This window comes from Aulonocara sp. 'chitande type north' Nkhata Bay, linkage group LG22, assembly GCF_057382095.1.
Source record: "Aulonocara sp. 'chitande type north' Nkhata Bay isolate Kocher_YH1m ecotype deep benthic linkage group LG22, A_spYH_male_GT1.1, whole genome shotgun sequence".
NCBI lineage: Eukaryota > Metazoa > Chordata > Actinopteri > Cichliformes > Cichlidae > Aulonocara > Aulonocara sp. 'chitande type north' Nkhata Bay.
In genome coordinates, this window is record NC_141364.1 from 27,467,809 (window position 1) to 27,609,894 (window position 142,086).

Consider the following 142,086-nt stretch of genomic DNA (forward strand, 5'->3'; position numbering starts at 1 on the left):
CTTACATTTCACACAGTTTTTTGTTAGAAAACAATCACATTGTTACAGCTTAAATTACACAAAATGTCAGAAATCTGCACTGTTATGAACAAAAATTTAAACCTAATTTTTCACGATTTGTTGGATTAACCCTCTGAGGTCTGAAATACAACCGGCCATTTTTGACTCCTTTTGAGTTTACGTTTGTATTTCACCCTCAAATTGTTTCATTTTATTTTTTCCCCTTGCCTTGTTTGGTATCTTTCTTTTCAGCTCAACTGAATTTAGTTGTTTTTTTTCACTGACATACTGCATTAGTATTACTGATCTGAAATCACACAAAGAACTTAAAATCCTAGTAGTATTTCTTTACTGTAAAAAAAACAAAAAAACCCCCCCAAAAAAACCACAGCCACCTTGAGTAAATTTTTATAACTTGAAATGCAAATATAAAATGCACATTTTGGAAACATAAACAACAATTTATCTAAAAATGCAGCCAATAGACCTGCTGTTTTTTCTTTTTTTTAATTTTGTACAACCATTTAAAAATGTTACTAAAACTCAAATGAGAGAACAATCAGGTGTTGCAATAAGATGCCCCACAAATGTTGTGTGCCAGTGTAAAAAAAAAAAAGAAAAAAAAAAAAAGAGGAGAACAGCACAGGGATAAACCTGCAGGCCTGACAACAGGAGGTGTATCATTCCGCTGGTTTTCTACTTAGTGACAGTGTTTACGTTGCAAATGTGCCTCTGTGACATTCATTAGTGCCCTCACTGACACACAAAACAAAACAACGACTACACAACAGAACAACTACACAAGACAACACAACACACTAAGTATACACTCCACACTAAACGTCACAAATCTCCCACATCTAAAAACTCGCTCGCTCGCTCTCTCAGTCTCGCTGCCGTTACCGTCACTCCCAAAACTCTCCCCTCTTCCTAAACAACCAAATCCCACGTGTTGACTTTTTTTTTTTAAATTGGTCGACATGGTACATTTTTTTGTTTCCGTATTCCACTCTCCATGTTCCAGATCCTCCATTTGGAGAGTTGTCCATTTCTGTGAGTTCATCATAGGTCTGACAGATTAAAGACCTCACAGGAAAAGGTTGTTAACTCCACTTCATGGAAATGCATAGGTGTGTCGATTTTATCTTATATAACCGTGCTTATTAGAATTTTAGTTTAAAAATAAAGAAATAAAAAATAAACAGGAAACATGCTAGCTGACTAGTCTAAAATTAAGAAACACTCAGATAAATTAAATCTGAGAACTGTTTAATCTCAAAAACGCTAAACCAAAGCATTTATTTATCACATTCTTCAATAATGAATCATGATGCTGTGCAGTACCTCACATGATCCATTGTCAACATTACAGGTTATATTCCAAATAGTCAACAACAAAGAAATATACTGAAAATAAACCAATATAATACGAAAACATGTTACTACACAAGATGTGGGCATATTATTAAAATAAGCCAAATTAATAACCGAAAAACGAATAAACTGTGGCTGAAAGGTGTGGTGCTAGGGCGACCGTGGTTCAGGGAGTTGGGATGCTCATTACAGATGAGCAAGACACTTCACCTACCGCCTCCTGGTGTTGGCCAGAGGGGCCGATGGTGCGATATGGCAGCCTCGCTTCTGTCAGTCTGCCCCAGGGCAGCTGTGGCTACAACTGTAGCTGCCTCCACCAGTGTGTGAATGTGAGAGTGAATGAGTGGTGGAATTGTAAAGCGCTTTGGGTGCCTAGAAAAGCGCTGTATAAATGCAATCCATTATTGTGCCATGCATTGTGAATGATGCATGCTGTTTGTAAAATTCATGACAACAAGGTCAATAAAAGTTCAAATTTAAAATAACAAAACAATAAAACATCGGGCTATTTTCTTCTGCTTATCTGAATTCGGGTCACAGGGGCAGCAGCAGGAAGGACGTGACCTCTTTGTCACTGCCTCCTCCAACTTATCTACGGAAATGTTGAGTTGTTCCTACGCCAGCCAATAGGTTTCATTTCTCCAGCGTGTCCCAGGTCTACTCGGGGGGCTCCTCCCGGTACTCTGGGATTTTGTCCAGAATAAGAAAGTGAAACTGACTATACAAAAGGAGTGAGTGTTCAGGTAAACTTGATCCACCTCACTGCTGTAAACTGTCTGCTGTACAGCCATTCTGGCTTCAGCTGTTTTGTATCAGAACATAGTTAATAATTACAGGTAAAATTTCAAACTCCCTATCTTAGCTAAGGTTCTTGACAGGCTGGTAAATAATTAACTTAAAAGTTATCTGGATGAAAATAGTATTTTATCTCCTCCACAGTACTGTAACTGCTTCCCTAAAACTTTTCAATGACGTCTATGAAGCCAGCTCTTTTTATTGATCTATAAAAAGCTTTTGACTTTTGATTCCAATCTTTTCTTTAAGTCACACATTGACCATATATTAAAGAAACTGAGGCCGAAGTTCGTGCTCTTTTTCAGAAACAGATCATGTTTCTCTTTTACCGTTGCTGCCACTGTTTTGTTTTTTTGCCTCTCCTGGATTACGGTGACATAATTAAATGAATGCCTCTGCTCAGTCTCTTCATCTGTTGGAGTCTGTCTATCAAGGGGCATTAAGATTTATAACTGGCTCTAATCACCACTGTACTTTATATTCTCTGGCTGGTCCTCACTGGCCTTACGAATGATGGTTCATTGGTATCACTTTATCTATAAATCCATTTCTGGCTTACTGCCCTATTATTTATCAGAGCACATGTCACCTCGTTCCCAAGTTATCACAGTCACAAGACTGTCAGAAAACTTGACCTTGAGGTCGTGGTCATTGAGATTTGAACTTGTCCAAGAGGACACCAGACCATGCCATTTGATACCATACACCTACGGTATCAATTTGAAGCTCCTACGCCACTTGGTTCTGTGTCAGATTGGCGATCTACCCAGGGTTAACCCTTCCTTGCCCTGTGATAGCTGGTCCAGGAAAAGCAGAAGACAACTGATGGATGGATGGGTGGAGGGATGGAAACCACTTCAGTCTCAGGTTATCATATTTACAAACATGGTGACCTTGCCGGCCAGCCGGCTGCCCTGCAGGATGATGAAAATACCCCATCAGCCTTTTACAGCCCAGGGGTAACAAAAAGTGGACGTCAAAATATCATAAACATCATTCAACACGTTCTGCAGCTTTTAAACTCTCATTTACAGGTTACAGAAATTCTTGTGAAGATTTGATCTGGTTAAAGTATTCAGCTTAATCTGATCCTTGATATTCATTCATTGTTGATAACCCTTTAGTGTTCTCAGCAGCTAAGATCCTTTATGAAACTGCAGCTTGTGTTTAAATTAATGTGGCTTTTACAAAGAAACTGCCCATCCAGCAGCTGGTTTATATAGGAACCCAAAGTAAATTCTGGAATAAGAAACGAAGTGCTTATGTCCTCTCAATACAAGCGAGGATTCTTTCTTCCTGGATACATGAACATTCTGATCTGCCATGGCTAAATATTGAGGAAGTATTATGTAAACCATCCTCACTTGTTAACTTTTTAGGGAAACGTCTAAATGACTTACCTCACGTAATAAAGCATAACCCACTGATATATAATGCTATGTGGACGTGGGAATGTGCTATTATCCAGTTATTTTGGAAAGAGGTCTGCGCCAATATTAGTACAGCCATTGGTCATCAGGTGACAGAAAACCCATTAATGTGTATATTGGGATATATTCCTGTCTCACTGGTACAACATGAGCATGTAATTCAGTCACTGTCAATGTTGGCCAGGAAAAGCATTATGTTGAGATGGGTGGGGGCTGAGCCTCCCTCCATTTCTCTATGGAGGTCGCTCATCATTGAAGTTATGACTCTGATCAGGCTGGGACACTATATTGATGGGAGCTCCCGAATTTTTGTGGACAAATGGAAGAAACCACTGGAAGCACTGGGAGTAACCTGTAAACTGGATCCTAGTGGACAACAATTATGGACATAATGTTGTAATATTCTAGTGCTGTGTAGTGTTATTATTTTGGATGTGAACCAGTCTTGTATTTGTTGGGGGGGGGGGAGAGTTAAATAAAAGTTGAAAAAAAAAAAAGAAACGAAGTGCAGTCAGATATAAAAAGACTGAATGTGATAATGATCTGCAGGAAGTTGCGTATAGGATCAGAACTTGTAAACATAACAAGTTGATTCTCCACCTGCCAAAGCTGAGACATATCCAAGTCTCAGGGTGTCCACAGCACTGGGTATGAGATGGTTTTCATGACTACATGTGGACTGTTCTCACTCTGATAAGCTTCAACAGCACCACTAAGTTAATTATTTAAAATCTGAGACTTCATTTCATGGAAATTTAGACAACCCATTAACACAGAAGACAGACAAAATATTATCAATACTGGTATAAAACAGTCCAACACACACAAAGTGCTCATTAAACAGATCACCATTTACTGAACTAAATGTAAAACGGTGACAGAATCTGCTTGAAAACAGCTGCTAACTTTAAAAAAGAAACGTGTTTTCCTTCATTCTTTGTCTTTTTGACCTTCTTCCACCTTCCATGGCATTTATTACACGGTTTAGCGGTGGAAATATTCGAATTCTGGTTCTCTTTCGACTTTTGACCGGGAGCTGCAAGCTTATGCTGCCATCTTCCTTACGTCCCCCTAGTGGTCTCCCGTTTTCCTTCATTCTGATGTTCCTTTTTGTTCTTCATCTTTCACATCTTTCTCTTCACATATATCTTTTTCCTGGAAAATAAATGACCAAAAAGCAGTCAGAACAGAGTTAAAGGAACCAAATGAAAAACTCTTCTTCTTCCTCCTAACCTTCATCACCTCGTCCTTCTTCTCCCTCCTCTTCACCTCTGCCTCCACCAGGCTGTAGAAATCACTTTCAGCTCTGACAATCAGTTGCTTGGGGTCCTCCTCTCCCTCCTCACGGCCCGCCTCCTCTTCTCTGCTCTGCTCCGAGCGACTCCTCTCCTTTAGACGCACCTCCCTCTGCCGTGCCTCCAGGATCTTCTCGCGTTTAGACTCCCGCTCAAACATCTGCAGAAGTGTTGAGAAACACAGCTGCTCATCATGCAGTCAGAAGACCTCAGCTCAGTTTGTCATTGTGTCTCCTTACAGCAGCCAGCAGACTCTTTTCATTCTTCTGCAGGTTCGACAGCCCAGAGCAGATCTCCAGCAGCGTAGCCTCACCCAGCTGAGAGCCACAGGCCACCAAGCGCCCGTTGTCCTGAACACTGAGGCTGTACAGAGAGTTGTCACACACCTGGAGCCCAAAACACACATTAACATCAGAAACAGCAAGAAACGGCAACATCAGCCAGCTGTAGGACACGTCGGAGCACCTTCAGACTCAGCGTGGGGTCGCTCTGTTTGAACAGGATGTCCCACACATCCAGCACGCCATCCATCTTCACTGTGAAGAAGACAGAGGGTCTGACTGGACTCCAGCAGGCATCTGTCAGGTACGACATCTGATACCTGTGTATCAAAGAGACAAAGAGAAAGATATAGCTGAGTCTGAGCAGGATGACCATCTGGAAGGAAGACCTGGAGGTCATAAGAAAAGATCAAAGAGCAACAATGCATCAATGTTGCATTAATGCTTTGTTGCATATTATTTTGTGAAACTTTATGGCATCATTGTGACAGCCAAGTGACGAAACATTTCTCCCACTGAAAACTCTACGTCCAGATGAACAGAATCAACTTTTGGGGAAGTTTGTTTTGAATTATTATCAGAGGTTTGCAATCACTGATTCCTACTTGGTACACATGATGGATGACTCTTTGATGTCCTCAGACCAAATGCGAGCAGTCCAGTCCCCGACAGTGAGGAAGTTTTTGGGGAAGAAAGGGTTTCTCTGCAGGGCGTAGATGGGTCCGTGGTGGCTGTCGTATGTACAGACAATCTTCTCAGCTGGGGTCTTCGCCTTCCTGTTACAGGAGATGACCAGGCCCTGCTCCGTCCCCACCATGAACTTAGTTGGCTGCAGAGACATCAATGACAGAGACTGAAACACCTAAAGCTGGTGAAGTCATGATCCTGGGAGGCTCACTTTAGGACAAAACATTGTGAGACAACAATGAGCCTCATGCTATACACTGTCTTAAAGAAGCAGCTCTCGCAACTCCACAGACAACTCTTTATTGCTCTGGGCAACTATTTGGGCATTATTGAAATGAACTTTTATTTAAATGGTCACCAGGACATAAATCCTGCATGTTTGAAGTCACCAGGCAAATATGGTTTTAAAAATTCTGAAAAGTTTGCCTACTATTCTTCTTCCAGCTGCACCCTTTAGGGGTCTCCACGGCAGGTCACCTGCCTCCATCTCCTCCTATCCCAGTGTCCTTGTCTGTCACACCAACCCTGTGCATGTTCTCAATCACTACATCCATGAACCTCCTCTGAGGTCTTTCTATTTTCCTCCTGCCTGGCAGCTCCATCTTCTTCATCCTTTGTCCAGATTTTTCACTCTCCCTCCTCTGCACATGTTCAAACCAGCCTATCTGACGCTGAGCTGTCCATCACAGTTCCTCTTTCAGGAGCTTATCATCTACTTTCTCAAAGTAATTATTTAAAGAGGTTTTAGTATCGGGAGTTATACTTCCACCACCATGTTTCCTGCAGCAGAAATGCCACGTAGATTTCCTGGAGTGTCTCTGTGCCATAATGTATCCAACACTATACAGCAGGTTGGTTAAAATCAAATGTTGTGAATTAGCTCCATAGAAATAAAGCTGAATTGAACTGAGCTAATAAAAGTATGACAGCACAGTGCTACAAAACATTTTCCTACAGTAGCAGATTCTACTAAAGATTTCTTAACTGAGCAATTAAAAAGAATGATTTGGAATATCTCTGAGTCTGAGTTGAAGAAAAATTAAACCACGTTGGCCCACAATCTTCAAGGAAAGCGCCTTAAGGCAACAGTTGTTGTGATTCGGCTCTATATAATTGAAACTGAATTGCAAGTTTATCTATATTGGCAGTTCATGACTGAACAAAGAAAATCCTGAAAGAAACCCATCTACTGCAGACCTGTAGATTTGGTCTGTAGTAGATTAGGTACCAATCCTCACATGTATAGTTTCCAAACAAACACAGACAGCAGATGAACATAACACACCACACTGAAGCTCCACACAGCATCATGTAGGCTATCAAAGTTGTGGTTTGTTCTACAGAGTGATGCTGCTGAACCCAAGCTGTTTCTACTGCCTGTTCTTCTGTACTCTGGGATTTTGTCCAGAATAAGAAAGTGAAACTGACTATACAAAAGGAGTGAGTGTTCAGGTAAACTTGATCCACCTCACTGCTGTAAACTGTCTGCTGTACAGCCATTCTGGCTTCAGCTGTTTTTACTCATGACTTTAGTCTGCTTCGAAGTTCAACTTTGAATTGGTAACTATCTACAGAGTGAACACATCTCACTGTCCAACCCTGAATGGATGCAACTATCTATGTATCAGAACATTTTCTATAATCAGCGAACAGATCTTCCACTTTGTTTAAATGATAATAGGATTCCTCACATCATTTTAAATGTTATCATGGTGCAGGAAGTGGAGTGATCTGGACTGGATGTAACTAGGATCACCCTACACATAGCTCCATCACTGAAACCAAACTACCAGAATGAAGATATCCAGTGTGAAAGGCAGCAGGCAGCAGTGGGGATACTCACAAGTCCACTGTTGGAGCTTACCAAACAGAACCAAATGCATTCAGTAAGAATGATGAAGTTTAGCCACATTAGTAGAGAACTGTTAAATACTTAAAACGGAAACAGCTCTCACCATGGTGGGCTCAAACTCCAGAGATGTAGCCCCTAAAGCTTGGTCCAGGTTCCCCTCCCGGCTTGGGTCCAGGACTAGACACTCTGTGGGCTCAGCTAGCTTGCGGACATCCCACCACAAAACCTGACAGACAGACAGATAAAGGGTTATTTTAAAGGGTTTCAAAGGGTTTGCCAAACCATCTATCAGTCTACCTGTCCATCGGTGGAGGCAGAGAAGGCATCGGTTCCAGTCTTGGACTGCAGCCATATGATCTTGTACACTGGGTCTCTGTGGCTGTGCTCCAAAGAAGAAAACTCCACTGGCTGATTCCCTTTCCGGGTATCCCAGAATGCTAAACAAAACACACGTGTAGGTAAATAAACCTGGTAACAGAGAGAAGCTCACCTCTCTGACTATGTGTAGACCTGAACCCACCAATCTGTCCGTTATAGCTTCCCCCCACCAGAGTGTGGGAGTCTTTGGGGTTGTAGTCCAGACAGACAAGTGGAGACGTTGGCTTCAGCATCATCTCTGGTCTGTTCGGGTTTTCTGAAACAGAAAACATTGTGCAGTGAACATATTGATCCTGATGTGGTGTTAAGTCAATCTGTGGCCTCTCTGACCCACCAATGTCCCAGATGTAGGAGTCTAGGCTTATGTCTTTGGATGATTTCTGGAACTCAAGGCATGAGTAGGCGACCGCCAGCTTCCTGCCCCCATCAGGTTGCCAGGACAGGCTGGTGACAGTACGTTTGATCTCATTAGGATCTCTGAGGACACAGAAAGTACAACAATTACCAACCGGACTGCTGATTGGCCAAGGATCAGACAAGATGTGTGTGGGTTATAGGCCTAGCATGACATGCTGTGATTTTGACCCAGTGCATGTTTTTGATCTCTCTCCTGCTTTGTGTGCAGTTGTCTGTCCTCTGCATTTAGGCTGAGACAGCAGAGCTCATCATCATCATCGTTTATTTATATAGCACTTTAAAAACACCCAAGGCTGAACAATAGAAACATAATAGATACCATAAGAATAATAAATACGATAAAATAATAAACATAGCGAAAACAATAAAATATAAGTAAATACAAGTCAGTCAACCACTGAGTCAAAAGCCAGTGAATAAAAATGCATTTTCAATCTGGATTTAAAAACCAGCACTGATGTCGATTGTCTAATGTGAAGAGGAAGATTATTCCAAAGCTTAGCAGCCACGACAGAGAACGCTCGGTCTCCTCACAGTTTCAGCCGTGATTTGGGGACTGAGAGCAACAGCTGCTCAGCTGACCGGAGCGAACAAGTGGGGACATAGGGCTTCAGCAAATCAGACATATATGCAGGTGCCAGACCATTTAAAGATTTAAAAACCAATAAAAGAACTTTAAAATGAATCCTAAATTCAATTGGAAGCCAGTGCAGGGAGGCCAGAACCAGAGTAATGTGCTCAAATTTCCTTTTACCAGATAAAAACCGTGCCGCAGCATTCTGTACTAGTTGCAGATGTGTCAGAGTGCCCAGTCCAGCCCCTATTAAAAGGGAGTTGCAATAATCCAAGTGTGAGGTTATAAAAGCATGGATAACAGTCTCCAAGTCACGCCTTGAAAGAAAAGGTTTAACCTTCGACAGACGCCTGAGTTGATAGAATGATGATTTTACCACCCCATTCACGTGACCATCAAAGGTAAGTGAAGAGTCGATTTTTAACCCAAGATTGGTAATTGAGCTTTTCAGGTGAGGGGTCAGAGCAGCAAGGTCAACATCAGGGATATCAGAGGAACGATTCGGGCCAAACAGAATTGCTTTCGTTTTACGTTCATTAAAATTTAAAAAGTTTTGAGCCATCCATAACTTAACATCACGAAGGCAATCAAGCAGGAGTCTAATTGAGGAGCTATCAGAATGACTGAAAGGAAAATAAAGCTGGCAATCATCAGCATATAGATGAAATGAAACTTTGTGTTTACGAAAGCTCCAGTGTTAGCGTCCCTTTGCAGTGTGGTGGCTGTATATGTTTTGATGATTTACTCATGCTCTGTGGAGAGGAGTGTATTTCCTTTCACATTTTTGACATTTGTTTAGCAATTATCTTCTAGGTTTTGTCTTTTTTCTCTTTTAGTTAAGATTCATTTAGTTTTCAGCTACTTCCCCAGATACCCCGGACACTGCAAGATGGCACATCAGGAGGGATATTATGTACCTTATGTCAACCCAGTGATTTATAACTGAGGACATAATAAGAGAAGTAGCAAAGTTAATGACAGTCATAATTTTTATGAAAATCATAATTATGACATCTGATCACTCAGGAATAATCAATTATGATATGCCCAAAAATCTGATCATGAAAATATGGCGATGGAAAAGGCTGATGAATAGGATGTTTGAGATAGAAATTAAAGTTACGGAATAATATTTCATAATGGTGGGCTGTTGTCATTTTAAACAAAAAGGTTTAGCTTTTGACAAAACAGGGCCACCTATTTAGACAACAGTTTATTGGGGGGCTGTGTGTGTGTGTGTGTGTGTGTGTGTTATATCACAATAAAAAGGGCATTTTTGGAACAATAGAGAGCTCTGAGGAAGGGGGGAGCTGGAGGCTGCATGCACCGCTGAAAGCATTGTTTTATTTGTGTTTGGAAAATCAGAATCAAAGTCAGACTTACACACGCTCCACCACAACACGAGGTGATTGTATCGGATCAAGGACCCCCCAAGAGAGTCAGGTGTGTCTTCACACATCAGCCAGTGTGGGCAAAGATTAAATTCTCTCTGACTCACGGTGCCAACCCCGAGCTGGGGCTCTTCCCTGCTCCACCAATAAAGCCATTTAAAATAGAGGTGGCCCAACCCTTTACCAATGACTTTGATTATGATTTTCCTTTTTTGAATTAAACAAACACAAATAAATCAGAATCAGTGAGACTTTATTTATCCCCAAGGGGCAATTAACATACAACAGAGCAGCATGACGTTGAAAATAAGGACACACACACACACACACACACACACACACACACACACACACACACACACACACACACACACACACACACACACACACACACACACACACACACACACACACACACACACACACACCTACCTGAACAGGTGGCCCACCATTATGAATTATTATTCCATCATTTTAATTTCTATTTCAAACATCCTATACACCAGCCTATTCCATCACCATATTTTCACGAGTTTTGGGCATGTGATTATTGATTGTTACTGAGTTATGAAATATTATAATTTTATGATTTTCATAAAAAAATATGACTGTCATTCATTTTTATTACTTCTCTTATTGGAATCAGTCACTAGAGTGAAAATGTAACCCTTGTGTCAGCCATACCTGAAGATATTGACGGTCTTGGCTGATGGTGGCTCCTGAATTTCCTCCACCACCTCCTCATCCTCGAAACACTCCTGATAGATGTCCACAGCATTGTTCTGTCTGATGCAGTGCTCCATGACCTGGACAACATCATACCATTAGAATGAGATCATAGAATGAGCCAGAAACACTCACTGATCGGTTTATTGGTTTGTCACTATCATCATACACAGACATTCAACTAATCAAATCCCAAATGTCACAGTCTGTTATGTACTCTTCTGCTGTGCAAGGCAAAATCCAGGGGTGAGGCTGTGGGTTCAAGGGACAGTTCTGGGGAAGACTGGCCAGCATGGCTGGTAGTCATTTTCTAATCATGCCCCACCTACTTCAGTAGCAAGCTGGGGCCAGGAGACGAGAGCTGCGAACCTCCTTGTACTGCAACAATTTGTGAAGGGGCTCCCGGCAGGAACAGCGGAGTGGGTCCACTGATATCGGTACGTGGGCCTCAAACTTTCTATAACACTGGCCAAAGACCAGTGGAAATTAAACAAAGGGGCAAAATATATACACTAAAGGCTGCGAAAGGCTTCTGCGTAAGGCACACCTTGATTTTGGGAACAGATTGGTGCATGATGTCTGTGCTGCGCTCAGTGGTGACATGAGGTCATCCAACACTGACCATTGGAAGGAGGAAACAACTGGGCCTTTACTGATTTTGCCGGTTCCTGTAATTTGCTCCATAGAAGAATTTTCACCAGAGAAGTCCCATGACGATACTCTACGCTCAGATTTTGACCAAGTGATAAAAATTAATGGTGCATCCTGACAAAGCACTAACATTTTGTGATTATCAGGGATAGATTATACCAACTGAATTGTAAGGCTTGCACAGAGCAAGCACACTCCCAGTTGATGGTGCCAAAAAGCTGGTGGGAAATTATTTTCCCACTACTGTATAGTTCTGTGTAAATAATCATTCTGTATATACAATAATTTTTAATCCTACAACTGTTTATAACCTGCATAGTTCACATTTCTGTATAACTGTATATCTCAGATTTCTGTAGAGTTTTTTTTATTTCATATTCTGTATAGTTTTTTTCATATTTATATCCTGTTCATATCCTGTACATAGCTTGTACTCACTACAGCCTGTACATACTTATAGTTATAGAATATTCATAACATACTTCATACCATGTACATTATAACATACCATAATAGACCCATTTCTGTAATATACTTACATATCTATATTACTGCTAATATATATTGTAATATATCTATATTATGGCTAAAGCACTTCTGGATGGATGCAAACTGCATTTCGTTGCCCTGTACCTGTGACATGTGCAATGACAATAAAGTTGAATTCTATTCTATTTTCCAGGTGGCTCATTACTAGACTTGTAGTCAAGACCGCCTAAACCAAGACCAAGACCATAGGGTATCGAGACCAAGACAAGACCAAGACCAAGACAGACCGAGTCAAGACCAAGACAAAGTCGAGACGAGACAGAGACAAAAAAAGTCTTTAAACTGCAGCCAGATGCTGCTTCGTTTACGGGTGTCAGGCATATTTATGTGTTTTTGCGATGCACTCGCACAGTCCTCCTCACCGCTGTCTACTGTCTCACTCACTTACTGAGAGGACAGACGCACGCTCCACTTGACTGTCGCGTCTCTCACCCTCTCTGCAAAGCACTCTCTAAGCACAGCTCTTAGAGCTGATGCTTTTGCGCATGACACATTATCGAACGTTACGTTGTGTGTCATGGATACTGTTGACTCCAAGTCTCCCGACCACTATGTCGATCTAAGACAGCAAGACCGAGACAGCGAGACCAAGACAAGACAAGACCGAGGGATCCGAGACCAAGACAAGACCAAGACCACGTAAAAGTGGTCTCTAGACATCCAACTCTACTCATTACAAACCAATGACTGGTTACATGGGATATGAAAAAAAACTTCCTGCCCGGAATATCTGCTGGTAAACCAGCCAGCCATTCTGAGAGCATCTTTGCACCTTACTATTAATGAAGGTTTCATTTGAGCACATTGGCATGGACCCCGTCAAACCATTTCAGTAGAGTTCATGTGGGTATTGCTTTGTACTAGTTCTGGTGGATTATGCAATGCAATATCCCAAAGCACTGACCATTTCTGCCAGAGTGTGGCGCAAGCGCTGTTTCAGACTCATCTCCTGAGACAGCATCCCGAAAGACATACAAGGGCACTTTGTCCATGTCTCGCACAATAAAAAAAAAAAAAATTCCTGTACGAATTAGTTTACGAAAAAGACTTATTTGAAAGCTTAATCACAAGGATGAAAGCAATTGGGATCCCAGGTTAGACCATCTGTTGTTCAGATTGTACAGACTGCCCCAGGGCTCCACAGGATTTTCTCCCTTTGAGTTGCTGTTTGACAGGAAGTCTCAGGAAGTGTTGGACCCAATTAAGGAAAACTGGGAAGAAGGTCCATGCCCAGGAAAAAATTAAATTCAATATGTTCTAGACCCAGGGACGGTTCTAGGGGTAGGGCCACAGAGGCACTGGCCCAAGCTGAAATGTGATTGGCCCCCTGAAGTGCCCCTTTCCTGTCACTAATCTGTCCTTTGGACAAAAACGACAATCACATTACAGGTGGATATAAATCCAAGTCCAAACACCAGTGGCGCTCATAAGCCAAATAGGAATTTCCAGCAATGTTTAGAAGGAGAAGAAAATTTGAACAATCCGGTGGGAAATGTTTTTCAACCAACAACTGATTTGAGTGTATGTTGAGGAGTTTGTTGGTAAGCGCAGATCAGTCCGTGCATGATTTCTTTGCTCTGCCTAACAAAAAGTCTGTGCCTATGCGAATATATCGCCTATCATCAGTTACTGGACTGATGATAGTTGGAAAATTTTTACATATCGCCCAACCTGTGTAACTGAACAGGAAAAAGTTAAAGGCAGGACAACAAGTCTCATTGATTAAAAATTAAATTACATTATTAGGCACTATTACATTATTAGAATATAAAAATTGTTAAACAAAAATGAATAAACAACAATAAAGTGTTTTAAACACAACAATAACTTAATTTTATACAATTATTTAATTTGAGTTTTGCTTTAGAGTTTAAAGGTTTTTCATCGAAATGCATTTACCACTTGAGTAATAATTCCAACAAAAGGTTTCTACTTTTATCTGTTTGTTACAGTGGGCTACACAACATCCATAAACAACATGCATCCATTCAATATCGATCCAGCCAACCAACATGCATTAACCTAAACATCCATAAAGCCAGCAACTGGCCCGCTAACATTCATTTACCCAACCAACATGCATCAACCCAAACATCCATCCAACCAACGTGCATAATAGTAAGACTGCGGTAGACTGCTGTGATTCATTTGAAACTTACGCTGCCCAGCTGCAGAACACTGTTGATGAAGCTCTCGTCCTTTTCCACCTTCTTTCTTACACGGATCGTTTGTTCCATCTCAGCAGGATTGATGTCTTTGGGCCATCCCCCCTCCATGTGGTTTATTCCACAGCTTGTGGTCTCAAAGCGCTCTGTGTTCACCTGAAAACAACAAGTAACACCTGAGCTTCACACAGACAGGTAATTCACATGGTGTACTGTTGCCCAGTAGGTAAAGCAGGTCACTAATCAGAAGATTGGTTGTTCAATCCCAGGCTACTCCAGGCTGCATCTCTTGGGCAAGATACTTAACCCTGAATTGCTTTCTGATGTGTTCATTGCATGTGAACATCTTTAGATGTTAGATTAAAAAAAATAAAATAAAAGGTGCTTTTATGAATCTGTGAATGAGACATATTGCATATATAAGAACCAGTCCATTTACTGTGTATATAATTTCAACCCATCTGGCAATCCAGTTCAAGATGTGTGTATGTGATCAGTTACTGCAGACTCACACTCGTAACACTCATTTTAGTTATTCTCAAGAGTGGTTGGAGCACTCCAACTGTTCCATAATAGCCCAATACTAACAAGATAACTCTAGACTATTCACATTTCTCTGTGTAAAGAAGGATAATCTGACAGTGTCCACAATTAATAAATAATTTCTAAAACTCATCAATAGCCTGAGATGTTTTCAGAAAAATAGAACATCTCCATTTTTACAACCTACAAAGAAACACTGCAGTAGAAAATGAGAGAAAACCATCAGCATTGTGCTCACAGTCTATGATGGGGCAGGAAATTAATTCTCCCAAGGGGCCACATAACAAACTGGGACTGGGAAGTTCTGGCAGATCACGGTAACATATTGTGGTCTTGTACCTCTATTCAAACTTTTTGGAATGAAGTAATAAGTGACTTCTTTAAAGTTTTGTTTCCTGCTGCTGCTCGTGCGCTGGTAAAAAAAAAAAACCCCAAAACAACCCAAAGGCCCACCTCAGTGCATGCTTGTTGCTTATAGAAAACAACCCTACAGTTCGTCCTGGCTGTCTTACAAAGACAAACAACAAAAACAAAACAAAAAATTAAGCAACATTTTAACAAATAGCTCCAACCCCCCCTCAAATGCACTTGATAAAAGTGAAGAAAAACATATCTTCACTAATATTATAGTGATTTTTCTATGTCACTCCTCCAGTCCTACTCCTGTCAAAGTACCCTTGGGCAAGATTCTGAACCCTGAGTCGATGCATCGCTCGAGAGTGAGTGTGTAAGTGAATTGATCATGCCCTTTATTTAATGTGCATGAATAGCTATAAAGTAGTGCTTAGGCTTAGATGAACATGCTGCATGAATGCGTGACTGCGAGGCAGACACTTGTAGCAGGAAGCGCTCTGAATGTTCAAACTGAGTAGAAGGAATGCCAGTCCACTTAACATGGATAATAAAGTACTGGAGGAGTTCAAAGCTCTCACCTGCTGTACAGCACCAGTAGTCAAAAGCACAGCTCCCTCTGAAATCAACTTTTTATTATTAAACTATATGTATTAAACTTTAAGTGTTACGGCTTCGCTTGGAAATCAAACGCACACTTGAGACAGTAGGTAAAAATGAGCTAAAGCTGGTTTGCACGCGTGTGGCTGCAGGTCATGTGTCGCTGGGATGAGGCTCACCTGGTGCTCTGACGTCTCCCAACATGCCTGCACCGCCTGGTCCCGGGGGCTCTTCTGGATGAAGCTGAGGGTCAGGCTCGGGTCCGGGGGGAGATCCAGCAGCAGCTCAGCAGGCCGATCAGAAAACAGACACTGACGGCCGAACTCGCTGCGGAGCTTCGAGTAAACATGAACGATCTCCATACTGCCGCTAAAACACCGAGAACTCACCGAAGAGCCAGCTCCAATCGTCCGTTACAGTAACCTCAACTTGGGTCTGTAAACCGGAAACAAACTCGGTTCAGTTTGTTGTTTCCTAGCAACGCTGTGAAAAAGACAGCATCCTAGCAACAAGGACAGGGGTGGGAAATATACAGTATACAGAAGTGCAAATAATTCGTTACTGTACTTAAGTAGAATTTTAAAAATATCTGTAATTTAATTGAGTATTGAGGGTTTTTTTCTGAATACTTTTACTCCATATATTTTTAAGCAAATATCTGTACTTTCTGCTCCTTACGTTTTCAATAAAGCCTCTTTTGTTCTAACGCAGGGGTGTCCAACTCCAGGCCAGTGTCCTGTAGGTCAACACACCTGAATAAAATGATTAGTTCATTACAGGCCTCTGGAGAACTTCAAGACATGTTGAGGAGGCAATGTAGCCAGTAATTCAGCTGTGTTGGATCCAGGACACGTCTAAAACCTGCACGAAACCGGCCCTTGAGGCCTGGAGTTGGACGCACGATCTGATATCGTCGTGTTGGTGTTGTTCCCAGATCAAAATAGTAAATGTTGTTCCAAATGTTGATCAACATTGCAAGTGACCAATCAGAATGTTGCAACGTCATACTTTTGCGACTTCGGGAAAAACTACCGTAAAACAAAAAACGCTAAGCAGAATTGATATTGTCCTTGCAACATTGGAATTTCATAATGGCTTGGCGTGCCAAAGAATAACATCACAACAATGTGGTTGATCCTGGAACAACAGGATCAACCACATTGTTGTGACATATCAGATCATCCGAGTTGCACACCCCTGGTCTAATGCATTTCGGAGGCGTTATTAATTCATGTCACTGTGAGCCTCCAAGCATCAAACGGATTTGAGCCTAAAAAGCAACGCATGAAAGCCAATCCTCTTTGTTTATTCATCACCGGGGGTGCTGCATAAAGAGAGGCGACTTCTGCCAAAGTCAGGGTTAGTCGTGGTTAGATGGCTTTGTAAAGTACAGGCAGACAGAGTAAAGCTAGTCAGTGATGGTATGTATGTATTTGCATATATTATAGAGGCCACTAGTGCTGACCAAGCTGCCATCTTTCTCTCTTCCCGTCTTTCAATGGCTGCTTCAATTTCAGCTTGAACCTCCAAACCGCAAGTAAGTAATCATTTTTTGTCATCTTTTCTTGCTGTCCCACTGGGCTGGACATTAGTTTAGTTTTTTTTAGCTACATCTGGTGAAGTTGTGGTAAAATGCTGGTATTAGCCTATTCGTCGTAGCAAGCTAGCCTGACGCTAATATTTGCTAAATTTAGGGACACCCGTGTCTCTTCAGGAGTTGGAGGCCGGTGTTCTAGGAGCGGATCTCAGGATCTCAACAGGCAGTGTTGGGCAGTAACATAATACATGCACCGGCGTTACGTATTTAAAATACAAAATATGAGTAAATGTATCCGTTACAATTACTGTTCAATAGGTGATATTGAGAATACAGTTAGTTTGTTGAAATAAATGGATTACATGGCGGTATTTACCTGTTTCATATGTTAGGCTATGGTCTCTCTACTTTTTGGTAATTCCACGCTGGTGGAAACCCAAACAAAACACGCAATAAGAGCCTCTAAAAATTATTATACAAAAATTATTTAATATGAAGGTAATAGCAGAGTGTTACAGGCATCGCCCTAAACAATGTAGCCTCATGGGCAGTGTAGTCCGTGCTGCAGGGAGAATGGACTGCCATACCCGTTATGTGTCTGTGAGCGAGGGAGGGAGAGAAAGGAGAAGTACAGCTGTCACGGAGCAGAAACGGGAGCTGGAAGCATGTAAATATATTAATAACCACTAAAGCCAAAAAGAGTGCCTGACGAGCCCAGCTGCAAGTAAGCTGTTAAGACTCGACTGTACACCGTGTTCTTGTTTTCCTCCGAAACAATAAGCAGCCTTTCAACGCCTCTCTGTCTCTCGCTAGCAAACTTGACCCAGACAACAAAGTAAAGCTAGTTTTCAGCTATGAGCCCGACACGAACCGGACGTATTAGCCAGAGGTCCCTTTACTACGGTTCGGAGCCGCTGACCTGTTTTATATACGCGCTGAATAGTTTTCTACACGAGATCGCTGCAGCCTTACCTAATGTCCACCTACTGTTACTCATTTATATTAAGATTTTAACATCTAGTTGGTGTTGGTATGGCGAGTAGCCTTCAGTAATAGTAATAAATCACACAGCAATAGTACATTCATGTAGTTGTAAAGTATTCAGAATACATTACTTCTATAATCTTTGGTGGAATACATTTTAAAATTAACCTTCCCAACACTGTCAACAGGTTAGCACCTCATACCACAGTGCATCAAAGCAGTCTCATGAGCGCTGGGAAGGAGGAGCCCAGAGCCCAAAACAGACAGTGCAGGAGATGACAAGGTTAGTAATTGTATGGTGAAAATTATACTTTATCTTGATTGGCAAAAGAAAAGTAAATACAAAATCTGCTTCTCACATATAGGGCATTTCCAAAACTTCAATTTCTTTCATTACAGCTGTCCTGTGCCAGAAGTTCTGTTGACCCACAGTGAGAGGCATCATTTCAGAAACACCAGGAAGACTGAAACTCATCGCCGGGATCAAGCAGGGCTCGTGATCTTCACCAGCAGCTCCCTCACAAGAAGGATAAACCCAGCATTTCATGAACACTGATGGAGACCTTTGCTTTGTGTAATGTTAGAAGTACTCAGATAATCCTCAGAGGGTCTGGACTTTTAATAGAATAGAATTCAACTTTGTTGTCATTGCACATGCACAGGTACAGGGCAACGAAATGCAGTTTGCAGCCATTCAGAAGTGCTTTAGCCATGATATAGATATATTACAATATATATTAGCAATAATATAGATATGTAAGTATATTACAGAAATGGGTCTATTATGGTATGTTATAATGTACACGGTATGAAGTATGTTGTGAATATTCTATAACTATAAGTATGTACAGGCTGTAGTGAGTACAAACTATGTACAGGCTATGAACAGGATATAAATATGAAAAACTACAGAAATCTGAGATATACAGTTATACAGAAATGTGAACTATGCAAATTATAAACAGTTGTAGGATTAAAAATCATATGTACAGAATGATTATTTACACAGAACTATACAGTAGTGCAGTTAAGTAATAGCTATAAGCTATAGTAATAGCTTTAAGTCCTGTAGAAAGTTAAATATATGTTGTGCTCACTGGTTACTCTGGTATGAATGACTCTGAATTACTTTATGATAAATAACACACTATTGTCAAAAAACAGTGAAAGAATTCCAGATCACAAGTTTTTAGTTCAAATACAAGTAACAACCTTTGACTTTTAATCAGGTTTTATTTAATTGTGTCAGAGAAAACATCACATGCTCTTCATGTAGCTGAGTACATTCAGTGTTTAAAACAGAAGTTGTGCAGGTCTGAGATCAGCAGTTTTCTGAAACACCAAACTTAGGTACTGTTAATGCTGATGTATAGTGACACAGTTACAGGGGTGATTAATCCTTTTGACTTTTTGTCTTTAAATTTATCAATAAAACAGCTGCAGCTTTCACTGACAGCACATGTGGTACTTTAACCTTTGTACTGTTTTCTTCAGTTAATTTTGGAGTTACTACAAAGATTGAAGATATAGGATGATCTGTCTGCTGTCACTGGGTGGTGCTGAGGTCTGAATCTGAGGACAGCTCCTGTAATCACAAACAGAACAGAATCATCACAAACTGAAATATAAAGTTTATCTCTCAAATCTGAAATAGAGCTGATCCTTCTCCGGCCTCACACACTCGGGATCTGAAGTTGTTCAGTCCTACAGTTCTGCCAACAGCTGTTTATTTTTTTATTTGTTTTAAAGGCCTTACTAACACTTTTTCTAATATCATGTTTACCTTTGAGTTGTTGATGCTTTATAAATGGACATCTGCAAAGATGAGATGATGGAGCAGGTTTCAGTCGAGGTTCAGTCTGCTGCTGCATCCTGGTCACAACATACAGAGGTGTTATCAGCTCAGTATTGAACAAGAAATATTAATGTTTCAAATTATTTGTCCTAAAGGATGCAAGCTGTACAGAGTACTGAACATGTGACTTTGTGAACATAATTCATTAAAAATAATTTGGACAGTTTTTTAACCTGAATATTTGTAACAAACTCAGTTAAAAAAAAAAAAAAAGCTAAAAAAAATAATCAGGGGAAAAATGTAACATTTTAAGTTAAGCTGACAAGCGGAAGTAGTTGGTTTCAGTACATAAGTATCGGGCTTTGCTATTTAATCCGTAGCTATTGACTAATGAGGGGAATTTAAAAGTTGGCTTTAATGTCCTTCCACATGTGGAAAGCGACAGAAAACATGCTGCTGTTTGCACATATTTAATAATCAGCTCTGCACAGGAGCAGAAGCAGAGTCCAGCCCGTTGCTCTTACAGTATAATACTCATAATAAAAGTACAGTAACCGTGGTTAGTCACTGAGCAGCCCGGTGCGTTTCTCTTGATTTCTTTAGTCAGGGTAAATTCATTCACCTGCACGGGTTAGCTAAACGAACTTTACAAAACATGTTTCCCCGACAGCCGAGTGCTCATCTTAGCTAGCTAGGTCCTTAGGTAGCTAGCTAAGGACCTAAATTACGGATTATCTTACAAACACATTTAACTTACCAAAAATAATGCGGTGGGGCCTCAGATCCTCCTGTCCGGTAGTCCAATTTACTGAAGAACACCTCAGGCTGTCACTTTGAAATAGTCGGTAATGTAAACGCTGGACCTCTCGGCATCTGCCATTCCCGAACAGACACGTGCGAGTTTGTCCGTGACCGCAGCCGCGTCGTCAGTGTTTTCTCCAGTCATTGGTCAGCATTATAATATATGCAAATACATGCGGGCCGGAATCCCCGCCCCCCAGCGCGCCCCCGTACACCAAAACAGTGCCAGCAGAGTGAAACTGAAAAATGGTTTGAAACCGAAAAAAAAAAATTGTAAGCGAAAACAAAAAAATTACAGTTTCAATTAATTGTTTTTCACTATCAATTTTTTTTTCGGTTTCAATACAAGATTTTTCAGTACATTTATTTCAGTTACAATATTTTTTTTCGGTTTCAATCCATTTTTCGGTTTCGTTTCAAGGTGGCATCGTTCTGATTCCATAGTATCTATCCACAGAGCACCAAACTCCTAAAGCTGGTGGACCCACAGAAGGGCAGCTGATGTACTGGTTTCAGACCTGAGCTGCCTTCAGTCATTATTATTCATTAACTTAAAAACCATGATCCATTAGCTAAAGTTTATAAATGAAGTTTCTCTTTGAAAAACAAACAAAAATATACTAGAAACAAAGAGTTGAGGGTGATGTGACATTCTGTGGAGGGTCTTATGTTCAGCCCAGTGTGTGTGTGTGTTTTTTGTTTGTTTTTTAACTCTAAAGCTGGTATCATGTTGCATTATTCCATTAATATTTTGCTTGAATTTTCTATTGTGTATAAGAACATTTTAATCCATTGTTCTGGTGGATTTGCTGAGAGTCTCTAACAGCAGAGAAATGTAAGTAAGTAGTTCTACTCAACTGCAGTGCGCCCCAGGGCAGCTGTGGCTACAATGTAGCTTGCTATCGCCAGTGTGTGAATGTGTGTGTGAATGGGTGAATGACTGAATGTAGTGTAAAGCGCTTTGGGGTCCTATGGACTAGAAAAGCGCTATACAAATGCAGGCCATTCAACTGCAGTACATCAGTCCGAAGTTCAAATACTTTGAACCTGTTCTTCACAAGGCTGTAGGAAGAAGGCAGCCCCACAGAGACAGAGCTGGAGTCTGACGAGAGGAGGAAATGGCTGATTGAAAAAAAGACCAAAAGACTTGCAGGAGGACACAGAAAATGGAAAAAAAAGAGCAAAGAAAACTAAAAATAGTTTGTAGTTTATAGACTCTCTCCAAAAGGTCTACTGTCATCTTCACAGGCTTCAGCTCCAGGTTCTGACTGCATCACCTCCTGTCTGCATGTGTACTTGTCATTGTTCTGTATCAGGAGTTTCACAGATGGTTCTCCTGAGGTGCAGTCATCAGAGTAGAGGAAGAAGTGCAGTGGGGAGAGAACACACCCCTGGGGCAGGCTGGTGCTGATGGTCTGTGTGTGGCATTGTGATGCTCCTCAGCCTCAGCAGCTGCTGCCTGTCAGTCAGGAAGCTGGTGATCCACTGACAGGTGAAGGGGCACCTGTCAGTGGATCACCAGAATGACCCTGCTGAGATTTGGAGTAAACCATGCTATCACTGAATGTGAAACCTTTTTCTCAGGGCTTTCTGATCTGTTCCAGCTTCAGCTGCTGACTCACATGCCGTTAACTTCTGGCTAAAAATGTCCCGCACAACCAGAAAGTAGCAAGGAGACTCCGGAACTCTCCTCTGACTCCGACAGCCTCCGCTTCAGCAGGGGCGCTGTTCGCTCTCTCCGCACCGCGCTCCTCGACTCGGAACTCGCAGCGTGTTTACATTCCTGCTGGCTCTCTTTGTCCCGGAGGCTCCCGGCAGGGAGAAGCCGCAGAATGTGCACCGTGCAGCTGCTGCGAGTGTCGGTCCACGAGCGGATCAGCGCCGCCGCCGAAGACTTGTTGCTGCGGCTGGAGAAGGGAGAAGAAGCAGCCGAGCTCCCGACGATGAGAGCGCTGCTGACCGAGCGGCTGACGGTGGCCGCGGAGGAGATCGTCGCTCTGTTGGAGGAGACCGTGGCGGAGTACCAGGACAGAGTAGAGCGCTCGGAGCGGGAGATCTGCCGTCAGAGGAGGCTGCTCGATGCCGTGCTCAAGCCCGAAGTCCGGCTGCAAGCGGCAGGTCAGTGTCGCGCTAAACGCAAGCAGGACCCACGCAGAACACAAACAGGACCCTCGGTATGGGCTAACCAGCTGGTTATTGTCACCGATTAATGAGTTACTGGCTCCACGGAGACATAGCTGATCGTTCTCTTTTTCCAGTCAGCAGAAATCTGAAATATTTGATCTTCGAATTAATAAGCTTTTGCAGTCTCATCGGTCATAAAGGTTCAGTGTAAGCGCCACCGCAGAAATACTGTTTCAGTCTTCTTCTTCTTCTTCTTCTTCTTCTTCTGCATAGGGTTTACTGGCGGTTGGCACTATTTCAGTCTGTTGGGGCCGATGCTTTTACTCACACTGCTTTCCAGCACGTGTAACACCAGGGGCGGATCTAGAAGGGTGGCATGGAGTGGCAAGTGCCACCCTAAAATGATCCCTTGCCACCCCAGTTTTGCATATGACAGTGTTGTTTATTAATATAAGATAGCATTAACAGTTTGAGCGTAGTTACAGTCAACAGTGAATATAAATGCTAAAACTGAATATATTGCATAGTGTTCCCCCCTCCACCATTAACAAATGGTTCAGTCCATAGCAGGACCGGCTTTTTTTTGGTAGCAAGTGATGGTTATGATTGTGCCAGAGCACATTTTGAACAACACCTTGGGAATTTCGCTTTTTACACAGATGGTTGGATGTTACACTGTGGAAATGGAAGGAAGGTGAGTGTTATTAACCCTGCGTGGTCCACGGACACGCTGCACCTCCAAATCACATGACTGATGTAAGCTGACATAGCAACAAGCTGCAGCCACGCTGAGTCTCTATTTCAGCCCACATTGAGAGTTTGGACTTCAAAGTTTTTACATTTTAATTACAGGCCAGTAAATCCAGAGTTATGATAATATATATATAAGCCATGCTTTTTTCTAAATACTGTCGTCACGTTTGTGTGTGTGTGTTTTAAGCGTTTTCTAAGGACAGCGCAAAAACGGTAAAGAAAGAAATAAAGCCACATGTTTCCTATCGGTGGAAAAATGTACCATGTCGACCAATTAAAAAAAAAAGTCAACACGTGGGATTTGGTTGTTTAGGAAGAGGGGAGAGTTTTGTGACGTTTAGTGTGGAGTGTATACTTAGTGTGTTGTGTTGTGTAGTTGTTCTGTTGTGTAGTCGTTGTTTTGTTTTGTGTGTCAGTGAGGGCACTAATGAATGTCACTAAGGCACATTTGCAACGTAAACACTGTCACTAAGTAGAAAACCAGCGGAGTGATACACCTCCTGTTGTCAGGCCTGCAGGTTTATCCCTGTGCTGTTCTCCTGTTTTTACTGGCACACAACATTTGTGGGGCATCTTATTGCAACACCTGATTGTTCTCTCATTTTAGTTTTAGTAATATTTTTAAATGGTTGTACAAAATAAAAAAACGGCAGGTCTATTGGCCGCATTTTTAGATAAATTGTTGTTTATGTTTCCAAAATGTACATTTTATATTTGCATTTCAAGTTATAAAAATTTACTCCACATGTCTGTGGTTTTTTTTACAGTAAAGAAATACTATTAGGATTTTAAGTTCTTTGTGTGATTTCAGATCAGTAATACTAATGCAGTATGTCAGTGAAAAAAAACAGTTCAATTCAGTTGAGCTGAAAAGAAAGATACCAAACAAGGCAAGGGGAAAAAATAAAATGAAACAATTTGAGGGTGAAATACAAACGTAAACTCAAAAGGAGTCAAAAATGGCCGGTTGTATTTCAGACCTCAGAGGGTTCATCCAACAAATCGTGAAAAATTAGATTTAAATTTTTGTTCATAACAGTGCAGATTTCTGACATTTTGTGTAATTTAAGCTGTAACAATGTGATTGTTTTCTAACAAAAAACAGTGTGAAACTTAAGTTAGACTTGTGTTTGTAAATGAACCGCCCCATGTTGTGTAGCTTTCTGGGTTTTATAGTTATTGGGCTACATATTTATTTATTATACAGGCTATACAGAAACTCACATGTTTTATGTAACTAAAGTGTGTAATTATGTGGGCTACAGACAATAATCAAGTTATAGACTGTATTTATATGAAAAATGTGTATACTTACTGCATTTGAATTATTTTAACCATATGTAACCACCTGCACATGTGTTTGAAAAAAAAGGCTTTGAGGGTCATCAGCTGTTCCCTCCACTTTTCAGTCCACTTTAAACGCTTTTTTGGTTCTGAAGAGACGGCGCTGTTTCTGGAGCATGTTCATGCTTCTTCCGCTTTGTGTAACAGAGCTGATAGCACGGTGAGGTGTGTTCACAGGCTGTGGTCCTCATTTACCAACAGTGCACACGCACAAATCTATGTGGAAATCGTGAGCGTGACAATGACGATTCAGCGATATTTGCATACTTGGATTTTTTCAATGCTGCTGCGTCACTTTTAAAAAGGTCCAACAGCTTTGTTGTGAGCAGAGCAGCTTTGAGCTGCGTGGGGAGTTTGAAATTCTTTAAAAGGGGCCCACCTTAAAGAACAGGAGGTCTCCATCAGGTTAAAACATGTTTTCATGTCTTTGCTTTTCATGGAAAAACATTCTATAGATTATTTTAAGCTTTCCTATGTGGATTTTTATGGTCACTCATGAGTCAGTCATCTTATAGATGGGAATTAAAATGTGTTTGTTTTGCTGGTGGGACAGATTTTAGGATTTGCATGTACATATTGTTATATTATTATCCAGTGTATTGTTGTGTGTTGTTTCTCCTCTGGTTTAACTCCAAGGTTCTTCTACACACAGGAAATACCTCCATTGTGCAAACAGCCAGTCAGAGGACAGCTGAGATTAAGGTGACTGTGCAGTGTGCAGGTATGTGCATTAAAGTATTTCAGAATCATCACCATGACAATATTAATCTTAAAAATATACATTAAATATACATTAAACTGTTCACTGCTATGGTATGATGTATGTTTGATGCTCCAAGCAGCCCAGAAATCTTAGCAGGTTAAGTCAGAAATTAAAGATGCTTCCGCATCAGGTTAACACAAACCACACAGCCTGATTCTGTGTTCATTTTTTCCAAATAAAGGAATCTGATCACATATGCTCAGACCAAAGCTGGTGATTCTCGGTGCTCTGGGGTGAAAATGGTCCATATGTTAATGTAAATTGCATTGATCTGCACCAAGTAGATGAGGAGGGCAGGAAGAGCACAGAAAATCCCGTTTATTTTTTTCAAAATCAAAGACCCTCTGTAGACCAAACACTTGGCATTTCGGCATTATCATACCTGTTGGATTGGACTGAGTAACACCTGGAAATAAAGGTGCTTCGATCTGCATTACATCTGAAAGCATTCATCCAGCTGATGTCAGGACCTATCATAAATAAAATCAGAGTAAAGGAATTAAAATTCCAGTTTTTAAAAGGAGTTGAAAACCGTGTAAATGTAACTAAAACAGAATATGAAGAAAGAACCATTGGGGTCAGTTACTGTAGTTACTGTAATACCGGTTTCCACCACAGGGTGGAGCATTGAGTCAGTCTAACTTTCATCTAACAAGCTCACTCATTCAGTACATGTTTTGATTTTCGAAAGCGGCCTCTGAGGAAATGGATCAAAACATATCTCAAAATGCTCCATGCTGTAATGAGGGGTGGGTGATATATCAAATATACTCAATGTATCGCAAGTTTTTCCACGTATGATGGTTAAAAATGACTTCATCGCAATCATCGGGTATAAATTGCCATGGAAATATTAGAGTGAAATATTGCCGCAAAAGGTAGCAGTACCACAAATTTATTCTACCAGCTGAAACGTCATCCACTACAAAATTAAGAATGTTTTAAACTCCACATATCAGCGTCTCCCCACACACTAAAGAAAATGTTAAATAAACCAGCTGCAATTACCTATAAAGGTTCTTGGTCGCTCTCTAGACTTTTATTTCTGTAATTTGAGGTCATCACATTTTTTATTTTACAGTTTTTATATGTTATAAGCACAAAAGAGCACCTTTTTCATCTCAATTGTTTTATTGTCTCGTGAATTTATTGCTTGATGTACTTTTTGTTTCTATGATCTTTTGCTTGTTAAAGGTCTATTGTTGACCACAGAAAGAGACATAAGGTATGTCCCAATTCGTAGGCCGCATCCTTCAGAGGCCGCATTTGAAGGCCAATTACCTCACGGCCAGGCGACGAAGGCTGTCATAATTTGAAGGCTGCTCCAAATGCGGCCAACAACTGTGTTCTTCATTTCCCCAGATTTTAAGGATGGGTCGGGTCCTTTTTTCAGTGTTTTATTTGTTTCTGAGTAAATCGGTTTAGCTGAGATTAAAGTTATAGTTTTCACACAGCTGAATAAACGTCAAACAGGAAATGGTTAAACAGAAATGTGAGATGGTCGAGAATTTACTCCAATGTCATGTTATATATTAGCGAGCAAGGAGCAGACGGCTGAGTTTATTAAACTCCACCGCGACAGCTGGTGACGCAAATCTGAAAGCTAGACCGTCCCATTCAACAGCCTCGCACTTCTGGCTTACTTGGCTTTCAAAGGACCTGGCCCACATAGACCGCGAAGGCCAGGTCCTATGCGGCCTATGAATTGGGACATACCTATACTGTAATGTATAGTCACTTGTGAAAAACCTTTGACTGGTTAAAATAAAATATTTCAATTTATTCACATTTTTTTTGTGTTTAAGTAAAAAAAAATAAAAAAAATAAAAAAATTTAATTGTCGATTTGAATGAGTATACCAGTGCAATTTTGGGCACTATATGAAAATAGCATTTGTTTTTGGAGGTTATTTAACATATCATGATATATATTGTGTATCGTGATGTAGCCCCCCCCGAAAAACGTGATATCAGATTTTCCTCATATTGCCCAGCCCTAGCTGCAATAACTCAGCCATCACTAGGTGCATCTCAGGTGTTCTGATCTGATTGATGCTGACAACTGTTGTTTTCCTCCTCAGATCCTCTGCAGTCAGTGACGCTGTATGACCCAAACGACCCCACAGACCAGGATCCCTCCGATCCAGAGGAGCACGATGGCAGCAACGTTTCCTGTCCATCATCACCTCCTTCGCCCTCGCCATCCTACCACCCACCCCTCTCTGAGAGCAGCGATGGAGACCCGGACAGTGACTGGATTGAACATAGGCGGACTCTCAGACCTCTCAGGAGGAAGAAGCGTAGCCGTCCGGCGCTCAGTGTCACAAGCAACCGGAGGCGCTCGAGTCTGGCTCAGAGCTTCAGCTGCCACGTGTGTGACCGGGCACTGCAAGGGAAAGGCTTCCTACTCAAACACGTCCTGCACACCTGTGCCAGCAACCCAGACTTTCGCTGCGGTTACTGTGGGGAATGCCTGGACTCTGCCGATGGCCTGAAGGCTCATCTGCAGATGCACCAGGACAAAAGCAAAACATGCTCCTTCTGCGGGAAAACCTTCCATTCCATCCTGGCCCAGGAAATGCATGTGCGGTTGCACACAGGAGAGAAACCGTACAGCTGCAACTTCTGCGGCAAGAAGTTCAGTCAGAAGGGCAACCTGACATCACACCTGCGTGTCCACGCAGAAGAGAAAGCCTTCAAATGTAAAGAGTGCAGCCGTGCCTTCTGTCACATGAGCTCTTTGGAGCGCCACATGGAGGAGCACAGGAGCTCAGCAGTGCACACCTGCAGTGTCTGCGGTGAGGAGTTCAGTAAACGGAACAGTCTGCGGCAACACATGGCAACTCATCAGAAGAACGACAGCCTCAGAATTAAGACGAACTGCACTTCAATACCGTCCTTCCGCTGCAAAGTTTGCAGTGACACCTTTGATAGGAAGACCCTGTTAGTGAAACACGTGGCGACTCACCTGCAAGACACGGACTGCCGCTGTGGACTCTGCGGACACCATTATGAGTCCTCTGACAGCCTTGCTGCCCACCTGCGCTCTCACCGCGAGGCTGGCGGCACCTGCAGCATCTGCGGGAAGTGCTTCCCGGGCCAATCGGCGCTGCAGATGCACCTGAGGATCCACACTGGGGAGAAACCCTACAGCTGCAGCTTCTGTGGGAAGGCTTTCAACCAGAGTGGCAACCTGAAGACACACCTGAAAATCCACACGGGTGAGCGGGCGTTCTCCTGCAGCCTGTGTGGGAAAGGCTTCACCCAAAAACAGACCCTGGACACACATGTCCGCTTTCACAACAAGGAGCGCCGCTTCCTGTGCCAGGTATGCGGGAAGGGCTTCATGCAGGATGTGGACCTTAAGAGACATATGCTGATCCATACCGGGGAGAAACCATACGCCTGTAGGGTCTGTGGGAAAAGTTTCCAGGCCAAACGCTCGCTTAATGGGCACCTTAAAGTGCATTTAGCTGGCCAGGAGGACTCGAGGCCAGAGCCGCAGAGGACAGCAGAGGACAGCTTCTACTCAGGATTCACCCAGTTGTAGTACCACAGCACCTCCCCATTATTCATAATAGCACAGAACACTACAGTTGACAGGAAGTTTCTGACAAAATGGAATCTCTATAAAGTTGGTCATGTTTTCATAATGGTAGTGGTACCACCTTCACTGACTGTACTCCTGTCGTGTCCATCTGTCTCCCTCTCATTCACACACATGCATTTTGTTTTCCTCTTACTGGCTCCTCTTTTCTCCAGAGCATACCTCCACCTCTCCATGCTCTCCTCCACCTACTCACTACAGATCACGGCGTCATCTGTAAACATCGCAGTCCACAGACCTTATCTCTCAGTCGGTCCTTCACCACAGTAAACAAGAGGGGCTCAGAGCATACCTGATGTAATCCCACCTCCACCTTTAACCGCCCTGTCACTCCTACCACTCAATTCACCACTGTCTCTGTCCTCATACATGTCCTGCACCACCATCACAGACTTCTCTGCCACTCCTTACTTACCGCAGTTCCTCTCTGAACTGCTAATCATCTGATCCCTCTGACCCACAAAGACACAGTGAAGCTCCTTTTGACCTTCTTTAAACTTCCTCATCAACACTCTCAAGGCAAACATCACATTCACTAACTGTCATCCTTTCTCATTTTCTTCATTCATCATCTCCTCCATGTACTGCTTACATCACATCACACCCTCTTCACTTGTTATTACATTTCAGTCCTTGAAACAGCTTGGTCTCTATGTCTAACCAGTCTCCTTCCTTGGTGTCCAGTCTCACATACAGGTCACAATAAGCTTTTTCTACCATTGCTGTCCACTGAGCCTGTGTACTTCTGTCTACTTTTTTCAATCAACCCACTTTTTCTTTGCTAACCTCTCCTGTAGTTCCTCATTCCTCCACTAAGTCTCCTTGTCCTCTTTCCTCTCACTACTCAGTCCTCTGTTAACTCTACCTGCCACCGAAAGCTTGTTTCACCTCCTCCGTGAACTCTGTACAACATTTATTTTTCTACAACTTCCACCATTTAATCTTTGCCTCTACCTTTGCTCAATTCCACTGCTTTTTTTTTTCAAACTTTATTTTTTTTCTTTAGAAATACACAGTGCATCTTGCTCCTTTATACATGCGCATATATACACACATACTGTACACATACACCCACACCTACATACATATACACACACCTTCAAATACCTACATACATACAAACTTTGCATATTGTTGTATGTGTCTACACAAGTGCCCATTCAGCACAAAATGGAGAAAAGTCCAGTTGAGCACTAAACAAGGTCCCGGAAATAAAGTTAAATGAAAAGAGATTGAGATGGGAAAATCATTTTGTATGACCATATCTTTGAAATTTTTCTTTACAGAGTCTTAGAGAAAAGGTAAATGTTTTCCATTTCAAAAATATCTTTTACCGTTTTAATCGTTGTTTTCTCTCTCCAATAAGATTTAATAGCAGGACAGGTCCAGAATATGTGATAGTGATCAGCCATGGTGTTGCCACATTGTCTCCAGCAGTTACTAGATTCAGGTTTGCTATTCTGAAGTGGTTTATTTTTAGGGTTAATGAAAAATCTAATGTTATTCTTCCAGGAATATTCCCTCCAAAGAGGGGACCTTGACGTGCTATTTTTTGTCTTCTTTCTCCCATTTGGTCTTAACATATTGGGTGTAGTGCTTCCTGAATGATTGTAAATATGAATAGTTTAGAGATCAGCCTTTTATGTACTTTACCTTTCTAGGTGTTCACAAATATGTCAATGAGGCACCCACTCCCTTACAACTTTATTATTTTTATTAAAGTGGTGTCTCAATTGTCTATAAAAAGCAGTTTTATTTAACCTGTAAGTTTCACTGAGTGGTAAGAATCTGCCCATATCTGTTTTGGCTGAGATTTTACAGTATGCTGTAATACCCTTCCAAGTCCTTTGTGGTAGTGTAAAGTCTGTATCATATCCTGCCCATCTTAGTATTCACACTTTCCTTTCTAAATTATTAGTTTTTACCTTCTTTAATCCCTATGTTTAAAGCTACTTTAGTGTACACGTGTTTTTCCTGTAGGCTTATATCACCCAATAAAGACTGTAAAACCTGTCTAATTGGGTAAGTTCAAAATCTTTTCATTTTGCTTCGTATCTAGTATCACAAAGTCTAACCAAGTACTGAAGCTGTAATCGTAATTGTCCTCCAGGTTAGGTAAAGACAATCTACCTTGGTCTTTTGGTAACTGTAGAGTCTCAAGTTGTACCCTGGTTTTTATCTCGCCAAATAAGTTGTGAGATCATTCTTTTCCACTCATTAAGTTGTTTCGGGGGAATTTCAATTGGCAGGGACTGAAAAAGAAACAACACACGGGGTAAAATTATGAAGAAAAAAATGGTCACAATTTCTATTCTGCCATACAGACAAACTGTCAAAGGTGCCCATCTTCCTGAGTCCACTTTTATATTTTGTGTGATAGCGTTATAATTTAAGTTATAAATTTCTGTCAAATCCTTTGTTATGGTGACTCCAAGATACGTCAGTTTGTTAGTATTCCATTTGAAATTATGCATTTTACGTATGTTTTCTTTTGGTACATAGATGCAAGTTAGAGTTTGGGTTTTTTGTATATTTAATTTGCAACCTGAGTATTGGCTAAATTGTTTAAGACGAGTCATCAATTTAGGGAGGCTAGAGTCCGGATTGGACAAGGTCAAAAGTACATCATCTGCATATAAGCATATTTTATACTCCACTCCTCGATTTCCTTGTCTTCTCTAATCTATTGAACCAGGGCTCTATAAAGAGTACAGACAAAGTAAAGTTTAGGGGACTCCCCTGAAGACATCCTCTCTCAAGCGTAATAATCCTAGACAGATTTCCATTATTTTTTATCTGGGCAGTTGGACGACTGTACAGCAATTTCAAACAACCTATGATCTGTTCTTTGAATTCAAATTGTTTTAGTACTAAGAGATTCAGGATTTTGATTTTTTGATAAGTTTGAGGAGTCCAAGGTAGGGTGTAATTGTACATTTCAGTCTCCACCACATATCAGAACACCTGATGTCTCTGTAGCAACTAAATCAAACATGGTCCTTAATAATGATTTGTGTTGTCCAGGAGGTCTGTAGATGTTAAGTAGCATCACTACTTTAGAGTCTAGAATTCCTTTTACCAAAATATATAGTCCTTCCTCAGCTGGAAGGAATTTGTTTTAAAATTAGAATTGCAACTCCCCTATTGGGTCCCTTTGTGTTTGATAAATAAAATATGTATTTCAATCTGGGGTGTTTAGGTTTTTGTGCCCTTTTTTGGTAAAGCGGGTCTCCTGCCAAAGAATTATATGATGGTTTTCCTCTTTCATTCCAGCAATAAGTTTACATCTTTTAACTGGGTTTTGTAACTCATTGACATTAAGTGTTAGTAAACTATACTGCTGAAAGGACATGCCTTGTATAAGAAACAGCATTTACATTGTAAACCTTGGGTGACAAAAAACACAACACACATCTGACAAAACTTGGAACTTTAACTGAAACAGAACAAATGAGAGAATGGTGGTTTCTACTCAAAATCAGAATTTCCCAAAAACCTTTTGGAGAGGAAAGCTCTTGCATTACGAGGGGCCTCTCCTCGGTAAGGTTATGAATAATCAAAGTATTACAAAGTAGTTAGTAGTCAAAATAAACAGGAAAACAAGCTTCCAGAACAGTGGCTTATTCTCCAAGTTCTCTAAGGCAGACATTTGTAACTTCCAGTGTAAAATTAAACTGAAATGGTTACACTAAATTATATTTAGTGTTGTTAAACTAAAGTGTCAAGCCTTACCCAGGGAAAGTCAAATCGACAGAGAAACTGAATTTCTCTGGATTCTGTGGTTTGGGTCTCTCTCTGTGACTTCTTTGCATTCACAGCTCCGTATCACTTAGGGACAACTCCAATTTAATAAACGTTTCTAAAAAAACTCCCATAGTTTGTCTCTTACAGTGTCTTCAGTAATTCCGTATACACAAATGTTGTAGCTATATTTTTCCCAATTTGTGTTTTCACCTTCTTTTCCCCCCGCTTTTTTTCCTCCATGAAATCTGTAACAGTCAGTTTAAAGATTAGTTGATTCAAATAAAATGTCAGATATCTTCCATTTGAATCTTCTCAGCTCTGAGCACTCCTCCTCCTTTAAGTGACATGTATTTTCCCTCAAGGTGCCACAATTGGTTTTTGCTTCAGCAGCTGGTGGAGAGTCCGCTGACATGAGTGTGAAGGTTGTCTGTCTCTCTGCGTTAGCCTTGCGTCAGCCTGGTTACCTGTTCAGGTGTGCCCTTCTTCTCACCCTGTGGCAGCTGGGATAGGCTCCAGCCCCACAGCCCGGAGTGGGATCAATTCTAGTTATGATTTTTGGTTTAACCTTCAATATTTAACCATTGCCCTAAACTCGCGACAATCTGCTTTAACTTTGGAGAGAACTGAGCATTTTAAATTTTGTATGTTTTTATACAACCTTATTTCCAAAAAGTCCTGTAAATGAAATTTAGGGATATGTGAAACTGAAAGCTGAAAAGATCCATTTATGCGTATGATATTGATGGTTTCTATTTTTAAAGGTTGTGATTTAAAAAAGAGAACAGGGAGTATGTAAACAGTGCCGTTTCCTTTCAGTTACCTGTGGAGCTGAGCAGAGCACTGATGTGGTAACATTGATTTGACATTGACTCTGTTGCATCAGTAAAATCTTTGCAGCACGTTCATGCCTCCAGCAGGTCAGGAGAGTCTGAAGGGAACCCAGTGCTGTCGCTCTGAAGTCATTTGAAGAAGGAAAAACATGATGTTTGAAGAACACCACAGGTGGCCTGAGTTTGTTCAAACTGATCCACAGTCTTTGTGGCTTCAAGTTTTTTTTTTTAGCTGATTTAAAATTTTATTTTATTTTTTTATGTTGGAGTGATGAGTAATCAGAAGGATTTAATAAGTTTCAAGACTTTTATTGTCAAATAAATGTGTGTGAAGAGTCAGTGTACAGTGCTGACCTTTCTTCTGTGGATTGGTTCTGGTTGAGGTTCGCAAAGAGGAGGCCTGGCCTCGGTCAGCAAACTGTTTACAGGCCACTGAGAGAGAGCATGTGCAGCTTCTCTCTGTGAGCAGGTGACGCTTGACTCTTCAGTCTGATAAAAAGGAGAGAGACTGAAAAACATGCAGCTCAAAGCTGAAACTAAGTGTCACACTGAGTCTGTGTGCATCTGTTTAAACACAGATGCTGTTTCACATCAAGCTCTGTGTGTATGTGTGTGTGTCTGAGACTGAGAGTGAGCTGATGTGTGGTGTGTTAATGTTTCAACCAAGGTGATGGCCTCAGAGTATTTAAAGATGAAATTATTCCAATTGTGGAGGTAAACACAGACGACACGAGAGCTCTTGATTAACACTCCTCGTTTATAACTCATCACCACACAACTCAATACTTTTCCCTCCAAAACACAGCAACAACACTTCCTGAGAACTGGGTGTGAGTGGAGCCCTCCAGTGGTCCACCACACAATGATGATAGCACGTGACATCCTGATCTCTGTTCTTTAGTGTGGTTTAAATATTGGAGTTTCCAAAATACTAGCTCAGAGTACTTCCTGTCTGTACAGTTGCTTCCTTCACTCAGACGACCTTCATCTTCTGTTCTGAGGAACATATTAATGCGAGAACATAACTGTGAGTGTCTCAGAGTAATCACATTACTGTTACTATTACTCTGACCTCATAACCCGAGTTATCCCCCCGCAGGGATAAAGTTTTCCTCTTTGGTTTGGCTTTAAATCCATCATTGTGACAGGAAAGGAAGACTTGATTATGCTTTCTGTTCACGTTTAACACACAAAACGGACCTTCACGTAAAGAAGTGGTTTTGATGATGAGCTGCAGATTTTATAACCAGAAGAGGAAACAAGTCACCACAGCTGAAAATTCATTTTTCTATACCTCTAAACTGGTGTGTGTGTGTGTGTGTGTGTGTGTGTGTGTGTGTGTGTGTGTGTGTGTGTATAAAATTTTATTTTTAAACAAATCGGAAAGAAAACAGAAAAATAAATACAACAGATATAGTAGAAAAACAAGTATAAGAAACCAAATACAGGCTGATATTTCGGATCTAACTTCTCATTTCCTGTGCGTTTGTTTCTTGCTTTGGTACTTTTACCCAAATTCTGATTGGCAGCAGAGGTCTAGACAGTTAAACACAGGGTTCACACTTAAAGCAGCTCAGCTGGTACATTTATCCGCCTTAATATAAAAACACTAGCACACTTTTTCCACAAAAAATAGTTCCTGCGCTACGGTCTCTCTCGGGAAGCGATGCGTCCTCCACTCCAGCAGGGTCGTGCTCTGGCTCGTCGATACTGAGCATAGCGGGTTTTCGGGCTGTTTACCTTCCTGTGGCCGCAGAGCTCTGAACCGGGATGTCTCTGACAGAATCCCCGCCAAGCTGCTGCAGACACCGGGCTTTGGCGGAGTCTGTGTCAGAGCTGCTGGCACGGGTTGCGGAGGAGGTTCTGGGCGCGTTGGAGACGCAGAGCGGCGGTTCTGGGTCCTCCAGAGGACCCGGCCGTCTGCTGCGGCCGCTGCTCGCCGAGCGGCTCGAAGCGGCAGCGCAGCAGATCGTCGGGCTGCTGGAGCGGGAGGTGGAGGAGTCCCGACGACAGCTGCGGCGGCTGGAGGCGCTGCTGAGCCCGGTGGTCCTGCTGAACCGGACAGGTGAGCTCCGTGTCTGCTGCCGTGGCTCTCCGGGCAAACAGGACCGGAGCTGTTCAATCAGAAATCGATATTGATCGGGAAGAGGTGACATCACAAGAGCATTACTGTAGTTCAGGAACAGCACCGGAGAGTAAAAGGAAAAGGGCGGCTTATCAGCCTCACACATGGCAGAGAGACAAACAAAGACACTGTTTGAAAGAGTCATATCTCGTAGAAAACCTCAAAGTCTGACTGCTCAGGAACCAATCCTTGTAATGCCACTGGGCAGCTACTTTAAAACACCAACTTTATTAAAACAAAACAAAACAGAAAGTTTGAAAGCTTTTTTTCCTTGCTGGCTATTCTCCTACTGCACATACTCAGAGGAACATCATAGCTTTATACAGGCACACTGCAGAGCAGAGACAGTAGGTATCATGATGGCGGCTGCTGGTTTGGCACAACCTGCTCTCAAGCCTTCAGATCAGGTCTCTGTACTCAAGAAACCATATGTGAAATGGAGAGGCAAGTCTGACTGAAACTATTTTCTCATTGGCTAATAACCAAGTCTTAGAAATGCCATGGCGCAAATGTACAAAAACCACGTTGTTTTACATAGGCTTCTTCTGAGGTCTTATAGACAGGTAGTCAATAACCACGTCAGGTTAACCTGACACGTGGTTAGGATCAGGATAAAAACGTCTCAATCTCACAGATCTACAGACTGGTCTGAGACCATCTAGCAACCACAGGATGTGAAAGGTTGCTGGTTACTTCCCTGTGATTTCTTTGTTTGCTAAAACATTGCTGCTTCATAGTTTGAATGGAAGTGATGGATTTGCGTGTAAACACTGTCAATTGCACAGCAACTGTTGGTTGCTATGTGTCCTATATGGTGGACAAGTCTTTAGCACATGTGCATAACATGATGTGAAAATCATTCAGGTGGCGGGCAGCATGAACACCCAAGTTTGTAAATGTGATAACCTGAGAACAAGGTCACCTAGAACTTTCAAACTGATATCATAAGTCTATCTGCTAAATAATAATAATAATAATTTTTCTTTTCTCATAAATTTAAGGCTTTCACTTCACCTCATCCACCTTTTTCGTTACTGTCTTTAACTTCTGTGGTCCTGGCACACTGTAGTACTAGTATGAATTTCGCTTTGTTCAGCAACAGCAACATGAAAATTAGAGAGAGCCAGTGAGAGCTGTGATTGGCCTGTTAACACGTGCTGCAGTTTAAACAGATGTGTTTAATATGAGACAAAAAAACTAATATCTGCTTTCTGTGATGACATTTTGTTGGCGATCGACTGTGGTAAATATGCATTGCTTGTTTAGTTGAATCTGACTGCTGCATTTGACACGATGGATCATGATTGTGCTGATCTCTGGTAAGGTTGGGCGATTGGACAAATATATAGACTACTGACAACAGGGCAGCCTATTGTCGAAAGTTTTTACAAGGGCCATTTATTTATTTATTTGTCCATGAGTAAGTTTGCTAATAGTGTCTGTTAAAGCTAACAGGCAGTCAACAGAAATAAATAATAGCGTTGTTTTAACAGCACCCTCCTTTAACTGCGAACAAATGCACCCTCCTCAGAGTGCACCCAAATGCAGCAGCGATTCATTTATTCAAACTCATAACAGAAAGAAAGAACCGCAGTAGCCTATGTTCAGGAAAGAAAAGCATTTTATTTAATTAAAAAAACACAATGGTCGGGAAGGAAACAAAGAGAAACTGGCCTCTTTTTTTCCATTATAACTGTGTTTACAGGCCGTTCCAGTGTTTATCTGTCTTACACACTCGACCAAACAACAGATAAGTTAAAAATCAAAATGTCTCTTCCAGCGAACATAAAAAAAAATCCCCAATGTAAAGTTTAGTCTTTTGTGCGATTCGGCGCATCTCAAATAAATAAATAAATGAATGAATAATCCAAAAAAGTAGCTATATTAATGCTGAAACAAAGAAGAAAAGAAGGTAAAATATTCCCTCCAAACAAAACTTTGACAGGAAAACAAGCATTTTTACTTTATTCGGTTTTAGTAGTGTGCGCAGGTGGTTAACAATATTATGATGCGTTCTGAAGGTGTGCTTGTGGCTGGTATACACAGATATTTCCGTGCCATGTGTGACATCAATAGGAAATGTTTTTCATGAATTTTCCACCAAACCAGTGGATCGTCTTCTCTGTCTACGACCTCCTCGGTGAGGTAACAGTCCATTTCTATCTGCGCCTTCTCCTGCAGTGTGCAAGTTGGCAATTAGTTCGTCCATGTTTGGACTTCTTCTGTGTTGTAAACGGGCAAATCAGTCCGTGCATTGTTACATCACTCTGCCCATCGAAAAGTCTGTGCATCCATGAATATATCGTCTATCGTCGGTTATTGGACTGACGATTGTCGGTTGGAAAATTTTTACATATCGCCCAACCTTATTCTCTGGACTACAACACTGTGTGGGAATTTCCGGCTTGGCACTTTTGTGGATAAAATCATATCTTTCTAACAGGAACTTTTGTTTTAAGTTGGGTTCTGCTTCATCATCTGTGGCCCCTTTACAATGGGGGGTACCGCAGGGCAGTACTGTTTTCATTGTTTCTCCTGCCACTGGGTATGATTTTTCAGAAAACACGATATTTAATTTCATCTATATGCTGACGTTTGCCAGCTTTATCTACCTTTCAATCACTCTGATATCTCCTCAATTGGACTCCTGCTTGTTTGTCTTAGCGATTTGAAGTCATGGATGGCTCCAAAAAATGCATCTAAAAATAAAAATCTAAAAATATTTCTGCTGTGCAGCACTTTGATCGGCTATGTGTTGTTTTTAAAGTGCTATATAAATAAATTATGAATGGAGCTACAGATGTGTGCTGCATTCAGGTGCTAGTGGAAACACTGAACATCTGTATTTCATGTTGTTTCACTGTTACTTTCTGTGTCTTTCATGCCGCAATTGCTTTTATGAACTGTTGACGGTTTTTTCTTTTTTTTTCTTTCAGACACATCTGCTCTTTGTAAGGTTGCTGCTAATGAAAGTCTCTGCCCACAGGCAAACTCCATCCACATGCCTTCACCTCTGCCCAGCCCTGCCTCCTCAGACATCACCTGTGCAGCTAAAAGTGATGACCACTGGAGAGGCAGCCAAAACTCACTCTGCATTAAAGGGACAGATAGGAGAACCACAGACAGGAAGTCCAGTGGGCAGAGACAGCGGACAGCATTGTTGGCGCGCCCGACAAATCAGCCTTGTGTCCTCTGTGGAAAGATTTTCCGCCATCGAGGGAATCTGTTGAAACATGTGAAATTGCACTCAGACTCCCCCGAGCATCTCTGCGGGGTCTGCAAGCAGCGCTTTGAGTCATCAGACAGTTTGTCAGACCATCTGAGATCTCACATGGAAACCATGAGTGGTGGAGGCGGGACCTGCAGGGTCTGCGGGAAAATGTTTCAGAACATGGAGACACACATGAGGAGCCACACTGGAGTTAAACCTTTCAGCTGCGTCCTCTGCCAGAAGAGCTTTCCCCGATCCGGAGCATTGAGGCGCCACAAAAAGATTCACAGCAGAAGAAGCACTGACCCTTGCCCCATCTGTGGACTCAGCTTTGCTCAGAGTGAACTTCTCCAAGAGCACCTGAAGATCCACGAGCACGGTGGAGACCAAAATGAGAAAGACAGCGGGAGTGAGGACAGTCAGCCGGACTCACTGAAGCCAAAGCGTGAGGGACCAATGCCAGATCTGAAGTCGGCAGTGCTCTACTGCAGAGTCTGTGGTGATTCGTTCCACAGTCAAGGCTTCCTTAGGAAACATGCCCAAATGCACTGCAGGGAGTCAAAGAGCATGTGTGGCATCTGCGGACAGCAGCTCGACTCGCCAGATGTTCTTCTAACACATTTGCAGTCACACAGAGAGACTGGTGGGACCTGTGGTGTCTGCGGAAAGACTTTCCAGAACATGGAGACGCACATGAGGAGCCACACAGGCCTCAAACCGTACCACTGCTTGGTCTGTGGCAAACACTTCCCCCGGCCAGGTGCGCTTAGGCGCCACAATAAGATCCACAGTGGTGAGCGCCCGCATGTTTGCAACTGCTGTGGCAAGACCTTCATAGAGAGCAGCGCTTTGAAAACTCACAGAAAGAGTCACTCATTAGAGGGTCAAGATGGCGAGTCACCGGCGCACTCTCACACCAGGACATCTGACATAGAGAATGCCAGAATGCCGCCACGCTGTAAAGTTTGCGGTGAGTCTTTTCACAGTAAAGTAAGTTTGAGAAAACATGCCAAAAATCACTCGGCAGAGTCTGTCTGTGGGGTCTGCGGTGAAAGTATGCCGCCATCAAAAACGCTCACAGAGCATCTGCAGAGTCACAGAGACACCGGCAAAATCTGTCACGTATGCGGGAAAACCTACCAGAACATTGAGACTCACATGAGGAGTCACACCGGCATCAAACCGTACCACTGCAGTGTCTGCGGGAAGTCCTTTCCGCGGTCTGGTGCTCTGCGGCGCCACAAGAGAATCCACAGTGGGGAGCGACCATATATCTGCGAGTTCTGTGGCAAGACGTTCATCGATAACGGCGCTCTCACCTTGCACATCAGGAACCACACCAGAGACAAACCATCCAACCGCATCTCTTGCGAGACATGTGGGAAGAGCCTCGCCTCCATCCACGTCCTCGAGGTTCACAGGAGGATCCACACAGGCGAGAAACCCTTCCAGTGCTGCATCTGCGGGAAAGCCTTCAGGCAGGTGGGAGGGCTGAATGCCCACAAGCTGACACACACAGGTGAGAAGCCATTCAGCTGCAGCCTGTGCACTAAGAGCTTCAGCACCAAAGGTTACCTGGAGACACACCTCCGCTTCCACAGGAAGGAATGCGCGTTTAGCTGCCACCTGTGCTGGAAGGCCTTCGTCACCAAGAATGACCTGAAAAAGCACCTGCTGACGCACAGTGGGGAGAAGCCATACAGCTGCCGGCTCTGCGGCAAGAGCTACCAGGAAAAGCGCTCCCGGGACGTGCACATGAAGGTCCACGCAGACGCCAGTGACGACCCAATCACGGAGCAGGACACTTTGCAGCCACAGCTGCTGCAGCTGTAGAGACCAGTCCAGACCAGTTTGTACTGGTTTTACTAACTGATCGGAGACAGAAAATATTTTCACAAGACCAAATAAAATCTTCCTGAATATGTATGTTTTTTGGTGTTTGCAATAAAAAAAAAAAAGCTCCTGCAGGGCTTCAAAAACAGAGGGCCCTGAAAGGATCCAGTTCTTTAACCCAGGATTGTTTATTCTGAGTTCCACTGAATCCTGGGTTCCTGGTAATGTGCTAAAAATAATCCTGGGGTGAATGAGTCAACTACTTTCATTAAGAGTTTTTAGCTAATGAGCTCAAAACATGTTTGAGACCACAGGACACATTTCTGTTTTTTTCCAGCATTTTACTCTTCCCAAAACATTTAAACATTCAGAAATAAATAATTTGGTTTGATAAAATGTTCTCATAAGAAAATTAAAAACTACAGAAATTTAAAGGTGCACAATTTAAATGAAAAATAAAAATTTAGTTCATAAAACAAAATTATATTTTTTAATTTCATTTTCCAGTTTTCCTCCTAATGAAGCTACTGAGTACAAAGTTCTTCAGTTATTACATTAACAGTAGCCAGTGCTGTTCATTATTGTAGCAGTGGGGTGAATTTAAAACTTTTATATCAAACTGCTGCCATGTTTTGTTGTTTTCATGGCTCAGTCTGACTACTTTGATTGATGTAATGTAGTGACCTCAGAGAAGAGCAGCAGAATGAGTGTGTACATGACAAATGGTTTTACTGTCCGTTAAAAACTGCAAACACGAGTAAACCAGAAACGCTTTCTCGTGTCTGTTTTTTTTTTAAATTGGAAATTTGAAGACCAACAAAAGGAAGTAAAACAACATCATTAAAACTTGTCCAGTGCTTTTCTGTTAATACTCACTCAGTTACTGCTGTAAAAGTACCCCTGACCTCGACTTTTACTGCACTGGAGTTACTGTTTTTTGGGGATGACTGCCACCATCACCAAATATCAGGTTCATCCTGGGTCTCCAGAGCTCCTCAGGGACTTGGACCAGAATCTGCTGGTGATTTGAGTTTAGCTCAGAGAAACACAGGTACGGACCAATGACTGTAGAAACACGGACCCATATCAGATACCCTGCCTTCGGTCTGATCATAGTATCTGTAGAACATCAGCAATGAGAAACCTGGTGGTGACCTTCAGAATGAGGATCTTCATTTCAGTCTGAGAGGAGATCTGCAGCTTTGCAGCTCTAACCTGAGCTGATGAGGTGTCTCGTCCCTGCCAGCAGCCAGTGAAAGGAGTCTGCTCTTGTCTCAGTGCTTACTTACATTTCTTTGCTTCTGCTCACCTTTAGAGCTTTTTGCTCTTATATAGCTGTGGACTCCAGTCTGGCTGCTACTGTTCATTGTGTGAAAGTGCGTTTGAGTAGTCCATGTTTCTGATGAAGTTTCCTCACTGAGAGACATGACCCTGTCTGTGTATCTGTGTGGGAGCCATAATCAGAGCAGTTCCAGTTTCCAAACACTAAGGAAAGGAGTTCCTTTATTGTTTCCTTTAGCAAAGGCCACACTGGAGCATCCTTTGTGAAGAGGGAGGAGCTGAGATGGGTGATGCAATTTTACTGCAGTCATAGAAATTCCAAGCAGAGCAGAACACAGCAGGTGAATATAAGAAAATAAGATGGATTAAATTTTATAGGCTAACAGACAGAATAACTAAGTGAGACAAATTACTGTGATGTGTTCAGTCACAGCATGATGTACTTATAATGTGCTGTAATTTATTTACAAAGACAGAGCCAATTCACTTCAGTAATAATAACTGCAATCTACCAAGAGCAGAACACTAGTCTCTATATTAGTTGTTACAGTTTTTCTCGATTGCTTAAACACTATAACCAGGCCTCTAAACTAAAATTTCAAAACCGTAACGCTATTGTTCAAAAAGCTCACCCATTTCCCTGAACTATAAACACTATTCCCTGCTTTGACACATGACTCAAATTTGGTGAACTGTTACTGCAAAACTCTACACACAAATCCCTACATTTTACAGTGCTTACACCATGTAGTCATTTAGAAAGCACTAGCATGCAATAATGTTAACTTAAGTCAGCATAGCTTGAGCTCAATTAGCACACAATTAACCAGGTGGAAACACTAGGAGTCAAAATTTAGCACACACCAATCAGAACCTGCGATGGATAGATAAAAGGGCCAAAGCCAGCTCATTCAGGTTTGAAACAATGGATCCAAAGAGATGCAAAGGAAGAGGACGTGGTGGAGAAAGAGGACGTGGTGAAGGAGGAGGACGTAGTGGAGGAAGAGGACATGGTGAAAGAGGAGGACGTGGTGGAGGAGGAGGAGGTGGAGGAGGAGGAGGAGGTGGTCTAGGACAACAGGAAGGTGGTGGAGGAGGAGGGAGAGGTGGAGGAGGAGGAGGACGTGGTGAAGGAGGTGGAGGTGGAGAACGACGGCGACAAGGAAGGGGAAGAGCAAGGGCAAGAAGACAGTCAGTCTCGGATGAAATTCGAGCCACTTTAGTTGACCATGTCCTTGTCCATGGGATGACTATGAGGGAGGCTGGGCAACGAGTACAACCAAATTTGAGTCGCTTCACTGTTGCCTCCATCATCAGAACCTTCAGGGAGGAAAACAGGTAGGTGTACTTGCAGTAAGACTGCTTTGTACAGTAACATTTAAGTTACTGAACTTATGTGTCTTGAGTTTCAGTATGTTTCCATTATTTGCCTGTAAAATGAATGTGTGACAGTTACAGTAATGAGTGCTTCTATTTTTGTAGGACACAGAGACGACCACCTGGTGGAGGCAGGTTAAGGCTTTTGTCGGAGGAGCAAGAGAGGGAACTTGTAAACATGGTAATTGCAAATAATGTAATCCGCCTGCAAGAGATTCAAAGGAGAGTGATTGAGGATGATCATCTTTTTCGAGGCATAAATGCCATCAGCCTCTCCACAATTGACCGCATCCTCCGAAAGAATCAATTCCGGATGAAACAGGCATACCGAGTCCCTTTCGAACGAAACTCTGACAGAGTGAAAAACCAACGTGTGGAATATGTTCAGGTATGAGTTTTCATACTGTATAAAGTATTGTGTACCATCACAGCATGGCAGTTTATGCTGCCATTTCAGCACTCTTGAACTGTGGTTCAGGGTACCGATTGACTCTACTGTGTTATGTGTTTTGCAGAGAATCTTTGAGATTGAAGGACGGCCTGTTCCCCATGAAATAATCTTTGTGGATGAGGCAGGTTTTAACCTGACCAAAAGAAGGAAAAGGGGGAGGAACATAATTGGCCATCGGGCTATTGTAAATGTCCCTGGTCAGCGTGGGGGGAATGTCACTATGTGCGCAGCCATCAGCCAACGAGGGGTACTCCACCGCCATGCCGTACTAGGACCCTATAACACTATGCTTCTCCTTGCTTTTCTTGATGGTTTAAGACAACATATGTTCCAGCTGGACTACAGGGAACCCAGCACAGCCAGAGCAGCCTCACTACGTTGTTGTGTGGGATAATGTCAGCTTCCATCGCGCTGCTCTGGTTCGTGACTGGTTTACCAATAACCCAAGGTTTTCTAATATCTTTCTGCCTGCATACTCTCCCTTTCTAAACCCGATAGAGGAGTTATTTTCGGCAAGTGTATGACCGAGAACCTTATGTCCGTGTTCACCTCCTTCAGGCCATGGAAGAGGCCTGCCTAGACATATCAGTAGATGCATGCCAGGGGTGGATCAGGCATGCAACAGGATTTTACCCCCGCTGCCTGGCTGGGGCCAATATAGCCTGTGATGTGGATGAGATTCTCTGGCCTGACCCAGACCAAAGACAAGATGCTGAGGTGGGATAATGTTTCTGGTGTGTGTTGTACTGTATAGTACATGAATGACAATGTGCTACTGTACATACATTGGTTGCGTCTTTTGTGTTTATCATGTGACAAGGGTTTTGAAGGGGAGAACCATAAGCAACCTATTTGTTTTGGAACTATTGTTTTGAATTAATTGTACCAGTGTGCAAAACTCTGTTGTAGTGTGTGTGTTTTTGAGGGCTTGTGTTTGATGTCTGAGGGCAAAGTTTGGTTTTTCAGCAGGAGTGAATAGTTTTGGGTGTAGAGCTTCATTTTGACCTGGAAATAGGATGTTTGGGAAATTGAGTGAGATGTTATGGATTTGTGTTTACTGTTGTGAGAATATGAGGCGTAGTTTCAAGAAATGTGTTTTAGCAATCGAGAAAAACTGTAAAAAAAATTAAATGTTGTAAACTGTTTCACCATAAACCTGAAATCTGTGTGAACAGCTGGCCTCCACAATGTATAAAAAAACATTATTTACTGTCAGCTCACGAGCTGTCACAGTTAATGTTACTTTGCCACACCACGTTTTTAGTTTTTTTTTTTTTTTTATAGCACACTGCAACATTCAGACAATAATCTAACACATTGACACAATTCATTAAAAGATGGATTTTCTGCATTTATCTGTTACAGATTCAGTAGAGAAAAGTGCCCCTCAGAGTTCAGTTCATTTCTGCCTGTTTCAGTAAAATACAGTATTACTGGGGAGCAGAAATAAGTGTATTTGCCTCTAACACAGCATGAAAACTGAGTGAAGACGTTTGTGACAGAGTTTTGGTAACGAGCTCACAGCTTTGAGCCAATTATGCACTTGTTCTCAAGACATGTCCCCCTCATAAACTTTTCTAGTAGCAGCTATCACAACCACAACAGGCAGAAGAAGATTTTTTTCTGCGTTAGATTTCATGCAGTTTGCAGTAAATTGTGTACCACAGACTTTAGATCACGCAATTGTGAATTACAAATATTTTCCAAATCCATATGACATAAGGCTGCAAAAATCCTCTTGTCCACACCGTTCAGTCACAAACTGACTCTTCTTCAATAATTCCAGAAGCTTTGTGCCGTTATATAACTCAACTGTGTCCTTCTTCGGCTCCAAGCCACGGTCAGCATCTGACTTCATTTTTTCTGGACTCCACGAACAAAAGATTCCACAAAACCTTTCAGCTGAAAAACTTCATTAACAAACAACATTGGGCTGGTAGCAGCTCTGTGTGAAAAAGATGTGGACTCCTCTGGCTGTCAAAGAAGCTCTTCAGATGCCACTCATATTTTTCTTTGTAGTGTCTCACCTTTTAAAGCAGTTTTTGCTTTAGTGCCTTTTGCATTTTCTGCTATCGTTTGAGTGCTTGATGTGCTTAGGATTGGTTTTGCACAGAAGCAGTGAAATGACTGCACACAGTATGCGAACGTCCAGACGTCACACTGTTCCCGCATTGTGGGCTTTGTTGTTGTGGAGGTGTAATCAGTTTCCTGTGACAAGTGTTCCCTGTGAGATTAATTCTGTGTGATTATATCTCAGCAGACAAAGAATTTCCACAATTTCTATAAATAATAATGGCTTTTATTTCAGGCACTATTTACAGGGTTTAAAAAAACACTAATCCCTTAAAAATAAACAAATGATAAAATAGTCTGCAGAGGTACAAAACCATCACCTGCTGAACAAATCAGATAGCCCATAAGCTGGAGAGGAAATGGTGTGTCACTAATTTAGAAGATCTTCATTTAGCCTGGAAAAAGAGTTAGTTGTTCGAATTCATTCGTCTGTTTATGCTCAGTTTGGTTTTCAGATCTCCTCGTTCATCCTCACAGCAGAGTCAGACCTGAGCCTTGGCACAACTTTGTGTACCGACTGGATCCTCCCGCAGATGGCTTCACAAGACATGGCTGCTCATATCAAATTTACCCTCAAGTTTTACCAGCCACTCTGACTCGTTTATGACACTAAAGAACCGTTAACGGTGATTGAGTGCTCCTCTCGACTTGCTGTCTGCTGTCTCCTGTTCCAAGTTTGGATGTTCATATTAAACATGTTTCTACTTCATGCTCCTCCAACCACTGCCAGCATCTTACATTCAGCAAGCTCTGTGCAGGGCCACCTCCTGAATTTTTTCAATGTATGGCCATATGGCGACCACTAAAAATATTGGGGTAGCACACCAATTCAAAACAGCACAGGGGTGTAGCAGGAAACCGTGAGGGTCATACAGGGAGTGCAGAATTATTAGGCAAATGAGTATTTTGTCCACATCATCCTCTTCATGCATGTTGTCTTACTCCAAGCTGTATAGGCTCGAAAGCCTACTACCAATTAAGCATATTAGGTGATGTGCATCTCTGTAATGAGAAGGGGTGTGGTCTAATGACATCAACACCCTATATCAGGTGTGCATAATTATTAGGCAACGTCCTTTCCTTTGGCAAAATGGGTCAAAAGAAGGACTTGACAGGCTCAGAAAAGTCAAAAATAGTGAGATATCTTGCAGTCTCAAAATTGCAAAGCTTCTGAAGCGTGATCATCGAACAATCAAGCGTTTCATTCAAAATAGTCAACAGGGTCGCAAGAAGCGTGTGGAAAAACCAAGGCGCAAAATAACTGCCCATGAACTGAGAAAAGTCAAGCGTGCAGCTGCCAAGATGCCACTTGCCACCAGTTTGGCCATATTTCAGAGCTGCAACATCACTGGAGTGCCCAAAAGCACAAGGTGTGCAATACTCAGAGACACGGCCAAGGTAAGAAAGGCTGAAAGATGACCACCACTGAACAAGACACACAAGCTGAAACGTCAAGACTGGGCCAAGAAATATCTCAAGACTGGTTTTTCTAAGGTTTTATGGACTGATGAAATGAGAGTGAGTCTTGATGGGCCAGATGGATGGGCCCGTGGCTGGATTGGTAAAGGGCAGAGAGCTCCAGTCCGACTCAGACGCCAGCAAGGTGGAGGTGGAGTACTGGTTTGGGCTGGTATCATCAAAGATGAGCTTGTGGGGCCTTTTCGGGTTGAGGATGGAGTCAAGCTCAACTCCCAGTCCTACTGCCAGTTTCTGGAAGACACCTTCTTCAAGCACTGGTACAGGAAGAAGTCTGCATCCTTCAAGAAAAACATGATTTTCATGCAGGACAATGCTCCATCACACGCGTCCAAGTACTCCACAGCGTGGCTGGCAAGAAAGGGTATAAAAGAAGAAAAACTAATGACATGGCCACCTTGTTCACCTGATCTGAACCCCATTGAGAACCTGTGGTCCATCATCAAATGTGAGATTTACAAGGAGGGAAAACAGTACACCTCTCTGAACAGTGTCTGGGAGGCTGTGGTTGCTGCTGCACGCAATGTTGATGGTGAACAGATCAAAACACTGACAGAATCCATGGATGGCAGGCTTTTGAGTGTCCTTGCAAAGAAAGGTGGCTATATTGGTCACTGATTTGTTTTTGTTTTGTTTTTGAATGTCAGAAATGTATATTTGTGAATGTGGAGATGTTATATTGGTGTCACTGGTAAAAATAAATAATTGAAATGGGTATATATTTGTTTTTTGTTAAGTTGCCTAATAATTATGCACAGTAATAGTCACCTGCACACACAGATATCCCCCTAAATTAGCTAAAACTAAAAACAAACTAAAAACTACTTCCAAAAACATTCAGCTTTGATATTAATGAGTTTTTTGGGTTCATTGAGAACATGGTTGTTGTTCAATAATAAAATTATTCCTCAGAAATACAACTTGCCTAATAATTCTGCACTCCCTGTACAAAGTGACACAATACGAATGGCAAAATAGTATATGCAGGAATAAATAACGGTTAATGTTTCAACTCACTGTAGGGTGTCTTCCTCTCTCTCTAACCTCATGTTTATTAAAATAATACCAACATATAACAGCCTTGCTAGGGTGGACCAGTGCCCCCCCCCTCCCCGGCCCCTCCTTGTGGCGACCCTGGCTGTATGATATCACACAGAGAGGATATCCTCACAGTCATCTCATCATAGTTTGTTTACCTGTATGAAGGAAGAAAAAAAAAGATAAAGTTTCTATTTTCAGATCAGCGTTCACTTCATACAGGAATCACAAGATCCCAGTATGAAGCTGAGCCTTCAGCTGTACCAGTTCAGTCCAAACCAACAACCACAAGTCATGTTTTCAGTAGCTTCATGTTGTCTTTTTTTCTCCAGTAGACACAGCACAATATAATACTTACAAGGTTCTGTTGGCAGAGAACAACCAATCAAAAGAGAGGAAGAGGCCGCACTATAACCCAGAATCAGACACAGAAGGATTATTCTGAATACGGAATCATGCAAATCTTCTCTAACAGAATCAGAAGAATAAAAGGAGGAAACAGCTCACCTTAACTGTATTTACTGACTTCCTTTGGAGTCGACTTGCTGTATTCAAGTGTGACCTTTACAGTCAAATAAGAGAAACATTAATGTGTGTTTTCATTAACAGGAGAGAGTGGGAGGAAGGCAGGACACATGTGAGAAAGAGAGCAAGAGAGTCTGAGTATGAGGGTGGGTGGTGATCATTTCCAGGAAGAGGTACAGAGAGGGAGAGTTTGTGTGTTTCCAAGTGACTTCCTGGTATACCGGGTGTATCCTGTTAAAACACACACACACACACACACACACACACACACACACACACACATACACACACACACACACATTCTTTGGTTCTCTATATATGTGTTGTGCGTGAACTTTATGGACAATAACAGACTTGCAGTGTGACGTCATGTGTGGCTGTTAATGAACTTTAATCTAAAATCTCTCCTTGCAAAGAGGTCAAAGGTCAGCAGTGAGTTCAGAGATGCTGGAAGTTTGATGAGAAACTGATCAATCATTTAACTTAACTGATGTTAGATAATTCTATGAAAGTTGAACTTTTACTGAGCGGAAGGCAGAATCACAATCATCTGTCTATAATCCATAATCACCCTCAACCTCAGTCATTTTACTCGGGGTTCAATCTAACTAATCAACTGACTAGTGCCGGTATCCAATCAATAAAACCAACTGACGGACGTTTTGTCATAGCTGCAGACAGCCACCAGGGGGCTCCATATCCACATGCTCACGTCGCAGAGCAGCTTATTTATATAAAGTTTTTGATTAAAAGTAATATTTCAGCCTATCAGGCCTACCTATGCGCAGAGCACGGCGAGGAGGGAGTACTGCGAGCACACATATATAGCCTGTGTCACTTTGGTAACTGAATACACGTAGGTTCAAGCACGCGCTTCAGTTCGCGTTTTCAGGACTGCCCTCTTACCCTCCACACCCCCTCAGTGTGCGCGCACGGCGGGAGGCTGGATTATCACCGGGATGGTTTGTGAGCGCGGAGAAGCGGAAACGCGCCGGCAGCAGCGGGGCGCGAGCCTCCGGTGAGCCTCCGGTGAGACAGAGTTCCCACCGAGTGTTCACGAGGCTTCCTCCTCCGCACGAGCTGCCGCTGAAAACAGCTGGATGTCGTTCTGCGGACACACGGAGATGCGCTGAGCGCCGAACAGGTAAAACAACGTCAGCCGCTCCTCTATTGATGAACTTACACAGGAGAAAGGCGCCGCGAGTTAATAAGCAGTTAGCAGAAAGTTATTTTTAGTTCTTTTCTTAGTCTCTGTCCTGGTTACGCTTTCAAATGAACGAAGACTCTGATTTTCCTTCTTCATTTTAACCGAAGTCTATCTGCCTTCAGACAAAACAGCCCACATTAAGAATACATTCAGTTCAACTTGATTTATACATCGCCAAATCACAACAGCAACAAAACAGTGAAAGCTAGCAACCATTAAGCACTTGGCGACACTGGAAAGGAAAAACTCCCTTTGAACAGAAAGAAACCTCCGGTAGAACCAGGCTGAGGGAAGGGCGATCATCTGAGAGACTGGATGGGCATGAGGGGACAAAATATTCATAATCGATCGCGAGAATGATGCATTTGACATCCACGATATCATTGACTGTTTTACATAACAATAGTATTATTATTAATAATAAAAATGATATGTGAAGCACACAGACGGACACACAGACACTCAATGGTCAGATGGACAGTCACCTCAGAATGAAAGTGAGAAAGTGTATTTTTTTGTATGAGGTTTGATGTGTGCACAGATCCTGATCCTAAAGAAGCTGAAAGTTTAGAAACAGACCTGAGTGCTGACAGCTTTTTGTTCCGTGAGTGATGTGTTTGAGTCTCACTGATGTTGCAACAACACTTATATACAACAATGGCACACACACACAGACCGGGTGGCTGAGTGTGTTTTACCTCCATCTCTGGACAGTAAAGTTTTAATCAGCATCAAAAATCCTGATGTGTTAAAGACACTTCAGCCTGACTGAAGTTGGCCTATACTTCTTCTTCCTGTCAGATTTCCTGCTGCCTTTTTTCACAGCAGCCTGCTGTCAGAGATTTATTCATGCGCTCATATGTGTGGAGAAATGTGGTGATTAAAGTCTGATTTTGTTTCCACATACAGAGAAGCTATGCACGCATTTCAAGACCACACATCATATTACTTTGCGCTACCTCCCACCATTTGGACAGACCCAGAAACACACGCTGCATTTCAAAACTGGGATGTGAGGGCGTTTTGATGGATTCTTGAGTTTAAAGTGGGACCTACATTTTGGTCAACAGCTCAACAACAGGTGTGAGTCATGTAGGCTGAAAGCCGAAGAGACCAGATCATCTGTACTCTAAATGTGTGGAATCATAGGCAAATTAACATCACCATAACAACCATAACCCTTTACTTAAAGAAAATGAAATAAAGGAGATTTCAAAGTTATTAGGGAGAGCCCAATTCTGTTGATCTGGGCGTAGCATTTTCAGTGGGAGAAACATTTTGTCACTCTTGTTCAGCTCGTCAAGAAACTGACCTTACAGCCCATTGTTCACCAGTGGAGTTAATTTGAGTCATTATGCAAATGTACTGTTTAAAAGATTGGGGAAACCTACAGCTGAGACTGAAGAAGTCACTTGGATGAGTGATGAAACGTTTCTCCCACTAATAAAACTATGTCCAGATGATTGAGCATGCATCAAGAGTTATTAGGGAGTGGTTTTACTCAACCAGCACAGCTGATGAATTTGAATGGTAAGTGGCTCAGGAATGAAGGGTTTGACATCCCTGGTGCAGATACTGGTACTGCATCTGAAGCTTGACGCCAATGCAGAAGCACTCTAATGTCCAGCAGGGTGCAACTGCTTTGGTCTGATTATACAGAAGTCTAGGGGAAAATGAGCCCACTCCTCACTTGATCGCCGAGCTCAGTACACACTTTCCTGATGAGTTCATGATCTCAGTCCCTAGTTTTAAATCCATCCGTCCATCCATCCATTTTCTTTCACCCTGGACTGGCAGACCTGGTTTCAATTCTTACTGAATAAAACATCAGGTACATATTTTGGAGCTTATTTATTCATTCTCCTTGAAATTCAGTCATCCCTGGAGTGCATTTGATGAAAGAGAACCAATTAAGTCAAATGAAATGATCCGAGCTGTCAAGTTGCTATAATGCGAGTGGACTGATTCCAGTCATGGAGCCACACCACCTGGCTTCAAACTTCACCGTGACCTCAGTTTTGTTTCTCTCTTCTTTGTTCGCTAACTGTTAAAGATGAGAAGACGAGAAAAGGATCCTTCGTTGTTTGGAACAGCTGATGAACTAATGCTGTCACCATTAACATTGTGTTGTCTTTGACCTCTGCTTACCTCATTCCTTGTATTTTATGGGATGAATTAGACCTGTTTTAGTATTTTTAATTCTCTCCTACCTTGTTAAAGTGACTCAACTCAACATTTTCTGCATTTATTTCAAATTAAAAGCCCTGTTAGCTTTGCAGTACAGAAACTGTATGTCCATATGTCAGTGAGGCTTTTATTATGGAAACTAATGGATAAACCGTGCACATCTGCTTCCTCACGCAGGTGTTACCCTATCACAGGACTGTATAAATGAGGTACAGAGAAAGATGACAAAGGAAACCCAGGTAGAGCAGAAAAATGTGAGGAAGAAGCTGATGAAGATGTTCAGATTAACTCTGTGGTCTGTTGAAAGGAGTCACATAGCTCTGCAGCTCTGATCAAAAGGGACTAGGAAGCCGGGGAGGATTTGGAGTTTGATGAAACCTTAACCCTAACATGCAGTCAGACTTCTCCCATGCGTTCGTTTAGCTTTTAAAGAGAACAACTCATTTTATTCAGAGGACCCTGAACTCTGATGTGTTCTCTCTTCACTCTTTAGTTGGCCTTTCCCTCACACCTTACTCTTATCATTCACCTCTGTTCGGTTTTACGGCTCTGTGTTACCAGGAACAGATGGACTGTAAGAGTGTGACTGCTTCACTGACTCTCACAGCAGCAGATTAGATCTAATTGTCACTCACATTACTCATTAATCAAACGGTAAACATGGTCAGGCTGCTGTTTAACAAGCAATTATCTTGGACCGGCCCAGTGGAGGACTTCAGCTTCATGTCTGCAAACACATGGCCACGTGAAGGATGGCTAGATCCCACTCAATGATCCCACACGGAAACTCGCACAGACTTTCCAGAATTCCCAGCAGCTTCAAGTTTCAGTAGCTGTTCTGATGAATAAAGGTTTGTTTTGAATTTTCTCTACAGGACACGCTGATTAACACTGTGTTATATTTTCCCCACAGCTCGTCTGACAGGCTATTAACGCCTCTTCATCATGCTGCCCTGGGCCTGTCCCTTGCTCTTCCTGGTCCTTCTTCCTGCCCAATCAGCTGCAACCTCTCTAACTGCTGACAACAGAACGGAGAACCTTCAGGAGGTCACCCTGGCAGCCATCTTGCCTCTGACTAACACTAACTATGCATGGGCATGGCCTCGGGTTGCGCCCGCCATCTACCAGGCATTACAGCAGGTGAACTCTGACCCCTGGTTGCTACCAGGTCTGAAGCTGCGGCTAGTTTATGGCAGCTCAGAGAGCCGCGACGGCTTTTGCTCAGACTCCATAGCGCCGCTTGTAGCCGTCGACCTCAAGCTGTCCCACGACCCCTGGGCCTTCATTGGACCCGGCTGCGACTACTCATCCTCACCTGTTGCCCGCTTTACCACCCACTGGGATGTTCCCATGGTGACAGCTGGTGCCCGAGCAATCGGCTTCAATTTGTACGCTGCGGTCACCAACACGGGCCCCACTCACAAAAAGCTGGGTGAGTTTGGTGTCAGGATCCAGGAGATGTTTGGCTGGCAGCGGCACGCCACGGTCATCTTCAGTGACAACAGGGACGCCAATGATGATCCGCTGTGCTACTTCGCTGTGGAGGGGCTGTATGAGCTGCTGGGCAAACGTAACATCACTGTCCACGACCACGTCATCCAGGGCGACGTCAACTACAAGTCGATGGTCCAGGATATCCGTGACAATGGCCGAGGTCATATTCTTCTTCTGCTGCTTTCATTCCTCATGTTTTAACAGTTGTTGTTGTCCTCATCCCACTGCTTTCTGTTCGTCCTTTTCTCTAAAATTAACTGTGTAAAAGCTACGCTGTTTCTGCTCACTCTTTAAGAGCAGACATCTCAAGGTTACTTATTCTTTTACGTTCTCTCCTTCATGCCATTCCTTTTAGCCGAGGTGATCCATGATCTTGGGGAAGATGGCTTTTCAGCTGCTTTTGTTGCCCAGTTTCAACTCCTCCAGCCTTGCTTCTTTTTCATTTCTTCTTCAGACACTTCAACTGATTTAGCATTATTTTCTTCATTCATTTTGTTCTTTTATTTTCCAGTTTTCCTTTTTGCTTCCTTCCTTAACTGAGTTTTTTTCTTTTCATTCTTTGTTCTTTCATTCTTTCATCAGATGAAAAGCTGTGGTCAGATGCTTCATTTGCTCTCGTGTCACTGATTGTTTTTCCTTCATGACACTCCTCCTTCCTCCTTTCCTTTCCTCCCTGCCTTATTGTTGTTCTCCTTGTTAAATGATGGTTAATTATTCTGAGATTTTTATCCTCACTGGTTAATGACTGACTTCACCTCTGTGTGTTTGGGTGCTCCTACATGTTTGTGAGGAGTAATTTCATTTTAAGACCTTGGAGTGGGGACAGTCCTGTGGGGACCTCCGCGTGACAGTTCAAACGTCATTTTAGAGGAAAATTATATTTTCAGTCTCTAACTTATTAATGGAAATTAGTTCATGAGCGATACATGCAGATCGCTGCTTTGGACTTTGATTTGCAGTCAGCGGTGGTCAGACTGGAAGTGTCAGTCATTTAGCTTAGTCTTCAATCAATGACAAGCGTGTTCATGGTGTTTGGGCAGCACTGGCTGCTGAAGGTGACTGAAACACAGCTGGAGCTGGAAATGCTTTGCATGATATCAGGTTCAGTTTGTGGGTAATGATGTGAGTGAGGGTCTACAAGTACAGAAAACAAATGTGTGTCTGTGTGTGTGTTTGCTGAACACACATGTAAACAATCAGTCTGTAATTTAGTACAGAAGAAGAAGCAGAAGTGAGCCTGTTTGCTGTGTTTCTGCTCCTCGCCGTCAGCACGTTTTTATTGTAAGCATCCCTGAAACGCTGCTCTGATGGCGTGAAAATGTTTGCAGTGACCTGCATCGCCCGCTGATGTCACAGTGTGAATTAGATCACGAGATCAGAGCTGTGTGACATGATGACATCATCACAGACACACTATCGTCCTTTAACCAACGCCAGCTGCTGCACCCAGCAACATGGACGTCCTAGTAATTACCTCTGAACCCACACCCACCATTGGACACTACATGGAGAAACATTATGAGCACGCTTGTGTTCATAATGTTTGTGTGTGTGTGTGTGTGTGTGTGTGTGTGTGTGTGTGTGTGTGTGTGTGAGCATTAATCAGTCAGTCCTGTTTTCTTTTCTGCTTCCATTAAAAGCACTTTTGGCTGCAGACAAACCAACATGTGACTTTCTGCCTTTCGCATGTGAAATTCTCAGTATTCACATTTTTTTGTCCACCTTGGGGACTGTGTGGACAGAAGGGGGTTGGGTGGTGGTGGTATTTGTCTTTTTTCTCTAACAGTTGATTATTTTCAGGCTCTGTTATAGCAAGGTGGGGGATGGGGGGTGTTTTTGTTTTTCTCATCCCACATTTATTCTTGATTTCTCTGGAGAAAAAAATAAATTCAGACCATGAAGTTCTCATCAGTTTTTTATCAGGAACCCCAACAATACCCCACAACAGTGTGGGAGTGGTGAGAAAGAAGTATATAAACGACGGATAGCCAACCAAGATTTCACTAAGCACCATCCATGTTGGTTTATTATTTCAGGAAATGACCAGGAGAGAGTGGCATGCTAAGTTATCAGCCAGTGCTAGCTGATAGTCATTTATGAACTGAATCATTGTACATTTGCCAAATTCTGAACACATTTTAATGAACACCATGATTTTAGCTATCCACAATAATTAGTTAACACAGTTTTTTATATGTTGATTTGGGATTTTTTTAGAGACCTGGAATGTAAATATGCCTGTCTTTAAAGGACTTTGGGTCAGCTTCTGTTGTTTAAATGTGGTATGGGCTATAAAGAATTGACATCACAATATTTTTTCATTAAAAAAACTTTCAGTTCAGTGGGATTCAGTGAGGTCAGGTTAATTGGTGATTCTAAATTGCACATAGGCGTGAATGTGAGTGTGAATGATTGGCTGTCTGTGTGTTAGCCCTGTCACTGCGCAATTGCGGAAGAAAATGTATGGATGGATGGTAAGGTTGGGCGATTGGACGAATATCGACCATCAACAATAGGCTGAGTTTTTCACTGATCGTTTTTACTAGAGCTATTTATTTATTTATTTATTTATTTGCCCATGAGTAAGTTAGCTACTAATGTTGGTTGAAGCTAAAAGAAGCAGCCAACGGAAAAAATAATAGGGCTGTTTTAACGGCAGCGTCTTCCAGCTGCGAGCAAATGAACCCTCCTCAGTGTGCGCCCAAATGTAGCGATTCAAACCCAACAATGGTGGGGAGGGAAACAAAAGGAAACTGGCTTCTTTTTTCTACGTGTTGACAGGCTGTTCCAGTGTTTATCCATCTTACACACTTGACCAAACAGCAAATACAAAATTAAGTAAGTTAGTAAGTAAGTTAAAGTTAAAGTAAGTTGAAAGTTAAAATGTCTCTTAAGCACAAAAATGGTCCAGAGGTCCAGTTCTGGTGAATCCTAACAGACAGCTAGCAGCTCCAGCTGCCTGTGTCACTATCCACCTGTCAGTCAAAGAGGCCACGCACCCAAATAATATTACCCCAAAATAATGGGGTAATGTTTACACATCTCAGTTTTTTGACTTCAGAGAGGTGCTTGCTCTGTCCTTTCTGCTTCTCAAAGGTGCTGCCTGGGTCATGGACTGCTGCTTTGGTATGATGAGATGTGATTTCAGATTTTAGAAGATGAATCCAAGACTGGTTATGAAAGGTGAAAGAGCTACAGAAAGTTGTGTGGGTGTTATTTTTTAATTTAATTTAATTTTTTTTATAACAAATTAGGTTTTTTGAGACGTTTGCAACAAAAAGGTTGCGCAAAGCCTTTCTGAGGAAAATGAACTTTGAAGAGTTTATTGAATCTGTCTTTATTTCTATTCCTGCCCAAATCTGTCCCATGAAAGGACACATGTGGGTCTGCTAAGAAGAGGAGGACGTTACCAGCTCTGGGCTGTCCCTAACATCTGCATGCTTAAATCAGTCACCACAGGTCAGATTTCGCACATGAGCAGCAGGATTTGAGACATGACAGGTGCTGTAGTCTTGGACTTTGGCTCCAAACTTCAATTTAATTTTAGTCTTAATTTAGGCATCTCAGTTTTTTCTTAGATTTAAGGTAATTCTGGTTGACTATATATCATAAGATTATAGCAGACTATATCTAAATCTGATTCAGTGACTAAAATCTAAAGTTTGAGGAGTTGTTTTTAGCAGTGAGAGTTGCTCCACATGGTTTACAAATTGATATAATATTTGAAATTTGTCCATATGTCTGCTCTTCTCTTCCTCTCAAGAATTGAGATTTTCATCAAATGACTGCACCTAACCTTACTGTACAAGGAGATTCTTTTTCTGATTGGATTGCATTCAAACTCGTCCCGCCTTTCTACGCAACTTAATTAGCTCTGATTGGATCTTCCATCTCTAGAATCACCCCACAGGGTGCGCTGGAGGTGTGGACTAAGTTTGTGAATGCGATACCTTGAGAATTAAATCTCGGATGAGTTCACATCTCAGTGACCTCAACCTAAAGGTCAAGGGTCAGAGGTCAAGTTTTCTGAAAATCTTGTGAATGTGATAACTCGAGAATTGGGATGGGAATGGATAAGAATTTATCAATTCAGATTCCATTATCGATTCTTTTATCAATCATCTTATCTCATCTTATCTCATTGGCTCCATTTTGAGAGTCACCACCAGCAATAAAGAAATTAGGCTCATGCAAATTAATAGCATGCTGTCGATCAAATGTTTGTGCATGTTTGTTGAGGTTTTTCCCCTCTTTGATATGAGCAGTGTTGTTACTTAAAAAGGCCATTATTACTCATATTACACAGAACACCTTTCTTAAAACTAATGCAGTATGTTACTTAATTCAATTCAATTCAATTCAATTTTATTTATATAGCGCCAAATCACAACATAAGTCGCCTCAAGGCGCTTCATAGATACAGAGAAAAACCCAACAATCATATGACCCCCTATGAGCAAGCACTTTGGCGACAGTGGGAAGGAAAAACTCCCTTTTAACAGGAAGAAACCTCCGGCAGAACCAGACTCAGGGAGGGGCGGGGCCATCTGCTGCGACCGGTTGGGGTGAGAGAAGGAAGACAGGATAAAAGACATGCTGTGGAAGAGAGACAGAGGTTAATAACAGATATTATTCAATGCAGAGAGGTCTATTAACACATAGTGAGTGAGAAAGGTGATTGGAAAGGAAAAACTCAATGCATCATGGGTAGGGATGGGTATCGTTTAGGTTTTATCCGATACCGGTGCCAAATCGGTACTTTTGAAACGGTGCCGGTGCTCAAACGGTGCTCAAACCGGTGCTTAAAGAATGGAGAACACAAAATTGGTCCAAAAACCTCTCATGTTCAGCTGTTTTTTGTAAAAATATAACAATGTTAGCCTTTTCTGAAGCTATGGGGCATATATGGTATCACTCTTGGCTGGAAGCAGTGCTTAAACAATGGAAAAAACACAAACTTTGTCCAAAAACCTCTCATGTTTAACTGTTTTCTTTGGTCATTTTAGCCTTTTTAGCCAGGGTGAAGGGAGTATCTGCCATCAAACAAGAGGACAGCCGCATGTAGCTATGATGATGTTTGCTAGTTCACCTTACATGCATTAATGTAATAACGTGGTCAGCCTACTCAACGTAAATTAGCTACTCACGAAGAGAAGAACGGCTGCTGCCACCATCATCCGTCATCATTTCTGCTACACTGGCAGGGCTAGGGGCCAGGACTCTCCTCTTCGTGTTTTTGGGGGATGTTGCATAACAGGCAACCCACCCGCAGTAGATGTGCTCGGTGTGAGGTCTCGCAGCAAGCTATCAAATACGGCGCATTTCTGGGCTTTTAAAAAAAAACGCTATGCGTCGCCAGGTGTTTCATCGGATTTGAGGTGTTACCTCCTTTGACAGTATCACAGTATCAGCTTCAAGCACTTGTTGCAGGCTGCTGAGTTTGCATATTTTGCTGTGAAGTACAGCCAGACTTCTGACCGCTTCGCCTTGGACATTTTTAATCTGTAGCTCTGCTCTAACAGAACTACGTACCTGGCCCCGCCTACTATCCTCGGAAACGTAAAATGATTGGCTAGAATCTAAAGTGTATCACAGCTCAGGAAAAAAAAGCACCGAAATAAAGCACCGAAATGTGCGCTGCTTTTCGGTCTGGTTACTACCGTTTATGTCAGAACCACCGGTACCCATCCCTAATCATGGGAATCCCCGGCAGCCTACATCTATTGCAGCATAACTAAGAGAGGATTCAGGGTCACCTGGTCCAGCCCTAACTATATGCTTTAGCAAAAAGGAAAGTTTTAAGCCTAATCTTGAAAGTAGAGATAGTGTCTGTCTCCCGAATCCAAACTGGAAGCTGGTTCCACAGAAGAGGGGCCTGAAAACTGAAGGCTCTCCCTCCCATTCTACTTTTAAATACTCTAGGAACAACAAGTAGGCCTGCAGAGTGAGAGCGAAGTGCTCTAATAGGGTGATATGGTACTACAAGGTCATTAAGATAAGATGGGGCCTGATTATTTAAGACCTTGTATGTGAGGAGCAGGATTTTGAATTCAATTCTGGATTTAACAGGAAGCCAATGAAGGGAAGCCAAAACAGGAGAAATATGCTCTCTCTTTCTAGTCCCTGTCAGTACTCTTGCTGCAGCATTTTGGATTAGCTGAAGGCTTTTCAGTGAGTTTTTTGGACATCCTGATAATAATGAATTACAGTCGTCCAGCCTGGAAGTAATAAATGCATGAACTAGTTTTTCAGCGTCACTCTGAGACAGGATATTTCTAATTTTAGAGATGTTGCGCAAATGGAAGAACGCATTCTTACATATTTGTTTAATATGTGCATTGAAGGACATGTCCTGGTCAAAAATGACTCCAAGGTTCCTCACAGCGTTACTGGTGGCCAAGGTAATGCCATCCAGAGTAAGAATCTGGTTAGATACCATATTTCTAAGATTTTCAGGGCCGAGTACAATAACCTCAGTTTTATCTGAATTAAGAAGCAGAAAGTTAGTGGCCATCCAGGTCTTTATGTCTTTAAGACATTCCTGCAGTTTAACTAATTGGTGTGTGTTATCTGGCTTCATGGACAGATAGAGCTGGGTGTCATCTGCATAGCAGTGAAAATGTATGCTATGTCTTCTAATGATGCTGCCTAAGGGAAGCATGTATAATGTAAACAGAATTGGTCCTAGCACTGAACCCTGTGGAACTCCATAATTAACCTCAGTGTGTGAAGAGGACTCTCCATTTACATGAACAAATTGGAGTCTATTAGATAGATATGATACAAACCACTGCAGTGCAGTACCTGTAATACCTACAGCATGTTCTAATCGCTCTAATAGGATATTATGGTCTACAGTATCGAACGCTAATTACTCCCAGGAGAAAGTAATTTGTTATACTGCTCGTTACATTACTTTCATATTACTCTGTAAAATAGCTGAAACACTCATAATCACAATTTAACAATATAAACTTGAGAGGCTACAATCTCACACCGAACCAGCACAAAAACATGAAATGTGAACAGGTAGAAAGGGAGGCTGCAGCTCATCTTTTTTTTTTTTTTTTACATGTTGAAGTTAAGGGTCTGGCTGCTGGGGTTGGCATTCACCCTGGGTTGTTGGCGGGCTTAGCATTAGCATGCTGTCTGGGCAGATGCTTACAAAGAACCAATGTTATGTTAGCAGCATAATGCGGTTGTTTCTGTCATGCATGCAGAGATCCACTTTACCATTTATTCCATCCTTTAGTGCAAAAAAAAATAAATGTGACTACGTCATTATTTTCCCTCTCTGACACCTTAACTGAAATCAGCTGATTGTAGTGTGAGTGCAAGAACAGATACGTAGGATCGATAGGCAGGCAAACTAACAGTTCCAAAGAATTGGACTACTGGGAACCAGTTTCCTACAAGAACCAGTTCTTGATTCCCAACCCTCGAGAAGGACTCTTCTGGAGTATCAAACTTACAGCACAGGTGTGTGTACTATGAGACTGAGGGGTAGCACTGGTGGTTGCCATTACATTTATTTTTTTTCATCAGAAAAATGGTCATTGATGAAAAGTATTGGTCATGGAAATTGAGAAGTCTTGTTGATGAGCTGGAATGGGGCTTTTGTTATCCAGGCTTCCACGCAGGTCACACCATGAAGCACACATGGTGTGTGTAATAAAGATTTACCATCAAGCGTTGGCAGCTGTCTCTGTTCCTTTCCTTTATGGAATAACATTGCTGCTTCTTTGTCTTCAGTTGTGTACATGTGCTGCTCCTGGGACATCTTCAGGACGTTGATGGTCCAATTCTGGAAGGAAGGGGTGGAGCTGGAGGACTATGTCTTCTTCTTCATTGATCTTTTTGCTGAGGGTCTGGACGGGAGCGCTCCCATCAGGCCCTGGTTCAGAGGAGACCAGGAGGACTATGCGGCTCGCAATGCTTTCAGGGTGAGACAAGATGCTCTTTCATTGTTAAATTTTAAAGGATGCTCACTGATGTAAAGTGATCCAGTCAATTGATTAGCTTGTTATTGATTTCGTCAGAGTGTGAAAGTGCTGACGTATCTGCAGCCCCAGAATCCCGAATATCTTCAGTTTGTTAAAACTCTGAAAAAAGACGCAAAGGCGATGTTCAACTTCACCATCAGAGACTCTATGGTACAAATAACAATCCTTATTGATTAACTGAATCTGATATTTCAAATTTTTATTCAAATATGTGAGAGACTGATATTCATCTATAACAATCACATGCTTTGTCCCCTCAGTACAACCTGATTGCCGGAGGGTTCTACGACGGGGTGATACTGTACGCTCATGCTCTGAACGAGACCCTGAATTTGCAAGGACCAGGACTGGGACCAATACTGGGACCAGTCCAGAGGCCCAGAGGAGATGAGGTGACCCGGAGGATGTGGAACAGGACAATCAAAGGTGAGCACAGATATTTGTCAGCAGGTGACTAATCAGAGCACAGCACTGGGCTGAAAATCGCATGTGCACTACAAGTAACTGAGTAAAGTAGCACAGGTGTAGACTTCTCTAACTAACTGGAAAACCACACGTGGCTCTCTGATTGGCTGCCTGTGTGTGATGCTGTTGGACTCAGAGTAGAGGTCATGGACACCCAGTACTGGGTCCCAGTAAAATCTCATTTTGGAGTTTTAATTAGGATTCATTTAGACTGAAGATTGGACATGAATAGGAATCCAATCAATCCTGTATGAAAAAGCCGAAGAAACATAGGAACACATCAGATCAAATGCAAGTGAAAAGAAACACCGACACTAAAGCTTTGGGTTTTAGATTTGCCTTTATTGGATAGTGGCAGTGGAGATAGGCAGGAAAGTGGGGAGACACAGAGAGGATTGGACTCAAACCTGGTCGGCTGCTCTCCTTGCTATATGGTCACCTGCTCACCCACTGGCTAAACGCAACTGCACAACTTTCACACACCTCATCACCCTGTCAATGCCTTATGAGCTGTGGTTGGTGGATGCATGTTGCTAATGTCGACAATGACAACAGAAGTTGATTCAGGTCACTGAAGTCCAGCCTGAGGCTCCAGTGGTAGTTCAAGTTAAAACACTGCTGTCACAATGCGAGAGACAGGTTGCACCTGGACAGATAACCGGTCCGTCACAGGGCTGACACACAGAGACATTCACACCTGCAGTTGATCTAGAATCACCTCTTGTTCTAACAAGCTGTATGGTATTCATTGATCTAAAGTCTAAAGTTTGTAAAAGTTTTTAGTTAAAAAGTGTTCACTGGCAGTTCATAATACACACAGATAACACAGTTATCATGCTCCAGATGTAACTTGGTGCTCGCAGATTTAGGTATAGAGAAAGCGGGGCCTTTGAGTGCACAGGTCAGGGACAGGGTCTCTTCAGTGTCATCCTGAACCATAATATGACATTAATCATAAGCTGGAAAATGAACAGCTTTCCAGCTTATGATTAATCTAAGAATTTGCAGGGGGTAAAGCATGTTAATGTCCTGTTGTTCTTTTGTGCGCAAAAACAATAAAAAAAAAAAAAGATTTTCATATTATTCTCTAACATCTGAAAGATCTTAGTTGAGAGCTCATTTTAAGAAATGCAGCATTTTGATGGGGGTATTATTGACATCATGCAGGACAGGCGGCGAGGACACTAAAGATTTTGTGAATGCAATGACTCGAGAACAAAGTGACAAAATAATTTTGAAATTGGTACCATAGGTGCATCTATTAAAAATCTCAGAGGAGGTCAAATTCTGGTCACCTGAAGGCCAAAGATCAACTTTCCTGAAGATTTTAGGATTTTTAAACTGATACCACAGATGCACCTACTGGGAGGAAGCCACCAGTGTTTTTAACAGTCTGCAGTGTCTTTCTTATTTTTGTATATTTTGCTCTTGATTGTATATATTTCGCCTATTCGCTGTTCATTCCTGCTGTCTTCGATTTATATTTTATTCCGGCATAGTTGATTTGAAGCACTTACAATTTCGTTGTACCATGTACAGTGACAATAAAGGGCTTTTCTATTCTATTCTATTCTATTCAAACAGAAGAACAGACTGGGCAAAAGATAGCAGGGCAGACAGGAAGGAGAGGAGAAGATTACAAACATGATTGGGGGGGGGGTCCAGGTGTAGAAAACGAATGTCCACCACAGGATATAACAGCAGGACTCAGCTGGAGATGAGCGCTAATCCGATCTGTGTGTGTATATTTGTGTGTATAAGAGAGAGTGTAGTTGGTCATGTATAATAAAGTTTCATAATGCATAAGAAATGAGGACGAAAGGCTTCACAGACCTGGCCAACCTGTTCATCTGCAGTCAGTGTTGTGAAGGTTACTTTTAAAATGTATCCCACTACAGATTACAGAATACATGCCCCAAAATGTATTTTGTAACGTATTCCGTTACGTTACTCAATGAGAGTAACGTATTCTGAATACTTTGGATTACTTCATATATTATCATGCTTTTTTACAACTACATGAATGTACTATTGCTGTGTGATTTATTACTATTACTGAAGGTTACTCGCCATACGAATACAACTAGATTTTTAAGTCTTAATATAAAATGAGTAATAGTAGGGTGGACATTAGGTGAGGCTGCACTTTTTGCAGCGATCTCGTATAGAAAACTATTCCGTATGTATATAAAACAGGTCTGCGGCTCCGAACCGTAGTAAAGGGGCCTCTGGCTAATACGTCGGGCTCCGTGTCAGGCTCGTAGCTGAAAACTAGCTTTACTTTGTTGTGTGGGTCGACTGCTAGCGAGAGACAGAGAGAGGCATTGAAAGGCTGCTCCAACGGAACTTGCTGTTTCAGAGAAAACACGAACACAGTGTACAGTCGAGTCTTAATAGCTTACTTACAACTGGGCTCGTCAGGGACTCTTTTTGGCTGCAGTGGTTATTATTATATTTACATGCTTCCAGCTCCCGTTTCTGCTCGGTGACAGCTCGTACTTTTCCTTTTTCTCCCTCCCTCGCGCTCACAGAAACATAACGGGTATGGCAGTCCATTCTCCCTGCAGCCCAGACTACACTGCTCATGAGAGGCTACATTCTTTAGGGCGATGCCTGTAACACTCTCTTATTGCCTACATATTAAATCATTTTTAAAAATATTTCCTCACGTCATTATGAGACGCTAGATTGAGACACAGACATTAGAGCCTCTGTGTTTTGTTTGGGTTTCCACCGGCGTGGAATTACCAAAAATAGAGAGGGGACAGCCTAACATATGAAACAGGAAAGTACCGCAGTGTAATCCATTTATTTCAGCAAAGTAACTATTCTGAATACCACCTTTTTAAATGGTAACTGCAATGGAATACAGTTACTCATATTTTGTATTTTAAATACGTAACGGCGGTACATGTATTCCGTTACTCCCCAACACTGTCTGCAGCTGTGAGTCAGATGTGAAGCACAGTGTGAGCCTGCTGACTGGTGCAGACAACGCTACACGTGAATCTCTCAGGGTGACTTTTTTAAGCAAGCAAACATGGTGGCAGGAAAAATCTCCTCCTGGTTTATCATTCATTTACAGCACACACTGAACATGACATTGATTTTTTTTTTAAATTACATAAAAACAATAAAACTGCTTAAAGGAACAGAACACAGCAGATTAGCACTTCATCAGCTAACATGGTTAGATCCTATTTTAATATACCGTGTGAACACACTGATCTCCAGTGTTCTCTTTCCATGTCACTGGTACACTCTGACCCACAACCACACACACACACGTTGGTCCATGTGCAGCGTAAACTCTCCAGAGGGGACTGGGTTACCATCCTGTGCTGCCGATTGGTGTGGATCAGGGAAGGACGTCCATCGATGGTCCAGTCAGTTTAGGATCAAGCTTTCATGTCCCATAATGACTCGGCTGTCAGAGCGTCTGTTGGAGGGAGTGGAATTAAATGTTTTTCTATGCATTTCCTAATTGCCATGAAGAACCAGTTAGGTCAGTCCTGAAAACTAGTCTAAACTGGGATAAATTACAACTGCATTCTCAAACTGGAACAGCTCGAGCCTGGTTTCCTCGCAGTGCTATTTCTGTTGTAGTATTTTTGTAACCCTGTTTCCAAAAGACTTGGCCGACTGCTAAAAACAATGTAATCATTTACACTCTGTCAGGTCTCAAATTTAATTGAAACAAGTCCAAAGACTTATCATGTTGAATTTTAATGAAAGACAGAAAGTTTTAAAATTCCCTTTTAACAGGCATAAACCAGAAGACAGGACAAGACATGCTGTGGAAGACAGCCAGAGACTGATTAATAACTAATGATTAAATGCAGAGAGGTGTATAAAAACACAGTGAGTGAAAAAGGTGACTGACGTAGAAACACAGAGGAAGGCACCAGCTGCATAACTAATGGGTCCCGTGATCCAATCATAACAATATGCTTTATCAAAAAGAAAAGACAATAAAAACCCCTTGCTTTACTCTGCAACAGTCTGTCTCTTCAGAGAGGTAAAGATGAGGTGATACAGCTCAGAGGAAAACAAGCTAAACTTCGGCCATGTGCTGTTTTCTGTTACAAGTCAAAGTCTCTCTATTTTACGGAGCCCCTCTGATGACATGGTCCAAAAAATAAATAAATTGTGGCCACAAAATACTATTTCGAGGGCACGAAATAGGTATAACGTGCGCAAGAAATGCTCATTTGTGGGCACGAAACACTTGACCGATAACCGTGATCCTTCCCAGGCCCTTGCAGTTGGTTGACAATAAAATCTATCCCGGCATCCAGGTCGTACTTACGTCTGTAAAGCAGCTGGGCTCATAATATCCCGTTTAAATGTCTCTCCGTAATAATGGTTCCTTGCATTGCCAGGCTTTTCAAAATGCATTTGTAGCTCATTCCCAGCCTAAAAAAACCCTCAATCATACTGTCTCTGTCCATGGTGTATAGGTTTAGCCTACTCTTATGCTTATGTCTCTACGCAGCTGTCCAGGAATTGTATCAATATGATGTGCGCACGTTATCTATTTTGTTGCCACAAATGCGTAATTCATTGCCACGTTATACCCAATTCGTGCCCACAAATTAGCATTTCGTGCGCACGTTATACCTATTTCGTGCCCTCGAAATAGTATTTCGTGGGCACGTTATACTATTTCGACGGCACGAATTAGTATTTTGTGGCCACAATTTATTTATTTTTTGGACCACGTCATCAGAGGGGCTCCGTACTATTTGTCTCCCTTGGGAGATATTTTTTTCAGTTACACCACACAGACCCCTCCACACAATCACAAAAATGATACATATATACATAGAATAATAAAAACATTAAAAAGATTGTTCAGAGTAAGTAAATAAATAAATCAAAATAAAAACACTTATCCCCCCCCAAAAACAAACAAACAAACAAACAAACAAAAAAAACCCAATGGAATCCAACACATGCATCTGTAACCACAATAAAACATTTTTAAGGAACTAAGCAGCCAAATCTGTGCAGTGTTTTATTTTTCTGGGCCTGTTAATCTCGTGCTTTGTGTGGACTATAAATAATGTGTAAGGATCACCATCTACTTTATTAATATTTGGAATGAGCATTTTTTGGAAACAGGGCTGTACCTTAGAAACAGATATGTCCTTATATTTATCACGTATATGTCAACCAGCACTAATATAATCAAAACCAGAGTCAGACTCAGGAGCGGGACGCCCAGGTCCCACTGTGATTTCGGTGTGTGTTTCTTCAGTGTGTATGCGAGTGTGTTGATGGTGCTGATAAACAGGCTGCTCTGTGTGCTCTTTATTAGATTGAACAGCTTTTATCCACAACATACACCGAAACACCGTCAGCGGCCATCAATCAGTGGGCATTTGCGTCAGAGGTGTGTGAGATGGTGGATGGGGGTACAGAAGAAGGGGAGGGGAAATGAGGGGGTGGTAGTAAACAATCCTAATAGATGAAAGGAGGACAACAGTAGAAATGAATATAAACCTTTAACAACAAGCAAACCTTCACCAAGCCTATGTAGTATTTGCCATTAAAGAATAATATTGTATTCTCTATATATTCTATTAATTTTATTTCTCTTGAAACACACGTTAAGAGGTTTGTAGTGCAGTAAAAACAAAGTGCTAAGTGCAGTCTTTTGATACTTGCCTGGCTGAAATTCATTTTAATTTAACTGACATCATTTTGACTACAGATATAATTTTATTATTTTTTATTTATGCGCATACAAGTGGTAAATGGCCTGTATTTGTATAGCGCTTTTGCTAGTCCCACCTAGGGACCCCAAAGCGCTTTACACACCCAGTCATCCACCCATTCACACACTGGTGGAGGCAAGCTACAGTTGTAGCCACAGCTGCCCTGCGGCAGACTGACAGAGGCGAGGCTGCCATATCGCGTCATCGGCCCTTCTGGCCAACACCAGTAGGCAGTAGGTGAAGTGTCTGTGGGGTGGAAGGGTTCTCTCTCGGTATAGAGTGAAGAATTCAGTCATTAAGGAGGGACTACAGGTGCTGATCCTCCACATTGAAAGGAGCCAGCTGAGGCAGGCATCTCCAGGACAAGGTGTTATAGGCAGAAATGTCCTGCCATAAGGATAGCATACCAGCATAGAACTGGGACACGCTGGAGAGATTACACCTAGGCTGGCCTGAGAAAGGCTCAATGTTTCCCAGGAAGAAGGGGTGGTGATGAAGAGGTCTGGGCTTCCCTGCTGCCCTAACGTAAAGGCTAAACTCAAGGTACAATGTACAAAAGGGGCGACCGTGGCTCAGGGGTTTGGGAAGTGCCTCTGTAACCGGAAGGTCGCCGGTTCGATCCCTGGGCTCTCTGTTCTGGTCGTTGTGTCCTTGGGCAAGAGACTTTACCCTACTCCGTCCACCAGTGTGTGTGAGTGAATAATGGCATTGTAAAGCGCTTTGGGTGCCTTGAAAAGCGCTATATAAATCCAATCCATTATTATTAAAAGTATCAGTTTCTGGAAAACAAATTTGAGATCAAAAACGTCTTTTCAACTTGATATTTTTTACTAAACGTTTGGATGAATTTTATTAAATGATAAAATGAATGTTACATGTACTATATAGGGGAGATCATGGCTCAAAGAGTTGGGCGTTCGCCTTGTAATCGGAAGGTTGCCGGTTCGAGCCCCAGCTCGGACAGTCTCAGTCGTTGACTCCTTGGGCAAGAAAGCTAATTTCTGCCGTTTTGATCCGTGATCTCATTCTAATGATAATGTTAAGAAAACATCAGGCCGAGATTAACGGAGTTTTGGTGTTTCTCACCAACAAATTTCCATCTGGTGGCAGATGGCTGCATAACATTAAGATACAACAATTTACTGGCATTAAGCATCAAAGAAAATGTAAACAATTAGATTAAACGACTAGTATGTCTGGTACCGACTAGTAACAGGAACAACTATTAGTTGACTAGTTGCGCACAACCCTAATAGTTATCAGTTATCGTTAACCATCACTTTTCAAAGAGCACTGAAACATCTAGGAATAGTAAGAACTACCCGAGGACTACATGAGGACTTTTCATGGACTACAGCTCACCATGATCCCAGACATCCTTACCAACAAACTGGACCACCTCAATATCCCCCTGTCCTTCTTTTGCGCTGGTGCTCAGAAAATACCTTGAGCTGAATATCCCAAAGAAGTCATAATGGACTCCAGGAGGCTCAGACAGGTCTACTCCCCTCCCATTATAAATGAAGAACGGGTGGAATCTTTCTCCACCTTCAGGTTTCTGGGCACCCACATCTCCGTCAATTTCACCTGGACTCACAACACCAACACCCTGGTAAAGAAGGCCTAACAGCAACTGCACTTCATCTGTGTCCTGAGGAAGAAAAAGCTGGACCAGAAACTGCTGCTAGCCTAGCATGCCTCACTGGAGAGCGTGCTCGCCTGATGCCTGGGTGTTTGGTATGCTTGGGCCACTACTGAGAACAGTAAGGTTGCACAGAAGGTAATGAACACCGCTCAAAAAAATCATTGGCTGCCTTCTGCCACCCCTGGAGGTCATTGCCAGATCCTCCTGTCTCAGAAAAACCAGGGCCATGATGACTTGCCTTGCATCCCACCCACCACATGTTTGACCTGCTGCCCTATGGTTGGTGCTTCAGGTCAATCAGGTCCCACACCTCCAGACTTAAAAACAGCATATTCCCCTGGGCTGTTCGGACTGTCAACAAACACTATCCCCCACATCACACCCCTGCCCACTCACCTCACCAATCGGAGCCTTCATCTGAGTAACCATCACCACTCAGACCACTCGCACGTGGACTCTTTTCAGACCGAGTAATTTGCATCCTTGCACTGCCTTTTGCAATTTCTTCTGTAATGTGTGCCTTTTGTGTATACCCCTCATGATTGTATGTATTTAAGCTGTTTGCTATTTATTCCTGCTGTCTACTATTCATATTTTACTCCAGCATGGTTGATGTGGAGCACCCACAATTTCATTGTACATTTTCAATGACAACAAAGGGCTATTCTATCCTGCCTGCTGTGTCCCTTGCATCTTGTTAAGTCCTCTTTGCTGCATGAGATAGCCCCTTTTAGTTACTTCCTGTTTTATTTTGTTAGTCTCTTGTCTCATGTGTTGTATTTAGTTGGATTTTCTGTTTGGAGTTTCCATTGTGCAGTTTATGTTCTAAGGCTTTTTGTTAATTGTGAACCAAGAAAACATTAAATTAACCTTCATCATGTTTGCAGACAGAAAGACATAAAAGCACTCAAAGGTGCTCACGATTACATCTCAGTGAGTTTATTCACATTTCTTTAAATTTCAGAGCATTTCACCATAACGCGCCCACTAAAGGACAGTCTCAGGTAACTGAGCTTTGCCAAAATGCAGCGAGTATGAGGGAATTCTGATGGACATTTGTTGTGTCTCAGTTACTCATTAAATGAGGCTGTGCTGGAGTCTAGCTTCACTGTGTTTAACTTTGTTGTGCTTCACTAGAAGCATTGTTGTTTCTAGCTAATCAGAAAATATTCAGTTATTACAAAACTGTTGAGTAAAAGAAAAAAAAAGTTGACAATGACATTTTATTTACAATAATCTCTTCTCTCTGCTTGGTGGTATTACAAACAGGGTGGAGAACCACAGGGCTTTAAATGAGGAACCATTTCAGCTTAAAAACCCTCATTTGTCCCTCCATGTCCATACAGAACAGTGGGGTGGGGCAGGCTGCAGTAACCATGACCATACCACTGTAAAACCAGAAAATCTGACAGCTTTTATTTGATAAAGGTTGGTCGGTCGGCTGATTCTTTGAGGTCCCTCCCCCCTCGAGCTTGTATATTGCTGTTGTTTGCTGTGACACAGTGTCTCCATTCCTGATAATGGTCAGGAAGAAAACAAGCTCCTGTTTCACTGATTCCTTAAATTGAAGGTGAACCCGAGTTTAAATCCTGCAGGCTGTTGAGCTGTATGCAGTTTAATTGGCTCAGAGACTTCACTAGCCACAAGCTGCTTCACTAGCCACGAGCCCGAGGAGGCCATGCTTCAATGTGCAGATTGATTTCCACACAATTGTGTGCATTTATACATATTACTACAGGCATAATAAAAAGCGACAGATGTTTGACTGACTGAGGAGCCAAAATCAGTGTGGAGAATTATTCCTGTAAACAAGCCGCTCTGTCAGTGATCATTCCACCTTTTTTTTTTTATTGTTGTTGGTGTTTGTCAAGGGATCTGAGAAGACTGCAGAGTGGTCGCAGTATTTTTCCATGTTGGAGCAGAAATGTGAGAATTACATCACCAACCCGTCAGGCTTCAGTTCACATTTGTGTTTGTCTAAGCTAGATCTTTGACCTTTTGGGTATGCGAGATAAAGACTTCCATCATTCAGGGTGCCAATAAAATATGTCAAATAAATAAATTTGATTGTGAAAGTAAACATTTCTCAGAACATGGTAAAAAAAGATTAACGTGACCTCACGTCAGTTCAAACTGTGCCCGAGCTGAGTGAAAATATTTCCCCATCGCTGCAAAGCAAACACTCAGAAATAACAGAGAAAAGAGTTAGTGTTCTCCAAGATCACAAACAGATAACATCTGCTCTGTGGCGTCTCTGCAGGCGTGATGGGCCCTGTGGAGATGGACGAGTTCGGGGACAGAGAGATGGACTTCGCTGTGTGGGACATGACCGATGTTGAGTCTGGAGAATTCCAGGTAAGACTATTGATGTCATCATTGTCATGTAACACCTTAGAGGTACGATAAAGGCTGCAGAGCTACCGTAAAACCGACTGGAGTAAAGTTCAGTGTGTCAGGGGAGACCCCGACGAGCGAACCAAGCTCTTGCAATGGTTGTATAAGGATCGAATGGCCCGTAGTAACGGGCCAGACACCCTATACTCCCCCAACAGCTCCCACAGGACACCCCGAGGAACACGGTCGAATGCCTTCTCCAAGTCCACAAAACACATGTAGACTGGTTGGGCAAACTCCCATGCACCCTCAAGTATCCTTGAGAGGATAAAGAGCTGGTCCAGTGTTCCGCGACCAGGACGAAAACCGCATTGTTCCTCCTGTATCCGAGGTTCGACTAGCGGACTCTCTTTTCCAGCACCCTGGCGTAGACTTTCCCAGGGAGGCTGAGGAGTGTGATCCCCCTGTAGTTGGAACACACCCTCCGGTCCCCCTTCTTAAAGATGGGGACCACCACCCCGGTCTGCCAGTCCAGGGGTACTGCCCCTGATCTCCACGCAACATTGTAGAGGCGTGTCAACCAGGACAGCCCTACAAAAAATAAAATAAAAGTGCCAATAATCCCCAGTGCGTGTTCTCTTCGTGTGTCAGTTCCCAGCTCCCTCTTCGGTGTCTATGTACACTTGTGCCCAGCACCCTCCACCCATTTCCTCAATCCACCTGGAAACAAGAGACACTGCTGTAAGTATATTCCAAACAACTGGCCAACAGAAACACTTTCACCTCACTAGCAGGAGAACTGATTGTACAACGATCCTGTGCTGACTGTCGCCCAGTTAGTAGTACTCACTTGACGAGGCTGATCAGCAGCAGGTGAGTGTAATTACTCCAGATGTCACTGGCTCCAAGGCAGGAAAACTCTCCAAGCCTGGTGTAGCAGCACCAGAGAATTAAACTTAGAACATCCTTTAACCCCAAACCAGAGTTCAAATTCTAAACCCTGCGTCCCCAACCCAGGGCCCTGACACACCAATAAACCCTATTCCAGGGGTGGCCAACTCCAGGCCTCGAGAGCCAGTGTCCTGCAGGTTTTAGATATCACTCTGGGTCATCACAACTGAATCAAATGATTAGTTCATTACCAGGCCTCTGGAGAACTTCAAGAAATGTTGAGGAGGTAATTTAGCCATTTAAATCAGCTGTGATGGATCAAGGACACATCTGAAACCTGCAAGACACCAGCCCTCGAGGCCTGGAGTTGGCCACTCCTGCCCTATTCGATACTGTTAGGGAGTAAGTGAGATTGCAGGCTTTGAACAAAGTGAAGAAACCAGTTGTGGTGTGTGTATGTTCCCAGGTGGTGTGCGTGTATAACAGCAGCATAAAGCAGCTCATCCTGCAAAATGGTCTAAACTTCCACTGGCCCAAAGGTTCTCCGCCACCAGACATCCCCAAGTGTGGCTTCAAGAACAACAACCCAGCATGTCTCACAAGTACGAACGCACAACTACAGACTACAGACCAAACTGCACAAAGGATGTCACGAGAACCAATGCATGGACTGGTTCTTATATAGTGCATTTGTATATAGTGCTTATAGTGAAGTTTGATATGTTCAAAAGGGTCTTTGCAATGGCTAACGTTATACATCCTTAAGGTAACTTAATGGAACTAACTTTAAAGTAACACTAACAGTATACTCAGTCATTTCAGCCTCTGTGCTGTCAAAAAATATAGTTAACACTTTAAAGAAACAGCTTGCTGCCAGGATGCCATTGATTTATTAAAGTAGTTTATCTTTAAGTACATGGGATGATAATTTTTTTTCCTATTGATAATCATATAATTTTAATGATTCGTACCTACATTTCTGGTATTGTGACATTGCTAAACTGCAGATCACAGGCTACGTCACAAAAACGTCACATTTTGAAGCCTAAACATCAGCATTTTTTTCTGCATAATCCATCATATACAATTGAATCAAATGGAAAAGTCTCTTTTTGAAACTTGTTTTTATTAGTATTTATCTTTTGCTTGATGCAATGTGCATAAAGTTTAAAATGAAATTATATGGAACAGTCTTTGACTTGAAGGAATTTGTTTAACAGTTAAACCTGTTTTCTGCGTATTCCAGCATATTACACTTGCTCTTTCAAATAGATGCAAGTAAAACACAGCAAAAAATAAATGAAATCTAAGATTCAGCAGCACTAATTCTATTTTCAGCTGATTAGCAGAAGCAGGGCCGGTGGAGGTTTGCCTGGTGCCACAGCGGTCATGTCAGTGGGGGGATCCGGGGGGTTTCTCTGTGAATTTTACATTCCCATGGCAGCGTGCTAGGTGCTTGCTGAAATTTTGAAATGTAATTTTTCACTGTAGAAGGAAGTTTTATTCCCACGCAGAGTGTACAGCAGACACTAATGTTTTGGTCACTTTTTATGGAATCAAACTCAAAGTAATGTCAGTACTTCCAAGCTTTAAACGCTGCACATACTCTCTCCCACACTCCATATTATCCATTGTTGATCTACACACGTCTGTGGCTGCCACAGACGTCACACACTTGTACGTCATTGTAATGAGACACTCTCACAAACAAAATCACTGTTTAGTAATGCAGCATGCTTATGGGAAAGAAGTAAGAGTAATCTAATTACTTTTTTGCAATAGTAATCCCTTACTTTACTTGTTACTTTAAAAAAGTATGCCTTACTGCCCATCTTTGCTTATAACACATGTTAAGCCCCATGGACTGAAAACCGCTTCACCCAGAGCAAAAGAGCTCAAACTGGTCCTCACTCCTGCAAACAGTAATGGATTTTCTTCCTGTCTCATCTTTTAGGTACAGTTGCTATGCATCAGATGGTTGCAATGGTGATCTGCTTTGTCTTTGTCATCATCGTTACTGTCACCATCTTCATCTACAGGTGAGCCAAACATGTTTGTATCTCTGTACTGAGTATGAAAACTGGACGTATGACCCCATTGCGACCCCGGCAGATCTCAGTTTAAATCATTACACTCATGCTGCACATCAGGCCCAGAAAGAAAGGAAGGCTCGAAGGAGAAATCCTCATCTGACTTCAACAAAGAAAACCCTGATTTGATTTTGAGTCATTGAAAGTGAAAATGAACAAAGCATAAAACTGACAAGAAGCTCACTCATGCACTCAAATTCAAAAACTGACTCCATACAGGCAGGTGAGACTCTACTGTTACGGAGGTTTGTTATCATCAGTTCATAAGCTGAAGTCATTCCCTTGCTCTGGTCTGGCTGCTTTTCCACTTATAGAGCATAATCCTAACTGGAACAAACGCTAGTGTAAAGCCAAGCATCTCTGACTGAGATCCTCAAAGCACACTCAAAGCACTTTCTACTACAAATTTCATCCGCCCAATCGCAGACATTCATCCAATGCTTTTATCCATACCTAATACTTTCACACACGCTCACACGCCAGTGCTCCAGTGGTTCTAACACCAGAGCCACAGCCGCCCCACCAGATCTCTGTGTAACTCATTCAGCCTGTTTATCCTTTCCATCAGCTTTCTCTCCATTTTCCTTCCCCTCAAATTTCAACACACACACTCGCACATATGCACATATACACACTCTCTTCCTGTCTGCTGAACAGGAAGCTGAAGCTGGAGAGCGAGCTTGCAGCTCAGCTGTGGAGAGTTTCCTGGGATGACGTCCAGATGAGCAACCTGGATAAAGTCCTGAGGAGAGCGTGCAGCAGGCTCACCATGTCTCTGGTAACACAGCTGTTATTATACTATAAATAAATCATCCGTACTCACTGGAAACATATTATACCTAATACAGTGCCTGTCTTTACTTCCTGAAATTTTCCAGTTTCAGTTTATAGTCTGAAATGTGTTTGCATTTGTAAACAATGACTAACAGATGGAACAGGAAGCCTTCAACTGGATTTCTATTTTTCCCTTTCTGGAATTCCCGGCTACACCGGAAGCTCTCTGGGCCTGGATCAGCTGACTGACTGATTTGTTCACATTGAATTAAATCATTTTCCTAAATTCTTCATTGTATAGTAGAGTTGTGCAAAAAAAAGATAATTGAAGTCTCCTTCAAACCATAAACCTGGTTTTCTTTTCTTTATATAATATATATTATGTTATATATTATATAATTATTCACTGTGATGCTGATTACTCTATTAATTAGTAACTACTGGGCTGGACCACCCATGCAAAACATGAGGAAAAAAGTTTCCTCCGTATGGTAGTGCTGCATGTTATCCAGGACCTACACTCTTCATTGAAAAAAAGCCGAGTGTCTCGATTGTTTGTGCTTGTGTCTGCAGAAAGGATCCAACTATGGTTCTCTGATGACCATGGAGGGAAACTTTCAGATCTACACTAAAACCGGATACTACAAGGTCTGACAGACGCTGACAGTCCCATCACATGTTCCTCTAACAAGATGGTGTCAAGTGGTAATCTGGTTCACTGTGTCTCCTGCAGGGAAACTTGGCAGCTATCAAATACATCAACAAGAAACGCATCGAACTGACCCGGAAGGTTCTGTTTGAACTGAAGCATGTAAGAACTATCTGCCCACTAACCTACCAGCTAACACTGTACCTGACTGACCTAGCTTATAGGTCTTCTTGCAGGATGTTGAGCTTTTGTATTTGTAGCAAATGAAATAATAGCCTAGCGACTTGCTATAGACTGAAAACCTTACCTACCTGCATGCATATATATATATATGTGTGTGTGTGTGTGTGTGTGTGTGTGTGTGTGTGTGTGTGTGTGTGTGTATACACCTATCCGATCTAACCTCCTAAATGATCTCAACCTACCAATCTACCCATTTTGTTTGTAGAGCATGATAGGATTTAAAGTAGCAGCCTCTGTGTTTTTGTAGATGCGAGATGTCCAAAATGAACACCTGACCCGCTTCATTGGCGCCTGTATTGACCCGCCGAACATGTGCATCATCACAGAGTACTGTCCAAGAGGCAGCCTTCAGGTAAGTCACACCCAGCTAATGTTTTGCTAGAAATCTGTGCATTATTTTTCATCGACACTTTCAGCTTGCATGTCAAAACCCTGGTCCAGTTTTACTTTATACAGATTAGAAATATTGCAAAAAGTCAGAACAATATTTCCAAATAATATAACTGCACACCTTGTCCACATCCTCAGTTTACTTTGGTTAGATCGCGACAGCTCTTTGGATGCAAACTCTGACATCAAACATGGAGATGGCTGCTGTGTGGAGCTCGTGTTAATACGGGAGCAGTTGAAAGCTGGTTAGGCATTAAGATACCTAAATGATGCAGTGGTTTCTACAGTCAGGAGGTAGCACTGCAGCCATCCTCTGCTCGTTCATTCCTTACATTTTTTCATATGAGATGTTTTTTGTGTTTCAGATGTTCTCTCTCCTCTCAGCTACAGTTATCTGTCAGCACTGTAGCATAGCAACCTCCCAGCACAGTAACCTAGCAACATGCAAAGGTTGATGTGGGCCGTGTGGGGGTTTGGGTTGTTGTCAGATGACCGCTGGATGTCAGGGCTGTCATCCTAACACAGAGCAACTCAGGCGGTTTGAGTTATTTTGAGTTTGTGCTCTGAGATGAGGATGATGCTTTTAGTGTGGGGAGGAAGAATGAATATCAAATATCAGCTGAAGCTGCTGCTTACAGATAGTCACAAGCAAAGACACCATTACTCTGCTGAGTGATTCAGTATTCAGTACACAATTTTAACCATGCACAGAAATGTCCTCGCAGAGCAGAAGTGTCCTCAGTGTCTGTCACTGAGGACCAGTGTTGGTCAAGTTACTTGAAAAGAGTAATCAGTAACTAATTACTGATTACTTCCCCAAAAAAGTAATCCAGTTACTTTACTGATTACTTATTTTCAAAAGTAATTAATTACTTAGTTACTTAGTTACTTTTTAAAAACACGATTTACAACCTGAATAGGTGATAAAGCGATAGATCTTTCAGCCCAATTCTACTTTTTCTACATAATCCATCATACAAAATGTAATCAAATGGAAAAGTTTCTTTTTAAAACTTGTTTTATTAGTTTTAATCTTTTAACTTTATGCATCAAGCAAAAATTTAATTATATGCAACATTCTCTGACTGGAAGAAATTTGTTTAATATTTAAACCTATTTTCTGCACATTCCAGCACATAAAATAATTTTTTTGTGTGTGTTTACACTCACTCTTTCAAATAGATGAAAGTAAAACACAGCAGAAAATAAATAAAGTCAAAGACTCAGCGGTCCTGTTGCTCTATTTTCACCTGTAAAGCAGGAGTAGGGCAGGCGGAGGTTTACCCTGGTGCAGGTGTGCCGTGGTCAGTTGAAGAATCCGCGAGTTTCTCTGTGAGTTTCCCATTACGTCGTTGCGCACTCGGTGCTTGCTTGGAAGTTTAGGGATTTTTTCGTTGTAAAAAGAAGTTTTCTTCCCACGCACAACGGACGCTAATGTGTTTGTCACTTTTTATGGAATCAAACTCAAAGTAAGGTCAGTGCTTCCACACTTTAAACGCTGCACGCTCACATTCTCTCCCGCACTCGATATATTGTCCGTTGTTGATCTGCGCACAGCTGTTGTCACGAACGTCGCACTCGCTTACGTCGCTGTCATGAGACATTCTCGAAAAAAATCACGGTTTTAGTAACGCAGCGTTACTACGGGAATGTAACGGTAATCTCATTACCGTTTTTGCAATAGTAATCCCTTACTTTACTCGTTACTTGAAAAAAGTAATCGGATTACAGTAACGCGTTACTGCCCATCTCTGCTGAGGACCTCACTTGGACTGAATGGCCAACATGCGTGTGTGTCTGTCCCTCAGGACCTGATGGAGAGTGACAGCATCACACTGGACTGGATGTTCAGATACTCTCTCATTAATGACATTGTCAAGGTAAAAACTTGTCTCTTTGGCTTGGGGGGTGGGGTTACAGAAAACACATGTAAATGAAAAAGTATGAACGAGGTCTCTGACATCAATGTTGGACTCATGTTTCGATTCTAGAGAGCTTCAGACTTTTCACCTGAATCAGCTGTCTGTCTGTTTGCCTCCAGGGAATGGCATTTCTCCACAACAGCGTCATCATCTCCCATGGTAACCTTAAATCGTCCAACTGTGTGGTGGACAGCCGCTTTGTCCTGAAAATCACTGACTATGGCCTGCAGAGTCTTAGGACCAGAAACTGCCCCGAGGACACACATGCTTACTATGCACGTATGTATTGAAGCTGACGCTCTACATTAAAGACTGTCTATGAGGATGTTGTTTTCACTGATATCAGTTATTGATCACTTGGCAGGGAAGCTGTGGACAGCTCCAGAGCTGGTGAGGATAGATTGTCCTCCGAACTGTGGGACACAAAAGGGGGATGTGTACAGTTTTGGAGTGATCCTGCAGGAAGTGGCTCTGCTCAGAGGAGTTTTCTACCTCGACTCACACTCTCTCTCCCCTAAAGGTGAATGTGTGTTTCTCAGGGTTAAATTAATTCAGTTCAACCTTATTTATGCTGCAGTCACCTCAAGGTGCTTTATATTGTAAGATAAAGACCCTACAATAATAGGTCAATAGATTAATGTGTGTCTGACCTGAGTCGCTGCTGTAGGACAAATAAACGAGACTTGACATTCACACCAATTGTCCGCATGCTGAGCTTCTAATATATAAGGGAGAAGGTGATAGACAAAGCTCCATTTTTAGATGCTTGGCAGCTTTCTTTTGTAGCGATGTCACAGCACCAAAAACCGTTTTACAGCATCTTCCACTTTAATTTGAGGCATGAATCGAGCAGCAACCTCATAATAGCATCAGCTTCAGGCACCACAGCCAGTTTCTTTACTCACATGGATATTTCTGCTCGAGTTCAACTACAATCCTAATGGAGTTATCATCTCTAAATTGGTGCCATCGGCAATGACCTCTCTCAAGTCCCAAACCAATTAGCAGTTTTTTCACTGTAAGAACAACTGAAGGACAGAAGAGTTGTGTTATTTCACTTCAACGTGTGGAAACAAAAATTAAAGTTTTTGTCTGGAGTCAGGTGGTCATAATCATTTTAACTGCTATATTCCCTCCTGTTGCTGCTAATGAAATACACTTCTGATCCCCCCCCCGTTTTTCAGCTTCACCTGAGCTCTGTTCTGACAGCTGAACTTCTAAAAACATCAGTTTCTTACTTGTGTTCACTTTTGGAGTGGCTGTAGAGCAGGTCATCTGCTAATTGGAACATTGGTGATTTGATCCCTAACTGCTTGATCTGCGTGACAACTTGCCCTTGAGCAAGATACAACCCCCCGAGTTGCTCTGTGATGTTTTTATCGGAGTGTGAATGTTTGAAAGCAGGTGGGAATAGGGTATATTGTATAAAGTGCTTTGCATACTCAAGTATAAGAACCAGTCTAATTAGCAGACAGACCATTTCTTTGTTTTGATACTTCAGCACTTCCAGGTGAACACTGCTTGTGCACTCAGGCCTACCTATCTCACAATGGTAAATTATCACTCCAAAATGTCCTGGATCCACATTAGGATTGACTCCAAAAGTTCATCCTGTTTCATGGAAATCCATCCAGGACTTTCTGAGCACCCTGAACCAGCCTCGTGAGGATGAAAGAGATCTGAGCCTGTGTTTGGAGCTTCTGTAGATTTGTTTATCAGCTGATTTCTTTCAGACTTACTTCAATGACATGAGGTTTGTGTATGGTGATGGATGGATGTCCCCCTCACATTTGACAGCCACAGCTGTCAAATGTAATAATTTTACATCTTCAAGTTCAAAGATAATCGACCATTGTGGGGGTAGAGTTCACGTAGCTACTCTGCACTCTGTTGGCACATGGTATTGAAGAAGATAACAGTAGAGGAATTATATCCTTAAACTTAGTTACAACCCTTTTAGAAAGACATCTGCTGTAATTAAATGTATTCCCAATAATACATCCAATAATGTATTAATGCTGTGTAATCCATTATTGTAAATGTATATGTTAAGAAATGATTAGACAAAGGAGGATTCACAGGATTGAGTCTTCTAGAATTAGAGCATCAGCGTTTTTAAGTGTTTGTGTTTCTACTTACCTCTTACTGCTGAACGTGTGTGCTTTTGCAACCAATGCCCCCCCCCCCCCCCTCCCTCCCTCCAACAGAGATTGTGCAGGCAGTGATTCATGGTGGCACCCCACCCCTCCGCCCCTCCCTCTGCTTCCACAGTCACAGTGAGGAGCTCGGTGTCCTGATGCAGCGCTGCTGGAGTGAAGAGCCGAGCGAGCGTCCCGACTTCAACACCATCAAGATCCTGCTCAGGAAGCAGCACAGGTGAGGGAGAGGCGACGGACCCACATTTATTCTGAGACAGGTTTTTATGATGCTCTGATTAATGCTGAAGCAGGAGACATGCAAAACATCTCAGAGTATGCTCTCAGCTGTACAAAGCTTTTATTCAGCTCTCTGTTTGGACACTAAACAGAGCTGGCAGAGAGCGTCCCCGGTAACTCTGTAAAATCAGCCAGTAAAGAAATATTGAAATATAAATATTCATGTTGTTCTTTCACTAAAATAGAGGCTGAGAAATGAGAGAAATATGTAGAAAAACGGTCACTCACAAAACAGAAAGCCAAACACCTGTCACCCTGTCTGTCTCTGTCCAATCATGTGTCTCTTCAGAGGATATGGCTCTAACATCCTGGACAATCTGCTCTCCCGGATGGAGCAGTATGCTAATAACCTGGAGGAGCTGGTGGAGGAGCGAACGCAGGCCTATCATGAGGAAAAGAGGAAGGCGGAGGCCCTGCTGTACCAGATACTCCCACAGTAACTATACTTCAGTACTACTGCCCTGAATACTACACTAAATACTGGATACTGCAGTACTATAACATCCTATTTATGTGTCAGTTCTGTAGCAGAGCAGTTAAAACGAGGAGAGACAGTTCAGGCTGAAGCGTTTGACTCTGTCACCATCTACTTCAGCGACATCGTTGGCTTCACCACTCTGTCTGCAGAGAGCACGCCACTGCAGGTTGTTAACCCGGAGGAAGCTACAGGGAAACCATCCACATGAGGGTTCTCCAACTCAGGTCCTGGAGAGAGGTACTGTCCTGCAGCTTTTAGATGCATCCTTGTTCCAACACACCTAAATCAAATGAGTGGCTTGTGACCAGGCCTTTGCCAAAATTGATGGCATGCTGAAGAAGCTGCAGGACAGTAGCTCGTGAGGACTGGAGTTGGAGACGCCTGATCTATACATTCAGATCACAACGTGCAAACATAAGGCTGCCATCTGCTGGTTTGAGCTATTATTGCAGTACATTTCTGATTGTTTTGGTGTGAAATCTCACTCACCTTCTGTGTCTGCGTTTTCCTCCTGCAGGTTGTGACGTTATTAAACGACTTGTACACCTGTTTTGATGCCATTATAGACAACTTTGATGTATACAAGGTACAATTTGCTAAACTGAGCTAATCTAAGCTACATCCCACCTGTGAGTCAGATCAGTTTACCGTGTACATCTTCACCTTTCAGGTAGAAACAATCGGTGATGCCTACATGGTGGTCTCAGGACTACCTGCCAGGAACGGTAAACTTCACGGTCGAGAGGTCGCCCGCATGTCCCTCGCCCTGCTGGAAGCTGTCAAGAGCTTCCAGATCCGACACCGACCCAATCAGCAGCTACGGCTCCGCATTGGCATCCATAGCGGTACTACATACACTGCAGCCAGAAATACTACAATACACGGCATTACTATCACTACTATCATTACACTACAGTAAAAGAACAGTGCAGACTTAGTGTTGGTGTGTGTGTCACCAGGTCCGGTATGTGCTGGCGTGGTTGGGTTGAAGATGCCGAGGTACTGTCTGTTCGGAGACACGGTCAATACAGCGTCACGCATGGAGTCAACTGGGGAGGGTAGGGCCTGCTTCCTGCTAAGTAATCACATGTCTGTGTCCACCAGGACAGGTCTAACTTGATTGGTTCTTTAGTCTAATCAACTCTGATGGCGAAAGACAAAAACATCATTTAGTGTATGTTCTAGGAATAAAGTGAATCTAAAAGATGGATGTAGCCACATACTGGTTTGTTGCACCTGCTGCCTATTTTATTTTTATAAAGCCAGAGGTGACTTTCAGCCTCCCCTCTTACAGTTGTTATGAAGGGAGAAATTATTTACACAGGCCAAACCAGTTTGTGTGTCAGGCTGTAAACATGTTTATTTCTGCTAAAGTTTTAACATGGGTGTCTATGCTGACTGATTTGCTGTTGGAGCCTTTGGTGAACATTAGAGGAACTGCAGGTTTTGGGACCTTACATATTTGTCATGCTGTGGTTGTACTTGAGCACTTTATCCCCTGCTCGGCCAGGTGTGACGTAATGCGTTGTTGTGTCTTTGCAGCTCTGAAGATTCACGTGTCGGAGGCGACTCGTCAGGTTCTGCAGGAGTTCAGCTGTTTCCAGCTGCAGCTCAGAGGAGAGATTGAAGTGAAAGGGAAAGGACGCATGAGGACGTACTGGTTGGTGGGAGAGAACGCCACTAACTAAAAGATCAGGAGGACATCAAGAACCCGCCTCCTCATCTTCCCATCTAATTGGACAGAACATTGTTTAAGATGACAGATAAAAGACTAAGTGAACTTTCACCAAAGACTGTAGAGAAAAACAAAGATAGGCAAATGTTTTACTGTAAGATAAATTAATCACGCGGAAGAAAATGTGTAAATACAACAATAAACTGTGTTTGCTACCTGTGTGCCTTTATTGTCAATAAATCCATTGTCATATTTGCCACATCAGGTGATTTTTTTTTGCATGTTTTAAGTTCATAGAATAGTCTTTTATTGTCATTGCACATGTACAATGAAATTATGGGTTCTCCACACCAACTGTGCCAGATTAAATATAAATAGTAGACAGCAGGAATAAATAACAAACAGGAGAAATATATATTATCGAGAGGGATATATACAAAACAAAACAAAGGCACACATTAGAGGATCGAGTGCTTGGACAGAGTGCAAAGGACTTGGTCTGAGAATAGAGTCCATGTGTGAGTGGCCTGAATGATGAGGGTTACTCAGGTTGCAAAATCCCTAAAAATGTGTGATTTATTTCAGTTTTTCAGGATTTAATTGTACCGTGTCAAAACTTTATGTTCACTGTGATTTCAGCACAAAAATATTTCTCAGTACTACAGCTTCTAGGTTTGCTGCCATTGCCAGTGGTTATGAATGGTCACTCGTGTGAAATATAACAAGCCATAAGGGTGAATTGTAACTTTAAGCTGCTGTTGTGAAAGATGGTGTTTTGCTCGATACTTGGTAGAAGGACTGGTTTTTAATATAGCCCTTTTCTACTCAAATTGAGCACTCAAAGTTCTTTATACTACATCTCACACACATACATGCAAGCACTTTTTTTCTTTCTGTATTTACAGAATTCATGATTTTATCAATTACAGCATGTAGTCCACATCCTGAAGCAGCAAAGCAGTCCCAGACCATCACACCACCATATGTTAAAGTTACTATGATGCTAGTTTGATGTCAGATGTGACAGATTGTTGAATCATGAACTCTGACCTTAACAAGACAACTGAAGACTGCAGTTCTTTAGGTGTTGTTAGGGGTTCTTCTGTGACCTCTTGGATGAGTTGTCAATCCACTCTTGGAGTAAATTTGGTAAGCCAGGCACTCCTGTGAAGGTTTCCACTGTTCCAAGCTGGATAATGGCTCTCACCGTTTTTCACTCGAGTTATAAAGCCTTAGATATGGCTCTGTAAACCTTTCCAGATTCATAGATGTCAGTGACTTTGTTTCTCAGCTGTTTGTGGCATGTGCCTGATTGTGGCATGATGACTTGTTTTTTGAGATCTTTTAGCCTTTCACTTTGTCAGACAGTGAAATATTTTTTCCCTTTCTAAATGAAATCATCAGTTATTAACTTTATTTTGTATTTACTTAGGTTATCTTTGTCTAATATAATAATGTGTTTAATGATCTAAACATATAAGTGTGATAAATATGCAAGACAATAAATAAATGCAGGAGTTGGCAAACACATACGGATCCACCCACCACTGTGCATCACTAGAGGTAAAATGAGAAACCTACCAATTAAACAGAGATTTCTAAAAGAGAGCCTCAGGTTTCAATGTCTTCATTAGTTTCTCAACATGACTTTTAAAGGAAAGCAGCTACTCAGATTGTCAACGGAAAATTGTATTTAGTAGTCAGTATAATTTACAACTGTTTACAACTTGCATAGTTCCCATTTCTGTATAACTGTATATCTCAGATTTCTGTAAAGTTTTTTATTTCATATTCTGTATAGTTTTTCATATTTATATCCTGTTCATAGCTTGTACTCACTACAGCCTGTACATACTTATAGTTATAGAATATTCACAACATACTTCATACCGTGTACATTATAACATATCATAATAGACCCATTTCTGTAATATACTTACATATCTATATTATTGCTAATACATATTGTAATATATCTATATCACTAAAGCACTTCTGGATGGCTGCAAACTGCATTTCGTTGCCCTGTACCTGTGCATGTGCAATGACAATAAAGTTGAATTCTATTCTATTCTATTCTATTCTAATCTTTTAATGATATAAGTTTGCATATGGTAGAATACTGCATGTAATCATTTGTGTTTAGAAGTATATAATTGGTGGCATATTGAAAGAATGTCTCATCCTAGGAGGTCTGTAACATTCCAGGGTGTTCTGGCGTTCACCCCCACATCCTAGGAGTATGGGAGAGGTCGTACCTTGTCTTATTGTTTTACGGTAGGATTAACGTAGCTATATCTGTCTTAGTCTAAGTGCCTTTTGGTTTGATGAACTGCTGGACTTCGAGGCCAGCAGGTTTCGGGAAGTCATTTATGGGGTCACACTCTGACACCACACACACACACACACACACACACACACACACACACACACACAAGCACCCACTGAAGTATAAATAAAGACCGGGGCAGTTTCTCAGCGCGAGTCTCAGTTCGGGAGGCTGCCCTTGCTAGCAAGAAGTTCTGTGTGTTTCTCTTCTCTGATTCCCTACTGAAGAAGTGTTTTAGAGTATACCTCTTAACACAGATAGTTCTATCATTTTTCATGTCAGTAACATGTATTCAAGTCCACATCAATTAACATGAATTTGTCTATGAAAACAATACAGTCCACTTTAGACAATCCAGCAGTTTTTCTAAACCTAAAGTATTTTGAAATCGACCACTGTTGTAACAAATCAGTTTATACACTTTCTTCCTTCCTAGATGTTCTGGGATCAGCTGTAAGTGCTGTTATTACAAAATGGAAGCATTTAGGAACCACAGCAACTCAGCCATGAAGTGTCAGACCATGTAAAGTTACATAGTTGGTCACTGGGTGGTGAGGTTTAAGTGACCAAGTTTAAGTCACCAACACTCTGCCGACTCTGCAGTGCTCCAAATCTCCTCTGTTATTAACATCTGCTCAAAAACGGCACCAGGAGCTTCATGGCTAAGTAGACCCTGGAAGTGGAATGTGCAGGTGGTCCAGTTCTTTCTCCTAGAGTGTGCAGATTGATTTTTGTTTTTACTTTACTTTATATTGTCCTGTTTTGTCCATAATAAAACTAATAGATATGAGGAAATGGACGTCCGCACTGAGCCAGCAGTGCGGACGTCCGTTATGTTAGTTCCAAAATAGCCCACTGCAGAGTAGTCAAATGTGGTTAAAAATCTGGATTATTCTTCTTCCCACTGTTCTCTTTGCTGGTCTCCACAGTGAATCATCATCTCCATTTCCTCCTATACCACTATCCTCCTCAGTTGTACCAACAGACAACAATGCATGATAAATATGAACAAATTTTCTGTCTCTGACTTTTTGGACCAACAACAACTATTTCTATCTTTTCTCTGCCTGGTTCTAAAAGGTTTTGAGACATTTAGGAATTAATGTCATCCATGCAGCTCATTTGTTTGGCTGTCTTTTTGTCAGTGCCAATGTCTCCAAACCTTCCATCACAGGAGGTCTCACTACCATCTTTTAAACATTCCATTTCACATTCCTCTTTTTGAGTTTATGTTGTTACTGGTTTTTACTTGTTAGATGTTGACATTTGGGATGAAGAAAACCAGTTTTTTTTTATTATTATTTTGTACATACTTCAAAAGTATCTCAAAAGGTGGTATAACAGCAGTCTAAGTGCAGTAAGCAGACAAGTACTGCGTACTTTACAGTTCTTCAATATTTGCTCTACAACACTATAAACACGCTGAAGCCCTTTCCATGCTGTTGGCCTTCAGTATAGGCGATCGAGGATTGGCTCCAGGTTCTCGCTCCTGTTATTGGTCCACGCTCACTTCAGTCTGTGGTGTAAGTGAAATGATTGGTCGGCGGCGTGTGCGGTCCCGCCTCTTCCCCCTGCTGGCTCAGTGCGGACGTCCGTTATGTTACAGTGTCGGACAGAGTGGGACTCACGGTCCGAACTGACCCCGAAAAAGTTCTGAAAACACACATTAAAGGTCCGAAGCGGCTCACCGCAAGGCACCGACCCTAAATCCTCCGTTATACTGACACAGACACCCATCACGCCCCCCAGCACAGGTAGTCCCAGTCCGTCTCAACTCCGCGGGGCCCGGCGAGGCGCAGTGGGAGCAGATGGAGCCTGCACCGGCGAAAGCGAAGCCGCAGGGCCGGCTCCTGGTATCCACCCCACTGGACGCCAAAGACGAGCTGGAGGAGGTAGGTTGACGCTGTTTAGCTGATCTCAAGGCAGACTAAACCCGGACTAAACCAGGACAGAGCGGGCTTATGGGCAGACAGCGCAGCCTTGGTATAAAGACTCCGCGGTACCATTTTATTAGACGGTTAGCACGGCTAGCAGCAGGCTCATAGCGTTAGCTCAGCAGAAGGGTACGTTGCGGGACTCGGAACTGCTACCGGAGGTGTGGAATTTGTGTCTCTGCTGTCGTGGTCGTTCACGGTGTGAGGGACTGCGGACCGAACCGCGGGGCTCATTAAAACCAAATCAGTTAGCTTAGCATGCTAACTCTACGTAAACATACGAACATAAGAAAAGTGACATGCGCAGTGTCTCACTTGTCAGACGCTAACTGTGAGTGCTGTTTGATAAAGTTCAGTTTTTCTGTGGGGCGCCGTCAGCTGATCGATTAGTTGATGCTATTTTTTTTAATCTTTACTATTTTCTGTTTGTGTTTCTCGTATTTGCATTGATTCTTGTTGTGCTTGTGTTGTCGGTGTGTTTAGTGTTTGTTGTCTTGTTTACACTGATTGCTGTGTTTGCTTGCAGAGATTGGAGCGCTGTGTTGGAATCGTCCAGGCACTGACCAATGGACTGTCAGAGAGGGAGGCCAATGACGCACTCACGGCCAACGTAAGAAACATCAGTACTACTACTGCTGATACTACTAATGACTTCCACCCATGTGAAGAAACGGAGTAGCATTTGGAGCTAACATAAACACATTTTGTGCATTCAGCCTTCCTGGGGCACAGTCTGAGCTGCAGGAGCTTTACATGCAGGCTGCATTTGGCGGGTTTGTAAGGTACAACTCAGCAGCAACTCATTTATAAACTTACTTTCCAGGAAAGAATCTAAATCACGCTTTAAAGCCAAATAAACGAGAGCTAAATAAAAGAATCAGTGAAAACATGGCACATCCACCTCATTTTTAACTCAGACTCTGAACATAACCTGATCTCCAGCAGGTGATGTGTTGAGCATCAGTTACCATGGTGATTTAGTCCTTCATGACACAGAAAACTCTGACTTTAGCCTCACAGCTCACTAATGCCTTTATCTTCACAATTCGTAGCACACCTCTCAGTACTATTACATTTAATACTCACACATAGTACTGCAATCACCAAATTAAACGACTATGCTTGTATTTAGGCATGATGTGCTTGTAGGCGAAACCTAACAATACTGCAGTATCTGAAAACCCAGAGTTTGTACTAAAGAACGACTGAAGACTCTTATTAGGGTTATGTGCAGGATATGTAATCTGTGGATTAGTTTGTTATGATGTGCCGCTGATGTGGGCTGTGATCCGAAAATATGACGTCTACAGATTGCATGTCAACAACTGGCCAGTCAGTGGTGTCAATCAGTGAGTCAAGAGTAGGGATGGGTACCGGTATCCGGTGCCATAATGGCACCGGTTCTGACATAAACGGTAGTAACCAGACCGAAAAGCAGCGCACATTTCGGTGCTTTTTTTCCCTGAGATGTCATACACTTTGGATTCTAGCCAATCATTTTACCTTTGCAAGGATAGTAGGCGGGCCCAGGTAGGTACGTTCTTTTAGAGCAGAGCTACAGATTAAAAATGCCCAAGGCGAAGCGGTCAAAAGTCTGGCTGTGCTTCACATCAAAAGATGCAAACTCAGCAGCCTGCAACAAGTGCTTTAAGGTGATACTGTGCAAAGGAGGTAACACCTCGAATTTGATGAAACACCTGGCAACGCATAGCGTTTTTTAAAAGCCGAGAAATGCACCGTATTTGATAGCTTGCTGCAAGACCTCACACCGAGCGCATCTACTGCGTGTGTGGTGCCTGTTATCGACCCGGAGTTATCAACATCCCCCAAGAACCCAAAGAGGAGAGTCCTGGCCCCTAGCCCTGCCAATGTAGCATAAATGATGATGAATGATGATGGCAACAGCAGCCGTTCTTCTCTGCACCTTGAGTAGGCTAACCACGTTATTAAATTAATGCATGTAAGGTAAACTAGCAAACACCGTTGTAGTTACCGGCACCGGCACTGTTTCAAAAGTACCGGGTTGGCACCGGTATCAGATAAAACTTAAACGATACCCATTTAAGTTTTGGGTGGCTGTAGCTCAGGTGGCAGAGCAGGTCAGCCACTAATCAGAAGGTCGGTGGTTCGATCCCAGGCTCCCTCCTGGCTGCCAAATATCCTTGGGCAAGATACTAACCCCATGTTTGCCTACTGGTGGAGGTCAGAGGGCCCGGTGGCGCCAGTGTCCGGCAGCCTTGCCTCTGTCAGTGCGCCCCAGGACAGCTGTGGCTACAATGTAGCTTGCCATTGCCAGTGTGTGACTGTGTGTGTGAATGGGTGGATGACTGAATGTAGTGTGAAGCGCTTTGGGGTCCTTAGGGACTAGAAAAGCGCTATACAAATGCAGGCCTTTTACCATTTTTACCATCCCTCGTCAAGAGAGAGATTTCTCAATAATCGAAAGTGTCCTTTTTGAAACCGATTCATGGCTTGTTTTTCGAGTTTTCTTTGGCTCATCATCATATCGTATCAAATTTAAAATATTGTTGCTCACCTTTTAAAATTATAAATAATTTAGCCCCTAGCTATCTTGTCGATCTCCTTAGTCCATATGTCCCTGGGCGAGCCCTCAGGTCTTCAGCCCACTTACTCTTGGTTCAGCCTAGATCTAGACTTAAATCTAGGGGTGACCGTGCTTTTGCCCTTGTTGCACCTAACCTGTGGAACAACCTTCCCATCGCTATCCGTGCGTCAGACTCCATTCTATCTTTTAAATCTCATTTAAAAACTCACTTATTTAACCTAGCTTTTCCATCTAGTTAGTGTCCCTATTTTACATTTGGCTCCATTTTTATCTATGTACTTTATCTTTTATCTTTTCTTAGTAAGTTTGTTCTTATATTCCCTTTTATTCCTGTATAATTAGTGCCTTCAACCTGCTGACATATGTGGTAATTTGTTAATGGTCTTTTATTTAATCATGTCTTAATTTCCCTATTTCTATTGTAAAGCACTTTGGTGTCCGCAGGTTTTTAAAATTTGCTATATAAATAAAGTTGTATTGTAAGTTCTAGCTCCTCTGTGAAGCTAAGTGTGATCAGTTCTGCAGCATCAGTGAGAATGTGAGGGAGTACAACGCTGCACACTCAACCCACATTATCCTGCTGCTTCTATCAGCAGTCCACAAAGATTGTGTGGATGCTTCAGATCAACTGTTCCTCTCCTTCTTCAAACTTTTCTCTTCCATTGTTTTGGTACAGGTTCATCTTGGTTTCATTTTTTTTTTCCAGAACTGTGCTGGCTGTGTTTGATGCTATCTGGCAAAGTCTAATCAGATGACCACCAGTGGTTTACACCTTCTTGGTTTTCAACAAGGTGCAAACCTTGTTTCCTGTTATTAAAGTGTTTCTTGATTGTCTCTTGAATGTGATGCTTGATGATGCTCCTGCCTTCTTAACACTATTCCTGACTTAGTTAGATGGTGGTTTTTCTGAACTGTGGAAATAATTCTGTCACCATGCTCTTTAATGTATCTGTGGTCTTGGTTTGTTGTTGCTGCTTGGTGCATTCAGTCTTTTCAAGAATGAACCAGATTGTTGGATACGTCTAAAGATTTAGCTCTCTCTGATAGGGCTGTTCGATATAACGATATATATCGGATAACTATATAAAAACGTCTATCGTTTCATTTTACGCTATCGTTTGTTTCGTGGTGTCGCAAAATAAACTGTTTACGGCAATATTTACGGCTGTGTAATAAATACTCACAAAGAAAACGGCGGCTGTTACAACTTATGTCTGAAAATGTATCGTTTCATGCATCGGTTAAAACACTCGACTCCAGGTACATGACGCGCAGCTGGAAACACTTCACGCAAGTCGAGCTGCCCGAGATTCACAGAATTTACAGAAAATGTTACATTTTTGTGATTTATATCGTTATCGGACGATAGATGTCTTAATATCAGGATATGAGATTTTGGTCATATCGCACAGCCCTACTCTCTGACTGGTTCATTTGGGTATTTCAGCCTAACAATGACCTCCTTCACTTACACTGACATCTCTTTGACCCTCATATAGAAAATTTCAGTGACTATAAAATACAAATACAATCCTTGGAATCGACTCCAGATCTATATTAACTTAATGAAATAACAAAAGAACAGGTCTCTCCATGAAATTGAAAATAGGGAACTGTGAATAAAAAATTCCTGGAATTCCTTATTGCAATATTTTTATTATACTCCTTTAACTAAAGCAGAGAGTTTGATTTGAAATTCAGTGTGGTAGTGTGCAGAGACTAAACTACAAAAATGTGTCCTTGTCCAAATACTTCTGGATGTCAGAGCTGGAAACATCTAATCTCTAGTCTCTCTAATGTGCTCCAATTCTGAATCACTTCATTCAGTCTACTCTGTGTTTAACAGCTGGAACCAGAGACCTTCCTGATTTTCTGAGACCTGAAAATGAAAAGACTATATTTTTGTAATTTGTGTCTAACTTCCTGTTTTACCTGTTCTGTAGGCATGTAAAGGTCAGCAACAGCATGAGGAGGTGTGTTTGGGTCTCTTCACACTGGTCCTCACAGAGCCGGCTCAGGCCCAGAGGGTGAGTTTCTGCAGCATTGTGGGTAATGTCTGATGCGACTCTGACATTACAATAACATCACTATGTGTGGTGATAGTGTTACAGAGACCTGGCACTGGTCAACAGAGATGGGATGAACGTTGTCCTGGTTAAAATCAACCAGATCTTGATGGAGAAGTTCCTGAAACTGCAAGACGTCCCCCGAACACAGGTAAACCAATACAGGTGGAGACACACACACACACACACACACACACACACACACACAAAGATAACTGCACACAGTTATATACAAGTGTTTTGGGTAGCAGGGACCCGTGTTTACCATTGTGAAGGAACAGAGGCAGACCAGGTTAGGTCCTGAGAGGACAGGACAGCAGCGTCCCTCCTCAGGTCCTGGTCTTAAATGTGGGATCTCACCTGAACCTGACTGTGGTGGTTACTAATGAAGTGCTGGTGTGTGTGCAGCTAGTGTGGCTGGTCAGAGAGCTGGTGAAGAGTGGCGTGATGGGAGCTGATGGCGTCATCATGACACTGCTGAAACAGATTGCAGGTGAGACACTTGGATTTTTACCTGAGCTGAAACTACGAATCCTGTCACCACTCGCTCTGACTGTAATGTCACTGTTCTCTCTGCACAGGCGGAGACATCTCCACCAAAAACCTGTGGCTGGCTGAGAGTGTCCTGGATATCCTGCTCGAGCAGAAGTATGATTCACTGTTTTTTTCAGACTGTAGTATCAGCTGCTTTTTTCTGTCTCTGTTAGAGCCCAGAGTGGGTTTTTATAGTGCAGCAGCTGATTATTTGTGTCTCTCCAGAGAGTGGGTATTGAAGAGTGGGATGCTCATAGCGATGTCAGTCTACACTTACCTTCGCCTGATTGTGGACCACGGAGCTCCGAACTTGCTGCCTCTGCGCCAGAAAGAAGTGGACTTCTGCATCAGCATGCTGAGGGAGAAGGTAATAAGGAGAGGAAGGAAGTATGGTGTGGTCTGTTATGTATTTAACGCCTTCTCTTTACACTGATGACCTCTCTCTGTCTGTAGTTCATGGATTGTCTAATCATCGGCAGAGATCTGGTTCGTCTGCTGCAAAATGTTGCTCGGATCCCAGAGATGGAGCTGCTGTGGAGAGACCTGCTGCACAATCCTCAAGTCCTGAGCCCTCAGTTCACGGGTGTCCTCCAACTACTGACGGCTCGGACCTCCAGGAAGTTTCTGGCCTGTCGACTCACACCAGACATGGAGACCAAACTACTGTTCATGACCTCCAGGGTAAAGCCTCTTTTACCTCATAAATGTAATGATCTTTAAGAAGAGGGTACCACTCTGTATTTAATTATGTTAGAGTGGTTCTCCACATAACTAATTTCCAGAAGTTGATTCTGTTCATCTGCTTCTTCACTCATTCTCAAGTCTCACCTGACTGCAGGATTCCCCAACCTTATAAGTAGTACATAATGACTGAAACTATCACCACCAGATCTTTTAGTACCACAATATGGAATTCAAAATCTGAAAAGCTCAGTCTCGTTTTGGCTTTAAACTGGACAAGCACTGATCAGGTGACCTCAGAGGTGTAATAGTTATGTAATGATGTAGTAGTTCACAGACACAAGAGAGCTTTTAAGGAGACAGACCTTGGCTAAATTCTGGGTTCTGGAACCGCATGTCATCTGGATGTCATCTGCGTAACAATGCTTTAAGATGCCTTCAAAATCATTCAGATGTGTCCCTGTGTAAGCATATACAGGAAAAGCAACATGGGCCCTAAGATCAAACTTTGGGACACATCACAAGGTAAAGTGGGAAAATAAACTCCTGTGAGAGAGACAGAAAGAGAACAAGCCCAGAACTGACTCAGAGATGTCCACCCACAATTGCAGGCTGTCACTCAGGATACCACAATCTACTGTGTCAAAGGCAGCTGAAAGATCCAACAGTGTTAGCCCCTTGCTGTGAGTGGGACCTGAACACATGCCGAGTTAAGTTAAGAGTCCATTACAGTCCGTTTAGCTGCAGGTTTATCTGTAGCATCTGTTTCTGTCAGAGACAAGAAAACCAAGTTTCTGGTCTGATTAGGATCATTTAAGATGAGATGGACCATGCATTTATCAGTGCTGTCCTGCGAGGAGCTGGAGGATCGTTTCACCTCCAGCACGGTGGCTGTCAGCACCTGACAGAGACAGCAGGTCCTGCAAAAGCATCCAGGGAGGAAAACATGTAGTATCCTGATGAATCAGGGAACACCATGCTGATCAAATAGCACTGGCAATTGCAACAAATCATCATCACCAATATCGCCTGGACTCCAGCCTTTTTCCCCCTTCCTTCTTCTGCGTTCACAGGAGGTCAGCTAAAGGGTATATATAGGGCCCTGAGAGAGTGGCTCACCAGGTTACACAAAAGAAGAGCTGTGATATTTCTTAAAAGCTCAGATGTGTAGTAGAGCCTGACAGTCATACTCACCAGTGCAAAAGCCTCCAACAAAACAAATACAGCAGGTAAACAGGTCAGACAAAGGTGCCATTCGCACTCTCACCTCAACCACGTTATTAAATGCTGTGATTTGGGTGTTTCTCCACCTGTGACTCAGTTGATTTTGACTCTTTCTCCATCTCTGCTCAGGTGCGTTTTGGGCAGCAGAAACGGTACCAGGACTGGTTTCAGAGACAGTACCTGTCCACAGCAGAGAGCCAATCACTACGCTGTGATCTGATTCGCTACATCTGCGGGGTAGTACATCCATCCAATGAGGTCCTGAGCTCTGATATCCTGCCACGCTGGGCTATTATTGGCTGGCTGCTAACCACTTGCACGGTAAGGGGATCTGGTTTCAGGCTGTCAATCTGCAGGAATTGTTATAGGTCAATAACTAATAATCAATTGATTTGTGTGACTGCAGTCAAACGTGGCGGCCTCCAATGCTAAGCTGGCTCTCTTTTATGATTGGCTGTTCTTCAACCCTGAGAAGGACAGCATCATGAACATAGGTAACACAATTTAGGCTACACCAGAGTGGTGTTGGTCAGAGATGATGTCATCATGTTATTAGGTAGACAGGTAAAACAGCACTCACCTGTGATGATGTGTTTCAGAGCCAGCCATTCTGGTGATGCATCACTCCATGAAACCTCATCCTGCCATCACTGCAACGCTGTTGGACTTCATGTGCAGGGTAACACACACACACACACACACACACACACACACACACACACACACACACACACACACTTTACCAGGTTTTAATTTCTCTCCTCTTATTGTTGGTCTGCTTTCTCCCCTCTTCAGATCATCCCTCATTTCTTCCCTCCTTTGGAGTCTCAGGTCCGTCAGGGTGTCTTCAACTCGCTAAACTTCATTATGGAAAAGAGGGTCCTGGCGTAAGAAGCATCAATATTTATTGATTATTGACCACTCTATCACAGGGATCATTTTTGATTATTGGTTATTGATCTCTCTTTCAGTCACCTCGCTCCACTGTTTGATAACCCAAAGCTGGACCGAGAGCTCCGGTCAATGCTCAGAGAAAGATTCCCCGAGTTCTGCAGCCCACCATCACCTCCTACTGAAGGTAACACACACACACACACACACACACACACACACACACACACACACACACACACACACACACACACACAGGTGAGTAGACACAAACATTAACCTCTTCCCTCTCTTTCACTTTATTTTTTTCAATTATGCAGTGAAGATGGAGGAGTCTGTTTCCATGGAGATGGACAATCATGTGTTGGACAAGGAGGAGAGTTGCTACGACAACACAGAAGCAACTTTCAGTGACGATGAGGAGGAAGTCAACAACAAAGGTAACACCTGGAGAAACAACTTCAGATGACTTGATTGCATGCGCTGTTACAGTTCCACGCTCTCGCTGGTAGCTCCCTGCGTTCAGGGAGAAATCCTTCTCATGCGAGTAAATTTACTTTTGACAGTTTGTAGGCGGAGCTCAAATGAGGACGGGGTCCTAATGGGATTGGTCACTTTGTTGTTCAGGTTATTGCGTTAAACTGAGTTACACTGGCAATGACAGAAATGCTGTTTTAAACTGTGTTTGTTTACAATTTGAAAAATAACATTTGCTGAATTAATTATTAAGTTATTGTTTGTTGTGCAGCAGAAATACTGACAACTGTCACTGAATTACTTTAATGTTGAAGACATATTTTAAACCAGAGGATTCTAAGGCAAGTCCTGAAGGCTCTCCACTGCTGTCCCATTAATCTGTTGTACAGTATTGCATACCTTCTATGATTTAAGTAATTTAAAAAACTCATAACGAGAATCAGGAAAGTAAATGTGGATCCGAATCTGGTAATTATAACTTTGGCCAAAATACAGACATTGAAAACTGCCAACAAGAAGTTGCTCAGTCTACAGCGAATGTGTAACTGCACATACATGTTTGGATGGGAGTGTTTCAAAACGTGCCCTAGAATTCTGATGAAGATGTTTGTCACTATTAAAGTGAAGCAATAAGAGAAATGCAACACAAACAAGAGACTGTCAGCAGTTTCCATCAATGTTTGCACCATGCAAAACCCTCAGTGTCTAAGATGTATGTAAAATTGAGAGGCGGTTTGCAGTGAAGGGGTGATTGGGACTACCATTGCAGCCCCACCTAACTACACTAAGTCATGAAATAGAGATGATGGGGTTTAAATTTAACAGTTATATTTTTCTATGCAAATAAGTCAAAATGACTGAACAAAACTGAATGAATTTATTTTAAAGTGGAGTAAACAAAATAATACAAGTTGGACCAATGAAACAAGTTTAATTGAAATAAATTGTATCCTGGAATAAAACAGTTTAAAATGGTTTAGAAACTACTTTAAACCAGAATAACCTGTTTTATCCTGGATTTAACTGGTGTGGTATTCCAGTTTGGGGAAGAAATATGAGCTGTGAGTTTATAAATATAAATTCAATTTCCAATTCATAATTTGGAAGTTTTACTATAAATTTCTAACAATTCACCCCAAACAGGAAGTAGAGTATTTGACCACCTGTCCTCCCATCACTGTTCAGGAAAAAAGAGGGAGTTCAGATTTCATCCAATCAAAGAGGCTGTGATTGAGGAGCCTGCTGATATCACACCCTGGCTTGACCAATTAGATGACACAATGAAGGAGAAGGTGCAGCAGATTCAGAAGACCAGGTGAAAGTCCAGTCTTTTTTCAGGTCCTCAGGTTAGATGTTACATCAAGGTCATTTCCTGTTAACTGACAGCAACACTTCCTCTGCAGTGACACAGAGACTCAGTGTGAGGTGATGCAGGAGATTGTGGATCTCATCCTGGAGGTGAGCTATCTTGTTGAGTTAAATGAGTAATTCGTGGCTTATCAGAAAAGAGTGCGGCCAGCTGCAGGGCTTCAGTGTTAAGAGATGTTGGTACAATGTTGTGTTCTGTCCTACAGGAGGACTTTGACACAGAGCAGATGTCAGCTCTGGCTTCCTGTTTGGCCGAACTGTTCAAAGATCATTTCAGAGGAGAAGTCTTGCCGGAGGAGATCACGGAGGAGTAAGATCAGACTGACTCTGTCCCCTTCTCTCTCTCCTTATTGACTCATGTCTGGCTCTCTCTGATGACCCGTCTATATTTCTCTGTAGGTCCCTGGAGGAGTCGGTTTGTAAACCCGTTTGTCTGATCTTCAGGAACCTTGTCACCATGCAAGAGGACAACAGCGGTTTCTCAGTTCTGCTAGACATGCTTGCTGAACTTTACCAGAAGCAGCCAAAGATCGGTTATCACCTGCTGTACTACCTGAAGGCTAGGTGAGCAGGTGTGACAAAAAAGCTGCTGTCACAGATGTTGATAGGAGAAACGTGGTTAAACTCCATGTCTGTGTCTGTCAACAGTAAAGCAGCAAATGGGAAGATGATGTTGTACGAGTCATTTGCTCAGGCGACGGCACTTGGTGACCTCCACACTTGTCTGATGATGGACATGAAGGCTTGTCAGGAGGACGACGTCCGGCTACTCTGCTACCTCACACCCTCAATTTACTCTGAGGTAGGCTTACCCAAGTCTTACATGCACCACAAAAAGTCTCTAAAAAAGAGACCAGCCAGAAAATCTTCACACAGTAGAAGTACTGATTTAAGAGCATCCTTCCAGGAATTTATTTTTTCCCTTCATGTCCTTTAAAATGCTCCTGAAACTTCCATCCTTCTTTTCCAATGAGCTGCTGTCATTGGGGACCAGAGATGGGCAGTAACGCGTTACTGTAATCTGATTACTTTTTTCAAGTAACGAGTAAAGTAAGGGATTACTATTGCAAAAACAGTAATTAGATTACCGTTACTTTCCCGTAGGAACGCTGCGTTACTGCGTTACTAAAACCGTGATTTTTTTGCAAGAATGTCTCATGACAGTGACGTAAGCAAGCACGACGTTCGTGACAACAGCTGTGTGCAGATCAACAGTGGATCACATATCGATTGTGGGAGAGAGTATGAGCGTGCAGCGTTTAAAGCGTGGAAGTACTGACCTTACTTTGAGTTTGATTCCATAAAAAGTGACAAAAACATTAGCGTCCATCGTGCATGGGAAGAAAACTTCTTTTTACAGCGAAAAAAACCCCTAAACTTCCAAACAAGCACCGAGTGCGCAACGAGGTAATGGGAAACTCACAGAGAAACTCGCGGATTCTTCAACTGACCGCGGCACACCTGCACCAGGGTAAACCTCCGCCTGCTTTACAGGTGAAAATAGAGCAACAGGACCGCTGAGTCTTTGACTTTATTTATTTTCTGCTGTGTTTTACTTGCATCTATTTGAAAGACTGAGTGTAAACACAAAAAATATTTTATTTTATGTGCTGGAATGTGCAGAAAATAGGTTTAAATGTTAAACTAATTCAAGTCAGAGAATGTTGCATATAATTACATTTTTGCTTGATGCATAAAGTTAAAAGATTAAAACTAATAAAACAAGTTTTAAAAAGAGACTTTTCCATTTGATTACATTTTGTATGATGGAGTATGCAGAAAAAGTAGAATTGGGCTGAAAGATCTATCGCTTTATTACCTATTCAGGTTGTAAATCGTGTTTTTAAAAAGTAACTAAGTAATTAATTACTTTTGAAAATAAGTAATCAGTAATGTAACAGGATTACTTTTTGGGGAAGTAATCAGTAATTAGTTACTGATTACTTTTTTCAAGTAACTTGACCAACACTGTTGGGGACACACTGTATGATTTAATGTTTGACTGTACTGAAACAGAGGAGTGCGGTAGTAGTGACCCAGCATAAGACAAACACAAGTACAAGAGTAGCCTAACCAGTAAAAGTACAACATAACAGCTTAACAATAATTAAACTAACTGAACTCTTAAACATCATCAAACTGGAACATCATGTCTTGGGTCACTCGTTCTCAGACATGCCCGGGCTTGTCTCGGGACAAGGGAACATAAAAGTATGGCATCGCTATAGAAATGGTATCACAATATGACATTTTTATGTGACGTGAAAATGTAGTACTTTTTTTTTTTTTTTTTTTTGCCTGTCCCGTTTGGCTCTTTTGCCATCAGAATTATTGTCTAAAGGCGAAGAAAGATGCCCAACGGATTTACTTTACCAAATAAACCATCCCAGCCTTGCCGTAATGGTCTATTTGATTCACCTTTTATTGTTTATTTTATTTTTTTATTTTCACTTGTTAGATACGGGACAGACTTGAATGAGGAAAAGAAAAGGGAGAAAGAAAGAGGGGGGGAAAAAACAGCGGAGAAGAGGGACGGGGATAAAGGGCAAAAAACAAAGACCAACAAAATAAGCAGACAAAAAATACATATATCAATCACCTGGATCACCTGTTGAGAGCAATAGAATAAACAACATCATGATGATCGATGGGAATATAACAGTAAATACTAAATGTTAAACATTATTGTGCAGCACGTAAGATCGACAGCGCACAGTGTGCTTTGAGGTAGGAGCCAAAAAGGGTGTAGTTTGTGTGTGTGAGCACTGAAAATGTAGTACTCTGATGAAGGTCCCTGCTCTTGTTCAGTTTCCAGATGAGACGCTGCGGAGTGGCGAGCTTCTCAACATGATCGTCGCCGTTATCGACTCCACACAGGTAATAAACCTGATCGGTGCGTCCCCGCTGCTCTGGCTGGGAAACCATGTCTCATCTGTGTGTGTTTGTGTGTGTGTGCAGTTACAGGAGCTGATGTGTCACGTGATGATGGGGAACCTGGTGATGTTCCGGAAAGATTCTGTGCTCAACATCCTCAGTGAGAAACTCGGATTAAAAGTTTGACTCTTCAGTTTTTCGGGCCATGGTCCATCTTCATTTGCTTGTTTATCCTCGATCTCCACAGTTCAGTCACTCGAGTGGGAGACCTTCGAGCAATATAGCACCTGGCAGCTGTTTCTGGCCCACAGCATTCCCCTGGAAACCATCATCCCCATCTTGCAGCACCTCAAATACAAAGGTGAATAAATCCTCAATAGACAGGGACACAAAGCAAAGGAAAGATTGTAACCCTCCTTTCTGTTTATGGTTCAGAGCACCCTGAGGCCTTGTCCTGCCTGCTGCTGCAGCTTCGCAGAGAAAAGTATGACACATAGCAGACACCCCATTTCACATGTGTTTCTGTTCCGCATTTGAGCTGTGTTTCTGTGTCCCTGTTAACATCCCTTCATGTTTTTGTGACAGGCCCAGCGAAGAGATGGTGAAAATGGTCCTGAGTCGTCCCTGTCACCCAGAAGACCAGTTCGCCACTAGCATCCTGAGACACTGGGCTACCAAATACGACGACACACTGGCAGAAAACATAAAGGCCCAGCTGATCAAGAACAACAACCAACCCCGCAAGAGACAGAGGTAAGCACAGAGAGTTAACCACAAAAAGTGACTAACGTAGAAGGAGACTGAGTTGAGGGAAAAACTCTAAAAAGACAGGTAAGAAAAGAAAAACAGATGAGGGCACAAATAGATGAAAGAGAAAAAAGACAGAAGAGGTTAGGATAACGTAAAAACAGAAATTACAATAAAAAGGACAATTTGAAGGTGATGACATAAGGACGTAAAAAAAAAAACAGGTGAGGACTGTGAGTTCTGCCTGGGGCTCTCCCCTCTTTGCATCTGTACTTCTTGGGGCTCTCCTCAGCTGTGTCCCATATCAGGGGCTTCACACTTGCAGGACTCGGCCCATGCAGAGTGGGTTCTTCAAAGACCACAAGGCCACAAGTAAGTGGCTATATGATACAAAAACACAACATCCTTATAAAATATGATGTAACGCTGTAGATCAGGGGTGTCCAATTCCAGGCCTCGAAGGCCGGTGTCCTGCAGGTTTCAGATGTGTCCTTGATCCAACACAGCTGATTTAAATGGCTGAATTACCTCCTCAACATGTCCTGAAGTTCTCCAGAGGCCTGGTAATGAACTGATCATTTGATTCAGGTGTGTTGACCCAGGGTGATATCTAAAACCTGCAGGACACCGGGCCTTGAGCCCTGTAGTTGGACAAACCAGCTGTTGATGAACTTACCCCAAAATATATAAAACGTTTTCAGACAAAGGAAATCAAATGTGCGGTAAGTCGCAGGATTAAAACACAAATTAAAATAAAAAATGTACATACTTTATATCTGTAAGCAATTGGAACCTGAGCTGCATTAAGTCAGTGGTTCCCAAACTGTTTTTGCTAGGCCCCCCTTTGAAAAATGTTCTTGTTGGTTTTTCTTCCCTTTTCATACCGCGCACCTCCCCCCCCACTTGTTTTCAAATTCAGGTAAAAGGAGAACACATTTGTTGAAACCTTTGAATTGGGGCAGCCTTGTACGCCTTCAGATGCAGCCTTTAAAGGATGTAGCTCCTGAACTGGGACATGCCCCTCCTCTGTTCATCTGTACTTCTCAGGTTCATTTCTTTGTCTGTAGTGTCAGTTCTGTTAACGTTATTCTGTCTTCAGTCTGCGCAGTTCGAGCAGTAAACTGGCTCAGCTGACCCTGGAACAGATCTTGGAGCACATGGACAACCTCAGACTGAGTCTGAGCAACACCAAGAACAACTGTCAGTACCCTCACACACAGTTCTCGATTGTCAACCAATTACTGATGACCTGAATGTGCTAATGTCTGTATGTCTCTGTCAGTCTTCACTCAGACTCCGATACTTCAGGCTCTGCAGCACGTCCAAGCAAGCTGTGATGAGGCCCACAAGATGAGGTACATTTACTCCCACAGACACACACAAACGATTACATCACAACACTGCTGTTTACGTCTCATCTTCCCTGTCAGGTTCAGCGATCTGTTCGCCCTGGCGGAGGAATACGAGGACTCTCAGACGAAGCCGCCAAAGTCGCGCCGTAAAGCTCCAGCCTCGTCACCTCGTTCCAGGAAGGGAGTTGCTCCACCCACCAACAATGAGGAAGAAAGTGCATCCAGCAGCGGCTCTGTATGTACCCCCTCTATACACGTTCAAGTCTTGTTTTGGTTCAGGTCTGTTTCTGATCTTGTTATGTTGTTGCAGGAGGAGGAGGACTCAAAGCCCAAAGCTCCAAAGAGGAAACGGAAAGGATCATCAGCTGTTGGCTCTGACAGTGACTGAAGGAACCTCCAAACAAGATCACATGCCAGCTGCTCCATGTACTGGGAGAGACCATGTCTCTTCCTGATGACATGCACTGACTGCTGCTGGGAGGTGGAGCTCTGAGATGCTGCCAACTTTAACTCCATGTGATGAACTGACTTTTAATGTGCTGTTTCCATGGAGACCAGCAGTCAAAGGTCACTGTGTGTGGCTGATCTCCCACAATGCACTGGGGGAAGGAGGAACTCAGACTGATTTTAACAGCAGACGTGATGATGATGATTTTTGTTCCTTTTTTGGGGGGATGGGTTGTACTTTTTTTTTGGAAAATCCTCACTTCTTGCTGTTTTTAGCGCCTCCTTCCTGTTTGGCTCCCTGCAGTAAAAGCTCCGTCATGTCAATGAGTTCTTTGTATAAAAACTGATGGTTGGTTTCAGACTCAGCTGTCTGTTATTGGGAGTTTGATGGGGGTGGAGAGGGTGGAGGGGAATGGGGTGTGCCGCAAAGGTCCTTTTAACACCTTTTCGTGGCGTTCATCAGATGCAGGAGGGTAAAAAACAGAACAGACGAAGCAGCTCAGAAGTGAACTGACTTAAAGCTGGGTAATAAAACGGTGAGAGCACGGAGCAGCCAGTGAGGAGCAGTGATGTCATTGCATTTCTGTTATAGCTGGACTGAGCCAATAGCAGGACAGTTTCAGAATTAACCCTTGTGTTGTCCTTGGGACATTTTTGTCCTCTGCAGAAATCTTTTGCTATCAAAAATGTGTTTTTTATTCATCAAATGGTCTGAAAATAACAGTTATTCAGTACTATGCTATGCATGATTGGAATAAGTTTTAAGTAATTTGTTTTATTTATGGGGTTTTTATTGTCCTCGGGGATGAAAATGTGCCCAAAGTACAAAGTGTTGCAAAGAGCCGTATTTTCACACCATACTGCTTTCAAACATCTTTGATCTTGAATCACTGATGTGTGGGGTCAATGGTCTTGCTTAAAGGTCATAACAACCACAACAACAACAACAGGCAGCCCAATGAGGAGGCAGGTGCTCTACATTCAATTCAATTGTATTTTTACAGCGCCAAATCACAACAACAGATGCATCAAGGTGCTTCATATTGTAAGGTAGACCCTACAATAATACATACACAAAGTATGCTCACAAGCCTCCATTGCACTGGAGGCTTGTGAGCATACTTTTTTTTTTTTTTTACCATGTTGAGGAAAGGAATGACCAGTAGAGCAAAGCATATATTGTCCTCTAGTATAATGAGAAGGACGAATCAACTTTCAGGAAGATCCAGGGTTAGAAGATAAAGAAAATATTGTCAATATTTAGAGCACATGCTACCCTTTCTCTGAAAAAGCACATCACCCTCCTGCAGAAGTGGAAGAAGGCTATGAAGTGAAGGAAGTGATGAAGAATCTGAACTATGTTCAAGTAGGTTCTCATCAATCCAGGACATGGTAGTCTGAGGAGCTTGGAAAGAAAGTGACTGGGCTTCTTGAAGTTTCTTGAATTTTCAGAATGTGAAACTGAAATAGAAGATGTGTCAGAGGACTACACATCATCCATTTCAATTATGATGAAGATCAAGCAAGAAAGAGGAGTCAGCTGAGACAGGAATATTTGCAGTAATGTGAGGAAACACTGATCTGGTCTTCTATCCTTCCCAGTGACAGACGATGCATGACTCTCTCGTGCGTCAAAGAGAAAGACAATCTACCACAGTCCAAGCACATATGCCAGGTCCCATACTCCTTCAGTGGCTTTTCTACTCGAGTACTGAAAGCATTATATACAATGTATTCTGCTTGTATTATGCTTTTTAATTTTCAAATGCCAATGGATGCATCAGAGACCAAGTTGGGGTTCAGTAACTTGCCCAAGGACACCTTGGTAATAACTCCAGACTAGAGCACACAGAGATTGAATAAGATAAAAACATGGGCAGTATGTGATGCCAGGTACAGCTGTACATGGAGTGTATGATGGCAAACCGTCTGGCCGCGAGTTGTCCCTAACATTGCAGAAGGTTTCCAAAAGAAAACAATCACCAGTAACACCTTGTTTACTTCATATGCCCTTGGCCTGCAACTGCAGAAAAAGAGCTGTCCATGATGGGACCAGTACAGAGGAATAAACCTGAGCTTCCTCCTGCACTTGTGTCAAATATGGACACGCCTTTGTTCTCATGAAAGTTTGCCTTCACTCAGACCCATGCCCTGGTGTTCCTACCATGCCAAAACAGAAAAATATCATGTAATGAGTCAGAATAAAGTTGAATAAGACCTTGAAACACAGAGATGAATGATATTTTATACTTACTGCTTTATAAATAGTCAAACCAGTTGAGGTCATTTTTGAGCCCAAAGGACAACAGATGTGATTATTTGCTGCCAGTAAAAAACTTGAAGTAGTTTAAAAACAGCTTCCCAAATTAACTTCGACATATACCCGTCTGTGATCATCTGTTAAAGCAACCAATTTTGGTTGTGAAAGGATAATCACAATAACTGATGATTTTATTTATTTTGTTACCTGAAAACACCTGAAACATTTCGTATAAATGAGGTTTTATCAGACATATGGAATAAAGAAATAGTGTCAAAGTGTTTGAATTAAGTTTTAATTAAAAGTGGGGGAAAATCCACTTTATATTAATTAAGTATCAATCAAACCAGATGGGGACATTTTTGACCCCTGAGGACCACAGGTGTGATTATGTGCTGCCATTTAAAATTTGTAAATGATTAAAAAAACCATTCTCACTAAAAATCAACATACAACACTCTGTGGTTATTCAGATAGTCATAATAATATAAACATTTAAATACTTTATTGTCTCATTTTGTTTTCGCTCAAAAACAGAGTATACTTCATGTAAACAAGGTCTGGTGGCCCTAAAATGTAAAATGTAGGGTAAATTTTGTGTTAATGTGTTGGTCTTAAGTAAAACTAAAGTGTAACACTGAATCGATTGAAAATTTATACTTTATACTTTAAAAAACACTCAAATGAAATGGGGACCTTTTTTCCCCTGAGGACCACAGGTACATGGAAATCGAGAGGACATTATGACGATTAAACATCATATCACAAACTGCCCTGAGTAGGTTTAATATGAAGCCTGGTGTGGTCGGCTGATCATTACATTTCATGAATTCTCCAGTGTTCAAAGTTTTTAAGTTATGTGACCTCTGAAATAAAGAAAAAATACAGGGTGTATCAGAAAGAATCATCAGATTTCAAAGTACTTGAATTCTGCAACTGTTCATGGTAACCATTAAAACACATACAGCTTGAAAGAACATATTATGGAGTTTCACATGGTTCCTGGTGTTGCGCTAAAAAGTGATTTCTTATTTACCAAAAAACCTGCAGACCTGCTCACCATATGGGCTGAGTTTGACTGTCATATTGACATACGCTGTGTGTCTGGAGGGGACACATTTAGCACTTATGAACATTGTAAATCTCTGATATACCCTGTATTAAAAAAAAAAGTCAGTGAAAATGTCCAGATGTCTTTAAAAACATGAAATGAAGCAGGAGGAATATGGAGGTGGTCTTCATCTGGAAACCTGAAGAATATGAATGTAGTGTGGTTAAGTCAGCATGGCCCCACCCTCTTTGTGATAACTAAGCAGTTGTTTACCATGTAACATAAATCCTGTGTTATCAGAAAGAAACCTAAATAATGAAACATAAGCATGGGATCAATGTTGGAAAAAGCTCCTTAATCCAACAAAAAGTCACAGGGTTAGAACGGTCTGTGATATATTAACAGATTCATTGATACAAAAAAAGTGAAAAAGATTGTTCCTAAAATCAAATTCTTAGATCAGTGAAGGAGAAAACAGATTATGAACATGTAAAGGTTCCTAAAATGTGAGAAAGAAAAGATACAAAATAAAATGTCTTTTTAAAAGCATCAGACATCCAAAAGAAAACAAAGTAGAAATAAAATAAATTGAGAGCCACGTAAATCAGATGATTCCACTGTAATTAAGGTGGACTACACCTTTAACAGGTGTGTGGTGTCATTGGCTGCTGCTCAAATACACCTGAGAGTGAACCCTGTGTGATAAGTTGAGCGTGTGCAGACAAACTATCAGGTTGTTCTGGAAGCCTGAAGGTGTGGATGTGAGGACGTGCTGCCCCCACCTGAATGTTATATTGTCCATGAGGTGAGCAGCAACAGGCAGAGTAATACAGAGATCTTCTGATGTGACTGTTTCTGCTAAGTGACAACTTTGACTTCAGCTACATTATGTGTATATAGAGTCTTCAAACCTCTTTAGTGTTTACAAGGCTTTCAAATGTTTGACTGCAGGACTTCCACACCCACGTTTTGTGAAGTACAGCCTCTAAATAGTTCCTGTTCCTGATAAGTTGAGCACACGCTCAACTTATCACACAGGTTTAACTTATCACACAAATAAACGGTTTGAGACACTTGGTGCACAAAGCTAACTAAATTCTAGTCCTTCAGTGCCTCTAAAACCTTCTCAGTCACTCTAGGAAATGTACATGATTTGTAATCAAAGTTTAATTGCTTTCATGAACTTTGTGTGCTTAGTCCTTGGTGAGTGAACCCAGTCAGGTCCAGTTCAGTGGTTCCAAAGATTGAGAGATGCTTGCCAAGACATCTGCCCTTTTTTTTTTTCTTTTTCTCAGCGTCCCTGCAGCTTCAGAATTGCTGTAGATCGGGGTGTCCAACTCGAGTCCTCGAGAACTACTGTCCTGCAACTTTTAGACAATCCCTGTTCTGACACACCTGAATCAAATGAATGGCATCAGGCCTTTGCCAAACTTGATGACATGCTGAGGAGGTAATCCAACCATTTGATTCAGCTGTGTTAGAGTAGGGATGCATCTAAAAGCTGCAGAACAGTAGCTCTCAAGGACTCGAGTTGGACACAACTGCTGTAGATGAAATGGTTCTGACCAAGAATTAAGATTTTTCCCAGTAACATGTTCATCAGAAGGTTGTGACTACAAAGTTTAACACAGCCAGCTTTGCTTTGCGCTGGCAGCTTAAACAAACCCAAACCACAGGTGAAAATAACAGTATTGTGAAAGCAGTTATCAACTCTGTTAAGCTGGGCTCTACTTTTCTGCTTTGTATCATAAAATTGATCATATGGCTGATAAACATGTTAAATTATTTTCTGGTCTTCATGTGAATCGCATGAAGCGTGAATCTTTTTTCCACTGCATGCATAAATCAATATTTTGTACACCAAACATGTAAGGTCAGCAAGACGTCCATGTGAATGAACACTTAAAAATTGCTGCAAGAAATTAATGTTTGCAGCTCTGAGTATGCATTTTTCTAAAATTGATAGTGATTTTATTTAATAGGGTTGAAACTTTTAAACCTCTCACAGGATTAGAATTTTCTCAAATGGTGTGAATGGATGATGGGATGAGCTTGAAGGGAGAAAATTATTAAATGGTTATTTTCCCAAACCATGAAGTGTTAAAAACCAGTCATTTAATATGTGATGTCACCACTGTTATGCAAAATAGAGATTAAATTGTACTTCAAAATAATATAGATAGATAGTGGAAATGCCCCAGAGTGGTAAAATGGAATACCTGAATTGCTGTGAATGATTTTATCTAAGCATGTTCAGGGCTGCCATTTGTTTCTAGGGTGATGGCTGCACATTAGAGCTGAAACTTTAATGTATGCATGCATCCAGTTTAATGTTTCCTGTCCCACAGCCTCAGGAAGGACATGTGATAATCACAATCATGTTCAGGTGTTTGTTATGTTTGCAGAAATATCAAAGAGACCACCTATAAACAACATTTTGGAAGGAAAGCACCATGTCGGCCTTTAAGCCTAGATCTTTGCAGACTCTGGTTCTAACCCCGGAGAAGATCCCGAGTTTCTTTCTCCTACCCTGCACGCCGCGGCCTTATCCGGTGTCCCCGGAGCGGACAAGACTACTTTCTCATCATGGTGGTGATAGTGAGCGCCCCCCTGAGAACCCACCTAGCCCTGCATCCTCTCCCAGATTCCACACACCCCTACCAGTCATTCACCCTCACAATGCCGCTGCAGTATCTGCGGACGTAGACATGGACCTGACCACACGTGCAGCTATGTCGCTGTGTCACGTGCCGAAGGTGACCACGCCCTACGGTTTCCGCAATGTGTTGGCTGTGAGCCCCTGCACACGGCGACGGGAGTCCCTGTTTCATCGGAACAGAGGAGACCCCCACACTGTATCTGACCCAGCAGACCTTGGTCCTGGTCCCAGTCCTAGCAGGCGTGCTAGGACTGCATCCCTGCATCCAATGAGGACTCTGGGTCTGCAGGTCATTAAGGCACTCCAGAGACCTGCAGCTACTCTAAAAGCTCTAAGTCCTGCAATCCAAAGGACTACCCCCAAGTGATGTCACATACAACCACACTCATCTGATAGGTGGAGCAGATCTGAAACTGCTGCTGGTTTTAAGCTGTTTTAATAAAATGTTTGAATTACACTTTAGTTTCCTGTGTGTCTGAACAAGATTACTAAAGACTGTTCTATGCTTTTATTGTGACAATTCTCAGCAGGGAGAAATATTTCCTCTTCCTGTGGAGGAATTTAATAGTCTTGGAGTACACAAGCCTTATTTGGCGAATGTGTACATGAAATGATCCAAGCAGAAAAGGATAATGATAAATTACAAAAACCCACCAAAAAGTGTCTAAATTGAATCTAAATGACATTACTGGGGCTCATTCCAAATGGACTGCTGGTACTTATGAAAAAAAAATAAACATTTCCTTTTCCTCTAATTCAACAACCAGAATTGAACAATAATCAAAATGTTTCTACAAACACTCCTGATTTGTTCAGTATGAAAACCCAAACATCCATATCATCATATTCTAACAAATTCCTTTAAATCTGGTTAGAACCAGAGTCTGCAAAGATCTAGGCTTAAAGACCGACATGGTGCTTTCCTTCCAAAATGTTATTATAGGTGGTCTCTTTGATATTTCTGCAAACATAGAACAAACACCTGGGCCCTATTTCAGGAAGCCGGTTTAGAAAACTCAGAGTGAAAAACGATACTCAGGGTTGAGTAACCCCGAACTGTCCAACTCGGAATATTCGGTTTCAGAAAGGCTGATAACAATTAGTTCAATCAATGCGGAGTTGCTTTAACCCCAAGTTAAACGCGCGCACGAGGATACATAAAGCCCTGATTAGTGGAGCACAGATTACGCGAGTCACCATGGAGACGGAGGGAAAGAAGGTGCGGTCGACGTATTTCACAGCGCTTGAGGCCGAAACCCTGATGGCAGCATATGCCGACAGCATGCACATCTTGCAGAAAAAAAGTAACACAGCCGCAGCTGCAAAAGAAAGGGAGCATGCATGGCAAAACATAGCCGACAGAGTCAATGCGTGAGTGTTAATTTAAACATTGATCTAGGGATTTCCACCCATTTAACACGTTATCTTAGTATATGTTATTCCATTTTTTATGTCATACATGTTATTTTGTGATGTGATGTGAGCGCAGGTGCAACCCAACAGGCCCCAAACGTTCCTGGCAGCAAGTAAAAATGAAATATAAAAACATAGTCCAAACAGGTAAGGTGTAATTGTATTATGAGCCATAGTGCTTGGTCTGTTTGTCCCATGTAAATCAATTGCAGTTAGAGGCTACATTAACTTACCGCCTGTAAGCACTCATTGAAATTATCTGAGCACATTACAAGTACACATTTGCCTACTCTGTATGCTCAAATGTGTGCCGTCACAGCCAACAGAAAAAAAGCGGAGGCCCGAAAAACAGGTGGGGGTCCTCCACCACCACCACTCACAGAGGCTGAGCAGTTGGCCCTCAGCCAAAACAGTGGGCGCCCTGTGGCCGAAGGCATCTCTGCGGGGACATCCTCTGAGTCAATAACCCCACAGGGCACAAGTGCCTACATAAGAGGTAAATTCAAAACAATACATGATGTGTATACATCCATTCTTCACAGTCACCTTGACCAAAATGAACTATGTCGTAGTGAAGTCATTGTCCTACTGTCAGAGATTTACAGTTATCAAACAGTCAGGTGAATAAACAACACTGAGACACTTGGAGACTGTTAACGTGCTGCACGGGTGAGGGCTCAGGGAGAGACTCACTCACACCGAGCTGCAGTAGTTCGTCTTTATTTATAGCATAGCAGTGTCCTTTAATTTTGCATACATGTGTGTGTGTGTGTGTGTTAATCTCTCACAGGGTGAACTTCCTGAGCGAGTAGTACATTTTGTTCTTTTCCTATTAAGAGTAACATATGAACATATACTGTAATGCAACATAAAACTCATAAAAGCGTTTCCACCTTAACACCTACTGATTTTGCCTTCCCTCAGTGTCGGTTGTCTCTGAGAGCATACTGACAATGAGGTGTATGGTGATTGGTATGTCTGGTAATTGCCAGTTGCGCCCACATAAGTCATGAGTGACCTGTATGAACCCCATATTCTTCCAGTTGATGGTGATGGTGTACTGCATCTGGTGCAGCCCCCTGTTGAGCCAGACCAACATGCAGTTGTGAGTACTCGTAATACTCCACAGACTACATGTGTCAACAGTAGAACAGCAATGTTGTTAAATGTCTCCACCACAGGCATATGATGACGAAACAGTGACAGCTGTTACAGAGGAGGACGCAACAGAGACACACCATGAGGTTTACAGCGTACAGTGGAAAATATAACAACTGACTACAATGTGGTACTATGATAACACCATGGACTTACTATGTCCCTGGCAGAGTGATGCTGGAAATGAAGAGGAAGAGGGTCCAGCCACTCCTACAACAAACCTGTCCACAGTAGGATGTTCAGCACTGATTTACAACCAACCTAAGTAGGCATGTACTATGGATGCCAATGCTATGTCCTGTGTTGCAATAGCTCCCTGTGAAGCAGCTGTACAAGACATATCTGGTCAGGAAAATACAGAAGTGCGACATGGAAATGGTACACCTCAAGCTGCAGATCCAGAAGTCCAAGTTGGAGATTGTACTGCTGGAACAACAGTTAAGGGTGGGTGGAGTGATCAGAGATGGACGAATCATGTCAGTGTTTGTACAACATACTAATATACGCATTTATACTTTGTGTACAGGACATACAGGGCGACCAATAAAGCCAGTTGACCACAGAATCTGTGTATTTGTCTTGTAACATGTTGAGGTGACGGGTCACAGGAAATGGTTGTGGCATATGGTGTCTCTGACTGCTCTTCCATCCTGTACGTTCGTGGGTGGGTCAGGATGTTCATCGTGTGGATCACTGCTGATGTCTGGTTCAGCTGGACAGTGTTCACCTCTAATCGTGGCAATGTTGTGAAGAATCACACATGCCACAATAATGTCACATGCCCTTTCTGGGGCGACCCGGAGTCTTTGCAGGCACTGGAACCGGGCCTTGAGCATTCCAATGGTCATTTCAACTCTGGCCCGTGTCCTGCAATGGGCCAGATTATAACGCTGCTGTGGGCCCGGTTCAGGGTCAGGGTAAGGGGTGAGCAAATAGGGTAAACATGGGTACCCCCTATCACCAAGCAAGTGGCCAGTGAACTCTCCTAGGACAGAAGAATACATGTCAGTGCAAACGTCCCTGTGGCAATTGGTCTCTGTATATTTCACAGTAACTTCGACCCACCATGTCCAAATTTGGTGCTCAGTGTACATTCCCGGAAGATTCGTGAGTCATGTACAGAGCCTGGCCACTTGGCTTCCACATTTGTGATGATGTTGGCAGCATCACATATGATCTTCACAGTGCAGAGAACACAAATTAGCATCCATTACTATGATGCCATCACTTGTTAGTGTGAAATGCTACAGGGAACTATGTACCTGTACATTGATGCTGTGGAAAGACTTCCTGTTCACATAGTCTCCTTCATTTACTGAAGGAGCAATGATTGGAATGTGAGTGCCATCTGTACAGCCAATCACGCCTGGGAACCCTGGAAATTAATGTACCATTTAAGTAGTAGTTCAAGTATCACCACATCATGCATTGGGTTTTGTTCATCCTGATACCTGCAATTTTGTGGAATCCCTCTTTGATAAATCTTGTGGGTCTGTGACCGGGGAACACCACAAACGAGTGCAGGAGACGTTTCAGTGCAACTGTAACATTCCTGACTGCCCGACAGACGGTAGCCTTGGAAACGTGCTCAGCGTCACCAATATTATACAGAAAGCTCCCGTTTGCAAAGAAACGGAGTGCAGTACAAAGAATATGTAATGGACTGAGAGCATGTCCGCGATGTGTCACATGCGCAATATATGGCCTGAGGATGTTATTCAAATAAATTATAGATTGTGCTGAGAAACGGTAACGTTCGCACAGAAAATCATCAGGGAATGATAAAATGTCCAAACGCGCTCTGATCACTCTCTCCCGGCGGAGAGCTCTGCGGAGAATTTGGGCTTCAAGATCTACTGGCTCTTCGAGGTAGGGGCACGCCATGTCCGACACTTCCTACTGTCAGGTTTCCGACAAAGAGGCGGAGACAGTCAGGGTTAGTTGTAGTAAACCTGCTAGGGGGCAGGTTAGCTTCACGGAGTGTGTCGTCATAGTAACTCACTCAGGCTTCATCTGAACTCGCTTTGTGAAACCGAAAACCCAGAGTTTTCGTTAACTCAGGGTATACTTACTCAGAGTTTGCACTAAACCGGCTTCCTGAAATAGGGCCCTGAACAATGTGGAGAGGGTGTCCTCTAAGTTCCTCGGCACCCACATATCCGAGGACCTATCCTGGTCCACAAACACATCAGCCCTAGTAAAGAAAGCCCAGCAGCGCCTCCATTTCTTGAGGGTTCTGAGATTGAACAGGCTGCAGACTGAACTCCTAGAGTCCTTCTACCGTGCCACTACCGAGAGTGTGCTGGTGCACGCCATCCCTGTGTGGTACGCTGGTTGCACAACAGCTGACAAGAAGAGACTACAGAGGGTCATCAGAACTGCAGAGAAGGTGATCAGCTGTCCGCTCCCCTCCCTGGACTTAATTGCCAGCTCAAGATGTCTCTCCAGAGCCAGGGCAATTATAAAGGACCACCTCCATCCTAACCACCACCTCTTCAACATCCTGCCCTCTGGAAAAAGGCTCAGAACCATCAGGTGCAAAACCAACAGACTAAAGAACAGCTTCTTCCTGTGGGCTGTCAGAACTCTTAATGCAAACTAAGAGTGTGTAAAGACTTCCCCAACACATCCACCCTGACACTGCTGCTGATCATCTATGTGCAATATCTCAGTCTTTCTATGTTCTGTGCAATATTTTTGGCTCATGTGCAATTATTTTGGTCCCAGTCTGTTTCAATGTTTCCTACACATACACCATGTATATAGTTCCACTCACATATGTATACATATACACTGTTTTTTATTTTATTCTATTTATTTAATTATTTATTTATTTTCCGCCTTCGTTGTATATTGGTTTCTCTTCTTCTTACTTTAGCACCTTTGTGGTTCAGCTACCCAATTTCGCTGTGCAAGAAACTGCACAATGACAATAAATGACAATAAGGCTCTCTAAGCCTCTAACAAGCCCTGAAGTATGTAAAGAAGCCCTTCGTTAAAAGTGCAGACTTAACTGTTCAGCTTCAACGTCAAAAAATCAGCACACAGATAAATATTGTTGGCTTAAATTTAAACTTCTTTCATTTGGAGGTAATAAAGGAAGGGACAGATCTGGTTTGAACTTTGATAGTTTCCACACCTTCTCTTTTCTCAAAATACAATTTTTCTTTTAACAGGAAGAGTAATAAAATCCCAGACTACCAGTTACAAAACATTTACTGTCAAAGGTAATCGTAAATTCTGTGACTAGAAAAAACAGTGTTAGAGGAATACTATATCATTATTTTCACCAGATAGATTAAAAATGGCTGTGATGGCTTTAACTCCAGTAAGGGGTAGGGATTTTTTTGATGTTTTCCATTTTGTTAAGCTGAACTCTATTTTATCCATGCTGCTTTTGATCATTGTGCATTAGTTTCTCCTGTAGGTGTCAGAAAGTCAGCAAGGGTTTGTTTTCAGTAGTCAAAAAACTGCTGCTGTTCTGGAGCTTTTGGTCACATCACATGACCTTGATGATAGACGTATTAAAGTGGACCAGTTCTGGTTCTCCTTATTTGCCATTACCCACCTCTGGGTGAGGGCAAATAAGGGATGTTGATATCAAACATGAGCACAGTCCCAATAACGAGGTCAGTGTGTGAGCCAAATTTTCAGTCTGCCCTGAACAGTTTAGTTTACCACAGTTTCTCCTACTCTTGGATCAGAGGATGTAAAATGGATAATAAACACAAGCCTTTGAGAGGGGCAGCAAAGAAGAAAATTCTTGTTTCAGATGAGAGCCTCCTTTTAAAGCTCCTCTAGAGAGTCCAAAAATTAAAAGACAAAGCTGAAAGTGATCGGGATGAATCAACTTTGATAAATAAAAACCATGATTATACTTTTGACAAAAAAAAAAGGAGAAAAAAAAGCTGTGTGCAGGAATGCGGGAGTGAACTAGAGCAAGGTCAAGAAACAAGCTCTCACAGATAGATGCTGGCTTAGGGTCATGAAACTGTGTAACAGGTTAGGGAAGGCAAGACTGTGTGTGTGTGTGTGTGTGTGGGGGGGGGGGGGGGGGGGGGTGTCCATCCCTAGGTGAAGCTGCACTTGATGGAGGAGAAGAAGAGAGCCATTAAGGGGGTCTAAAATCTAAACCACGGCCCTTCTCAATGGTTTTTGACCAATCGGGTAGAAGCACATCTCTTTTATAAATATGTGTACCTCTAAGTTAGGGGCATCTCTCTTCCAAAAGTTGGTTACAGCAAACTACTGCAGACTGTGGCTTTCTAACTCGAGAGCATGAATTATTTTGCTGCTTGAGGCAGGCTGGGAAAAGAGAAAGAATTGGATAAGATTCGCGACTGGAGATTTTCAGCAGGACCTCGGAGGAACGCTGTTCATTCACTCATCATCATAAATAACTGAAAGGTGATTAGACACCTGTTGGAGCCCACTGCTTTTGAACTCTTTAGGGTCCTCCATGCCTTATTTGCTCCTCTTGGTGGAGCTCTGCAGGTCAGTCAGGCAGTTCTGCCTCTTGAAGCAATGACCTCTGCCGGAGGAGTTAAAGAGCTCCAGCTCTGCTGGTGGATCCAGCCCATCCACGTCAATTAGGTACCTACAGACCAGGTACCCAATGTGGTTCACGCCATAGGTGCAGTGGACTTAAATCAGCTTGTCATTGTCCTGGCTCTCATTCAGGAAGTGCCTCGCTTCCCATTTGAAGCTCAGGATGGAGGCATCAGAGGGAACATGGTGGTCTTTGATGAAGATCTTGATGTAAAAGTAGGACTGCAGGATGTCGATCAGTTTGTAGTACCTAGTCATGAAGGTCCTGACTCTCCAGGTCACAGACTGTTTAAAAGGCACTTTGAAGGCATTGAATCAAGTCCCAGGGATCCTCTGACCAGCCACTGGTCTGGCACATCCTTCTTCTTTTTCAGATGGGACATCTGCACAGCTATGACGTTTATACTCCCATCTGAAGCTTTTAGACCTGAAATCTGTCTCATTAGCTGCCCTAAATAAAATTAAATACCCCCCCCCCCCAACACTGCTTTGAATGAAGGTGCAGTTTTAACATTCATATAGTGTGAGCATCATGCAGCATCATTGGGAACATTATAAGAAATCCAGACCTCTCAGATCACTTGCTTTCTGTCTCATGTCAGAGGTAAACCCGAAAAAGCAGTGCTAAGGACAGTAGCATAATATCCACTCCACCAGCCCATAATGTCCTTCGCAAATAATGGTCAGCTCTCCAAGCATAAAAAACGAGTCCAGAGGTTTCTGTTCCCATATACTTCCTACCAATACGATATTGCAGTTTTTATTATTAGAAATCCAGCTCCAGACTCTTCTGATTTTTGAAATCTGGTCATGATGTGCCTGTGAAACGTCAGAATTATTTTATTAAAGATTCTTTAATAATCTTTTTTAAAGATTTATTTTATTTTATTGTATTAAAGAGTAACGGTCAGTTCGACAGACGTTAACACTATGTGACAAGTTGGATGGTGTCTTCACTAACCTCTATATTTAAACTCAGTATCTGCTTGTTAATGGTTCTGGTACATGCAGAAATTAACAGGAGACGTTGTTAATTGACAATTTACCTAAAGCTTTATTATTGAAGCTGTAGATCTCTGTGAATTAGTGAAGACATTTTAAATTGAGGTGTTTTTGACAAATTTCGTGTCACGTGATGCATTGACATTTGAGGCGTTTACACGACACTGGAAGAAAAGTGAAAGCTGGACACTTTAAACTGAAACCTGAATAATTTTACACCTTATTTCTCTGTCGGACGTTTCTGTCGGATTTTAGCTGGTAGCATAACAGCAGCTGTAGAGTCACATTCCGGTTCACGCAGGAAATGAGCGTCCGCCTCCAGTGACGCTTGCCCGGCGATCCCGGAAGTGTCTCGTCCTGTTTACATTCTGCTCTTTGTTCGCTGCAAAATGTCGAAAAAGCGGTCCGAGAGCCGCAGGCTGAAGGCCACCATCGAGCAGCGGATGGCGGCGGCCGCTCAGGAGATCTTCCGGCTGCTGCATGAACGCAGCCGAGCCGAGCTGCCGGAGCTACGGGAGCTGCTGGTGGAGCGGCTGTCGGCGGCCATCGAGCTCATCCTCAACGCGTTCGAAGCGAGCAGAGCGGCCGAGAGAGGCGCGGAAGATCCCGGTGGGGAGCGCAAAGGTCAGTGTCCACATTCAGCACCACACTGCAGCCTCAATTAGTCCCATTTACTGGCGCGCTCACGGTCCTCCCCCAGATCTTTTAGTGCTCATTCTTCTGTTTATATACGACAGATCTGAATGTATATGTATAAACTGATTTTCAATGATAACTTTATCTCCTTTCTGCATTTAAATACTCCGAATACTACATGGATTTATTGAAGTATTTGCACACAGTGCTATCAGGAAACATTACCTGTCAGTGTGGGAGTTTAGCCAGTAAACACATCACGTTTATTAGTTTCACATAAGTAAGTACTAAACTAACACGAGGCTCAAGAATGCTTGAGACTTCGTTTCAAATTTAGGATTAAAATACAGACCGAGCTGAAACAGTGTTGATGTGATGATGCTGGAATAAAGGAGCAGACATAAGAAACTGTGCAATGACAGAAGGAGACCAGATGCATGAAGATGGAAAAAGATGCTGGAGATGGTCCGAGACAAAGAGATGTTATGTGGTCCTTTCTGTACTTCTAGAGCAAAATAGTTCTTATTCGTAAGGGCTTTAAAAAACATTTAATTCAGTTCAATTCAATTCAGTTGTATTTATAAAGAACTGAATCACAACAGCAGTCACCTCAGGGTGCTTTATATTGTTGTAAGGTACAGTCGTGAGTGCATGCTCAAAATCATCCATCCATCCATCCATCCATTTTCATCCGCTTTGTCCGGGGCCGGGTCGCGGGGGCAGCAGCCTAAGCAAAGAGGCCCAGACCTCCCTCTCCCCAGCCACCTCCTCCAGCTTATCCGGGGGAATACCAAGGCGTTCCCAGGCCAGCCGAGAGATATAATCTCTCCAGCGTGTCCTGGGTCTGCCCCGGGGCCTCCTCCCGGTGCTCAAAATCAACAGAAGCAAATTCACGATACACGGAAGAACTACAAATTACACTAGAGCACTGCGGACTGCTTCGGAGGCATTTATCACCGACCCTTGCTACTAGATCTCGCCCACAGTGGAAATGTCTCAGGCGGTGTGAGAGGAAACAGAAGAGGGGTAAGCGCGGAGGCATCCGGAGTAGGTTAGCGGCTAATCCACACAAACCCGCTATTCCCACCATTGAACTGTCCCAATGTGCACTCCCCTGGACAGCAAGCTGGATCAGGCTCGCTTACTTTGGTCCACTTCGAAGTCAATGAGGGAGTGTTGGGTCTTCGTGTTTGTGGAAACATGGCTTAACATGTTTCCACATGTTAACATTCCCAAAAGCGCCATTCATGCACTTTTGGAATGGGGTAGGGGGTAAGGCTCATGGAGGGGAACTCTGTGTTTACATCGATGATGCCTGGTGCTGCGACCCTGTTGTGGCTTGCAAACACTGTTCACCTCTGCTACTATGATCATCAATTGCAGACCATTCTACCTACTGAGAGAATTTTCAGCCATACTGTTTGTTGCTGTTTATATCCCTCCCTGCTCCATTAACAACAATTGGAGTGAGGCACTGAATGAAATGTATCAGCATGTCAGTGAGCAGCAGAAGGCCCACCCAGATGCTTTTCTCATCCTGGTGGGCGATTTGAATCATGCAGACCAAAAGACTGCCCAAACTGGAGAAACACGTGAAAATTCCTATACGGGGAAACATGTAATGTGGCCTTCAGAGCCGGGGATGAGGTGAGCCTAAGAACAGCAAGGGCAAACCTGTCATGTAGCATCGCCACCTTTTCACTGATTCCTCCACCCCACTTGCACACAAACTCTTGCCCACGAACACTTGGATTGTGTTGGACACTGTTGTTTATAAAAGATTGTATTGTATTGTGTTGTATATAAGACTGTTGTTTTATTTTTATCTCTATATTGTTTTAGTGCACAATGAGGGCCATGGGAGCATTTCAGTTTTAAATTCCTGTGTATGACTGTACATATGGTGTACAGTGCTTACTTTGACTCAATCAGATGACCCCCCCCCCCCCCCCCCCATGAGTAAGCACTTGGCCACAGTGAAAAGGAAAAACACCCTTTTAACAGAAAGAAACCTGTGGCAGGATCAGGCTCATCGAGGGGTAGCCACCTGCTACGACTGGTGGGGGGTGAGGTGAGGAAGACAGGACAAAGACCCACTGGAAGAGAGCCACAGATTAATAATAACTAATAATTAAATGTGAGTGGTGGTAAAAGCTTTGTCTGCAGGATAGAAATTATCAAATTAATGTGTGGCTTTACTTGTGGTTCCTGCACTATTGTTCCTTTGGTAAAAAAGCAACTGAATGTATTAACAGATGGAAGTTTAAGCATTACTGCAGAGTTTTATTTTCAGCATGACAGTGATCTCAAAAAACACCACCAATGCAGTAAAAACATACTTGGATGGAAAAACATGTACTGGAACACTATCAGTAACTGGTCTCTCCAAATCCCGCGCCTCAACATTACTGAAGCAAACTCTGATATAAACGTTAATGTAATATACAAAGTTCAGGTATCAGTAGTTCAGTAAATTTAATCCCACGACAGCAAGAAAATGATTAATTTTAAACTACAGCAATGACAGGAAACAAAAGAAGCAAAAGTGTGTGCAAAACAAATCAGGCTTCTGGCGTGGACCATGCAGAAAGGGCATCAGAGGGAAAGTATGGGCGGGGCTAGTGTTTAGGTAACACATAAACCTTTAAAAAAAAAAGTGATAGAGTCACATGATTTAAATAATCACATGTCATGTATTTTCTCTCCAGAGTTGTGTTTGTCAGTTGGCGTCACGAGTCTCTCTGACAAGAAACGTCTGAAGCCAAGCAACTCGATAGACAACCAACTGAAGGAGACTCTGCCTGGCACATCCTCCAGACCACAGACCATCTCTGAACTGGATCGCCAGCTGGCCTCTCCAGATGATCCAACAGGAGACGAAGAACAATGTGAGAACGACAAGCAGTTGGTGTCTCACCTTTGCAGAGTGTGTGGGAAGTCCTTTGACAGGAAAGGCTTTCTGATGAAGCACGTGGAGAAGCACTTGAAAGAGGCCGACTGTCTGTGTGGTCTGTGTGGTGAGCGTTTTGAGTCCAGTGATGGCCTAATGCTGCATCTCCAGATGCACCGTGACAGCACCAAGACATGTGATGTCTGCGGCAAGAAGTTTCCCTCAATCCGAGCTCAGGAGATGCACATGAGGATGCACACTGGAGAGAAACCTTTTAGCTGCGTTGTCTGCGGGAAAGGCTTCAATCAGAAGGGCAACATGGTAACCCACATGAGAATCCACACGGCAGAGAAGCCATTCACCTGCAACATCTGCCACAAAGAGTTCAGTCAAGGCAGCTCGCTTGAACGACACATGAAAGCTCACGACGGACAGACACCGCTCAGCTGCAGCTTTTGCGGAAAAGAATTTGCAAAGAGTGCTGAGCTGAGGCGACATATCCGGTGCCATGGATCAGATGAGCAAACGACCATCAGTAGCCGGCACAGAAAACCCAGCCTGACCCCTTCTCACTGCTGCAAGGTCTGCAGCAATGCGTTTCACAACAAAGGAAACTTTGTGAGGCATGCAGAGACACATCTAAACCACCCTGATTGTCTCTGTGGCATCTGTGGAGAGCGTGCAGAGTCCTCTGAGAGTTTGCAGCTGCACATCCAGAGTCACAGAGAAACAAGCCGGATCTGCGACATTTGTGGCATAAGCTTCAGAGACATGGAGATCCACATGAGGACACACACGGGCCAGAAACCATTCAGGTGCAAAGACTGTGGGAAGGACTTCCCCAGAAAGGGATCGCTGGAGAGGCACATGAAGCTGCATGCTGGTGAGCGGCCGTTCATCTGCGAGTTCTGTGGGAAGACTTTCATAGAAAACACAGTCCTAAAGAGGCACATCAAGAGCCACATGGGAGGGAAACCACGAATATACTCCTGTGAGGTCTGCGGCAAGAAGTTCACCATGAGCCAACACCTGGATGTTCACAAGAGGATCCACACTGGGGAGAAGCCATACACCTGTAGGGTGTGCGGGAAGAACTTCAGGCAGATCGGAAACCTGGACTCTCACATGAGGATCCACACGGGTGAGAAGCCATTTATCTGTAGCCTCTGTGGGAAGAGGTTTCGCCAGAAAATCTCACTCGAGACACACGAGAGGTTCCACAAGAAGGAGAAACCCTACAGCTGCCAGCTCTGCAATAAGGGCTTCGTACAGAAGATCGACCTGAAGAGACACATGCTAACTCACACAGGGGAAAAACCCTACAGCTGCCAGGAGTGTGGGAAGAGGTACCAGGAGAAACGCTCAGTGGAGTCACACATGAAGGTCCACAGGGGAGAGCAGCCTGTCAAAGACTGTCAAAGACAGGAAGTTCAGCCTGACTTCATCCAGCTGTGAGCTGCAGACACAGCTCCTGTTAAGTCCTCAGTTTGAGAAGCTGTTGCTTCATGAACATGTTGAAGTATATTTATGTTCCCATATCTTCAGAGATGATATAGACAGAGTGTCAGCTGGACAGAATTGAAATTACCATAAAGATCTGAGCTTCCTGCCAGACAGTGTGGCTGCTTTTATGCAGAAATATTTGAGTTTTTTTAAAATTAAAACTACAACAGTCAAGATTCCAGTCTATCACTTTTAAATCAGCTGAATGAAATGTGTAAAACTCAGGACAAGGAAGCTTCACAAGAGACAGCCCGCCTAAAAGAAGTATCCTTCAGGGGGCGGCACTTTCTGATAGTCTAGGAACAGCAAGGGTGGAGGCTCAAAACTTTCGAGCTAAAACTTTGAAACATGCATTAAGAAATTAGTTAACAATCGGTAATTTTTACAAATGACGTATTCTGGGAGCTCCACAGATAGAAATAATTTCTAGTTTTCAGTGTTTTTAACAACTGAGTTTTTCTCATATTATTTCTTGGTGTTTATGGAGCAACATATTAAACATATAAGGATGCTGGTAAACAGGTTGATTGTCCACAGCTACAAATCTTAAAAATGAAATAAAAAAAGTCTATTTTGGATTTTAGGTTGTGTTTAAGTTTCAAGTGAATACAGTACATAAATTAGGGCTGCCACGATTAGTTGACTAGTCACGATTACGTCGACTATCAAAATTGTCGACGACTAATTTAATAGTCGACACGTCGTTTGAAGCTTTGTAAGATCCCAAAAGACACAGGAATAAGTAGTAGGATTTAAGCGTGTAATAACGGACTGAAACAGAAGATGGCAGCACTGCATGTACAAGGATGCCAGCTGCCGTTAAACCCCGAAGAAGAAGAAGCAGTGTCCGGTATCGTAGCTGTGTCCAAATTCAGGAACCGCATCCTCCTGTGCCTGCATTTGTAGGCCGATTACGTTACAGCGACATGACGAAGACTGTCCAAGTTTGAAGACTCCGACAAATGCGGCCGACAAATGCGCCCTTCGTTTCCCCAGATTTGAAGGATGGGTCGGGTGTATACTTCGTGGCCCTACCTATCCCAGAATTCTTAGCGTGGCCCTGCTCAGTTTCCAACAATGGCGGCAGCTAGTTAGTTTTAATATTACTCTTATTATTCTTTCTGGGTCACAAAATAAACGTTTAACATATTTTCAGGCGAGAATGTAGCTGTGTAAACCTCAAATATCTGCTCAGTTTATCAAGACACCAGATATTTTCAAAAGAGCTCCGAGGTTTTCAGAGACGTCTGTTACCCACCAGCTCGATAGCTAGCTGGGGTTCAAGGCTCACTAGAGCCGGTGGGGAAATCGTTTTCAAACCCACTGCTGTCTTTCGCTACTCAGGTTAAACATGATACATAGTCATTTAGATAACTTAAAAATGTTATTGTTTGGCTTTTTTCAGTGTTTTATTTGTTCCTGAGTAAATCGGTTTGGCTGAGATTAAAGTTATAATTTTTACACAGCTGAATAAACGTCAAGCAGACAACTGATTATCAGAAGTGTGAGACGCTCGAGAATATACTCCGGTGTGCTGTTATATTTTAGATAGCAAGGAGCACACGGCTGAGTTTATCAAACTCCACTGAAACAATCAGCAAATGTCATTAAAATTTAATAAACTATCATCTTGTCTTTATTTTTAGTTAGCACATACCTTAAACACTTAAAGCTGTAAGCTAATGATAGTTATATAAGAGCAGATGCTGCTGGTGCAATCAGCTGTACGTTTTACGTCCAATGGATGACGATCTGATTAGTCGACTAATCGCAAAAATAATCGGTGACTAGTCGACTATCAAAATAATCGTTGTGGCAGCCCTAACACGATTATTACAAGTATGTATTCATGTACTGTTGTGACCTTTTTATTCATACAAATATTTCCTACCATTAATTTGAATCTGCTTCTGTAACTATTTATTTTTAGATTTTTACAGGAATTATTCCATTGGTGGAGTGAATATAATCGAAGGTTGTGGGAAATATGTGCATGTTCGTGAACATAATCAGCAGATTGTGTTATTTTGCAGTGAACTGTAGCTAGCTGAGCTGAGCAGCTTCAGAGTGTGTTGTGAAGTCCAGAGGTTTGAACAGGCAGGCAGGCATTGGGCAAACTCGCTGCTATTTATAAAATGTTTGTAGCCCAGTGACTGGATTCATACCTGACCAGGTGTCCCTTTCTACATCCCACACATTCAGCCAGTGTTCCACATTTTGATTTTCCTGCATTTTCATTTTTTTTGTATCTCACAGGTTTGGACATGGCAATGCTTTCCTCATGCTAACTTAGAGGCTAGAATGTCTTGTAAGTCGCTACAAAGAATTGGTATGAATATGATGGAAACTACCCAAAAGAAAGAAGAAACTGAACCAACAACACAAGCTGACAAACTGCTTCTCCCTAGGATGAAGCCAGTGGGAGGCACTGAGTCTTGTGATTTTTTTTTTTTTTTTTTGTGCTATTTTGCAGTTTCATACAAGGATGCATTAGCATCATAATGAGCTTGAAAGAGTCATATCAGCCCATGGATGTACCCCCTGAAGCCCCACCTTGGAGAGAGTGGAGTGGGAATCTGACAGGTGGATTGGAGAAAGGTCTGCAGGGATGTGGTGTAGACAGAAGTGAGTTTTATCCTCAGATATGACTACGTGGGTTGAGGATACCAGCAGCAGGAATGAAATAAAATGAAATTTCTGTCTGTAATTTAAATAGCTTGGTCACTTTAAGGCCAAATGGAAGCTTATACAGCAAGCAACTGACAAGATCAGCAGTTTTATACAGGATAAAGATACGTTCCCATGCTCAGTCACCATAAACGCACAGTAAGTTATTAGAAACTGCTAGTCCATGACCGGGTCCTCACTTCACCTGCTGCTTGTCGTGTAGAGATGTTCAGGAAATTTGGAGCTACTGTGTGTGTCACCAGTGTCTTTATGAATAATTATCCTTTCATTTGATTAAGATCTTGCTTTTTTTTAAATGGGGTACTTGTCTTATTTATAGGGATTGTCATGTCTCACCAGAGAAGAAAACAGGTGATTCATCAAAAGACTTGCTGCAGAACTAGAAAAAGGAGAAAAGAAAACTAAAAATAACAAGAATTTATATTACTGACAAACTTTATTAACAACCTGACTGCATCCAATGAGCTCTAGCTAACAGCGGCACCTGTGTCAGGTAAGTCCAAGGTGAGTGACAAACAGCAGCTCAGTGATGACCTAGTCCTCTGACAGTAAACTAGGAGGACAGAATCTTGCTCCATCTGGCTGCTGCTCATAACGGAGCCAACAAGGCAGCTGCTGGACCACATGAGGACTATGGATTACTGTGGACTCAATCTGAACCAGATTCCTATTTCTTTAAACTTTATTAATAAAGTTGCAATTATTCAACAAACAAAAATGACAATCAGTATAAAGTCAAAATATATAATCCAAGTATAATTTTTCAAAATTTATTATTAAGCAGTTTAAATTTCAGGTAACTAACTGTGCCATGCCTCTTCCTCTGGTCCATATGCCAAAACAGACAAAGCGCTCCGAACCCAAGCAGAACACACTTTTGTTAGGAGACACAGAAAGAGAATATTCATATCACTGGTTGAGAGTTTGGGTGAAGACTGCAGTTTAAACTTGGTCCCCCTGGTGTGGGTCCATCCCTTAGGTCATCTTGCACTTTATGCAGCGAGCTTCTCCCTGTGATAGGAAGAAAACTCTCCCCACTTCACCATGGCAACTGTCTCTTGTTCTCTGGCCAGGCCTGTAGAGAGCAAGAAAGATGAGGAGAGGGAGAGCTCTGCCAGAATTGATATCTTATAGTTTCTGTGCTTTGCTGTGCCATATAGAACAGCATCCTATCACAACCCGTACACAATCCGTGGGGCGGTGTCTTCTGTTTGTTTGTGTCTGTTAGTATCAGAGTGTACCAGTCTACTTTCAATGCTCTATTCTACAATACCTAAACATGTGATCAAAATTATGAGGTAGTTTAAAAATAAATAAATTCTACCACATGTGATGCTCCTCAGCCTCACCTGCTCATCATTGAATGCGCAACCTTTTTCTCATGGCTTTCTGATCAGTTGATCTGCTGACTCACAGGCGGTTTACTTCTGGCTAAAAATGTCCCGCACAACCAGAAAGTAGCAAGGAGACGCCGGTGTTGTGCCAAAAAGTGATTGTCTGCCAAAAACTGATTTCCAGTGTTTCTGTGTATTTTTTATGTGTAATATCTTTACGTATGTTCGTAAATAGACTTCGGTGAACAGGGGATACAAAGGGGTTACATAAAGAATTAAAACATTATCTGTTTTTTAAGTATCTTTACAACTTGTACTTACATTATAACCAATCCGGTCCTTTATCCCCACTTAAAATATTTTTACAGAACTATTGTAATATTTGCTGCCATTTCTGCTGTCCTGTTGGGCAACTTACTCTTACAAAATACATTTTTAATGTTAATGAGATTTTTTTTACTGCATAAATAAAGGTTATATAAAAGTCGCTGCCAAAAACTGATTGCGGCTTGTATCTTGCTACACGAATGTTGTTTGTGGCTCAAGATGACTTTATGTCATCCATAAGGGATGCATTTGACATATGTTTAACATATTATAGCCCAACAAGTTACTTATAGCACTTTAAATATGAGCAATCGCTTTTTGGCAAATACCGGAAATCAGTTTTTGGCAGACAATCACTTTTTGGCACAACACCGGCGCACGCTCACAACTCTCCTCTGACTCCGACAGCCTCCGCTTCAGCAGGGGCGCTGTTCGCTCTCTCCGCACCGCGCTCCTCGACGCGGAACTCGCAGCGTGTTTACCTTTCCACTGGCTCTCTTTGTCCCGGAGGCTCCCGGTGGGGAGAAGCCGCAGAATGTGCGCCGTGCAGCTGCTGCGGGTGTCGGTCCACGAGCGGATCAGCGCCGCCGCCGAAGACTTCCTGCTGCGGCTGGAGAAGGGAGAAGAAGCAGCCGAGCTCCCGGCGCTGAGAGCGCTGCTGACCGAGCGGCTGACGGCGGCCGCGGAGGAGATCGTCGCACTGTTGGAGGAGACCGTGGCGGAGTACCAGGACAGAGTGGAGCGCTCAGAGCGGGAGATCTGCCGCCAGAGGAGGCTGCTCGATGCCGTGCTCAAGCCCGAAGTCCGGCTGCGCGCGGCAGGTCAGTGTCCGGAAACAGCCGAGAGCAGCCGAACCGAGCTCGCGTTGTCAGCTGATGTCCGCGCGCAAGAGTTGAGATTGCGTGCATCCCAGCAGATACAAAGTAAAATTATTGATGAGAAAAAGAAATGATCACTTTTTCACCAGGTCAGGTAAAATCCTGAACTCAAGCAGAAGGTTTACACTTTTATTCACATCTTCACTAATTTAACATCCACTTTGGTCGTACACAGAGGTGAAACTGTGTCAGAGTGCCACAAATCACAGACCTGACTGTACATCACTCAAACTGCAACAGACAGCGTCTCTTGTCTTTCTGAGCTGTTATTAGCAATAAACTGATCGAGCATGGAAAGTTTTTAGTTCATAATGTTTTCATTTCAGGAGAAAAAAAAGGAGGCAAGATAAAATGAGATAAGATCAGAGAGCCTTTATTATTCCCAGAGTTGGAAAATTAACATACAGAGTAGACAGAACAGGGATAAATAGATGCACCAAATGTTAAACCCAGCAACATTTAATTATCTATAATTCTGGTCCAGTCGTGTGTACAGTCAACACTTATTTTGTTACACTCCAACTGTGACATCTGCAAAGCCCTATGTTTATACTGGCTCTTTGCAATTTTTTTCTTCAACTTCCTTCAGAAGGTGGTGCCAGTTTAGCTCAGTTGGATGAGCAGGCGACCTTATGCCGCATGGCTGAGTGTGGCCGGCCCGGGTTTGAGTCCGACCTGCGGCACTTTGCCGCATGTCTTTCCCTTCGCTTTTATGTCAGTTTTCACTGTGCACCTATCTAATAAAGCCAAAAAAATATATTAAAATTTTTTCTTCAGAAGCAGTGCTGACTTTTGGTGCACACCTCTGTTCATGAGCATAAACTAGGCACTTCCACAGAGTGTCTGTGGTCCTGCTATCAGCTAGTTAGATAATCTTCTCTGTGATGGACCACATCTGGTGATAGTTCCATTAGACCAGTCTGCAGCAGGCGAGGACCTGGTTCATAAGCTGCTGCACTGAGCACTGACCAGAACAACACGAAGGAAAGACTCTGAGAAAGGCAGCTGATTATTAATCCAATTTCACATATGCCACAAATTACATATTTAGTTATTTGCCCCAGAAAGGTCGAAGTCCTCACTGGCTGTGCTCACAGCTTTTCTCTTTCTTGTTTTATCTTCAACGTCATGCTGCTCTGTTGTATCGTAATTGCCTCCTGGGGATAAATAAAGTCTTTCTGATTCTGATTTCTCCTCACACCCAGCTGTTCATGGCAGATGTCCGCCCCTCCCTGAGCCCCTGATTTCCTCTTTAACAGTGTAGGATCTTTACCTTTTGTAAAATAAAGCACTCTGAGTCAACTTTATGTGATTTGGCACCACATTGTAAAGTTAAATAATCACACAGATCAAATATATTCTCATTCTGTTCCCTCTGCTCTCTTACTTTCTCCAAAACAGAGATAGGTTTAAGTGTACAGGGTTAAGAAAGTGTGCTTCTGGCTCTTGGCATCCCAATTAGTCATGTGCCTATGATGGTGTCACAAATTGACCCCGAGCTGCTTCTTCTGCATAACAATCTGTAATCTGTAGTGGACATTATAACATATATGATGGTACAACATATTTCTGCTAGGATTGAAAGAGAACTGAGATCACATTTTGTGTCTGTTTCAGTGTTTCCTTCAGATGTTCAGCAGCCGTTGGGGAGCAAAGATGAAGTTTCCCGTGAACACCAGGAGAAGAGCTCCAGCCTGGACCCGGGGGAAGACCCAGTGCCCCCACAGATTAAAGAGGAAGAGGAAGAAGCCTGGGCCAGTCAGACAGGAGAACAGCTTCAGGACCTGCAGGTAGCTGAAATCACCACGTTCACATTCAGCCCTGTGCACGTGAAGAGTGAAGATGATGAGGAGAAGCCTGAGTCCTCACAACTTCATCACTGCTGGACTGAGGAGAGCAGAGGCTCGGAGGGAGGACCAGAAGCAGACAGGAACTCAGATCCAGATCCACTGTTACAGCCTGTTAGTGAAGACAACTCTCTGGACTCGACTGAAACTGATGACAGTGACTGGACACAAACAAAGGAAGCCCAGTCAGGTAGAGATGTTAAAAATCCTGACATTGATGTTGGCACTGTAGTCAAGGAGAGACCATTTCCCTGCTCATATTGTGGGAAAAGATTTAGCCTTAAGGGAAATTTGAACAGACACATAAGAGACCACACAGGAGAGAGACCATTTCCCTGCACAGACTGTGATAAGTCATTTAAAGACAGTGGCTCCTTAACGGCACACATGCGATGTCACACTGGGGAGCAACCATACAGCTGCTTGTTCTGTGGGAAAAATTTCAGTGGGAGGGGAAACATGACCAGACACATGAGGATCCACACAGGAGAGAAACCGTTCACCTGCTCAGTGTGCAATAAAAGTTTTCATGTTAAAGAACATCTCAACAGACACATGAAGTACCATACAGGGGAGAAACCTTTCAGCTGCTCTGTCTGTGGGAAAGGCTGTGCTCAGAAAACAGACCTAAAGAAGCACATGAGAGTTCACACAGGAGAGAAACCCTTCAGCTGTCCTTACTGTGGAAAGTGCTGCGCAGAAAAAGGAGACCTAACCAAACACATGAGAGTCCACACAGGAGAGAAACCATTCAGCTGTAATATTTGTGGGAAAAGCTGTGCCCAAAAGGGGAGCCTGAAGATCCACATGAGGATTCACACAGGAGAAAAACCATTCAGCTGCTCTGTTTGTGAGAAACGTTTCACTGTTACGGGACATCTAAAGAGACACATGAAGCTGCACACAGCAGAGAGTCATCTGCCTGGGTCTGCAGAGTCACATTCAGGCAAAAGTAGAAAATGATGAGTCAGCAAACACATTGTGACGCACAATGGCCTTCTCAGACTGATCAGCTGTTGCTGGAGATGGAACTGATAAAACATACAATCATTTACAATGAAGAGGATACAATGAGCAAGAATGTTTCTTTGTTCTACAACCAAATCAAAACAGGCTTATAAAAAGTGGCGAGTTTTGATAGGAGCGTAACAGTTTGTCTTTTTACCAGGAGCTGTGAATGCATCTCCTACAAAGCTTGATGTCCTATTTATTAAAAAGTGCAGGTGGAAATATGTTTCACATGAATCTGACAGGTGTGAACAAAAAAGTACATCCTCATATCCACTTTTTTCCAGATGCAGTGCTCCTTTTAATAAACCACCAGGAAGGACATTTATGTGGATCATATAAATGTATTCACCGGCAAACTCTCACATTCAGCTTTAAATGTTCAAGAAAAATGTCTGCAAAAGTGTTACTGCAGGACTTGTAGTGTGTGCAACAATCAGATTTATTATTGTCGGGTCAAAGCGCCTTTGGTTGACTGTTGTTGTGAACTTGCGATTATTTAATTAAAATTAAACTCAACAAATCTGCTGCTGTCCAAATGAATGTTGCGATATTGTTTGAAATTGAGGCTGAAGTCCAAAGAGAAAATTCGTGGTTTTAACGTTTAGTCGCAAAATTATCAGTTGAGTTTGTACTGAAGAACGTCCTGCAAACCACTTAATGAAGAGTTTGGTAGGAATCATCAGTCGAGTCATGACTCAAGTTCTACTTGGTGATATAAATGACATATCATGTACTTTAAAAAAGTCTTCACTCTGCTGTCCTGCTACAGAAACCGCTTTAGTGAAGGTTATACATTATCTTCTTATGTCCTCTGACAGTGGACTCATCTCTGTGCTTGTCCTGGTAGACCTCAGTGCAGCGTTTGATACTGTTGACTATAATATTCTATTATTATTAGAATATTATAGTCAGAGCATGCTGTAGGTAGGTACGGCGCTGCAGCGGTTTGAATCATATCTATCTAATAGACTGTAAATAGGAGTTCCTCATTAATTATGATACTGCCCCTGTGATAGCACATATTTTCACTGCTATGCAGATGATATCCAACTTTTTTTATCCATTAAAATCGGAAAAATTAAATATATGTGTTTCAACCTCTGTGGACCCACAACACCAAAACACAACAGCAGTCGCCTCAAGGTGCTTTATATTATAAGATGAAGATCTAACGATAATCGTATTTACTGTCTCTGAGACTCAGACTGACTTTCTGTCAGATTTATGGAAACATGAGTCTGGGTTTGAAAAGGATTCTGGAAGAATCAGGTCTCCAGCTCATTTTTATACCCACAGCTGTATAAATCAATGTTTAGAGCTGATTTCACTGAGAAACAAATGGATTCAGCTTTATTATCCCATCAGTGATCTCTTACAGAATAACTACCTGTTTATTTTCAATGAACCTGCGAGGAGCTGCGCACTTTGTAAAAATGATAAAACACCCATGTGTCTCTAAGAAACACTAACCTGGTTTTCTTAAATTACTTTGCCAGACAAAGATTTGCAGCAGTTTTCATTTGTTTTTTTACAGTTAAATTCATATATATATTAATTTAATATGATGTGCCACCATAAAAAATCGTATGTGAAAACCTTTAACAGAAAATTAAAAATAGTTAAATGATAATTCCTGCTGAGTTTTCCTTTACTGTATCACTGACTGAGCTGTGGACTGAGCTGAGAATCAAATCAGTGGGAGATTTCTGGTCAGAGCTCAGTCAAAGGTCAATGGAGGACCACAAGAGCCACATACATTGAAATAAAGAATTCTGTGCTTAAATAATGTTGTAGAATAAATTCTGCATTTTAAAAAAAATATCATTTTATTTATTCATTTATATTTATTTATTCATTGATTTATTTATAACATTACTAAAGTAATTTATTATTGAATAATTTAATTTTAAATAAAAACACTATTTTACTCTATAGTACTTTATTATTAAGAGCAAATGTATTAGTTACACAAAGTTGTTTATAATCGAATTATATATCGAGCTCAGTTTTGCATCATTTCGATTGGAGTGATTTATTACACCTGATCTGGTTTGTCTAGCCAGTATTGACTGAACACTTGGAGACAAGCAGGAAATACAGTTTCAACATTGCAATGCATCATAATTTGCAATGATGTCATAATGAGAGTTCCTTAGTGTGAAAGTACGCAGTAAATACATTTAGACAGATACACACAGGCTGACTTTTATGAGGGTAGCAGAATAAAATATATGCTCTCTTCACCACTGTATGTGCACTGCTCCTCTTTATAGCTTCATTGTTTTGATCAGTCTTGACTTTATGATTTATCAAGCCTCATGTTCATTTTAGTATCCTAACACCCCCTTATTATCATCGCACACTGTATCTTATGCTGTATCAGACACACTTAACTTACAAACAACAGATTTTTCAAGCTTCTCAAATCATGTATTCTCAAAGTGCCATTCCAATTCACAGAAAACGAAAAAAGCATAATATTCCAAACCATTTAAAGATAAAAAAAAAAGAGGAAGAAAAGGAGGAGTGTCTTAAATGTCCGCCATGTCAAGTCCGTTAAAAGATTCTGTGGTCAGATCTGTGTACTGTGTGCTCACAGACATCTGCGGACCTGCTCTCAGTGTGTCGCTCCTGTCCTCAACATCTCTGCACCCTGCACTCAGCTCTTTCTGTACACCGTTATAAATGTGCCACAAAACCAATCAATCACAGACTTTGATGCAAAAATTCTGATTGACTTTTGGTCTCCAATCAGCTCGCTAGCTTCTGCATTCCAGAAACACTGTCCAAAGTGTAGCTAAATCCAGTGGAGTGGTTTGGTTTAAACTAGATTAAAACCAACAATGGTTTTAATATATATTTTAAAATAACTAAAATAAAATAACATACTAACCGAAAATGGGTTTAGCTGCACTTTGGAGAGTGTTTCCAGTATATGCTGGTATTTACATATAAAACTTGAATTCATGGAGGGTTAAACTGCAGCTCCTGGTACCGGGGGAGCTGGGGTCAAGACATATTGTGAAAATATATATTGTGTATTTTGATGTAGCCAAAAAATATTGCAATATTAGATTTTCCTCATATTGCCCAGCCCTACCATAGAGGCTAGAGGCTATTAAACAAGCTTTTCTCCACTTGTTAAAGCAATTTTAATCAAAATTATGACATCACCTTGTGAATTCTGTAAATCCTTGCATTGAAGTTTTCATGAAAGTGTACAAAACCACAAGCACTTTAACAAATATGGAATGCTTAATAAAGCTATGCTTCATTCCTTCATTTTGAAGTTCCAGGTTGTTTGAAAGAGTTTTTTCCCCTTTCAAAATCATGGATGTTAAATGTAATAAAAATAAATAAATCGGCAATTCAAAGTGCGTTATCCTGTATTCAGGCACTGTTTGAGGTAAGTGCAGTCTTTCCATAACTCCAGATAGCAACAAAAATTTCTGGCACAACTTCACCTTCTTTCTTAAATTGATTTAAGACTAATGGAATATGAAAATAAAACAAAGGACCTCAAAAGAGCCAAATTCCTAAGAGATGAGATTATGCAAAAAGGGATTCACACACCCATGGTCCAAAGATACTCAATTCAACTATGAATGCTGCCACGATCACTGAACCATACCAAACGCAACAGAAAGTTTGTTTTAAGAAAACACATCCAAGGCTTCCTTTAACTACCACAAATAAGAAAAGGTCACAGCACAAATTACCCAACCACTCCATATATCCTTTCTTGGACCAAACGGAGTTTCCCCACCTGGAACCACTGTCCAGAAGAGGCCCAAATCCAAATGCACACGGTGGGGAAAAATGAAAAGACTCACAGAACCGTCCATGGACCCGATCCCGATTCCTGGGAAGAAGTTAGCTGTTGTTAACTTGAGTAACACTGCTTTGACCCCTGCTCAGCTGTCAGTGCTTGAACTTGGTCTTTCTTTTGTACCAACTCCTTCTGTAGGTCAATTTGAACTCTTTTGAGATTTACATAATGTTTTTAGAAATGTTAGATGCAATTTTTTTTATGAACAATGAACCTTCCCACAATAATGTACACAAAAGTACCTTTTACATTAAAAGCAGCTTTTGTCCTAAGAACATAAACCACTTGATAGATACACACTGTAGACTCATAGAACTTGAAAAATATATTTAACAGAAAACCTTTACTTCACACAATCTAACAGATGACTAACAACAAGCACTGACAGAACTTGAACAGAATAAATCCATTGTCATCATTGTCATCAAACCTGCCGACAAAGGAGGTGCCATAGTCATAATGGACAAAATTCAATATGAAAATTAAAATTTAAGACGTTTAACAAAGGCAGCACGGTGGTACAATGCTACTATTTTTACTCTAATACTTTCAACCTTAATATTTGACTCTATTTAGGATGGTTTCAATTCAACCCAATGTTTGTATAAAAAAACATTATTGCAGATTAATGTGATATTACTGTGGAGTAACAAGTCTTGGGAATGCAGTCAGTCAATTCACCACAACTCTTCATCTTACCTTATATATAATGGCATTTTTCATAGAGGGCAGCATGGTGGCATGGTGGTTAGCGCTGTTGCTGCACAGCGAGAAGGTCCTGCGTTCAATTCCACCATCAGGCCGGGGTCTTTCTGTGTGAGTTTGCATGTTCTCCCCGGGCTCTCCGGCTTCCTCCCACAGTCCAAAGACATGCAGTTAGTGGGGATAGGTTAATTGATCAATCCAAATTGCCCATAGGTGTGAATGTGTGTGCGAATGGTTATCTGTCTTTGTGTGTTAGCCCTGCAACAGACTGGCGACCTGTCCAGGGTGTACCCCGCCTCTCGCCCTATGACAGCTAGGCTCCTGCGACCCTGAAAAGGATAAGCGAGTGGATGGATGGACAATTAACAAATCAAACTTTCTATAAAAAAACTTAAATCTCACCCTACAAAAGAATACTTTAAAGAACTATAACTGTTACTTGAAGAGGGGAGATTTCTCTGAAGGAGAAAACATTTTTACTTAATGAACATCTCTTAAGGGCTTTCTTATACATATTACCCCATATTCATAAAAAACTAGAGGAACCACCTGGCAGACCTGTTGTTTCTGGAATTGGTAGTCTAACAGAGAATATCAATATCAAGCTTTGTAGACTTCCACATTAAGAACTTTTTACCATCCTTAAATTATTACATAAAATATGGCTCCCACTTTTTGCTTTTCCTCAAAGATCTCAAACCAGATATAATATTGTGTACCCTGGATATTAAATCCCTGTATACCAATATTAATCAGGAACAAAGCCTAGAGACCCTGGAACATTTCCTTGATACCAGGTCTACGAAATTACCATCTAGCTCTCTTCTAACTAAACTGGCTGCTTTTGTCCTACAGAGGAATTATTTCTTTTTCAACAACACACCATACCTTCAGATCTCTGGCACTGCAATGGGAACCCAAATGACCCCCATTTTTACTTGCCTTTTTGTTGGTCGCCTGGAAGAACAAATTCTATATAATCACTAAAATAACCCTTATTTACCATTTATTATGTCTTGGAAACGGTATATAGATGATGTGTTTTTACTCTGGAAAGGACAAGTCTCTATATTACTAGTTTGTAGAATTCCTAAATGGACATTTTGTAGGCTTACGTTTCACCCTCAATTACAACACTGAAGAAATGAACTTTCTGGACATAAAAGTAACAGAAAAAGACAAATCTCTGTCCACCTCCTTGTATTCTAAACCCACTGATCGGAATACATTACTTCATGCTGCAAGTTTCCATCCGAGCCACCTCAAAAAAAGCCTACCTGTAAGCCAATTGAATAGAGTCAAACATATCTGTGAAACTTCTGAGAAATACAATGAGAGCAAAGAAGAGATGAACAAATTTAAAGAAAGAGATTACAAAGAGGACTGCTTAAAATCTGCTGAACAGAAGGTGAATTCAGTAACAGGTTTCTATTTAGAAACTAAGAAATCTCCAAAACTTAAACCTAACCGTGTCTTTTGTACAACCTTCACACCAAAAACCAGGAACATTAAAGAAATAATTTTAAAACATTGATATATCCTTCAAAATGACTCAAACTTATTGGGGACCTTTAAAGAGCCACCAATGATAACCTATAGGAGAGGAAAAAATATTAGAGATAGGCTTGTTAGAACTTCCCAGGAGCCTAATACCCCAGACAAAGTCAGATTGGTGGGATTTGGGGCGTTAAAACTCTTGCCATGTTCCAAGTATAGCTTTATTAGTTTGTCCAATAACATTTTAGCCTCTGAAAATGAGGAACTATATATAATAAATGGTGTAATTTCTAGACAGTTATATATTTTTTGTGGTATTTTGTCCCTTGAATTAGAGATGAAATCTGCACGTCAATCACATCTTGATTATTTTATTTAAAATTAATTTAAAATTTACTGTGATGACGTTCATTGGCAAAATAACAAAATTTTTTATATTGTCCATATACTTCTGGATCCAACTGTAATACCCAAATATTGCTCTGCCATCAGACTTTTCTTTTTTTTGCTGTTGTGTATTGATTATTGTCCTTCTGCATAACTCAAGAGCGTCAGGGGACAAACCATCTTCAGTTACTGAGATGGTTTACTGTTGAAGACTGAGAAACCACCAAGCCAGATTTAGGGCACATCGATTATAAAACTATATTCTTGGGCAATGGTACACCACTGAATGCCCCTTTTAAGTACATAACTGCACACAGGAAGCTCAGATTATTTCGTTTGTTCCTCTGAAAACTGGAACACATGAAATCTCATAGCATAGTGTTTGTTGATGCAATGCCACACAATAAACAGCAGGGGGCAACAGAATACTGGCCCTGATTTTAGCCTCCTGCTTCATGGAAAGTGGAGGCAGTGCCCACTCATTGGTGATTAAGGTTCTAGTGATGAGTCACAAGGAGAGGGTGGGAGATAGGATGAGACACAGAGATAAAGAGAAATTGGAGAGCAGAGTTAGGAAGGTGGGCTGGGGAGGCCTGCTTACATTACTTCCAGGTGTCCCCTCACATTGCCAGGAGGCTGACATATTTCTGTCGTCTGACCATGAATCTGCCTACTCTGTGCTCTTCTGCCAGGGTCCCACTTATCCATTTATCTGCAGCACATGTTCATTCAGAACAGGCACAGTCTCAAATCTTAATCTCCATTCAGGTCAAAGGTCAAATCAACAAACATCCTGCAATGAATATTATGTGGCAATTTAATAGTCTTTGCCTCAATCAAAACACAAATTCTCCGGCTTTATTTTTCTATATTTGGGGTAACAGAATTAGACATTTAGGCACCTGCTTGGTACTATTCAAATTCATCCCGGACTTCTTTTGCAATTATTTTAGATGAAGTTTCATTTTTTCAACCTATTTAACATATTTCACAGCATGCTTCCCCTTTGAGTTTCATGTCACATTTCCGGTTCTATTCTTCTTTTAGCCCTACAACAAACATCTGTGGATGTTGTTTTTCTTCTTGTTATCTCACACGTTTTATTTGTGCGGTTGACTTAGCTCAAGCATAACCACACGCAGTACCAACAGCAGCTGTGAGTTAGTGTCTATGAGCCAGCTAAGCTGCATGGGGGTGGCTGACTAAGTCTTCTTACCATGCAGAAACTTTGCCTCCCTCCTCCCAGCCCACCCACATATGAAGTGTCACGTTGTGTTTTGTTCTCGTGGCTCAGGTGTCATCACAGAGGAGCAATCGTAAATGCACGTGTACAGTCTGTGGACACAGTGAATGGAGCTTTTTAAATTGAAACATAGAAGACAAAAGTAAATTACTACTTTCTGTTTTGTCTTTGTAAATGCTGCAGTTGTAAAAGATGTGCCTAGAGCTGTTTATCCTCATTTTATGAGATGAGAAACAGTTTCTTTGTGCCAGCAGTGACAGTTTATGTGTATGTACACAAGTATGAGTTATGCCACGTGCATAAAACAGCAATATATATTCCTCTTGTCTTTAGTTTATACCCTTTCAAATCATATCTGGTTTTGTCATCTTTGGCCAGTCTTTAAAAAGAAAGCATAAACAGCAGCTTTTTCTTGAAACCTGCAAATTTGTCCCCTTGCACCAATGGTGTAAATTTACATGCCTGAATGAACATGTGCATCATGCCCCTGAGGACTATCTGAGCAACCCCCATCTTCCATAAGTCGAAGCTTCTGACTCACAGTGAGAGCCCTCAGCAGAAGCTGTATTTCAATTCCCTGTTAGTTTTTTTTTCTTTTTTCATCCCACTGTATCAACTTACAAATGTTACAGCTTTGAGATAATAGAGTCATCTTCTTATGGCAACGGTGAGTCAGGGAAGTAAACCTGTCATATATTTAAAGGATGATGTGTTCAAAAAGGCAGACTATGACCTCAAGCTAGTGAGCACTGGAAGGTAAACAACTACCAGTGTGCACAAACATCCAGGATATCTCTAGAAGAGCATTTATTAGGCTCCTTAAAAGAAATCTGTCCTCATGTCACACAGCTTCAATGGTTTTCAACTTTAACTTTACTATTTATTATTTTATTATTGTAAGTGGTTATATATAAAATAACACATTTTCAACAATTAGTTTCTGAGGCTGGTAAATACACTTCTCTTTTGCAGTAATGATCTTTCTTTGCAAGGAGGGTCCCAATGAGAGCTCGTTTTGTCTTAATAATTGCTTTTTGTGTGCTTGAATAAGCTTTCAGAGTCCTTGGAAAGACAGAAGGAGCTTTCCAAACCAAGTCACTTCTTTGGATTTCTTAACTTATCCAGCTTAGGGTTGCAGGAGAGCCAGAGTCTACTCCAGCTGTCACAAGCCAATCCAAGGGTAGACTGGGCAGACTGTTACCTTCGGCCACAGGGCTAACACACAGGGAAATAGACAACCACTCTTACATCCTCACCTACAGCAGATTTAGAAAGAGCAGTATGAAGCGTGGAAGGACTCTCGGGAACCAAGAGAAAACCCATGCAAGCACAGGAAAAAGATACAAACTCCACACAGAAATGCCTCAGATGAGGTTTTAATGAAGAACCTTGTTTGTTTGCTGAACACTGCATCAACATGTTGCCCAAGGCCTCTGCAAGTCTATATTATAGTGATATTACTGACATGTTTTAACAATCTGGTGTTCAGCAGCTTGTACTTTCTTTAGAACATAGTACAAATAAATTGTGAAAGACTTTTACACAAGCTTATTATCAGGCACGGACATAGGCAATCCTAAGCCCCCCAAGGCCTCTAAAATATTGCAACTGTCTAGACGCAAATTTTTTCCCATCATGCCAAACAGCACTTTACTCAAACAACATTAAAAAAAATTACAGCTATCTTTGCAAAACTTTCAACGTTCTTTAAATTTTCCAGTTTGACTGATCTGGACTGATCTAATATTCGAAAGTGTCACGGTCCTGGGTCTCCTGACCCAGCGTTTTTAGTTCTTTGTGATTTTTGTATTATTGTACTTGTGTGTGATTTATTCTATGGCTTCTAGTTTTGATCCCTTGCCCTTCATGTCTCTCTGTGTCCCCTCTGTTCTGTGTAATTGTGTGTCTTTGCATGTTTGAGTTTCTTGTTTTCTGTCACTCTGCATTGTGCATTATGTTCTCATGGTTGGTTTTTTGTTACTCTCTCTAGTCTAGTCTCTTGTGTTCCCAGCTGAGTATTTCCCTGTGTATTTTGGTTCTTAGACCTCTGCCTTATGGTTTATGTCTCTGTATTTCTTAGTTGCTGTCTCCACTGTGTCAAGTTCGCGTCTCTGTGTGATACTTCCTGTTTTACTTTGATGGTCCGTGTCTCATGTGAATGCGTCCTGCTTTGCTTGTCTCGTCAGTCCTGATTTCTCCCAGCTGTGCCCTCCTTCTGTGTCTCATTCCCCTCGTTACTTCCCAGTGTATTTAAACCCTGTGTTTCTCTGAGTCAGTGTCGCGTCGTCCCTCATGCTGAGTGGATCTCCCTGTGTCTCCCTGTGAGTTCTTAGTTTATGGTTTCCCAGTTTAGTCTAGTTTTGTATGTTTGTTCTACCAGCAAATAAAGCTGTGTTTTGAGTTCACCTCCCCGAGTCTGTGAGTCCTGCATTTTGGGTCCAACTCCTGCCTGCCGCACAGCGATTCATGACAGAAAGTGGTGATAGACCATAATTTGACTTTAGTGCAGAGTGGCTGTCATCATAATATGGACTAAAAAAGTAGATGAAAACGCCTTATGTCTGGTTGCCAGCATTACTTCAGCACAATAAAACTAACGGATGTAACACAACGCAAGATCAATGGAATAGTGGGGCATCTTGAGACTAAAGCCAGAGTTGTCGAAGTCACAAAACGTTATATCTTTGTGTAACTAAGCATGGACACTAATATATTTCCTAATAATAACATGCACCTATTCAGGCAAAATGTAAACCTTTCTGCATTCTCCAGAACTCTAAACACATTTTCACATTTTCACTCACTAAAACATCCTGTCTACATTCATGGTACATAGCAGTAACCATGGTTGCCAGTAATCAGACACAACTGCAATATGGATATCACAGTACAACTCTAAATTCTTGTTGCTATTGATTCCAACAATCAAGTAATAATCTCAGAGGCACAGGGAAAAAGCCATCATATAAGAGGTTCCGAATAATGAGAGAAGGATAAGAAAGAACAGATTCAAGCTTAGTCTGTTTTTAGCTTTTAGTGCATGAAACTGGTTAACTGAATAACACTGATTATCTCTTCATCATGGCACCTGTTAGTGGTTTCAATATATTAGGGAACAAGTGAACATTTTGTCATCACAGTTGATGTGTTAGAAGCAGGAAAAATGGGCAAACATAAGGATTTGAGGGAATTTGACAAGGGCTAAATTGTGACGGCTAGACGGCTGGGTCAGAGCAGCTCTAAAACTACAGATCTTGTGGGGTAAACTTCAGTGGTCAGTATCTATCAAAAGTGGCACAAGCAAGGCAACATCACTAAACTAGCAGCAGGGTTATGAGCGGCAAAGCTAACTGATGCATGTGGGGAGTGAAGGCTGGCCCATGTGGTCCCATCTGATA

The 142,086-nt window shown here is 42.2% G+C and overlaps 9 protein-coding genes and 1 long non-coding RNA gene across 17 annotated transcripts; 9 read left to right on the forward strand and 1 right to left on the reverse strand.

Annotated features, from left to right (window-relative positions):
- Nucleotides 1-4,429: 4,429 nt before the first annotated feature.
- LOC147304365 (dynein axonemal intermediate chain 2-like) lies at nt 4,430-16,887 on the reverse strand. Of its 3 annotated transcripts, XM_086279715.1 has the most exons (13): nt 16,738-16,887; nt 16,239-16,494; nt 14,560-14,721; nt 11,159-11,280; nt 8,427-8,569; nt 8,235-8,348; nt 8,012-8,151; nt 7,818-7,940; nt 5,781-6,004; nt 5,360-5,495; nt 5,134-5,280; nt 4,833-5,054; nt 4,430-4,754 (listed from the first exon to the last, which is right to left on the reverse strand). In XM_086279715.1, exons 2-13 carry the CDS (start codon nt 16,419-16,421, stop codon nt 4,692-4,694), a joined length of 1,779 nt encoding a protein of 592 aa, XP_086135841.1. In that variant the 5' UTR covers nt 16,422-16,494; nt 16,738-16,887; the 3' UTR covers nt 4,430-4,691. The 3 variants fall into 3 exon arrangements, with proteins under 3 accessions (XP_086135841.1, XP_086135842.1, XP_086135840.1); XM_086279716.1 differs by lacking the exon at nt 16,738-16,887 and having other exon boundaries at nt 4,842-5,054; nt 16,239-16,634; XM_086279714.1 differs by lacking the exon at nt 16,738-16,887 and having other exon boundaries at nt 16,239-16,628.
- A 615-nt stretch (nt 16,888-17,502) lies between these two features.
- On the forward strand, nt 17,503-20,943 carry LOC147304366 (uncharacterized). The gene is made up of 3 exons (XR_015126801.1): nt 17,503-17,596; nt 18,769-18,863; nt 18,980-20,943. It is a non-coding gene; the product is annotated as an uncharacterized LOC147304366 (long non-coding RNA).
- Nucleotides 20,944-22,870: 1,927 nt separating this feature from the next.
- Nucleotides 22,871-33,681, forward strand: LOC147304367 (uncharacterized). The gene is made up of 3 exons (XM_086279429.1): nt 22,871-23,294; nt 26,050-26,118; nt 28,241-33,681. The coding sequence occupies exons 1-3, from the start codon at nt 23,009-23,011 to the stop codon at nt 29,707-29,709; spliced, it is 1,824 nt and encodes a 607-aa protein (XP_086135555.1). The 5' UTR covers nt 22,871-23,008; the 3' UTR covers nt 29,710-33,681.
- Nucleotides 33,682-36,017: 2,336 nt separating this feature from the next.
- On the forward strand, nt 36,018-42,832 carry LOC147304368 (uncharacterized). 2 transcript variants are annotated; one of them, XM_086279425.1, is made up of 2 exons: nt 36,018-36,405; nt 39,402-42,832. In XM_086279425.1, the coding sequence occupies exons 1-2, from the start codon at nt 36,111-36,113 to the stop codon at nt 41,507-41,509; spliced, it is 2,403 nt and encodes an 800-aa protein (XP_086135551.1). In that variant the 5' UTR covers nt 36,018-36,110; the 3' UTR covers nt 41,510-42,832. The 2 variants fall into 2 exon arrangements, with proteins under 2 accessions (XP_086135551.1, XP_086135552.1); XM_086279426.1 differs by having other exon boundaries at nt 36,278-36,405; nt 39,452-42,832.
- Nucleotides 42,833-43,123: 291 nt separating this feature from the next.
- Nucleotides 43,124-45,907, forward strand: LOC147304369 (uncharacterized). Its single transcript, XM_086279433.1, has 3 exons — nt 43,124-44,128; nt 44,273-44,555; nt 44,683-45,907. The coding sequence occupies exons 1-3, from the start codon at nt 43,716-43,718 to the stop codon at nt 45,010-45,012; spliced, it is 1,026 nt and encodes a 341-aa protein (XP_086135559.1). The 5' UTR covers nt 43,124-43,715; the 3' UTR covers nt 45,013-45,907.
- A 4,680-nt stretch (nt 45,908-50,587) lies between these two features.
- Nucleotides 50,588-85,730, forward strand: npr1a (natriuretic peptide receptor 1a). 2 transcript variants are annotated; one of them, XM_086279421.1, is made up of 22 exons: nt 50,589-50,874; nt 54,038-54,778; nt 62,371-62,561; nt 62,658-62,771; nt 62,882-63,047; nt 72,712-72,806; nt 74,143-74,278; nt 75,631-75,715; nt 76,424-76,544; nt 77,114-77,188; nt 77,274-77,351; nt 77,680-77,784; nt 79,631-79,702; nt 79,864-80,023; nt 80,109-80,264; nt 81,952-82,120; nt 82,469-82,615; nt 82,700-82,823; nt 83,175-83,243; nt 83,328-83,502; nt 83,617-83,715; nt 84,200-85,729. In XM_086279421.1, the coding sequence occupies exons 2-22, from the start codon at nt 54,070-54,072 to the stop codon at nt 84,343-84,345; spliced, it is 3,192 nt and encodes a 1,063-aa protein (XP_086135547.1). In that variant the 5' UTR covers nt 50,589-50,874; nt 54,038-54,069; the 3' UTR covers nt 84,346-85,729. The 2 variants fall into 2 exon arrangements, with proteins under 2 accessions (XP_086135548.1, XP_086135547.1); XM_086279422.1 differs by lacking the exon at nt 62,658-62,771 and having other exon boundaries at nt 50,588-50,874; nt 84,200-85,730.
- Nucleotides 85,731-88,240: 2,510 nt separating this feature from the next.
- On the forward strand, nt 88,241-104,183 carry ints3 (integrator complex subunit 3). Its single transcript, XM_086279424.1, has 28 exons — nt 88,241-88,553; nt 89,122-89,205; nt 93,105-93,188; nt 93,265-93,378; nt 93,636-93,720; nt 93,809-93,875; nt 93,987-94,128; nt 94,215-94,442; nt 95,796-95,987; nt 96,073-96,160; nt 96,266-96,345; nt 96,462-96,553; nt 96,638-96,744; nt 96,878-96,997; nt 98,220-98,349; nt 98,438-98,492; nt 98,609-98,712; nt 98,802-98,966; nt 99,051-99,204; nt 101,211-101,279; nt 101,361-101,436; nt 101,524-101,637; nt 101,712-101,760; nt 101,862-102,029; nt 103,123-103,223; nt 103,306-103,378; nt 103,454-103,610; nt 103,686-104,183. Exons 1-28 carry the CDS (start codon nt 88,470-88,472, stop codon nt 103,761-103,763), a joined length of 3,060 nt encoding a protein of 1,019 aa, XP_086135550.1. The 5' UTR covers nt 88,241-88,469; the 3' UTR covers nt 103,764-104,183.
- Nucleotides 104,184-107,815: 3,632 nt separating this feature from the next.
- Nucleotides 107,816-110,249, forward strand: LOC147304372 (C2 calcium-dependent domain-containing protein 4A-like). Of its 2 annotated transcripts, none has more exons than XM_086279434.1 (2): nt 107,816-107,938; nt 109,539-110,249. In XM_086279434.1, the coding sequence occupies exon 2, from the start codon at nt 109,587-109,589 to the stop codon at nt 110,157-110,159; it is 573 nt and encodes a 190-aa protein (XP_086135560.1). In that variant the 5' UTR covers nt 107,816-107,938; nt 109,539-109,586; the 3' UTR covers nt 110,160-110,249. The 2 variants fall into 2 exon arrangements, with proteins under 2 accessions (XP_086135560.1, XP_086135561.1); XM_086279435.1 differs by having other exon boundaries at nt 107,828-107,938; nt 109,520-110,249.
- Nucleotides 110,250-118,205: 7,956 nt separating this feature from the next.
- Nucleotides 118,206-127,076, forward strand: LOC147304373 (uncharacterized). Of its 2 annotated transcripts, XM_086279428.1 has the most exons (4): nt 118,206-118,537; nt 121,258-125,567; nt 125,950-125,981; nt 127,047-127,076. In XM_086279428.1, exons 1-2 carry the CDS (start codon nt 118,303-118,305, stop codon nt 122,892-122,894), a joined length of 1,872 nt encoding a protein of 623 aa, XP_086135554.1. In that variant the 5' UTR covers nt 118,206-118,302; the 3' UTR covers nt 122,895-125,567; nt 125,950-125,981; nt 127,047-127,076. The 2 variants fall into 2 exon arrangements, with proteins under 2 accessions (XP_086135554.1, XP_086135553.1); XM_086279427.1 differs by lacking the exon at nt 127,047-127,076 and having other exon boundaries at nt 125,950-126,907.
- Nucleotides 127,077-127,704: 628 nt separating this feature from the next.
- On the forward strand, nt 127,705-132,799 carry LOC147304374 (uncharacterized). Of its 2 annotated transcripts, none has more exons than XM_086279430.1 (2): nt 127,705-128,112; nt 129,787-132,799. In XM_086279430.1, the coding sequence occupies exons 1-2, from the start codon at nt 127,827-127,829 to the stop codon at nt 130,977-130,979; spliced, it is 1,479 nt and encodes a 492-aa protein (XP_086135556.1). In that variant the 5' UTR covers nt 127,705-127,826; the 3' UTR covers nt 130,980-132,799. The 2 variants fall into 2 exon arrangements, with proteins under 2 accessions (XP_086135556.1, XP_086135557.1); XM_086279431.1 differs by lacking the exon at nt 127,705-128,112 and adding an exon at nt 128,146-128,263.
- The last annotated feature ends 9,287 nt before the right edge of the window (nt 132,800-142,086 follow it).

Coding starts and splice junctions, on each gene's coding strand:
- LOC147304365 (XM_086279715.1), bottom strand. CDS start 16,421: ATGGAGATCGTTCATGTTTACTCGAAGCTCCGCAGCGAGTTCGGCCGT. Junction 6,005..7,817: donor TGGAGTTTGAGCCCACCATG/GTGAGAGCTGTT, acceptor ATGTCTCTGCAG/CCAACTAAGTTCATGGTGGG. Junction 5,055..5,133: donor AAAAGAGTCTGCTGGCTGCT/GTAAGGAGACAC, acceptor ACACTTCTGCAG/ATGTTTGAGCGGGAGTCTAA.
- LOC147304367 (XM_086279429.1), top strand. CDS start 23,009: ATGTGCACCGTGCAGCTGCTGCGAGTGTCGGTCCACGAGCGGATCAGC. Junction 23,295..26,049: donor AGTCCGGCTGCAAGCGGCAG/GTCAGTGTCGCG, acceptor TTCTACACACAG/GAAATACCTCCATTGTGCAA. Junction 26,119..28,240: donor GGTGACTGTGCAGTGTGCAG/GTATGTGCATTA, acceptor TTTCCTCCTCAG/ATCCTCTGCAGTCAGTGACG.
- LOC147304368 (XM_086279425.1), top strand. CDS start 36,111: ATGTCTCTGACAGAATCCCCGCCAAGCTGCTGCAGACACCGGGCTTTG. Junction 36,406..39,401: donor GGTCCTGCTGAACCGGACAG/GTGAGCTCCGTG, acceptor TTTTTCTTTCAG/ACACATCTGCTCTTTGTAAG.
- LOC147304369 (XM_086279433.1), top strand. CDS start 43,716: ATGGATCCAAAGAGATGCAAAGGAAGAGGACGTGGTGGAGAAAGAGGA. Junction 44,129..44,272: donor ACCTTCAGGGAGGAAAACAG/GTAGGTGTACTT, acceptor CTATTTTTGTAG/GACACAGAGACGACCACCTG. Junction 44,556..44,682: donor AACGTGTGGAATATGTTCAG/GTATGAGTTTTC, acceptor TGTGTTTTGCAG/AGAATCTTTGAGATTGAAGG.
- npr1a (XM_086279421.1), top strand. CDS start 54,070: ATGCTGCCCTGGGCCTGTCCCTTGCTCTTCCTGGTCCTTCTTCCTGCC. Junction 76,545..77,113: donor GCAGGCTCACCATGTCTCTG/GTAACACAGCTG, acceptor TTGTGTCTGCAG/AAAGGATCCAACTATGGTTC. Junction 77,785..79,630: donor GTCCAAGAGGCAGCCTTCAG/GTAAGTCACACC, acceptor TCTGTCCCTCAG/GACCTGATGGAGAGTGACAG.
- ints3 (XM_086279424.1), top strand. CDS start 88,470: ATGGAGCCTGCACCGGCGAAAGCGAAGCCGCAGGGCCGGCTCCTGGTA. Junction 96,346..96,461: donor TGTTGGACTTCATGTGCAGG/GTAACACACACA, acceptor TCCCCTCTTCAG/ATCATCCCTCATTTCTTCCC. Junction 96,998..98,219: donor GGAGGAAGTCAACAACAAAG/GTAACACCTGGA, acceptor ATCACTGTTCAG/GAAAAAAGAGGGAGTTCAGA.
- LOC147304372 (XM_086279434.1), top strand. CDS start 109,587: ATGTCGGCCTTTAAGCCTAGATCTTTGCAGACTCTGGTTCTAACCCCG.
- LOC147304373 (XM_086279428.1), top strand. CDS start 118,303: ATGTCGAAAAAGCGGTCCGAGAGCCGCAGGCTGAAGGCCACCATCGAG. Junction 118,538..121,257: donor TCCCGGTGGGGAGCGCAAAG/GTCAGTGTCCAC, acceptor TTTTCTCTCCAG/AGTTGTGTTTGTCAGTTGGC.
- LOC147304374 (XM_086279430.1), top strand. CDS start 127,827: ATGTGCGCCGTGCAGCTGCTGCGGGTGTCGGTCCACGAGCGGATCAGC. Junction 128,113..129,786: donor AGTCCGGCTGCGCGCGGCAG/GTCAGTGTCCGG, acceptor TGTCTGTTTCAG/TGTTTCCTTCAGATGTTCAG.